Source organism: Ursus americanus, chromosome 11 (genome assembly GCF_024610735.1).
Source record: "Ursus americanus isolate L20-20 chromosome 11, mUrsAme1.1.p, whole genome shotgun sequence".
Lineage (NCBI taxonomy): Eukaryota > Metazoa > Chordata > Mammalia > Carnivora > Ursidae > Ursus > Ursus americanus.
The window spans coordinates 17,995,480-18,139,658 of NC_142137.1; the positions used below are offsets into that span (position 1 = coordinate 17,995,480).

At 37.2% G+C, this 144,179-nt stretch overlaps 3 protein-coding genes across 8 annotated transcripts; 1 reads left to right on the plus strand and 2 right to left on the minus strand.

Moving 5' to 3' along the window:
• Positions 1-2,804: 2,804 nt before the first annotated feature.
• On the minus strand, positions 2,805-70,904 carry USP45 (ubiquitin specific peptidase 45). Of its 3 annotated transcripts, XM_045807003.2 has the most exons (18): positions 70,855-70,904; positions 65,832-65,941; positions 61,542-61,714; positions 60,276-60,379; positions 55,579-55,679; positions 41,124-41,266; positions 40,415-40,510; positions 37,768-37,898; positions 32,504-32,591; positions 17,303-17,384; positions 15,017-15,108; positions 13,708-13,764; positions 13,229-13,372; positions 10,864-11,536; positions 9,555-9,652; positions 7,437-7,523; positions 3,943-4,096; positions 2,805-3,223 (listed from the first exon to the last, which is right to left on the minus strand). In XM_045807003.2, the coding sequence occupies exons 2-18, from the start codon at positions 65,929-65,931 to the stop codon at positions 3,093-3,095; spliced, it is 2,454 nt and encodes an 817-aa protein (XP_045662959.2). In that variant the 5' UTR covers positions 65,932-65,941; positions 70,855-70,904; the 3' UTR covers positions 2,805-3,092. The 3 variants fall into 3 exon arrangements, with proteins under 3 accessions (XP_045662959.2, XP_045662961.2, XP_045662960.2); XM_045807005.2 differs by lacking the exons at positions 15,017-15,108; positions 37,768-37,898; positions 40,415-40,510; ... (4 more) ...; positions 65,832-65,941; positions 70,855-70,904; XM_045807004.2 differs by lacking the exons at positions 15,017-15,108; positions 32,504-32,591; positions 37,768-37,898; ... (5 more) ...; positions 65,832-65,941; positions 70,855-70,904 and having other exon boundaries at positions 17,303-19,179.
• Positions 70,905-75,415: 4,511 nt separating this feature from the next.
• On the plus strand, positions 75,416-88,064 carry LOC123798533 (thiosulfate sulfurtransferase/rhodanese-like domain-containing protein 3). 2 transcript variants are annotated; one of them, XM_087865338.1, is made up of 5 exons: positions 75,439-75,570; positions 85,959-86,090; positions 86,185-86,358; positions 86,456-86,615; positions 86,905-88,064. In XM_087865338.1, exons 1-5 carry the CDS (start codon positions 75,498-75,500, stop codon positions 86,975-86,977), a joined length of 612 nt encoding a protein of 203 aa, XP_087721464.1. In that variant the 5' UTR covers positions 75,439-75,497; the 3' UTR covers positions 86,978-88,064. The 2 variants fall into 2 exon arrangements, with proteins under 2 accessions (XP_045662958.1, XP_087721464.1); XM_045807002.2 differs by lacking the exon at positions 85,959-86,090 and having other exon boundaries at positions 75,416-75,570.
• Positions 88,065-93,518: 5,454 nt separating this feature from the next.
• CCNC (cyclin C) lies at positions 93,519-119,128 on the minus strand. Of its 3 annotated transcripts, none has more exons than XM_045807000.2 (12): positions 118,877-119,120; positions 113,636-113,742; positions 112,679-112,763; positions 112,446-112,515; positions 109,594-109,645; positions 102,143-102,198; positions 101,200-101,235; positions 100,429-100,520; positions 99,739-99,806; positions 97,518-97,597; positions 96,247-96,365; positions 93,519-94,765 (listed from the first exon to the last, which is right to left on the minus strand). In XM_045807000.2, the coding sequence occupies exons 1-12, from the start codon at positions 118,906-118,908 to the stop codon at positions 94,711-94,713; spliced, it is 852 nt and encodes a 283-aa protein (XP_045662956.1). In that variant the 5' UTR covers positions 118,909-119,120; the 3' UTR covers positions 93,519-94,710. The 3 variants fall into 3 exon arrangements, with proteins under 3 accessions (XP_045662956.1, XP_087721465.1, XP_045662957.1); XM_087865339.1 differs by lacking the exon at positions 118,877-119,120 and adding an exon at positions 114,536-118,534; XM_045807001.2 differs by lacking the exon at positions 93,519-94,765 and adding an exon at positions 94,938-95,398 and having other exon boundaries at positions 118,877-119,128.
• Between the last annotated feature and the right edge of the window lie 25,051 nt (positions 119,129-144,179).

A 144,179-nucleotide genomic window follows, 5' to 3' on the forward strand; every position in this document is an offset into this window, starting at 1 on the left:
ACACTTCTGTTTTACTTCTTAAACTCATTTGGCCAAATGCTATGGTAGTTGTTTCGAGAATCTGTAAACATATCTCACTTATTTGTATGGTTTCCTGAGGTCATCTAGAAACTATTGTTATTATAGCAGCTTCACAATTTAGTACCCCTGCAAATGTGCTTTCACAATGTTCAGAATAAAAACAAAAATTTTAATGTAGGCCCAGGTGCAACTTAACATACTTTCCCTATTACAAATCTATTTTAGGAAATTCTTAGGTATCAAAATCAAATTTACTCCATTACCAGCAGACCCTGAAAAATATTCATAAACTCTAGGCCATAAAAAAATAGATTTCAGACTTTGCTCTTTTACAATGAAATGAAAATAAAGTATCTCTTTGCATGTTACTTCTGGAATAATGTCTAAAACATATATAGGCCTCTCCATTTTAAAACATGTTAAAATACTGTTAGCACAGTGCCTGACCCATAGCAGGTGTTCAAAAAATATATATTTACTGAATAAATGTTGAGTATAAAAACTACTGTAGTACTTGAGTACTGAGGTAATGTTCTAAAGCTACAATATATCACTCAATGAAAAAAATCAATCTTTACTGGTACTCAGAATAAAGCTCAAAAAGTCTCCTCTGATAAATAAAGCACTGGTGCATTTCCTGGCATCCTATTAATGAAAAGAGGACTAGGCACTTTCCCTGATTCCTGCCCTTACCTATCTCACCATCTCTGACTTTAGCTGTGTAAGGATAAAGCCAAGAGGCAACAGAAAAGAACGCTCTTGTTTGTTTCCTATCGTTTTTTCTTCCTTTCCCTTTCTTTCCTTCTTTCTCTCACTCTTTTTCTTTTGTCTATTCATCTATCAATGAAACAAGAAGCAAGTGACCACCCAATGAAAAATACGTGCCTCATAATGGTATCTTTCTTAGAAGAAAAATGAGGTGACTTAATATGTACATTTGAGGGAAAGGATGGTAATTGTCATTACCGATATGGCTAACTTGAATCAAGAGATTTAGCTAATATTTTTCAAAAAAAAAAAATCACTGCTCTGGTACTAAAACTTCAATGTTAATGGATTACAAATAAATATAAAATACGGTCTAATTTAAACAGTTTAAACTACTTTTTACAGGACACAACCTGAGTTTGCAGATTAATTTATAAAGATATATTTCTCCATCATTTCACATTAAAAATCAAGAAAACATTATTATTTCAAATTTCAATACCTTAAAAATAGAATTTGTGCAATGACATTTTTAAGCTCTGAGTTTTATAATATTATTACCATCTTTAACACTAATCACAATTCCACTTAGCCACATATCAAAAAGCAGCACTGGTAAACTTGACAATGTTATACGACCGTAAATGTTAAGAAGGGTCAGAGGCTTGGTTAAGTATTTCCACACGTTATCTACAGCCCCTATTCTTATCCTTCCTTCCCAAGAGGAAAATGAACCGGAACTAGGCACTTAGCCAGTAGCTGCCTGTAGTATGATGTGTTGGCACTAATGATTAGGATGCTTGAACAATGCAGGTATGTGTTTTGATTCAGTAATGTCAGACCCAAGTAGCCATCATTTTTTTAAAATTTAAGCCTAATAGTAATATTTTCATGCCAAGTTTTGACAGCTTAATAATTTGTATTTTTGGGGGGTGGTAAACTACTAGCATATTTTTGCTATTGTTTATTTAAAATCTGAAATGCCAGGGGCACCTGGTGGCACAGCGGTTAAGCGTCTGCCTTTGGCTCAGGGCGTGATCCGGGCGTTATGGGATCGAGCCCCACATCAGGCTCCTCCACCGTGAGCCTGCTTCTTCCTCTCCCACTCCCCCTGCTGTGTTCCCTCTCTCGCTGGCTGTCTCTATCTCTGTTAAATAAATAAATAAAATCTTTAAAAAAAAAAAATCTGAAATGCCAACTTTACACCCCATTAAAATACAAGCTAAACCCACTTGAACTTATTAATGATGCTTGTTGATGACAAAAAGTGATCTCAAACCCCAAAACCACAATTAATATTTACTGACCTACAGAACTAGAAAATTATATTTCCCTGTCAAGTATAAGAAGAATATAATTCTCTACCATTTACAAATATAATTCGGCAATTTATATTTCAAAGTATCCAATGGTCCCATATGGATTAACAACTTCTATTTACCAATTCTGCATGTTACAATTATCAATAATTATATTTTGACCTTGGCTAATTACATGCAAATCATCCTCAACGCCATCATGAATAGGCTGCAAATAATACATTGATGACATATTTCAGTATTTTTCTAGTTCTCAAAACCTCAAAGCAATAAGCTAATCAATAAATTATTTGTAGAACCCTACTACTGAAGCTACAGTGGTATCTTTTTATATGGTTGAATCACACAGAATATGATGAGGTCACTGTGCCCACTGTGTAAGTGTACGTTATACCGATGTTTCCCACATAGTGGTATATGGACACCACTGGCCAGCCCTGAGATGATTTTAAGTGGAGTGCTACATGGATGAACAATTTTTCTTCAATAGTTACATATTTAAATGTTTATTAGAAATAATGTAACTAGCACATAAAATGTAAATATGCTCAAAACAAGGCCATGTTTAAAAATGTAAGGCTAAAAACTAGGGTTAAAAATAAAAAGTAAACAATGGCACAGGAGATATATATACATATATATGAAATCAGAAAGGTGGTATGCAACTCACATTTGGTAAACACTGTTTTAAGGAACAATTTGATTGGCCAGCATCATTTCTGAATGCTCATAGTAATAAGCCATGTTGTAAGGGGCGGTTTCCTTTATGCTGCAAATTCTGCCTTTTTTTTTTCCAGGACAAATATTCCTTAAAAACATGTGTTTACATTTATTTTAAGAATATAAATTTGAAAGCATCGAGCAAATTTAATTTACTTTAAAAGGATTCACCAAAATGGTAAAAATCTTCAGGGGCATTTGAGGGACCTGCTATTCCTACAGAAGAGAAAAGACTACAAAGGCACGTTACATATTATGGTTACCGTTGCAGCATTTAAACAAAAGTGATCTAAATAATCATTACCATGAATTATTAACAGATAATTATAATATTCTTTCATAAAAAAGAAGGTATGCTTGTGCACTAAGCGCTCTTGATTCTGGAACCACTTGCACACAAGTGTCACTAACGTGGACCCACTGGCCTGCCGACTCACTGTCAGGTTCTTTCACATCTAACAAGACAAAAAGAAGTATAATTTTACAGTAAGTATGCTCTTATTCTACATTATAAACAACAACACATTCATCACAAACTATATTTTATCTAATGCTAGATCTTATTGGTGCGTTTCTTCTTTTTTTTTTAAATCGGTCCTTTATTTTATTTTTTTGTAATAATTTTTTATTATGTTATGTTAGTGGTGCATTTCTTCTTGTGTTAAACATCTTCCAAAATCAACTAACTGTTTCAAAGCATTAATATTGGTATCACTTCGCTTTAAATATCTAGTGAAATATTAGATAGACTTGTAAAATATTTGCTTTGTAAGTATTTATTTCTTAAATAAATGATTTAAGAATCATTTCCGCTGAAATAAAAAGAAAAAACAAAGTCAGCTTGCTGATCCCTAGGCAAAGTCTGCAAATTTTGAATCCTAACTCTATTCTGAGGACCTGGTAGATCTTCAAAAACTTTCGGTGTTGTTAAACAAAATGCCAGTCCACCACAATACACAATGACTCAACACCCTGAAAAACAATGTGTCGCTTCACATCATCTAGAAGGGTACAGGCTTATGATATTTAAGGTTCTTTAAGCACTCTTAAAAGTATTTCTCACTTAACCTTAACAAAGTGAATCCACTTGCGGTATCCATGAAACAGCTTACCTCTTCCAGAAAAGGAAGAATACATTCGTTTTTAGGAATAACATAAACTTAGGATGCCATACCAGGTACATATGTCTTTCCAGTGATATACTCCAATAATTTCCTGGAGGGTGGTCTCACTTTCACATAAGCTGTGTAGTGACCTCCTCTCATTGAGCCACTATGTTCCACTACGCCATAGAGACCATAGAGAACTTTATCTCCCACACTTACATTCTTTGAGACAAAGAAAAAACTGAAATTAGTAATTATTTAGTGAAATATTATAATAAGGAAAAATAAGTCAAATGTATGTTCTGCTTAAACTAAGAAAAACACATTGTTAAAACAACACTGAGATGTGTTTCCGCATGTATTAGACTGGCAAAAATGCAAAAGCCTGACAACATTCTCTGTTGGCTGGGCTGCAGGGAAAAGAGTACTCACACACATTGCCTGTAGGAACACAAAGGGGTATAGCCCCTATGCAGACATATTTCATGTTATCTAGCTAAATTACACAGGTATTACTCCTGGATTACTCCTGGATTTATCAATCCTATTTGGAGGATTCTATCTTACAGGTATATGAGCAAAACGTAAAAAGACATGCTACTAGTTATTATTTCAAATAATAATTATAAAATATTGTAATTACAAACTAGTTACTATTAACTGCAGAAATATTTGTAATATCAAAAAACTGGAGACATGGGGATATAATGTACAGTACATGGAATATAGGTAATAATATTGTAACAACTTTGCATGGTGACAGATGGTAGCTAGATTTATCATGATCACTTTATAAGGTATATAAATGTTGAATCATAAAATGGCATGTCAATTACACTTTGATTAAAAAGAAACTGGAAAAAACCCAAATAAATAGATCCCCATTAAATTGGGAACTGGTTGCATAAATTATGATGCATTGAGTGTTATGCTGCTTGAAAAACAGAGTGCAGACTATCTCAAAATACTGCTATGAAATAATCTCCAGGATATAATGTTAAGAGTGCGGTAGAAAAAAAGGATACATATTGTAAGCTGTGATTATTTAAGAGTGAAGATGCATGTATACATATCTATCGGCTTATATTTTTAAAAGTTACAGAGGAATAAACAATTTTTTAAATGGTTTATACATAAAAGGAGGGAAGAAAGAGGTGGAATGGACATGGAGAAGAAAAGCTATATTTATCTGAATTCACCTTGTTTTATACATTTGATACATTTGATTTTGGAACTATGTAAATATTTTATGTATTTAGTAAAATTTTAAACATTTAAGCTTAAATTTAAAAAGCAATGCCTAAAATGAAAATTTAAAAATTAAACAGGTGAATAATATATTTCAGCTGGCAGCATAATCGTTCAGAGAGAAACCACTAAGGTCACGTCAAAAGGGGAGCAGGTAAAGAATCAAACATTTATCCAGCTTTTCTATAAAAACTATATTATAAGATAACTAAATAGATTAAAGGAATTTCTCTCTGTATAAAAGTGCTCCAGCTAATCAATGAAGAAGGAATGACAGATTTAAAATATCATCATCACCATTCTTTAAGTCTTAATGAACTCATCAATCTAGCATTTGAGCATCACTGCTTGCTAATATCACAGAAAGAAAGATAAGTGGCATTATGTGCTACCTGATAAAAAAAAAATCAACATGCCCTATAAAATAGCCTTAGCAGGGAGAACAAAAGAGCATCAAACCTGTATCTGTTCAAGCCTCTTAAAAGCCAACTATCTATTCGGAGGAAATAAAGAGAACAGGGGAAGAATCATCAAAATCTAAACTATGGAAACTAACAGAAAGATGATTCAGTTTCTTAAAATAAATTGCAAGGGAGAGAAGAGGAGAGAGATGGGAGAGGGGAACTGTACATTAAGAGACTAGATGAGGGGTGCCTGGGTGGCATAGCGGTTAAGTGTCTGCCTTCGGCTCAGGGCGTGATCCCGGTGTTATGGGATCAAGCCCCACATCAGGCTCTTCCGCTATGAGCCTGCTTCTTCCTCTCCCACTCCCCCTGCTTGTGTTCCCTCTCTCACTGGCTGTCTCTATCTCTGTCAAATAAATAAATAAAATCTTTAAAAAAAAAAAAAAAAAAGAGAGACTAGATGAATTATTCAATCATAATGTGTAGCCCTTACTTGGATACTAAATCATTTTTAAAAGTTCATTCGTGAGACAACTAGAAATATATACATTAGATGATATGAAGGAATGAGTGCTGATTTTTTTTTTAAGTGTGAAAGCAGTATAGTGGTTATGTTCTTAAAAAGGGGGGGAGTGATTATTATCTTTTATAGATACATAGAAAAATATTTATGAATGAAATAATGTCTAATATTTGCTTCAAAATAATATAGGAAGTAGTAGGTAAGCATGTGGACGTGGTAGGACTGGCCATGTACCCAAGGTTTTAGAGCTAGGTGATGGGTGTTACATAGGTTCATTGTACTGTTCTACTTTTGTGTATGTTGGAAATCCTCCTTATAAAGTACCTTTTAAAAATGTGTTTCTATAAATTTAATACAAAGCTTGTTAAATTTCCTTTTGTGGGGCGCCTCGGGGCTCAGCCATTAAGCGTCTGCCTTCAGCTCAGGTCATGATCCCAGGGCCCTGGAATCCAGCCCAGCATTGGGCTCCCTGCTCCGCGGGAAGCCTGCTTCTCCTCTCCCACTCCCCCTGCTTGTGTTCCCTCTCTCGCTGTCTCTCTCTGTCAAATAAAATCTTTTAAAAAATTAAAAATCAAAAAATAAATTTCCTTTTGTTTACCACTTTTAGCAAATTCTATGAATACGGAGTGTTAACAATTGATAGTGCTTGTATTTTACAGCAGATAAATTGGATCTACCAAATAGCTGCTTTTAAGATATTTTTGTTTTGATTAATCAATGTATTGGAAATATTAAGTTCAAAAAGCATTCCATTACATACCACAAAACCTAGACTGCTAACAAGTAATCATGAACAGAACAATGTTTCCCCATAACATGTGGTTCCCTCAAGGAATACAAAGTCATTGATTTCACCTACACAGTTCTTACATATAAATACAAGCAATTATAAACCAGTCTATGTTCTATGTTGAATTATGAAAGTATTATCAATTTTAAAGTATCATACTCAGCTGACAAGTACATTATCTTTAGTAGTGTACATGAAATAGCATGAAAAACAATGCACTAGTATACTGACTCACAAAAGAGAATGAACTCCACAACTGCTGAAACTTGACGAGTAAGCACATCATTCACAAGGAAGAGGAGAGGCCACGAGATCTGCAACCTCTCTGCAACTATCTGCTTCTAGGAGCACTGACAAGCAGCACTGATGTTCCTGACCACTGCGCCTCATGGTTTACACAGCTTTCCAAATGTCCCCTATTCTGTCTCCCAAAGGACAAAAGTCATTCAGTGTGTTGAATGTTCCACATTATGGATTTAACTTCACTAACTATAAAATTCCCTTTCAGGGAAGCTGAATGAATGAATGAATGAATGGCCTAACACTTTTAAGCATATTATTTACAAGTCAATTAAACATCTTAATAACATACTATACCTTACAAGTAGCAGAACAGAATGGTGCTAAATCAAGCATAAGTGGAAAATCCACATGTCTGTTTACTTTTCGAAGACTCAAGCCAGCCTTAAAAAGACCAAAAAATAACTTTTAATGCAACAAACAATTAATCTAAATCATTGTTAATAAAACCAAAAGAAGAATCCTAGAAGTTAGTTTTTTTAATAGCTATAAAAACATGACTAACGAACAGTCCAAAACTGATAATATAAGTTTTAGATTATTCATTAGTCTGTAAATACTTCCTTTTGAGGGCATGAATTCTTTAAGTTCCTAAATTGAGATGCAGTACCAAATATGAAATAACTGTGGTACATCATGAAATCGGCATCTCAGATCTGACATGACCCTATCTTGTTCAGAGGAACTGCACATACACACCCTTCACTCGGCATTCTCACGTAATGAGACACAAGACATCCGCTTCTGCTCTCCATGGCCATTTCACTTCCACTGAGTTTCTATATTGTTGGCTATCAAAAATCAAGAATTTAGCCTGATTTTTCTGTGGATATGGATGGGGGTAAGTAGAGAAAAATCTCTTCCTGCCTACCTATGGCCCACCTGAAATGTTGCAGATATATAATCAAAACTCCTAATCTTTTCCTTGAGATTTCTTTCATGGGTTTTATACATAGAAAATCTTCCTCCCAAGCAACCCCCTCCGGTCCCCTCCCTCCTTGGGAGCTTTGTACTATCTATCACTTTGCTATCACTAAATAAACCTTGCTTTGCTGCCCACTCAAAAAAAGAAAAGGAAAGAAAGAAAAAAAAAAAAAAGAAAATCTTCCTCCCAGAGGTCAGATTAATATTCATTTAAGTTTTCTTCTAGTCTTTTGAAGATTTGTTTCATACAGTTAAAATATTTATCTGAACACAGTATTGATACATGGAATTGAGGAAAGCTTTATATTTTTTATTTCAGCTCTTTTTCCTAAATCCTTTATCAAATAATCCACCCTGTGGGGTGCCTGGCTGGCTCAGTTGGAGGAGCAAGCGACTCTTGATCTTGGGGTTGATCCTGGAGTCGTGAGTTTGAGCCCACATTGAGTGTGGGGATTACTTAGAAATAAACGTAAAAATAAAATAATCCACCTCCTTCCCAAATGATTTGAGATTCTTCCTTTATCGTAACGAGAGTTTTAAATAATACTCATGTTTTATTTATTGACAGTCTTGACCATACTGTTTTAATTATTTGGTTTTATTTTTAAACTGGTGTCCAAAAAATTCACCCATTCTAACTTTTTCCAAAATGTTTTAGTATTTCACTTATTTATTCTTTCAGAGAAACTTTAAAATCATTACATCAAATGCAAAAAAAACAAAACAAAAAAAGTAGACAGGCACTGGATTAAAACCAAGCACAGAGGAGCGCCTGGGTGGCTCAGTCATTAACCATCTGCCTTTGGCTCAGGGCGTGATCCCAGGGTCCTGGAATCGAGCCCCACATCAGGCTCCTCCACTGGGAGCCTGCTTCTTCCTCTCCCACTCCCCCTGCTTGTGTTTCCTCTCTCACTGACTCTCTCTCTCTGCCAAATAAAAAAATCTTTAAAAAAAAAAAAAAAAAAACAAGCATAGAGAAAAACCTGACACGTTAAAAACATTGAGGTTCCCTCTCACTGTAGAGTCCCTACATTTGCATTTTGTAGCCCTTTTCGCATTTTAGTCCAAGCCAACCATGCCCAGCCCACTTACCCCACTGGGATCATGACAGCTCAGAAAGCTATGTGCACTTTGCTATTTCCCCGCTTCTAAGGATTCTAAATAAACTTTATTTTTCATTCTCTCTCTTTCCCATGCACAAGTGCGTGAACACACACACGAACACACACACACACGCACGCACACACACACACACACACACACACACACTTAGGTTCCTACCACCTAAATCATCGAATACAGTATTATGAATTAAACCATTTTAATTAGAAAAGTCTTGTAAACTATTATGGATAAAAAAGCAGTAAACCCCTTATGACGAATTTTTTAATTAAACAAGTCACTGTCTAATCCTTGACACAATTTTACAAGACGTAGGGCTCTGCACAACACATGACAAAATTACTACAGTGCTACTAAAGGGACTTTTACCTGATGGAATCTTTTAAGATGGAGAATCAGGATAGCTGGAACAGCAGAAATGAGCAATTGCTTCCTGGTATTAGTGTAAACCCCTTCTGCTTTCTTTTCTGTATAAAATATAATAATTCATTTGTAAAATTCCATTTTATACATTATATACCACATAACAGAGTTAACATTTATAAAGATTTTTGAATTTTCGAAAAATGATAAAAAAGAAATTAAACTCTGGTGACAAGGGTGCCTCTATACTCCTTTCCAAAACTTCACTGAAATGAAAGGGATTTTTTAAAAAAGCACACACTTACAAGGACAAAGAATAGGGGAGGTGACACTTGCAACAAAATTTTGGGAGCTGGGAAGGAGACGGACTATAGCGACTTATGTCAATGCCCTAGAGCCAAAGAACACCAGAAACACACCTGTAGTTGAAACAAATGGGTCATTACTCATTGTAGTGAAAGGAGATCACGTATCGTCGGAACCACTGGGCATTTCAGTAAGAGGGTGTTAGAAAGTATTTGGGATAAGATTTGAATATGGCCAACAGCATATTTAACTTGGATTAAGGTAAGGTGGTATTTCTTCCTTCTCCCATACTGACATTTCTTTAATTACTAGTGTATTAAGCATGTCTGTATTCTGATACTTTGACACCCAGGGCCTTGCTGACATTATAGAGAAGGCTTCAGCCAGAACTAGCAAATTCCTAGATATAATAAACAACGTAAGTATGCCTCTCATATCCAAACCAACCAATCCAAAGCCCATACCCAATCACCTCCTTTATTGGGCTCTTCTCCTCACTCCTTCTGCCTCCTGACCAACGCTGGTGCTTCCCCATATGGCCCTGCATGGCTCCTCTTCAGAACTGTATGTAACAAACTATCTTTTCAGCTGCAACTGTCTCCTGACCTGGCCACCTCACCATAACTGAATAATTATAAAGCCTGCATTTTGAAATAACTAGTCGCTAAGAATCAGAGTATTCTCTCCATATCAAGGCTAGAGATGCACTAGGGAAATCTCTTCTGGAAAGATTTCAGATAGCGAGTCTCCTGAATTAAGACTGTGGATTTCATTTTTCAAGGCCAAGATGGGTACTTCCTGTTCAATTTACTTCATCAAAATCTATTTAGAAGTCCAGTTACTATCTTCAGTGCTGAGGTACAACCATGAAAAAGGTAATTCTGCTTCCAAGCATCTTAAGTGTGGCAACAATGTTCTCAGGTTGCTCTATTTGGGATCGATAACCCACTAGTGATTGACTATCAAATACCCCATGAATACTAAGAAAAACAAAAAGTGAAATATTTACCTGCAGAACCAGTTTCCTTTTGGGACCTCTGTTTCTTTTCAGTACAATTCTCACAAAGAAGCTTATTATTCCCCATTAGTAATTCCATAGATGTAAACTGGTAGAGACAGGACTGAAGTGAGCATTCTTTAGAAGTGGTTATGTAGCTCTGAGAAAGGGTCTGAAAAGCATTTTGGGGGCGAGGAGACAACCTATGCTTCTCCTCTGAAGAACATGAACGATTTGGAACATTTAGTGGCTTCTTTCCTCTATCAAAATCTCTGTCTCCAGGTACAGGGCTGCTCAAATGAAGTACCGAAAGAGCTTCAGCCACTCCCTCATCACCACGGCCAGTCTCCCTGGTGGGTGGTCCAGCCACCGGCGGCTGGGGAGAGGGGGCGAGCAGGTGCACCGAGCACCCCCTGCTAGACCGCAACAGCACAGCCTGCTCAGAAGCACTTTCAGATTCTGACGCCTCGCTGTCCGCATCGGCACTGCTTTCAGAACGGCCGGCTTCCTTCTCACTGCCGTCGGTGGGGCTTTCGGTCAGAGCCGACTCGGTATTCACAATGCTCGCCAACGCTGAGGAATCCCCGTTCATGTCAAGGTTCTCATGTTTCCGGGGTATGACGACTGCCCTATCTTCTCCAGGTGACAATTTTCTTACACATTTTCTGCCATGAACTAGTTGATTCTGTAAGTTGACAGTGTTTTCAGAGAAAAGAATCTTGTGACCTTACTGAAAATAAATGCAAGTCTTATTTACACGATCCACCATTATTAAATACTTTTCCTAGACCCTCTGAAATCCATTTCCTAAATCTACCTAAACTGCAATCAACAGAAGATATAATCACAAATAGTTCTAATTTAAAATCAATCTTTATACAAGAAACCCACAATAGCAGTTATTTATCTGTGGAGAAAGAAGCAGGTCTTTGTAGAACAGAGCTGGGAGGGAGCCTTTCTAATTATACACCTTTGTACATACTCTCTGTAGTCCTGCCACTTCAAGAGCATTCTAACAGAAAAAGCTAAATCTGATGATATATCAATTTGCCAAGTTAGTACAGATCATATCACATAAAAAAAAAGTGTTTTTAAAAAATGAAGTGCAAATTTTGATTGATTTCTTTAAATTTTTATGGGTAATTCGACTAGCTATGTCCCTAGTGACATAATGGGTCTAGCCAATGGTTATGAGTGACTGGTGACATCAAAGATTAGACATCAAACATTATGTGCATCTCCCTGGTGGAAGTATACACCACCAGTTAAAAGTTTTCTTGCCAAGGGGCGCCTCGGTGTCTCAGTCGATTGAGCATCTGACTCTTGATTTCGGCTCAGGTCATGATCTCAGGGTCGGGAGATGGAGCCCCACGTCACTTAAGAGTCTTAAGCATTAAGATTCTCTTTCTCTCTCCCTCTCTTTCCCTCTGTCCCTCCCCTCCTCAAAAAAATAAAATTTTAAATAAATGTTTTCTTGCCAAAAGTCAAGTAGATAATAAAACTTGAGCCTAATTAGGCCTTTAGATTGAACTGCCTTAGAGAGGAAATAAAGGGAAGAAAGCTGTTAACACCACGGAAATGCAATAGCAAAATAAATTACTATTGAATGTGGGAATGTGAGAAATCACTGGGAAAAAAAGGACTCGATTTCTTTAACAAATACATTGCAAAGCAGGGGGAAAAGGGAGGGGGAAATCTGTAGATTAAAAGAGATCTAAGAGACATGCAATTAAGAGATGGCCATCAACTGCAATCTTTTTTAGGTCTTAAATTCAAGCATACCTTAAAAAGCAAAAACAAAAATGGTATTTATGAGACAACTACAGAAATTTAAATAATCACTGGATGTTGGTAGTATTCAGAAGTTTATTAATATTTCTAGGTATGATAATGTACTGTGGTTATGTCTTTAAAAATAGTATTCATCTTTTATATCAGAATTATTTCAAAATAATCTGAGATGGGGTGGGGGAGAATGTGGGATAGCTACAGATTAAATATGATTAGCCATGATCCCATAACTGTGAATCTGAGAAATAGGTACATGGGAGTTTATTTTTTATTTTATTTTTTTTTATTTTAAAGATTTTATTTATTTATTCGACAGAGATAGAGACAGCCAGCAAGAGAGGGAACACAAGCAGGGGGAGTGGGAGAGGAAGAAGCAGGCTCATAGTGGAGGAGCCTGACGTGGGGCTCGATCCCGTAACTCTGGGATCACGCCCTGAGCCGAAGGCAGACGCTTAACCGCTGTGCCACCCAGGCGCCCCTACATGGGAGTTTATTATACTACCTTCCCTACTTTTGTATGTTTTTGAAACGTTTCTTATTAAAAAGTTTTAAGAAACAGATGTCTCACAAATGCATATAATCTTACCTTATCTTTAGACGAAGACTGGTTCTTGGTGGCTCCAGGTGGAGGAGTATTTTCTATAGTACCCGTGTCACTGTACTGACCATTACCTGTCGCTTGCAAACTTCTACATTTACTCATTCTTCCCAAAAGTACAGGTTTTGAAACCTATAGAGATGCCATGTACATAACACAAAACTTCTTTAGGAAATAAATTCTGGATATCATCTACTTTTTAAAAATTCTAACTCATTTGAAATTAGATAATTTCCTTAACATTAATTCTCAAACTATAAAACATAGTGGTCTGAGATCCCTGAGAGTAAGAACTACAGAATTTATGCATACATACTCAAACCCCAGTATCAAATACACTATATAAACTCCATTATCGTACATAAAAAGTGACTCTCAGATATTGTGATAATATGCTCAACAAAGGCCTAAATATATGAATGAATAAATGCTATTCACAAAGGACTCATTAAGTTTTTTCTCCTTACCCTTTCTTCTATTATAGGAAGTGATATATCGATAAAAGGATCGTTCACTGAGGAGATCTTAAAAAGAAAACATATTGAGAAATTCAGTTAGAATTCTAATATAGACAACGTAGTTTTGTAAAGTCTTAAAGAAAATCAAACTTCCCAGGCAACTTAGAATTTCAAGTTAAAAAACGTCCCTGGAACAAATAGTGATTTTAATTGGGTACAGAAGTACACGTTGTTAATCAAAACAAGATATCCCAAAACCTCAATAAATACAACCCAGTTGAATTTTATAATATTGCCAATACGACTAACTTGTAATATTTCAAGTAACTTCAAAATAAACTATGTTTAATAAAACTGATTAACTAAGGATATAAACATATTTTTGGTGAAACTGTGCTACAACATAAATCAAATAGAAATATCAAAAAAAAAAAAAAAAAAAGAAAGAAAAAGAAAAAGCCAGAGCGCTTGACTGTGTTTTGTAGATTCTTTAGGTGAACTCTGTTTAAAAGGATTCTCTCCAACTTGTGAGAGAGAAATCAACTTGTGTTGAAAATACTAGAAATTTAAGTAATATCATGTTGACAAATGCTGTGCTTCAACATGATGGGCCAGAAGGAAACGTAACATATAATCCTGAGTTTATAAGACTAGAGAGAAAAGAGAGGTACTCCATAATCTGGGACAGGAAAATGGACATAAAGACTCTCCATTTTATGATTAAAATCTAACAGAAGTTTACACCTATCATACTCTAAGCCATATGCTTTCAGAGATATTCTTTACCAAGTAATTGAAATCCTATAAAAAGGTTCATGTGTTTTAAGCTGTTGTTAAAGTATAGATGGCATTCAAAATAAAAATTATCATTAAATTCAAAGATGAGTCTACTTTAAACAAAACTGCAACAAGTTATATAAATGTAAACTTTAAATAAAATGTGGCAGATCACCCTAAGTTATGTTACTACATATTAGAATCACATTTTAGGGCAACGCATAGTTACGTAACATAGTTACTCCCTTCCCAGAAGTTTCTCTTTCATTTCAATCCAAACAAGTAGCTAACACATTCCAGCACATTAGAATAAGCTAAAAGTACTCCACAGGTTTGTTGAGAGGAAAAGTAACACTTTAAAAAATTATAAATTATGTTTCTCCTCTGGGAATGAAGGATATATTCTAACTACTTTCAAAAACTATTATGTAGTCATCTGTCACAAATAAAAATAAATGCTGATGATTATATGCGAAAGAAATCAATAAAAATGATATGATTGGTATCTATTCCATGTTGAAGTGAATTCCAAAGCACCTACATTTGCACATTCTTCACACATGACTGTGCTAGTTAATTCACCAATAAAGATCCGATCTATGAAGTTCATTTTCACACCTTCTCTTCCATACGCTGTAAAAATAATACTTTTTAATGCAAAAAATATGTCAGCCACCAACCTAACAACGTAACGTGCTTTTTCTGTTGATTCAAAATAAATCTGATAAGACAGATGTTCAGTACATTTAATAAGACATTTTATTGTATGTTATAATGTCTTTCTCCTTTACAATTCTGTAGAGAAAATCTGATTATCAACTACAGCAGTCTTCAAGAAATAATGAACTGTTCTTGAACTTGAGGCAAAATAAGTAGACCAATAACCACTGTTCATACCATACCTCAACTGCTCCCATTAAACCCTTTCAAGCCTCTGTGCCTAACGTAGAGGTAGCGAGAGGGATGACAAAGAAGATGATGCTTTTAGGGCTACAGATGTCTGGGCCATAACTATGGAAACAACAGAGCAGTAAAAGACAGGTAAACATACCATAGTGTAAAGAATTAATTTGGGCAATTAGTAACACATTTATATATTAACACACACACACATACATATATATTACATGTATGTGTGTGTGTGTGTTCAGTATAAAAATGATAAAATTATTCTGTTTGGGAAATATTTATAAATCAAAGAAAATTATGCTTGTGAATTGCTTCAAAATAATCAGGGGTTAGGAAAACATAGATAAATCACAATACACCATGAATTCAATGTAGTTTAAGAGGGGTGAGGAGTACATGAGGCTCCATCATACTATTCTATCTACTTTAATGGACGTTTAAGACTTTCCACAGTAAATTATGACAACAAATACATATGAACAAATCTCACTCCTCATTCAAACTCCTATCCTTTTTGGATCTCTAACTTCGAATTTCATACAAACAACATTTAAAATCATTTTAAAACATTATTTGAAGCATTGAATGTCACAGCCGATTTATAGCTAGATATATCAATAAACACCTTTTAATATAATGATAACTATTTAGAAGTTATGGTAAACTAAGATGTTTCATTAAGAAAATTGTACATGGGGGGGTGCCTGGATGGCTCAGATGGTTAAGCGCCTGCCTTCGGCTCATGTCATGATCTCCACCTCTTAAGATCGAGTCCCTCATCGGGCTCCTGGCTCAGCAGGGAGTCTGCTTCTCCCTCTTCCTCTGCCTCTGCCACTCCCCCTGCTCATGCTCTCTCTCTGTACCTTTCTGTCTCAAGTGAATAAGTAAAATCTTTTTTAAAAATTGTAGAAGGGATTGAAAATAGAAAAGATTACGCAAAACTGGAAGGAAAGAAAAACTGGGCAGTTATTCTGAACATACACTAGATGGCACTATCTCAAAACAAACAAAAACACCCAAAGCATACTTGAGAATCCACATTTTTAAAAATCTTGAACCCTTCACATGAAACTAATGTAACACTGTGTGTCAACTATACTTTAATTTAAAAAAAATATTGAACCCTTAACTGCATATAGTTTGGGCATGTACAATCACAATGTGATTTGTTTATGAATTATAAACATACAATATGTATGTATAATACCACAAAAAAAAAAGAATTAAGAAAAGAAAAGAAAATGCAAATAATATTTTTAAACATCTTCTAAAAATGATGACTTCGTACTACCATTAGTTAATATCTGAAGACAGAATATACAGTTAGGACAGGGTAAATCACTCCTATCACGAGATATAAGCCCATACTTAAATACTGATCATTATAATCAGCTTTGATTAGATAATCACTGGTTTTGCCTCATACTTTGGCTGATGAAGAGTCGACACGAGGTATGCTTCATTTAGTACTCTCTCCAATAACTGGTTTCCTTGCAGGAATCTTGGAAACACTTAACCATTTTGACTACTTAAGACTGTATAATATCCATAAGCCCACTTATCCAAGCATAGAACCAACTGCAAAATGATACAGTATGATGAAACGGAACTTCCAAGTGAGGCTGCTGCTTTACACAACCTTCCGAGTCTCCCTTAGGATACCTTACACTAGGGTATCAGTATCAGTCTGTATATTTGATACTAGTTTTAGTTTTTAAAGTTCACATGGATACATTCTAACGTTTTCTTTCTATGGCCCACTAGACAATCTTGGCAGCCACTGGAGTAAGCACTCTCTCCTTTTAAGGCCACTACTTTACAGAATTAGTTCACATAATGCTTGGTTCTTTGTCCCCTGAAAAAAAACTTACAATTTTCTTCTGGGCGAAAGTTTTAACAGTGAAAAGAATCGACATACCTTTGACTTTTTTTCTAGTATCATCATCAGCAGTTTTAGTAGTTGGGTTGTTAAATGCTTTTAGAATGCTAGCTTGTATTCTCTACAAAACAAATAAGGATTAGTAAGAACCCATAGTTGAATGTATTCTTATAGGTTTAGAGTAACTTCTCCCTCTTTTCCTTCCTCTCCCCCACGCCACCACTCTGTCCATAAAATGATGTATCATTTTATTCAGGACAGAAAGTAACACAGAGACCATGTGGAATTTCTTATCTATTGGAGAAACTCTACTCTATGAGAAGGTATTAAACTGGTCACTACGATCTTCATGTAGATTATTTACAGACAAATACGAGTAAAGTCCGGAACATCAAATAATTTCCACAGCAAGAAGAAGACCCCAAATCTTGATTAATTATCATTTTATTTGAATTCGGTTGTCAATAATGATCAGTATTAAAATCTTGAGCAGCTCTTAGGATGTGACAAGATTTATGTTTCCATAGCTCTTTGTATGTTTCAGGAAATATCCCATATCACAAAAACCTTTCAGAATGAAATAAAACCAGATTCCAAGAATAAAGACATTTGAGCTAATAAATTATCATCTTTTATACTAATTATGTCTCTACTTCGTGGATGAATTTAATCTTCTCTAATTCACATTTTAACAGTGCAGTAAGAGGAATGCTTGTTAATTATCCTCCAGAAGGTTTTGGTTTTTTTTTTTAAGTAAAGTCTAAATCACAGGTTTTCATACGTGAGACCACCGTTTGACCTGGACTTCCTGAAGATGATACCTAATTCTGTTATTAAAAAAATATTATATCAAAGAAAAATGAAACTCAAACTGCAGATTGCCAGAGAATAATAAAAGGACTACATATCAGACTCCAGATACTTTACACTGTTTAGAAAAATATTCACACCCTTTAATATTTAAATCAATTGAAGAGAAGAAAAACAAATGAATTAAGCAGCCAACCCATAAATTTAGAAAAAGGATATCAAAGCTGAATGAAAGTAAGCAACAAAACTCAACAGAAGAGTTAATGAAGAAAAAAGTATACAGATGGAAGAGTTTAATAAATGAATCGAAAGCCGATTCTTTGGGTGGGGGATAAATAAACCTACTAACCAATCTTTTTTTTTTTTTTTTAAAGATTTTATTTATTTATTCGACAGAGATAGAGACAGCCAGCGAGAGAGGGAACACAAGCAGGGGGAGTGGGAGAGGAAGAAGCAGGCTCACAGCAGAGGAGCCTGACGTGGGGCTCGATCTCACAACGCCGGGATCACGCCCTGAGCCGAAGGCAGACGCCCAACCACTGTGCCACCCAGGCGCCCCTCTACTAACCAATCTTAATCAAAGTAAGGATGAAAAGCGTTAACATCACACCTAAGAAAAAGGAAACCACCAACAAAATTAAAGATATTTTAAGTAATCGTGAGACACTACTTTGCTCCACTTTCATGTAATTACATTTGAAAATTCAGAAAAAAATTGGATAGTTTTCCAGGAAATGAGTCCCAGAAGAGACAGAGTACCTTCCAGCTTCTGTGGGGGTAGGTGAATGGACAGAGAGAGAAGAATGGTGTTACACAGTACTCCTTACAAAAAGCTCCAAGCCCTAACAATTTCACAGAGGAATGCCACTAAGCATATATTCCAGAGCATAAAAAAGTGAAACCTCCAAATTATTTTCATGAAGCATAATATTGGTACCAAAGCTGAGGGAGAATATATACAACACATACCAATATCATGTATGAAAAAAACTCTAAATAAAATTCAGAAGCACATTAAAGAATACAGTATGATTAAGACTTTTGTTCTAATAATGCAGAGATATTAGGAAATCTATTCATACAAGCCATCATATTAACAGATATAAGAAGAAAAACATTATAAGATTAAATCCCTTGATTTATTAATATTATTTAGCACTGAATTAATGTTCTAGTCAATGGATTTGATAGAACAATAAATCTGAGGTATAAAAATTATAAAGGAGATAAAATTATTTGCAGATTATATGACTTTTTACTTGGAAAAGCCAAAAAAACAAACTGAAATGAAATACTACTATAAATAATAAAAGAATTTAATATGGGGTATGTAAATATAATGAAGTCAATAGCCTTCACACACACGCAAACAAAAACCAGTTAGATGCAATGGAAGAAAATGCCCCATTTAGAATAACAACTAAAAAGATAAAATAACATTAAACTTAAGGAATGTGTAAGATCTAAATGAGGAAAACTTAAAAACGCTACTGAAATACACAAAAGAAAACTTGATCAAATGGAAAGACACACCATGTTCTTTGACAAGTCCTAAACAAACATTTCAATCTCGCCCACTAAATTTATGCATTTAACATAATTCTAGTAAAAATAGCAAGTTTTTTTTTTAATGTGAGTGATTTAAGGGAGAGATTACTTCTAAACTAGATAAGAAGAAATAAGAATAGCAATGAAAAATTGGGGGAGAGAGGAGGAAGTATAGTGACAGGTGACTAGTCCCACCAGATTTATTAAAATTCATTAAAAAATGGGCAGAGGACCTGAACATTTTTCCTAAGAAGACATACAGTTGGTAGATAGACACATAAAAAGATGTTCAACATCACTAGTCATCAGGGAAATACAAATCAAACCTGCCATGAGATATCACCTCACACCAGTCAGAATGGCTAGTATCAAAAAGACAAGAAATAACAAGTGTTGGTGAGGATGTGGAGAAAAAGGAACCCTTGTGCACTGTTGGTGGAAATGTAAGTTTGGTGCGGCCACTGTAGAAAACAGTATGGAGATTCCTCAAAAAATTAAACATAGACCTACCATATGATCCAGTAGTTCCACTAGTGCGTGTTTTTCTTTTTTTTAAGACCTATTTATTTACTGACTGACTTATTTGAGAGAGAGAGAGAGAGAGAGAGAGAGAGAGATAGCAAGAGAGAACACCAGCGGGGAGAAGAGAGAGAAGCAGGCTCCCCACAAGTAGGGAGCCCAATGTGGGGCTCAATCCCAGGACCCTGGGATCATGACCGGAGCTGAAGGCAGACACTTAATTGACTGAGCCACCCAGGTGCTCCTCACTAGAGTGTATTTACCCAAAGAAAACAAAAACACTAATTTGAAAAGATATATGCACCCCTATGTTTATTTTAGTGTTATTTACAATAAACAAGATATGGAAGCAACCACATGTCCATCAATAGATAAATGAATGAGGAAAATGTTCTAGTGGAACACACACACAATGCAATAATTATTTGGCCATAAAAAAGAATGAGATCTTTTGCAAAAACATGAAGGGACCTGAAGGGTATTATGCTAAGTGAAATAAGGCAGACAGAGAAAAACAACTACCATAGGATTTCACTTATATGGGGAATCTGGTACAGCCACTCTGGAAAACAGTATGGAGGTTCCTCAAGAAGTTAAAAATAGGGCTACCCTATGACCCGGTGATTGCACTACTGGGTATTTACCCCAAAGATACAGATGTAGTGAAAAGAAGGGACACATGCACCCCAATGTTCATAGCAGTCATGTCCACAATAGCCAAACTCTGGAAGGAGCTGAGATGTCCTTCAACAGAAGAATGGATAAAGAAGATGTAGTTCATATATACAATGGAATATTACTCAGCCATCAGAAAGGATGAATACCTACCATTTACATCAACATGGATGGAACTGGAGGGTATTGTGCTAAGTGAAATAAGTCAATCAGAGAAAGACAATTATCATATGGTTTCACTCATATGTGGAACATAAGGAATAGCACAGAGGATCATAGGGGAAGGGAGGGAAAATTGAATGGGAAGAAATCAGAGAGGCAGACAAACCATGAGAGTCTCCTGACCCCAGGAAACAAACTGAGGGTTGCAATAAGGGAAATAGGTGGGGGGATAGGGTAACTGGGAGACGGGCATTAAGGAGGGCATGTGATGTGATCAGCACCAGTGTCATACACATCTGGTGAATCATTGAACACTACATCAAAAACTAATGATGTACTATATGTTGGCTAATTGAATTTAAATAAAAAAAATTATTCAGTGTCTTCATATTTCTTTTTTTTTTAATTTCACTTATATGTGGAATCTAAAAAAACAAAATAAACAACAGACTCTTAAATACAGAGAACAAACTGGTGGTTACCAGAAGGGAGGGAGGAAGAGGATGGACAAAATAAAGAGGATTAAGAGGTACAAACTTCCAGTTATAAAATAAATAAGTCATGGAAATAAGAAGTACAACGTAGGGAATATAGTCAACAATATTGTAATAATGTTGTGTGGTGACAGATGGTGACTACACTTATTATGGTGAGCACTGAGTAATGCATACAAAAGCCAAATCAATGTTGAACACCTGAAACTAATATGTCAATTATACTTCAAAATGTTACAAATTGAGGAAAAAACAATAAAATGAATAAACAGACTGCAGCATAAAAAAAGAGAGAGGGAAAGAGAGATGCAATTCTAGAGGGCTCTCTACAGACTCTTTGCCCTTGGAAAGAATAGAGTGGAGTAAGATAACGACAATGATTTTAGATTTGTTTAGTCCTTTTCAAAGGAAGAAAGCGTATCAAGAAGCAGGTCCCACCAGCCATTAATGAGGAGATTTCAGATGTAGAGAAAGTCTGTGAATGATGTATATAAGGAGAGAAAAATCTGCCAGTTTCCTTTGCAAGTTACTATTCCAAAAGATCCTCATCCCATCAAGTACATGACTCTGGACAGAACAGAGCTTAAGGCAAAATAGGTAATATGGAGATCTAGACTTTCATTTTGAAATTAATAAAATGCGGTTGATTATATAAAGAAAAAATGCATTAAAACCTTCATAATTTAAAGTATGATCCTACTACTCAAACAGATAAGCAAACAGAATCAAGGGGAAGTTGAGAAATAAACCCAAATACATATGAAAAATTAGTGTAATTAGGGTGTTACCAATTTAGTGGGAAAAGCATACTATACAGTGTGGATAACTGTAGGACAGTCAAATAGGAAAAAAGGAAATAGTCTGGGAACAGGATAAACCTCAACAGATCAAGATTTAAATCTAAAAATGAATTATAAAGTACTAGGAGAAAACATGGGGAAATTCTTTTATAACCCTAGAGTAGGAACGCCTTTTTTAACCATGATTCAATATCCAGAAGCCTTTTAAAATGAAAAAGACTGTTAAATTCAAAACCAAAAAATTTCTTAACTTTTTTACCAAAAAAAAAAAAAAATATATATATATATATATATATAGCCAAATTATAGGCAAAATCAAAACACAAATGACAAACTTGGAGGCACATTCTCTCCCTAGCACACAAAAAGCTTTTAGAAATCAGCAAAGAAACACAACTCAGCAGAACAAGGGGCAAAAATAAGAACAGAGGAAAAGATATTCAGCTTCACTGAAGAAGAGAGAAATGTATACTAAAACTGCCCTGAGATGCATTTTTCAACCTAGCAGATTGGTAAAAATCAGAAAGTTTGACGAAACAGTCTTTTGGTGAGGCTGTGGGGAAAGAGACTCCCTTACATGGCATGTAGCTAACAGAAGTGAAAATTGTATGCCTGTGGAGGATATCCAAATTACAAATGTATATGTCATTTGATCCAACAATCTCATTTCTATATGTATAGAAAGTATATATCTATAGATATACTTACATACATGCAAAATAACACAGATACCTTATTCATCACAGCATTACTCATAAAAGCAAAAACACTGGAAACATACATATAAGGGAGAATCAAAAAGACACTGGTTTGATATGTTCAGCTAAAAAAGAGAGAGAGAGAGAGAAGCTTCCTATCTTCTGATATGAAAAGACTGCTACACTTCACTAAGTGAAAAAAGACAAAACTGCAAAATTGCAGAAAGTGTTCATACAGTATATGCCACCTTTTGAATAAAAAAAGGAGAAAAATACACACACACACACACACACACACACACACACACACACACCCACTACCACTACCACCAAATGAGAGCATAAACAAAAAAGACAACATAGTTTACAGACAACAGCAGGGCCAACGCATAAGAGAGACAAGAGAATTCGCAGGAGCACAGTTAGAGGGAATTCCAGAACAACACTTGTATATCAAATGTGGGAGGCAACCAATGCAAACAGAAGCAATGAAACCGGGAGACAGACACACTGTCTACACCAAGATCCCCTCTGCTACTGCACCCTGCTTTAAATCCGGGAATGAGCTGCTAATGTCACTCTCCTCCCCGTGCTCTGCTGTGCATCAGTGGAGGGTACACATTACCTAACCCAAAGGTGTTCTGCTCTATTCCTGAGAGCAAAGAAGTGGGTCATGACGAACTCAGAAACCGAGAATACAGAGCAGTCTTTAACCTTTTCGGACCAGAGAGCTAGCATCTGGTCTCTCCTACAACTCTGTCAGTTGCTTTGACTTTGACAAGCATGGCTCAGAACACATTCATGATCTTGCCCACTGACTTCCCCAGAAAGAACTCTTAGAAATTCTGGGGCACCAAAGCCAGACTATGTTCCAGAGATTCTCTCAATCCCTCTTCTTTGGGGACCCCTCATCTAATAATGGCAATAGGTTTGTGCTTGCTAACCAGTTATGCAAAAGTAAACAATCCATTGTTTAAGCATACATAGGTAGCTCTCAAAACTATATGACAATGAAATGATTACTGTAAAAGAAAAATTGTTTCCTCTGATGAGGAAGACATGTTTCAAAAGAAAGAACATGTGGCTTCTATGGCATTAAAAACATTTTATTTTTTTAAGCTCTGGGTGTGTGGTAAAGAAGGTTTCTAGTGGTAAATGACTTTATATTATGCTTTAAACTATGTATGTATCTGTATACATCCTTCTGTATGTTAAGATACATTTCATGGTAAGTTTTTAATACCTTCCCCCAATAATTGTGAAACTAAGTTTCATTTATTAACTGGCCTACGATCAGCACATTATATTTCCTAGAACTGCTCACTATTCTCTTCAAGTATATTTTGAAAGTTGATGCAAGATTCAAAAACTTAAATATATACAAAGAAAGGTATAAAAGTAAACATACAGCAATCCATGCCATGTCATACTATCTTGAAATATATGTGAAGAAAGCCAAAATCATAAAATGTATCCCAAAAGCTATTAAATATTGAAATAATCTCCAATTCAGATGCAATAAATTTGAAAACTGATATAATTCAGATATTATCTGAGGTATAGTTGACTTTTATACCTTCAAAAAAGAATTTATTGAACAAAAATAAGTTTAGAATGGTATGAATTCCATGAAGAACAGACTTAAATAAAGATTCCAATAAATACCACATTCACCTGGAAATATTTAGTATAACTGTAATAAGCCTCTCCAGCTAGTAAAGATAAAGAACTCTAACCCAAATTATAAGTTTATAAGTTTATTTTACAATTTGAATATTTTACTAACTCAAACATGACTTTCAATATGATTTAATGAGCCTTCGCCATTTTCTGAAAGGTAAGCTATAATGTCAAACTCTTAAAAAAGAATAAAAACAATGGAGTTGTTTAAATTCTTAACTTTTAAACTATTAGATATTTGCTTTTTTATTGTATCTTAGCCACAAATTTATATTCTCTAAACTGTTAAAGGAGTTAACTAACAGGTAATTCATCAAGTTGAATAAAATAAGTGAGTTTAGGCCCATCTACAACCTCTGGTTGTTGCGAGTCATGCTTTGAGCCATTTAAGTTTAAAAAAAAAAAAGACACACACACACACACACACACACACACACACACACACACTTTGGCCAGGGAGCTGCTAACAACTGCAGCACATTAATCAATTAGCAGTGTCAAAGTTCAACTATTTCAAATCTCCACCATAAACTTCTTTCAAAAATAAGAATGCATAACACTCATGGTTTAAAAGTTAGCTGAGGCAGTCTGCCTTTAAAATAATCCTAACCAATAATGTATCAGTGATATATCTTTGGAAATAAAAATGTAGTATCGTTAATTGGTGATAGCTCAAATTAAAAGAAAAAGAGTGAAGAAGCACATAGTTGTAAGTTGAAAAGACTGCCTATTAAAGAAGTTCTTACAGCAAATTTGATTTTATTTTGTCCACGAAAAATTTACAATTTTTGCACAAATAATCCCTTTAGCACTCTATTTGGCAAGAGCATAGTATAGCCCTCAACTTTATACTCGTAAGACAAAGCGTTTAATGAAACATTATGAAAGGAGGTCAGTAGTTTTTAATCATTACTACAAGATTCTGGTGGCAGACATAACGCTGTAGCCTTTCTTCAATCAAAACACACATGACAGTGACAAACTACAGCAACAGCACGATTACCAGCTGTGGCGTTCCCAGGCCAGACAATGCAGCTCCTGCTCGGGGACTCACTGTAACTGACTGCACGACTGTCCTTGCTTACGAGACTGAATAAATCCACAGCCCTGACATTTTAATTCTGCCACACCATCTAAAACCCTCAAACAGAGGAAGGTAAGAGCTTTCAAATAGCCATGTTTCCCACTGTACTGAGCTCTTAAGATACTGCAAATCCTAATGCACCATAATGACAAAGCAATAATTCAACTGTAACAAAGAATGCGATCAAGTAAGAGAAGTCAAATAGGTGAAAAAATGACAGGAATGGGTTTTATAGTTTTATTTTAATATCAACAGAAAAAAAAAAAACAATGTAGAGAGGTAATTTTTAATTCCATTTACAATGATTCATGACCATGTAGTAAAAACATTCTTACAAATCATAGTAGAAAAACAATTGTTCTAGAAATTGATATTCTGACTCTTAAACTAACTCCTATATCATCTGTAGGCTCAGAGACATCAATATGCATTTATCATTATTTAAGATACAAGTTTCTGTTTGTATCTCTCCCCACCTTGCTGCCTTGTATCGACTCCCTCAACAAGAATGTCAATATACCAAAGTTACTGAAACAGATTTAATACCTCTTCAAATAGTGAAATAGTTACGGTTAAATTTTAAGCAGCATGCTTAAAAACGTATTATTTATATTGGTCACTGATGATCAAGCATTAAAACTACACTTTAATAAGCAGTCCTATATAGAATTAAAAAGTACAATTCATTTGGTAGAAGGATTTAAGTTTAAATCTCCCATTCGTGGTTATCAGTTTCTAAATCAAAGAAAATATGATCAAACATTTGCTCAGGAGGATTGTGCTAATGTCCTCAAAACTTAATTGTAAACCCCTTATTGATTTAAAACAGATTACAGGTAAAACATAATGTAGTATTCCTATCAATTTATCAGTTCATTCAAATTGTATTCAAAATAACTGCAAATCCCCAAGAGACTAGGTAATAAAACTTATTTAAGAAACTGTTCAGATTGAAGGTGAAGGACAGAGAAACATTTATCATGCAAATGGATGTCAAAAGAAAACCAGGGTAGCAATACTTATACTGGACAAAATAGACTCTCGGGGCGCCTGGGTGGCACAGCGGTTAAGCGTCTGCCTTCAGCTCAGGGCGTGATCCCGGCGTTATGGGATCGAGCCCCACATCAGGCTCTTCCGCTATGAGCCTGCTTCTTCCTCTCCCACTCCCCCTGCTTGTGTTCCCTCTCTCGCTGGCTGTCTCTCTCTCTCAAATAAATAAATAAAATCTTTAAAAAAAAAAAAATAGACTCTCAAACAGACTAATACAACAGACAAAGAAGGACACTATATAATCATAAAGGGGACAATCCAACAAGAAGATATAACAATTGTAAATGGTTATGCACCCACATGGAAGCCCCACATACATAAAAGAGTTCATAACAAACATAAAGGAACTAATCGATAATAATACAATAATGGTAGGGGACTTTAACACCCCACTTACATCAATGGCCACATTATCTAAACAAAAAAATCAACAATGGCTTTGAATGACACACTGGACCAGATGGACTTAACAGACATATGCAGAACATTCCATCCTAAATCAGCAGAACATACACTCTTTTCAGGTGCACATGGAACACTCCAGCACAGATCATATATTAGGCCACAAAGCAAGTCGCAACAAACCCAAGAAGATCAGAGTCATACCAGGCATCTTTTCTGACCATAACACTATGAAACTAGAAATTAACCACAAGAAAAATCTGGAAAGACCACAAATACATGGAGGTCAAATAACATGTTACTAAACAATGAATGGGCCAACCAGTAAATGAAAGAAATTTTAAAAAGTACATAGAAACAAATAAAAATAAAATCACCACAGTCTAAAACTTTTGGGATACAGCATAAGCAGTTCTAAGAGGGATGTTTACAGCAGTACATGCTTACCTCAAGAAGCCAAAAAAGTCGCAAATAACCCAACCTTACACCTAAAGGAGCTAGAAAAAAGAACAAATAAAAACCTAAAACCAGCAGAAGGAAAGAAATAATAAAGATTAGAGAAGATATAAATGATACAGAAACTAAAAAAAAAAAAAACAATAGAACAGCTCAGTGAAACCAGGAACTCGTTCTCTGGGAAAAAAAAAAAATCAATAAAATTGATAAACCTCTAGCCAGACTTATCAAGAAAAGAGAAGGGACTCAGATAAATAAAATTACAAATGAGAGAGGAGAAATTACCAACACCACAAAAATACAATTATAAAAGAAGAGTATGTAAAACTATATGCCCACAAATTGGACAACCTAGAAAAATGGATAAATTCCTAGAAACATATAAACTACCAAAACTGAAACAGAAGAAATAGAAAATTTGAATAGATAACCAGCAAAGAAACTGAATCAGTAATCAAAAAATTCCCAACAAGTAAAAGTCCAGGACCAGATGGCTTCCCAGGTAAACTGTACCAAACATTTAAAGAAGAATTAATATCTATTCTTTCCAAACAATTCCAAAAAAATAGAAAAGGAAGGAAAATTTCCAAATACATTCTACGAGGCCAGCATGACCCTGATACCAAAACCAGATAAAGACACCACAAAAAATGAGAACTATAGGCCAATACCTCTGATGAACATAGAAGCAAAAATCCTCAACAAAATACTAGCAAACCAAATCAACAACACATTAAAAAAAATTCATTGTGATTAAATGGGTTTTATTCCTGGATTGCAAGGGTGGTTCAATATTTGCAAATCAAGCAACATGAGACATCACATCATTAAGCAAAGGATAAGAACCATATGGTCATTTCAACAGATGCAGAAAAAGCATCTGACAAAACACAACATCCATTCATGATAAAAACTCTCAAAAAAGTAGATTTAGTGGGAACATACTTCAACAAAATAAAGGCCATAATATGAAAAACCCACAGCTAATATCATCCTTAATGGGGAAAAACAGAGCTTTTCCCCAAAGTCAGGAACAAGACAAGGATGTCCACTCTCACCACTTTTATTCAACATAGTACTGGAAGTCCTAGCCACAGCAATCAGACAACAAAAAGAAATAAAAGGCATCCAAACTGGTAAGGAAGAAGTCAAATGTTCACTATATGTAGCCGACACGATACTACATATAGAAAATCTGAAAGACCCCACCAAAAAACTGCCAGAACTGATAAATGAATTCAGTCAAGTCGCAGGACACAACATCAATATACAGAAATCTGTTGCATTCCTATACACCAATAATGACCCAGCAGAAAGAGAAATAAAGAAAACAATCTGGGGCGCCTGGGTGGCTGTCACTTAAGTGACCAACTGGATTTCAGCTCAGGTAATGAAATCAGGGTCCTAGGATTAAGCTCCATGTCAGGCTCACAGCTCAGCAGGGAGTCTGCTTCTCTCCCTCACTCTCTTCCTCTGCCCTTCCCCCACCTCATATGCCCTCACAGCCTCTCAAATAAATAAATCTTAAAAAAAAAAAAAGAAAGAGGGGTGCCTGGGTGGCACAGCGGTTAAGCGTCTGCCTTCAGCTCAGGGCATGATCCCGGCGATCTGGGATCGAGCCCCACATCAGGCTCCTCCGCTATGAGCCTGCTTCTTCCTCTCCCACTCCCCCTGCTTGTGTTCCCTCTCTCGCTGGCTGTCTCTCTCTCTGTCGAATAAATAAATAAAATCTTTAAAAAAAAAAAGAAAGAAAAGAAACAATCCCATTTATAATTGCATCAAAAATAAGATACCTAGGAATTAACCTAACCAAAGAGGTAAAAGACCTGTACTCTGAAAACTATAAAATATTGATGAAAGAAATTGAAGATGACACAAAGAAATGGAAAGACATTCCATCCACATGGATTGGAAGAATAAATATTGTTAAAATGTCTATACTACCCAAAGCAATCTACACATTTAAAACAATCCCTATCAAAATATCAATAGCATTTTCACAGAACTAGAACAAAAAATCCTAAAATTTATATGGACTCACAAAAGACCCTGAACAGTCGAAGAAATCTTAAAAAAGAAAAGCAAAGCTGAAGGCATCACAATTCCGGACTTCAAACTATATCACAAAGCTGCAGGAGTCAAACCAGTATGGTACTGGCACAAATACAGACACATTGATCAGTGGAACAGAACAGAAAACCCAGAAATGAACCCATAATTATACGGTCAATTAAACTTTGACAAAGCAGGAAAGAATATCCAATAGGAAAAAGACTTTCTTCAACAAACGGTGGTGGGAAAACTGGACAGCCACATGCAAAAGAATGAAATTGGAGCACTTTGTTACACCATACATAAAAATAAAACCATAAAAAAATAAAACCATAAAAACAAAACAAAACAAAAAACCCCATAAAAATCCTAGAAGAGAATACAGGTGGTAACAACTGACACTGGCCGTAGCAATTTCTTTCTAAATAGACCCCCTGAGGCAAGAGAAACAAATGCAAAAATAAACTACTGGGACTACATCAGAATAAAATCTGCACAGTTAAGGAAATCATCAACAAAACTAAAAGGCAACATACGGAATAGAAGAAGATACTTGCAAGTGACAAATCCAATAAAGGGGTAGTATCCAAAATACATAAAGAACTGATAACAACTCAACGCCTAAAAAACAAGTAATCCAATTACCAAATGGGCAGTAAACATGCAAAGACATTTCTCCAAAGAAGACATACACATGGCCAACAGACACATGAAAAGATGCTCATGATCACTCATCATCAGGGAAATGCAAATCAAAGCTACAATGAGATTCTCACACCTGTCAGAATGACTGAAAAAAAAAAAAAAAAAACCACAAGAAACATCAGCCGTTGGTGAGGATGTGGAAAAAAAGGAATTCTCCTGAGCTGTTGGAAATGCAAACTGGTGCAGCCAATGTAGAAAATAGATGAAGGTTCTTCGAAAAGTTAAAAGCAGAACTATCGTATGATAAAGCAATGGCACTAATGGGTATTTACCCAAAAAATACAAAAACACTAATTCAAAGGGATACATGCATCCCGATGTTTACTGCAGCATCATTTACAATAGCCAAATTACAGAAGCAGCCCAAGTGTCCACGCACTGAAGAATGAATAAAGAAGATGTGATATATATGTATCTATATCTACACATATAATAGAATATTATTCTGCCAAAAAAGGATGAAATCTTGCCATTTGCAACAACAATGGATGGAACTAGAGTATAATGCCAAGAGAAGTAAGTCAGTCTGAGAAGGACAAACACCATGACTTTACTTGTATGTGAATTTAAGAAACAAAACAAATGAGCAAAGTGGGGGAAGGGGAGAGAGAGAGAGACAAAGCAAGAAACAGACTGTTAACTATAGAGAACAAACTGATGCTGACCAGAGGGGAGTTGGGTGGGGGGATGGGTGAAAGAGGTGATGGGGATTAAGGATGAGCACCAGGTGTTGTATGGAATTGTTGAATCACTATATTGTATACTTGAAACTCATATAACACTGTATATGTTAACTCACTGGAATTAAAATAAAAACTTAAAAATATATATAATGTATATATAAAACACATATATACATACATGTGTGTGTATACACACACACATATAAAGTAGGGAGATGGTTGAAAAGGAGTGACACCTTCAAAAGTTGAACTCAACTAATTTAGTATGAAAGTCAATAAACAGCCAATTAAGAACAGGATCGTAATAAACACTGTTTAGTAGGAGGAGGGAGTGATTAACTCATTCTTTAAGATAATTTACAAGAAAATATCAGAACCCTAACTCTCTCTTCACTGAAAGCTAGAATACTACAATATTACAACAGAAGGTAAAAAAAGAGGAAGGTCCACCTTGCCTAGTAACATGGTAATAGCTACCACAAGCATATGAGTACTTCATTTTCATATGGTTACTTTACCACATATTAGTATAGATTAAGAAGTGTACTTACCTTGAATGGAAAACAGGATTTCACTTATTACGACAATTATGATTGACAGGGCTTGCCATCTTTAATATCTTGCATTGTCTCTGAAAAACTGTATCCCATTTGCAGGACCCCACCAAAAAAAGATGCATTTCACCCATTTAAAATCTACTACCACCTAATCGATTAAGGGATAGGATTACAATGAACACTGTCTGGGAAATCTATCCAGGCCCTGAGCCACTCCTTCTCTTCTCAGAAACATTCCTCAATCCAGGAGGCGGGACCCCACTTCCCTTATGACAAGTGACGGATCCCTGAGCGGATCCTAATCCAACATGCGGTAACAAAGTTTCTCTCTTGCAAATTCAGAATTGGGATTCACAAACAGCCAGCGTTGTTTCAATATATGTGGAACTGCAACATATGCAAAATACGAAGATCACGTACTACCATCCAGAGAGAGAAGCACAGAAACAACTCAGTCTGTGTGGAGATGAATAAAGAAAATCTACAGAGCCAGAGAAATCAGGGAAAGAAGGAGAATGTTCTCTGGGTTCCTGAAAACCCTCCTGTCCCTATATCCCCACCTATACCTCCCTTCACCTAGATTCTTAGATTCTCTTTTATTTAAGCTAACTTGAATTGATTTTTTATTTATAGCCAAAGGGTATTAATAAAGGATAATAGGGTTGCAAAAGGGTAAAAGAAAATATTCTTTTAGAAGAAGAGGCAAAAAATATATAAAGGAATAAATAGGTAGAAAAAAATCAAATTACTGATTAACTTATCAGATAACTTATTAACTTACATTAAAATGATGGTAGAAATTAATTCCTTCAGTTTTGTACCCTCTTCTTAAAGAGTATATGTGATAAACTTAACGAAACCTGACCTTTGTTTCCTCTGTCCTCACTGCATCCAGCAGATAATGCAGAAGCTCCTGACTGTCCTGTTGCTGGAAACTTTTAAATCGAGGGGCCCTATGATTTAAAAACAAAACAGGGAAGAAAAAAAAGATCATTTCATCAACAATATATCTAAACATCTAAAATCATTTTTAAATAGCATATGGTCAAAGATTTGATTTAGTCCTGTTTCTACTAAGTAGAAAGACCAGATGTGGTCACTGTTCCAATTAGGATAATACCTTAAGTACACAGAGAATAATATGGCTATCATTTATCAAGCAACTACTACATGCAAGCACAGTACATGTGGTAAGCTTTACATATGTCAAGTCATAAAATCCTCAAACGAGCTTGGGATGCACTATTTTCTCTGGCTTATATACAAGGGCTTAGAGGGATTATTTATATAATTTGCAAGGCCACAGAGCAGGCCAAAAAACCCAAAACAAACAGTATTCAAACCCAAGCCACCGTGCTCTATTATCTTCCTACCTTGAATAACCAAAAGAAAAACAAGAGGTTAATTATATCAAAATAAAGAACTATGAACTGGTATCTCTGTGAATGTATTTATCTTAAGGATTTAACAATTAGATTTCCTTATATTAATTAAAGGATCAGGTGCTATTCATGGAGACATCAACAGAACAAATATTTAGTTGATTTCAGTAACCTTAAACAGTAGTATTTTCTGCAATAAACTCCAATACTAAAATGAGCATTTTGCATTAAATGAAAATAAGTTCTACATTTAGATAGTGCTCTAAGACAAAGAAAGAATTTTGTCTAAATAACATAAAGTAAGAATATGCTATGGTAGTTCAAGTTTACAATGGTCTCATTAAGATATGTGCAACCTACCTCATTTGATATGCACAGTAGTGCTGTTAAGAAATTCATAATTAATATGAACTCTGTTTACACTTGAGAAAACTGAAGAACAAGCCAAGTGCCACTGACATAAATGCAGGTCTTTAGATACTTAAGTCCAGTACTTTAAGCATTATTCCTCATCTCATAATAAACATTCACCCCAATAATGCACTACTGTGAGTTCCTGGTGCTAAAAAGTTATATGAAATAGCAGTGAATCTAGCCTATAACAGGAGCCATAATTTCAATTACACACTCTTGTTAAGAAGTAGCAAAAGCAGCATGATGTTGAGAAGCCTCTGATTTACTCCCTTGTGGGCTTCCCTTTCTACACGTGGTGGATATTGTTCACCTTCTAGTTCAAGAGTTGAGGACAGAAACCAAGATGGACACAAATCCCAACCCTATTTGGGCTTCCATGGCTGGAATCCGTATAAGGCTGAAACTGCACGACATGACACTTGTACTGTACGCATCAAGGAAGGTCAGTGAAATGGAAGAAGAATGCAAGGGGAAACCAGGGAATTCTTCAGAGATCCTCATCTCCCAGGTGGCGCAGAGAAGGACCAACAAAGGAGAAACTGTCTCTACCATGTCTCTGCCTATAGCTCCATCTCAACTATGCACAAAGCAGTACCGCCTTCTAAACCACTCAAGAAAATTTAATAAACTGAGATTGTTTTCTTTCTTCTTCTACCTGGAACTGTGTAAAAAATCCTATGATGACTTTTAGAGTCTCTAATGGAGCGTATCTGAGCTACCAATACAAAGGGACCTTCAAATTTAAAGAGAAAAAGAGGAAAATCAACAAACATACAAAGAGATTCACCTATGCAAAATGAGGGGAATATGAAATATACACAGGAAATGTACCTTAGTAAAAGTGTTACTGTGGGAAAGAGGAGAAAATTTAAAAATCTCAAGTTGTAAGAGGAAAATGTATGCATACTCATAAAACAGGAATAGATTATCAAGAAAAAGATATTCAGAACAAGAGAGAATTTGTGGAGATGTCTTGTGGATGAAGATGAATCAGTCTGTTGATAATCCAAAAACACTCTCTACTACAAGCATATTGACAAAATATAAAAACAGGAAACAAAAAAATTATATATATAATACACCTATATGTCAAAACTTACCCAGTGGTATACTTTAAATATGTTCAGCTTATTGCATGCCAAATATACTTTTCTAAAGCTATTCAGAACATCCATTAATATAATTCTTGTATCAACAGATGAAAAAAATATTCTATTTCAACAGATGCAGAAAAAGCATTTAATAAAACGCAATACCCATTCTTTTTTCTTAAAAAACAACTAACATTTATTATCTCATGGTTCTCTGGGCCAGGAGTCAATGTGTCCCAATGGCAATAAATAATGTTTATTTAAATAATAAATATTTGTTGGGTGCCTGGGTGGCTCAGTCTGTTAAGTGTCTGCCTTCAGCTCAGGTCATGATGCTCGGGTCCTGGGATCCAGCCCCGCAGTGGGCTCCCTCCTCTCAGCAGGGAGTCTGCTTCTCCCTCTGCTCCTTACCTCACTCATGCTCTCTCACTTTCTCTCACTCTCAAATAAATAAAAAATTTTAAAAAATAAATAAAAGAAATAATATGTCAGGTTTTTTTTAAGGAATAAAATGAGTATTAAAGTTTATTGAATGATTTTATTCTTGATGAAAATTCTCAAAAAAAAAAACACAAAAAACTAGGAATGGGAATTTCCTCAATCTGATAAAAGGCAGCTATGAAAAACCTACAGCTGCTATCATACTTATGTGTGAAAGACTGAATGTTCTGTCCCCAAATCAGAAATAAAGCAAAGATGCCTTCTTTACCACTCCAACATTGTACTGGAGGTCCTTGCCAGTTATATAAGATAAGAAAAAAGTATAAAAGGATATATATTGGAAAGGAAGAAATAAAATGGTCTTTATTTACCAATGGCATTATTGTCTACACAGGAAATCCTGAAGAATCTATATAAAACGACCATAACCAGAAAGTGAATTGAGCAAGGGAACAAGAAACAAGATCAATATATAAAAATAAAGTATAACTCTGTATATTTGGAATGTACAACTGGATATTGAAATTTTTCTAATGTACCAATTTACAATAAATAATATTTAAAAATATGAAATTCTTAAGGCAAATCTAACAAGACAGTGCAGGATTTGTAAGCTGAAAACCACAAAAATTGATGAGAAAAATCAAATACCTAAGTAACTGGAAAGATATTTCGTAATCATACATTGGAAGACTCAACATTTTTAAGATATCCTCTCCAAATTGATCTCCAAATGCAATCCCAATTAACAAACTGATTCTAAAATTCATATAAAAAAGCAAAGGACCTGGAGTAGTTAAAAAAAAAAAAGGGAAAGGACAGTTTGAGCACTCATACTATCCAATTCTAAGACTTACTAGGAAGCTATGATAATGAGACAGTGCAGAACTGGGGTAAGGAGACATACAGATCAATGGAACAGAGTCCAAAAATAGACTCAACATATATGGCTTAAATCATCACCAGATTTTTAAAAAATTACTTTTCTTAATATAAATCTCCTTTTAAAGTAAACATAATAAAGCAAATGCAATTTTTAAATATTTTCAAATAATGTTTGATCCAGTAATTCTATTTATCCTACAGATGCACTTTCACAAGTGCGATACACACACACATTAAATCAAATAAGTCATACCCACATGTACTAATACGGAAAAATGTACAAAAACATATTAAGCTAAACAGGCAAGTTGCAAACAATTTGTATATATGTCTGTGCCTGCATAATCACTTTTGAAAAAAATAAATAAGGTACAAATAGTACTCTGAACTTTTATACATGAGCCCCTATTATTTTAACAATTTTTAAAAATTTATAAATCTTCATAAAACCAAAAAAAAGATACAAAACAGTTATTTTTGGCAGAGCCAAAAACAAATTTCGAAAGCACATAGAATCCTAAAAACATTTTAACTCTGTGAGGCACCAATGTCTCTGAGACTTCTAGAGGGCTTTGAAAAAAACAGCATTTGCCAACCAAACAAAACACAGAATAAACCCTCTATATTTTGTACTACATTCAAAATACCATGGCACATTTTGCTAAGTGAAATAAGCCAGTCACAGAAAGACAAATAACATGATGTCATTTATATAAGGAATCCAAAATAGGCAAATTCATTAAATCAGAGAGAGTGCAATGGTGTCTACCAGGGGCTGGAGTGAAGAGGAAATGAACATACAGGCATAATCAGTGGGCATAAAGTTTCACTCAAGCAAGGTGGACAAGCTCTAGAAATCTGCTGTTCAGCCTTGTACCTACAGTCAACAATAATATATTGTACACTTAAAAATTTTTAAGAAGTCAGAGCTCACGGTAAGTGTCCTTTCCACAATTAAAATTTTTTAAAAAAATTAACATTGGTACAGTTCTAGGAAATAAAATACAATATAACACCATAGCACAAATAACTAGCTTAAATTAAAATGAAATTTTAAAGCCTGGAGATATTTTTTAAAAATGCAAGTTCCCATTTAAAGAATTTTGTTTTCACATATTTTTAGTAATTGTGGACTGGGACTAGCTCACGAGCTCCATGACAGGGTCTATTTTTTAATATATTATACATTGTGTACCCTTAGATTCTAGCAAGTACCTGACACAAATAAGCTCTCAATTTTTTAGATGAAAGAATAAATGAAAGAATTAAAGTTAAGTCAGGTCCTTTATGGTATGTATTTATTTCTGGGCACACAAGGATTTTGTTTTTGAACATACAGTACTATCTTGAGAAATTCACTTAAATTCTATTTGACTTGAAGCTCAACTTTAAAACAAAGGAAGGCACCTGGCTGGGTCAGTTGGTAGAGCATGCAACTCTTGATCTTGGGGTCATGAGTTTGAGCCCCACATTGGGGGAGAGAGTGTACTTAAAAAAATAATAACATAAAAGTAAAAATAAGAAAACTAAATACAGATGGCCTATTATAGCACCTTTTAGATTTTATAATTATATAATTGTCTTACTTTTTGTTATTACATCATGGGCTTCTGAATCAGGACAGACCTCTATTTGAATCCTGGCTTTGTCACTATAAAACTAGGTACGCTGCTCAACTTCTGTGAGTCTCAGTTTCCTTATTTATAAAATGGGGATAAACAAGCACTTCTTCAGAGTACTATGAAATATAATTTACATAAAGCAGAGAGCTGCAACTAAATAAATATCAGTCCTTTCTCTTGAGAGTCTAGACAATAATAGCGATGTTACACTAAGAGTGAAACTACTCATATTAAGTGATACATTAGAATTTTACAACTCATAAGTATTTATATCAAGAATTTAGATGCACCCACTTCTGACAAAGCTGATTAAAAAGAACTTTAGGAGAAAGTGGTCCTTTTTCAGTTTCCTTCATGCTGTGAAGAAACACCAACAAGGCTGAGGTCAATGGTCCAGGGCTTGAAAGTTCCACTATTAATGGGTCCTTTAAAAACATGATCAACTCTATGTCAGAAATATGCAATTTTAAAATTAAATATTATTAAAAATCTAAGAGTTATACTTTGCTTAAATGATGACAACTTAATTGCCTTAAGTGTATTAAGAAACTTTATTCCTATCTATATAAAAAGAACATTAAAAATGGAAAATGGAATTAAATGCCTTACCTTGAAAAACACAGGTATTCTCATATCCTCTGCCCCTTACTTAATAAAACTATCAGCTTAGGAATGAAATCACTAATCTTTAGTTGCTTGTATCTGTCCCTTAATGTGCTCTAGGGCACCTGGCTGGCTCAGTCAGTAGAGCATGCAATTGCATCTCAGGGTTGTGAATTTGAGCCCCACGTTGGGTGTAGAGATTACTTAAAAAAATAAAGTCTTAAAAAACAAAAGTGCTCTCCTAAAAGTAAAATTACTTACCTACTTGATATGCGTACATATTTGCATATGATCACAAATTACATTTATTAGCAAAACTCCATACCCTTCTTTTCCCCAAGTAGTTTGCTAATAAAATAAGGAATGGGAAATTATGTCACAAAATTGGTACACCATTCTCCCCCTTTACAAGGGAGAGACATAAAGCATGACAAGAGCAGCTAAAATTGTGTTAAGGAGAAACCCACTTTATTCTAGAATTTTCTCCCCACCAAGTTTTGTTTTCTAAAATGTTATCTTTACCAGTAACCCTCTCTCCTTACAAACAATGAGTAAAAAGCAGATCCCAAATATAATGTTAGGACATTACAGAACATTATTTTCTAAGACAACTATCAAATACGTTATCTCATTCATGTATTCTTGAAATACATGTTACATATATATTTCATACCAACTATCCTTAAAAATCTACCACCTAACTAAAACCACACAAAGGACAGGGTATAATGTTGCATAGCTTCTGAATATCAAAAGTGCTCTCTGCCACGTTAAAGACATGAACAGACATTTCTCCAAAGACAACATCCAGATGGCCAACAGACACAAGAAAAGATGCTCAACATTACTGATCTTCAGGGAAATGCAAATCAAAACAATGAGATATCACCTCATGCCTGTCAGTATAGCTAAAATCAAAAACATAAGAAACAACAAGTGTTGGTGAGGATGTGGAATAAAAGGAACCCTCGTGCACTGTTAGTGGAAATGCAAACAGGTGCAGCCACTGTGGAAGACAGTATGGAGGTTCGAAAAATTAAAACTAAAACTACAATATGATCCAGTAATCACTCTACTGGGTATTTACCTAAACAATACAAAAACACTAATTCAAAGGGATACATGCACCCCTATGTTTATAGCAGCATTATCTACAACAGCCAAATTATAGAAGCAGCCCAAGTGTCCATCAGTCGATGAATGATAAAGAAGATGTGGTATACATACACAATGGAATATTATTCGGCCATAAAAAAGAATCAATCTTACCATTTGCAACAACATGGATGGACCCTGCGGGCATTTTGCTAAGTGAAGTAAGCCAGACATAGAAAGACAAATACCGTATGATTTCACATGTGGAATTTAAAACAAAAACAAAAAACCCCAAAACCAGCTCATAGACATAGAGAACAGGGGGGTGAGGGGATGGGTAAATGGGTAAATGAGGTCAAAAGGTACAAACTTCCAGATATTAAAAGAAAAAAAAAAACACCTATGAAAAACCTACAGTTAACTTCATTCCTGATGTTAATGAAAGACTGAATATTTTTCCCCTACTCTGGGGATTTTAGGCAAGGACGTCCACTCTCATCATTTCTATTCAATATGTTACTAGAGGTTCAAGCCAGTAGAATAAAGTAAGGAAAAGAAACAAAAGGCGTATAGATTACAAAAGACAAAGTAAACCTGGTGATTGAAAGAGCAGTGATCTACACGGGTAGTCCTTCAGCTCAGGTCAACTCTATGTCCCAAAGACCAAAGATCTAAGATTGAAACTCTCCTCTTAGAAGAACACAAATCTAAAGTGATCAGCTATACTATCTAATTGCTATATAGTCATCTCAAGACATAGTTCCACATGTGAAGTACTTAACATTCAATCCCATTTAATAGGAAATCTTTTCAGATGACTAAGCATTAACTCCCATTAAGTAGTTTTCACTACCGCACTACATTTTAGAAGAGGGCACTGGGATCTGCCATAAAAATTTTAAGGGGCTGAACAGGCAATAAGTGCACAGGCTGCCTTTTCAACAAAGAAATACAACAATACTGTCATTCAACACTGCCTCCTTGGAAGAAAAATCTAAGATTACTCATTGGGCTAAGAATTTTTAGAACTCCCCTTTCTTAAGCATTTTCAAAAGCTATGAGCTATACATGCATTCTCTTTCCCCAGAACACACACACACATCAATTTCTAACTGAAAACATTATTACTAGTGTCAGGGCCCGCTAGCAAAAGACACCAGGAACACACTGGTAGTTGAACAAGAGGGATTTATTACTTGTTGCATCTAAAAAGAGCTATTACCCAGGTAGTCATACTTCTTACCAGCTGAGAGTCTGGGGAAGGAAAAATCTTGAGCTTTGTCCCGTTTTCTTTGTTCTCATTCATCAGTTCCATAAGAATGTAAGATTGTGCCAAGTTCTAAAAGAAAGCAAATGTAAAGTCTTCTGATTGGGTTGTAATATGCCTCTGATTCTAGGGAATAAATGGTCTCTTTAACTCTCAAAGGGCATCAAGCAGAGCAAAAGAAATGCTTTAAGTTTTAAAAAACTTGACTAAGCACATTTCACACTTAATAAATGTCAGATTACGGACAGAACCATGGTAAAACACAGAGAAGGCCTTGCGAGAGCACTGTGTGAAAAGCAGGCGTATTTATGTATGTATGTATGTACGTATGCACACAGCAACAGCTACAGATAGCCTAAAACAAAAGAAAACAGAGAAATTTCTAGGGGAATGTTTGGCAGTCAATTGCTAGTTTACAATAATTGTTAGTGTGTCAATAAATATAAATTAATTAAAGGTAGGGCGCCTGGGTGGCTCAGTTGGTTAAACAGCGGCCTTTAGCTCAGGTCATGACCCCAGGGTCCTGGGATCAAGCCCAGTGACGGGGAGCCTGCTTCTCCTTCTCCCCCACTTGTGCGCTCGCTCTCTCTCTCTCAAATAAATAAATAAAATCTTTTTTAAAATTTTAAAAAATAAAAAATAAAGTTATCTTTTACACTTTACAAAGATTCCTGATGGCTCTTACCTGCATGACTGCATTAAAAAAGCAAGTATTTCCTAAATTTGAAATTCCTTTCACAGACGGTACACTGCTGCCTTTTCTTCCCTTCCTTTGTTCACCTGTTTCACATTTTTCCTCACAAAGTTTTAGGATTCTAGAAAATGTACCTAAGTTAGAGAAAACATAACTGACATAAGATATAAAATCAAATACATACATATAATTTGAAATAATTTAAATACATTAATTAAAATTAAATAAGATTTTCACCTGAACTGGTGTCCCTGAAGGACAAGAATACAAACACAAATAAATGTCTCCAGTTTGTATCTTACTGTTACATATTTATACCACATATGACATTGAGGGATAAATTCCAGATGAATTACATAGTTCAGTATAAAAGAATAAAGTAAAAAAACAAGAAGAAAATATCCAGATCTCGGTTCCTAAATACCATTCCCCACCAAAAGAAATGAAGACTCCTTGAAGAAAAGGATGATTCTAAACCTAGGACAGCAAAGAAACAAAGTAAGCCTATAACACTTTTATTGTGCCAGAAAATAAGAAAGTGCTCAAAAAAAGTGATGAGTAGGTCAAAATACACATGCACCATTCTGAATAGGTTCCCACCAGTCCACTCTGGGACATTCTGAATATCAAAATAAAGAATAGTTAACTATTCACTGAACAAAATGAGAATGGCTCAGAATCAATAATAGGTTGGTTTTTTTTTTAAGATTTTATTTATTTATTTGACAGAGACAGCCAGTGAGAGAGGGAACACAAGCAGGGGGAGTGGGAGAGGAAGAAGCATGCTCCCAGAATGCCGGCATCACGCCCTGAGCCAAAGGCAGACGCTTAACGACTGCGCCACCCAGGCGCCCCAATAATAGGTTTTTTAAATTGGAGGAAAAGGGAAAAACTCTTCCTTACAAGAAAATGCCAACTAATACACAGAAGAAATAATGGAATTGTAAAATCACCATATAATGGCAATTTTTTTGTATTGTTCTTGCAACTTCTCTGTAAGTTCAAAACTTCAAAATAAAAAGTTTAAAAAAATTAGAACTATATTATAATATAAAAAGTAAAATGCCTATATGTATGGTACATAAGCACATGTTTTTGGCTCACTGGTTTATATAATTAATGAAGACTTGAAAATCAATTCATCATGTTTCAAAACAATTTGAAAATGAAGAACAATTTCTAATATTGACAAACTGACATGATCGTATCTATTCAACACCACATTACTTTCTGAATCAAAGTATAATTTGAGGGGCGCCTGGGTGGCTCAGTCAGTTAAGCAGCCAACTCCTGATTTTGGCTCAGGTCATGATCTCAGGATCATGAGCTCAAGCCCCATGATGGGTTCTCTGCTCAGCATGAGACTGCTTGAGATTCTCTGCCTCACCCTCTGCCCACCCCCATGCATGTTTTCTCACTATCTCAAATAAATAAAATCTATTTATATATTATATATATATAATTTGAAGTTTGATAGGAAATTCCCAAGTTCTCAAATCTTTTGGTTTTTTTTTTTAAAGATTTTATTTATTTATTCAACAGAGATAGAGACAGCCAGCGAGAGAGGGAACACAAGCAGGGGGAGTGGGAGAGGAAGAAGGAGGCTCATAGCGGAGGAGCCTGATGTGGGGCTCCATCCCATAACGCCGGGATCACGCCCTGAACCGAAGGCAGACGCTTAACCACTGTGCCACCCAGGAGCCCCTCAAATCTTTTGGTTTTAACCAAAATATTCTTTTAAATTCCTTTCAACCCTCAGATTTTGTAGTTCTTTGCAATTATATGTTTTATTCATCTAATACTGACATACTGCCTTGCATCGCTAATTAATGTTTAAATATTTGGCTGTCTCCCCAATCAGACTGATGGAGATCAGAAAATGTCTTACTACTGCTCTTTCTTCTACAGGGGTGTAATGTTGGGGAGAACATACATAATAAAAATTCAATATAAATGAAAACATAACAGATTAAACAGCAGATTCAGTAGCACCTTAGCCCTCCATGCTTCAAATGTGTTCTTAAAAGTAAATAAGTTAAGACATCCCCCCCATCCTGCCCTCCTATGCAACAGCATTGAGGGAGATGAACAGGGCTGGAGGTAGCCCTGTTTTCAGGGACAGAAGCAGAGAGAAAAGACCATAAAGAGAAACTACAATCTCAGGTATGGGCAGACTGATGTCATATGCATCCTGTTGGTTCAAATAAGGCTTGACGTGGCACCTGTGACTTTTGCCAAAGAAAAGGCATCAATCAAGGGGGGCTAACACATTTTCTTATATGCTTTTCATAAGAATTAAATGTAGAGCGACTACCTTCAAAGCACCTGGCAAGGTAAGCACTATGTAAGTGGGTGAAAACAGCCCAGAGAGCCTCCCCAAAATTGTTATCTGTGCCAAAATCCATATCTTCATAAGTGATCCTTCATGCCCATCGTTTATCTGCCCTTACATTTTTCTTCTCTTCAATCATTTCCTGTAACTTCCTGGGTTTTTGCCCTCAAGTTTGGCTCTTATTTCTAATTGATTTTCAGAATTGCTAACATGAATTTTGCCTTTTATATTGACTGTGTGGTTTTCATATTTTCTTGGCTTTTCTTTTTAACATGTGGAAACACCTTACCTCATTGAGAAAAATGAACTGGTGGTTTCTAAGGTTTTTTTCATTAAGTAAATCTATTGCTTGGAAAATATTTTTCTTTCAAATCTTAACAACTTTTATCCATGATGTAATATTTTCCCATAAACTCTATTGCCCATTTTTCCCCCTTTATTCCTGTTGGCTTATTTTTTTTTTTTTTTAAGATTTATTATAGACAGAGAGACAGAGAGAGAGACCACGCACACTCAAGCAGGGGTAGGGGCAGATGAAGAGAGAATCCTCAAGCAGACTCCCGCTGAGCATGGAGCCCAACATGGGGCTTGATCCCAGGACCCTGAGATCATGACCTGAGCTGAAATCAAGAATCAGATTGCTTAACTGACTGAACACCCATGTGCCCCTGTTGGCTTATTCATTAAACATTATTAGTTGTTACTAGATGTGTGTTGTCCGGATACTGAAGAGTTCTTTTTTTTTTTTTTTAAAGAATTTATTTATTTATCTGACAGAGACCAGAGACAGAGACAGCCAGCGAGAGAGGGAACACAAGCAGGGGGAGTGGGAGAGGAAGAAGCAGGCTCCCAGCGGAGGATCCTGATGTGGGGCTTAATCCCAGAACAACGGGATCACACCCTGAGCCGAAGGCAGACGCTTAACAACTGCACCACCCAGGCGCCCCCTGAAGAGTTCTTTTTGACTCCAACCCTAAAGTTCTGAATTAACACAGAAAAGAATTAGCAAGGTAGAGCTCTTCTCCTGTATTCCAGATATTGAAACAATTAATAAAAATTAAACCCCATACTAGAGCTTGGGGGCGAAGCCTGGTACAATCAATGGAAAGGTCACTCAAGGGCAGAGACCAGGCATGGAGGAAAAGGAAAAGCAGGAAAACGCAGGACAGTATTCAAACCTGCAAGTGGGTGTAAAAGCAAATTTAAAAGGCCAGCCAGTGGTTAAGAAGCACTACACAAACAAGAGAAGGCCCCATTTGGATCCTGGCTAGGTGTACAAATGAGAGCTGTCCACCTCTTCATTATATCTGAGATGCCAACTAGAGCCTAGAATTGGCAGTTTCAGCTCTCATTATTGCTGTTGCCACTAGATGGCTTCAAAGTGACTTTTAAGAGATTTCAGAAGATAGAGTAGCTAAATCCAAGCATTAGTCTATCTTTTTGGGCAAGGTTGTTACTCTGATTTTACATTTGCAAAACTCAGTCTCCAACAGGTTAAGTGATTCTCCCAAAGTCATAATGACAATCTTTTGATTATAAATCTATTGCCATTTTACCACCAATTTCTCTTCGGTGATTTATGTACAATGAGAAGAATTATAAAAGGTAGGAAGGCAAGAGTCTTACATATTTAGGTACATGCAACCCTGAACAAATGACTCCTCAAAACTATTCCCTTTAGTTAACACTGCCATAACATTTTTTTGCTTTATTAACGTGAAAGAATGTTGGGGAAAATAAACTATGAAGATTATACTAACCATATATATATTATAAAACATTTTTCATATTTTTGTATTTTAATACATTTATCATTCACTTGAAAAATACTTCCAGAAATAAATTATATTTTATTCTAATAAGAACAAATAGCATTTTTAAAACTGTAAATGCAAATGATTATGTATCTGTACCACATTTACCCATCAGTTTTCAAAACATCTGGGATAGCATCCTAAAGTAAACAATGTTCATAAGACCATCTGGACAAAACTGCAGGCAAAAAAAAAAAAAAAAAAAAAAGGATAAACATATGGAAAAACAGATTTTACCCTTCCCTTCAGCAGTAAGGGATGACAAATGTCGAAGCTAGATATATCCACGCTTCACTGTGCGATGCTTTTCAGCACCACCTGGCTCTCCATGCAGAGCCACCAAATATGGACAGCACAGCCAGGAAGAACATAGCCACAGGGCAATGGCAATAAAAACAGTTTATTTCATGGTTAAATAGCCACTTCACACAAGTGGCAAGGGTCTGTTTACGGACTTTTACATGTAAGTCTGTGAGAACATATTCACAATTAATTATGCTATTAGACTTAGATATTAGATAGATCACATAATTTAACTAGAAAATAAAATTGTTTTCTAAGAACTACTTAAATGTGTTTAATTTTTTTTTTTAAGATTTATTTATTTATTTGAGAGAAAGAGAGAGAGTGTGAGTGCTGGGGCGGGGCGGGGTGGGGCAGAGGGAGAGGGAGAGAATCTCAATCAGACTCCGGGCTGAGCGCAGAGCGGGACACTGGGCTCGATCCCACAACCCTGAGATCATGACCTGAGCTGAAATCAAGAGTCGGACATTTAAATGACTGAGCCACCCAGGCACCCCTAAATGTGTTTTAAAGTGCAAGTTTTTTATTTTTACTATGTAGCACATTTATAAAATGTAACAATTCAAGTTCAATTGATTTATTAAATTTCCGTTGTGTCAGGTACTATATGAACCACTATCTGTAAATGTTTGTATTTAATTGCTTATGATTTATGAGTATAAAGATTGATATACAGCAAACAGCACAGAGATATTAAACCTCACATTCATAACATCTTAGCAAAACTTTTAGAAACTAAGTATACATGTACATTTGCTCACTAAGAAACTATCAACTGAGAATTTAAGATTCTAGTTTAAAACACGAGTATCTGGGGTGCCTGGGTGGCTCAGCTGTTAAGCATCTGACTCTGCCTCTCCCCCCTCAAATAAATAAATCTTAAAAAAATAAATAAATAAAACAAGTGTGTCTGAAACAGTCTCTCAATAATTTGACATACTAACAGTGTGTGTGTTTTAATTAAAAGTAATGTATTATTAATGAAGAATTATTATTGATCATTTTGTTAATAGAGACAACAACACTTTCTCAATCTGGCAATGATTTTAGATAATATTCCCTTTATGAACTCTTCCTTTATAAACACAGAACCAAATGCACTGAGGACTGAATTTCAAGATGTTTTGAAATACGGTATAATTAAAAGGATAAGGCTGCTACAGCAATAACAAAAAGACAAACTATACAAAATTTGATTACTGATTATTTATTTTGTTCTCAACTTTTACCTGAACCCATGAAATGCCCATAATTAGAAAGATTAATCAAAGATTTTCAGGGTTACAAGGTTAGTGTATCAAAAGGGATTTACTCTATCTCACCTTCCTTATCTCTTTTTTTTTTTTTTAAGATTTTTTTAAATTTATTTATTTGACAGATAGAGACAGCCAGCGAGAGAGGGAACACAAGCAGGGGGAGTGGGAGAGGAAGAAGCAGGCTCACAGTGGAGGAGCCTGATGTGTGACTCGATCCCAGAACGCCGGGATCACGCCCTGAGCCGAAGGCAGACGCTTAAGGACTGCGCCACCCAGGCGCCCCCTTCCAGGTGCCCCCTTCCTTATCTCTTTCTACTACCAACACTGTCATCAGGTATTGTACTTTCCTAATAAAATAAACATAGACCCAGAATGCAAAGAACATTGAGAGAAAGCTTCAGGCATTCCAGATAAAATTGTTAAAGCTCTTTTAGATTTCTGTCGTTTCCCTTTAAGCCTAGAATCGGAGTACTCAAAGAGTTGCTGGTTAACCGAAGAAACCTGATAGGTTCTATACATACCTCAGGTCTTGCAAGACACAAAACTGGATAAAGCACCAGAAAAAAAAATTTTTTTTCAGCAACTTGGCTAAGACTATCTAAAAAGTAATCTTAAGTAGCTCTAATTTTCCAACCATAAAAATGGCTCCAATACAAAAATCTTTTATCTTTTTTTAAAACCAAATTTTAAAATATCAAATCAGACATATTAAAAAGTAATGTACAAGAAATCATAGGTGAATATCTTTATAATCACAGAGTACAAAAGTCTTTCAAAGCATGGCCCAAAAGACTAAAACATCTTTACAGAAAAGACTGATGGATCTGGTAATGATGACATTAAAAACTTCATTACTGCCAAAAAACAAAACCCCTGAAAACTATAAACAAAGCTAAATATGGAAAAATAGGTATTCTTGTCAACTATACCCTCCGTATACTCTTTCTGGAAGGCAGTTTAACAAGTGTAATCAAAATTTAAAGTGTGTTTCTAGGGGCGCCTGGGTGGCTCAGTTGTTAAGCCTCTGCCTTCGGCTCAGGGCGTGATCACAGCGTTCTGGGATGGAGCCCTGCATCAGCCTCCTCCTCTGGGAGCCTGCTTCTTCCTCTCCCACTCCCCCTGCTTGTGTTCCCTCTCTCGCTGGCTGTCTCCCTCTATGTCAAATAAATAAATAAAATCTTTAAAAAAAAAATAAAGTATGTTTCTAAACTGTCCAAAAATTCAAAAAAAAAAATCATAACCTACAGATATAAAGAGCAAGTACAAAGAGATTCAACTTTCATGGGAGAAAACTGAAAACAGTGACTAGTAAATTTGTTGCCAAGCAATATTAAATGTCTACCTTTTCTTAAAGTTATAAATATTTGTAAATTACCTTGGTTAAACCAAAAGAGGAATACTGGTGATTCTCGAGTTTCCCATGGGCACAGGGAAAGTAAACTTATTTTGCAGTTTGCTTTTAAAGAAGAGTTTGAGAGCATTATTTTCTCTGATAATTGTCCCCACTGTAGAGATGATGATGAAATTAAGGCACACAGCTTTTAGTAATAGGAGATCCAAACCCAGGCAGTCTGGCTTCAGAATCCACAAACTTAACCATTATGATCTACTATCTGTCTGGATAACAACGGATTATAAGGTTAATAAGTATGATAATTTAAGACACTAATGAAATGCTAGTGGTGATATGAAAGAAAAGGCCACTACTCTTTAGCAAAAGCTGGATATAATCAATTGCTGGATGTCTTTGGTGTGAATTTATACCTTTATTAAAGTTTACAGCAGCCCTTCTCAAAGGGTTCCTGAAAAGAATTAAGCCCTAATGCCCTAGGCACTCACCGTATGCAATTAACTTCTCCCTATGTATTTTCAAAGGTACTAGTTAGTGCCATCTTCGCGAGAACTGAGAAAATAGTCACTCAGATAATTTCCTGTGTTCTGTAGTTTGGATGGAGAACTGTGGATTTATATCCTTATGGATAACAATAAGTTGCTTTTTAAATGCCCAACATCTTTTTGTCCCTAACACCTTTTACACATGGAAATAACTATTTTTTAGTACTTGTTTTTGAAAATGCAAATAAATTTATTAGGTGTGTGACACTCACCTTATAGCAAAACAAAATGCATTCCTTTTTTTAAAAATAATTATGAAGTATTACCTTATATTCAAATTGTTACTATAAAAGGGCACAATATTATTTATCCTCAGATACATTATTTCAGATCCCAAACATGCCCTTTACTTTTTTTCAAAAAAAGATACAGCAAATTTATTCCTAATAAAACCAAAAGAACCAACATAACTTGTGTCTTTTTATACCAAAAGCATAAGCTTAATGAATTTAACAGAACGTATTTAATGCCCTCTTTAAGCTCTTTGAAAGTGGCATCCCACCAGTATTAAAAATTATTGGCCAAAATTATTCTGAAAACAATGTGGGATTGTCAATCATCCATCTAGTTCACAAAAAGAAAACCAATATTCAATGATACTATTTCATCAGGAATACCTATATTAAGTATTTGTAGAATATTTACATGACATTTACAAGACTATCAAAGTGATATATCTCATGAGACTTTAGAGAACAATGGCCCAATTTTTAATAATACGTATTTTTCGGTTTTCACAATAAAGTTTTCTTGCTTTTTTAAATCTTGTGTTATATGTGACCTTCTTATTATATGCGGAATTTACGTGTTTTTAGTTTTCTGGTATGTATTTGAGGGGGAGGTGTGGACAGATTTTTTTTTTCCCCAAGCAAATCCTAGCATCAGATGTGAAATCTACACAGCTGTAAGCATTCTTCTGGGAACCTGCACTGGGGTTTCATCAACTGCCTAATGCAATTACCTAAGCCAGTCATGTAGCATTAATGTAATTTGCCCATTTCTACAGCTGAAAAGTTTAATATTTAAAGAGTAAAAAGAAAAAACTTGCCTGTCCCACTACTCCTGTACCTTGGAACCAAATGATAATTTGGTCTATTCCAAAATTCCACTAACTCCTAGTTAACCGTTAGCTTTAAAAAAATCTTTAGTCATCTAATAAATTGATAATGCCACATGAATGAGTAGGTATATATACAAAGGCATTTCTATCTATCTCCATGTTACAGTTAAGTGATTTTTCTAAAATACGAAACTGATTATCCACTTCTCCACTTAAAATCCATTAGTGGTTCCTAACTGCCCACAGGATAAACTCTAAACTTACAAGGCCCTTCAATACCTGTACCTACTTACCTGTAGGCTCACCCTCTCACCACCCCCCAACATCACAAAACTTAACCTACAGTTCTACAGAATTCCCTGAACAGATCAAACTCCCTCATCAATGAGCTATTTCCTCCACCTGAACACACATCCCTTTCCTCTTTGACTACCTAATTCTACATATCCTTCAGCTTTTGGCTTAGAAGGCTCTTGCTCTGGGAGCACCTGGGTGGCTCAGTGTGTTAAGCGTCTGACTTCGGCTCAGGTCATGATCTCAAGGTCCTGGGATTACGCCCCCACTCAGTGGGGAGTCTGCTTATCCCTCTCCCTCTGCTCCTCCCCCTGCTCATACGCCCCCGAGTGCTATTTCTCAAATAATAAATAAAATTAAGTTTTAAAAAAAGGCTCTGGCTCTAAATAAAAATAGCCAGTCTACATTCAGTACTACTCCAAAGTATCCTCATAGTGCCCTGCACTTGCACCATCACGGCACTACCTAAGCAATTATTAAGCAATTAAGTGTGACTTGTCAATATCCCTCACTTGACCAGAAGATCGATAATGGCAGAAACAGAAATAGATCTGTTTCATTCACTATTGTGTCTCCAATATCCAGCACAACATCTGGCAAAAGGTAGAAGCTCAAGTATATTAAAAGCTGAATGAATAAATAAGATAGTTTTGAGATTAACATTTAGGGCTTTTTTGGTGAAAATGCAAAGCTTTTCCTACTTCTTCAGTAAGAACTCTCACATGCTAGCTCAATTCAATTCAGCAAGTATTTACTGCTTAGCCACATTGAGAATCAAAGAGAATATAAGTAAGCCAGGGTACAATCCTCAAGGAATGTGCAGTTTTATAAAAAGATACATATACTGGTTGATGAACATTAAGGAGGGCACGTGATGTAAGGAGCACTGGGTGTTATATAAGACTGATGAATCACTGAACCTTACCTCTGAAACCAATAATACATTGTATGTTAAGTAACTGAATTTAAATTTAAAAGATATTTTTTTAAAAAAAGACACATATATACAGGAAAACTAAACACCACAAAACCATGTGTTATTAGATTCTAAAGTATGCTGCACAGAAGTAGAAAAGACAAGGTAAAAGACTCGGAAAGTGTCCTTAAAGTAGGTAGGATGTGAGCTGAAACTTAGGGCAAATAAGGTTGAAGACAAAATAAAGACAGAAATGTGCTAGTTGAGCAGTTCTAAAAGTGGATCTGAAGACACCCTCCTCCTTTCCCGGGTCCTTAAGCTCAAAAGTATTTTAATAATAAGCCTAGGATATTATTTGCTTTAAAAAAAAAAAAAAAACTTTTGTTCATTCTCAGTTATATAATGCAGTTTTCCAGAGACTATACACCATGATATCATAGACTGAATACAGAAGTAGATAGGAGAATCCAACTGTTTTTATTAAGCTAGACACTAAAGAGATTTGTAAAAATGTAAAACAATGCCACTTACTAAGTTTGTGTTGTTTTACAAAATCGTTATCTTTCCTGAAAACATTATTTGTTTTAACATGTCATGGAAATTACTGCTATTTTTTCAATGATTTAATACATATTGTAATTTTTAATTTTAATTTCTAACATGATAATATTGATAGATATAACCTACCTAAACAAAACTCTAAGTCCTCATTAATTTTTTAAGAATCTAAGGGGCTACTGAGACCAAAAGCTGAGATTCACTGAGCTGGTGGTATTTACAAATGGATGGGGCACTGGCCTAGATTCTCTGTGCAGAGTAGCTAAATTAGATGTATTAGACATGAAACTGTCCAGGCTTTGCATAACTTAACAACATGTGTAAGGTCCAGGTATAGGCTTTTCTCAGCAGTTATTTTTCTTAGAGCAAGGTATAAAAAGAATTCTGTAAAATTATTCTTATCCTCCCACCTAAAACACAATATAGTTTCATACTCTTTTTGAATTGCCATATTCAGATATTTTTATATTTATACAGTATTCATAATTATCATTTAAAATAGCTGCATAATCATAATCCAGCATTCCTACAAACCTCAACAGCAACTTTCACATCTGATTTTTAATGTATTTTATAAAAATCAAGCCTCATGCAAGAAAGAATACTGCAGATTACTCTCCCAAAAAACTTACTTCTAGAATGCCAATGGATCTTACTTTAAATCAAACTTGCCTGAGAGATATTGTAGCTTGGAACACAAAGACGATGACATTTTGACCTGGAACTTCTGGAAACCTTGAATTCAGAACTACGTCTCTCCCTAACTTTGAAGGCTCGACACACTCCCAAAGTCCCTCAAGAACCTGTTTCCCATTATTCCAGGTGCTACCCATGGTTCCATGAACTCAATTAAGGGTTCCACCGGTGCTTCCCACTACCTGAAAGGATTGCTTTTCTCATTGTTACCTACCCCAAATTCTTCCTTCAAGGGTCAGCTTGAAAGCCAATTCATTCACGATTCTTTCTCAGTTCTTTTCAATTGAACATTACAACCCTTTTTGAATATCTGAAGGACTTTGTTTGAACATCACTCAAAATACAACTCTATTCTGCTCATTATTATTCTTTAGGATAGGAACTGTCTTATCCATCTCTACTCCCTGAAACACCATGGAAAAGAGGGAGGGACTGCTGAGGAAAATGAGGCTCAGATGAACTGTAACCTGCCCCAGGTCAAATAGTCAGCGATGGAAAGAGTCAAATTTGAATGCCAGACCCCAAACCCTGACAAAGTCCATGTTCTTTCTACCATATCATTCCATGCTCCCTACCTTATATCCTTTATGACAATAAATATTCAAGAAATTGTAAAAATGGAATGAAATCTGAATGGCTTTATTCTTAACCTCAAGGAACTTCTAAGGTGGAAAAAAAAATCCAGATAAAATATTTCCTACAATTGTACTTTTGCCACCCCTTGCATTATAGCCCTACATATCTTATTGTGGCCAAAAAAACATATTAAATGTGCAGTTTTCAGGAGGCAGCATTAAGACCAACAGCTGTTCCTGAAGTGTTAAATGTCTATCATCACCATATTTTCCTGGTTTTGTTAAGCAGAATTGGAGCTATGACTAGTATGCCTAGGACAGAGTAAGGTTTCAATACATGTTTGTTGAATAAATAAATGAGTGAAAAAAGTTAATCATTTCTTCTGCTGTCTGGAACCCGTGTTTACCTCCTCCAGTTCCTTTGCCAATTTGTTCGTCATTATTGTCTCGAGCAATAGCTAACAAAAACACCTGTATGTTGGGCTATAGAAAATACAGCTGACGACTACTGTTTTTTAATATAATTTTTCGGTTTCTGAATGCCACCTACTAAGCAGTTCAATTCTGCACCGAAGGCACTTCAAAATTATCATGTCCAATTTTAGTATATGTGCTGCCAAAGCGAGCACCAAAATTATCACGTCCATTCACCCATTCACCTAGTACCAAAACCCTGAAGTGAGTTTGGATTCTTTCCACTCTCCCTCACTCACTACATCTAATCCACCCACTTTCCGCCAGTGCCTCTACTAGTTTCTCAATTGCCCTACGACAACAACCTCCTCTGACCTTCTTAATAATTTCCTCACCTTCACTCTTTTTTTTTTTTTAAGATTTTATTTATTCATTTGACAGAGAGAGAGACAGCCAGCGAGAGAGGGAACACAAGCAAGGGGAGTGGGAGAGTAAGAACCAGGCTCCCAGTGGAAGAGCCCGACGTGGGGCTCGATCCCAGAACTCCAGGATCACGCCCTGAGCCGAACGCAGCCGCTTAATGACTGAGCCACCCAGGCGCCCAACCTCACCTCCACTCTTAACTCCAACCGTCCAAGCAGCAATCAGAGTAATGTTATTTTAAAAAGATGAAATGACATTACTTCCCTGCTTAAAACACTTTAATAGCTTCCATTACACTTCCAATAAAATAAAAATTCTTTATCATGGAATTCCTTACGGTATCTTCCATGAACTCCCACTCACTTATTTTTTTTTTCCCCACTCACTACTCTCTCCTAGCAAACCACACTCCAGCTATACTGGCCTTTTTTGGTCACTGTGACCACTAGATTATTACCTATCCCTGCAATCTCTTCTTCTCCTTTGCACTTACCAGAAGTTTATAATATATATATTTTTTCTTGGTCTGTCTCTCCCACTATACTGTACACCTCAAGAGAGCAATATAAAACTGTTTTATCACTAATACTGAATAAAGTATAAAACCCAGCATGTGGTAGGCACTTAATATTTCTGAATGAAGAAACTGCTTCCCTATATACTCTTCATTTAGATTAACATGTATTATATATTGTTTATGTTAGATAACAACACACATAATTAACAAAGTATATAATATATAATACATTACTACTGAATAATAAAGGATTTGGCTGCCTTTTGTACCAGGTTCCTGAGATGTAACCCCTAAATCCTGGGATTTCCAGAGGGACAGGAGTGTCTTTCTTATTCTTGGTGGGCCCCTAGACAGTTTACGCTAATAAGATTACTCAGGATGGCAGCTAGCCATGCCAGAAAGACCAATGTGTGATTAGAGGGTTGATGTACCAGAGACTGAGTTCAATCATGTGGCCAATGATTCAATCAGTGGTGCCTATTCAATGAAATACCAATTAAAAACTCCAGACACCACAGCTCTAAGTAGCTTTCCTGGCTGACAATACTGTGTGTGTCTGATAATCATCAATGTGCTGGGAAGGTGATGTGTCCTGACTCCACAGGAAGAAAATACAGGAGATTCATGTTTGGGACTTTTCTAGTCCTTCCTCTATGTGTCTATTCTTTTGGCTGGTCCTGATTTGTATATTTTTTCTGTTATAATAAAACTATAATTTTAACTATAGGACTTTCCTGAGTTCTCAGAGTCATTCTAGCAAATTATTGAGCCTAAGAAGGGTAGTGGGAACCCCTAAATTTATAGTCAATTTTTCAGAAGTGTGGGTAGCTGAAAACCCGCGTGCTTGAGGATGCTGTCTGAAGCGAGGGCAATCTTGTGTGGGACTAAGCAAGCCCTCAATCTGTAAGGTTAGCCTAACTCCAGGGAGTGTCAGAACTGAACTACAATTACGTAACAAATAACAGATACCACTTCATAAATATGTGTTGGGCACCATGCAAGCATTTTTACATAAATTATTTCTAAATTTTTAGAAAACATTATCTCTAAGCCTTACAATAACCCCACACATTGGAATTACCACCCTAAGTTTTAAAGTAAACTAAGAAGTAAAAGACACACACATAATAAGTAATTTAAGTGCAGCCTGAATTCAAACTCAGCACTGTTTGACTCAGAAGCCCACGACCTAGTCACTGCCTGTCTAGCTTCTCATGTTAGTTACATAAATACAACACCAGAGAATATCGCAAGGTTACTACCTGAGAACGCATGGCACTTGTGCTGAGGTCACTAAAATCTAAGGTACTCTTTATGAATTTATGAACTCTCTGTAAGAGATATAAAATATCACACTTTAATACAAATTTCTTTAGCAACTGCTTAACTTACTTGTTTGTGTTTTAGAAACATGTTTCTGGAGAAAATCAACTGTTTGAGCCAAAACCTTCTTATTACACTGTGTTGATAATTTTTCATCACATTCATAACACCTGAAAAAACACAAATATGTATGTAAATATTATGAAAGCATCTTCAATAATGTTGTACACCAGGTAATAAAGTTGATATTTATCCGGTCTTGTCTTTAAATGGGGGGGGGGGACAAAAAGTATACACTGAGTGAGGCATTAGGTAAATCTAGAGAAATAAACAGGAAAGAGTTCACAAAGAGCCTTAGCCCTATCATTTAAATTAAAGTTCTGGTACTTTATCCTAAGTGTAATGGAAAGCCATGAGGAGTTTTTTAAGCAGGGGAGTGATGTGATCCAATTTATATTTTAAAAACATCACTCTGACTAATGTCAGATGGACGGAATCAGGAATAGAAGGTCCGGGGCACCTGGGTGGCTCAGTCGTTAAGTGTCTGCCTTCAGCTCAGGGCATGATCCCAGAGTCCTGAGATAGAGCCCCATATCAGGCTCCTCTGCTGGGAGCCTGCTTCTTCCTCTCCCACTCCCCCTGTTTGTGTTCCCTCTCTCGTTGGCTGTCTCTCTGTCAAATAAATAAATAAAATCTTAAAAAAAAAAAAAAGGAATAGAAGGTCAGGGTAGAAGCAAGAGATCTGGAGAAAGATTTATTTTACAGACATTTCAGGTAGTACTTCTCTGTACAAAAATAACTGCCATGGAAAGGGGGAGGTGGATGAGGGTAAGTCAGTGATTCTCAAACAGGAGCAATTTTGCCCCCTGCCAAATGTTTGGTAATGTTTTGAGACATTTTTGGTTGTCACAAGTGGGGAAGCTGCGACCGGAATCCACTGGGTAGAGACTGGAAACCTCCTTTGATGTACGGGATAATCCTCTCACAACGAAGAATTATCAGCTCCAGTGACAGCAGGACTGAGATTGAGAAACTCTACTCTAGAGGAAAGACTTGCTGCAAATTAGGAATGTTTAAAGTTGAGTGATGGGTGCGGAGGATTTCATTACACCATTTTGCCTACTTTTGTTAAAGGATTAAAAAAATAAGATAAAAAGGGAAAGAAACAAAATGCTAGGCTTCTGGCCTGAATACTTAAGTGATGGAGGTGCCACTTACAGAGACAGGAGGACTGGGTGTTTTGTTTTATTTGGGGCTTAGTTGGGAAGAGAGGGCTCCCAAAGAGATTTTCAAAAGCACATTATTTTTTCGAAAACTGCCCTCCAAGTTTACTCATTAGAGCATATAGTATTAATAAAGATTTCTTCTATGTATTATCATTGCCTGCTTCCTTTATCTTCATAAGATCCAATGGTCAAATAGGAACATATATTTGAACATATTGAAAGTATAATGTGTTAGACTAACACCACCTTACGTATTCACAATCTTATAATTTACTAGTGGTCCTGAGATCAATGGCTATAAACTAGGTTTCGGTTCCTTTTCTAAACAGCACTCAAAATTCAGTCAAATATTTACTCATACTCAAAATACAAATATTACTCTATCTCTTGCACACAGAAATACATAGGTACATAGATAAATCTGTGAAACAAGTCACAGAAAACATTCCCAAAACATACTTTTTTTTTTTTTTTAAGATTTTATTTATTTATTCGACAGAGAGAGACAGCCAGCGAGAGAGGGAACACAGGCAGGGGGAGTGGGAGAGGAAGAAGCAGGCTCCTAGCGGAGAAGCCTGACGTGGGGCTCCATCCCAGAATGCCGGGATCACGCCCTGAGCCAAAGGCAGACGCCTAACGACTGCGCCACCCAGGCGCCCCCCAAAACATATTTTCTAATAAACCATGATAGAATTCAAACAATGTAGAATTACCAGGTTTACGCTATCATAAACCCTCAAAATGTACTGATGTGACTACTGCCAAAAATAATAAAAATTGTTCATTTGCAAAATATTGAAATGTCAAGAAATTTTTACTCATGCTGCAATTTAATCTTTACTTGGTATAAAATATATTGTCACCTTAAGAGTACAAAAAGAAAATCCAAATAAAAACCACACAATGGCAGTGAATTTGGAGAAAAGAGGACAGTGCAAGATAAATTAATTCTACTTGTTTCCATTAGAAATAACCAAAAAAAAAAAAAAAAATTAATTGTGCATCTACTTGTGCCAGGCACTGTTGTAAATGCTTTACATGCATTTTCTGGTTTAATTCCTCAGAACAACCAAAAGAGTATTATCATTTTAAAAATAAATAGCTCTCTAGAAGTATAATACTTCCTTTTTTACAGATTAGAAACTGGGACATAGGAGGGCTCACAAATCAGTAAGGTAATAAAAGTACAGGGGAAATGCTACACCTTCCAACAAACTTTTGAGTACTTTGAAAGCACTCACCTTTTGAAAAAGTAAAAATATAAATAAAAGCACTCATCTGTATGTTAACTTTAAGAGTTAAGTGAGTGCCTCTTAACACTGGTCAGGCATGAGAATCAGGTATGGAACTTAACAACACAAAAGCCCTGATTTAACAGAGGGCCAATGAATAGTACCTATGGATTTTTCAAATTCCACCTCTGAAGAAAGTCAGAGGTAAGAAACCACTGTGCTAATAATTATTATCTGTTAAAGCAGCATTAAATCCACTATCGAGCAAGACTTTGTTAGCCATAATTAAACCAAATCTACCATATTTCTTTCTTTTTTAGGGTTTCCAAGTTTTTTATCTAGTTCAAGTTGGCCTTTTTTTTAAATCCAAATTAGTAAAGTTTTCTACTGAAATTGTTAAACTTTTTTTTAAAGATTTTATTTATTTATTTGAGAGAGAGAGAGAGAGAGAATATGAGCGCACACAGGAGTGGAGGGAGGGGCAGACGGAGAGGGAGAAACAGACTGCTAACGGAGCAGGGAGCCCGGTGCGGGGCTTGATTTCAGGACCCCAAACCTGGATCCTAGACTCAGGACCCTGAGATCATGACCTGAGCCGAAGGCAGACGCTTAAGTGACTGAGCCACCTAGGCTCCCCAGAAATTGTTAAACTTTTTAAGGTTTAAGAATTAGATGGGAAAAAGAAAATAGTCCCAACCTTTAAGTTTCTGTAAATGCATCTGACCAGCTTGAATTTCTTCCTTAGAAAGGAATGAAATTTTACAGAATCCCAAATGTGACTTAAATTATTTTCCTTATAATATAAATCTAACATTCTACTCACCAAATAATCAATAAATTGATCACCCTTATAGCTCTATATATCTATGAAAGCAAAATTATACAATTAAGCATAAAAATAAAATTACAAAATCAATAGTTAAAACTAACAACATTAGCTTTTCTTGTTTTTTATGTGTTTTTTGGGTTGGTTGGTTTGTTTTTTGCTGAAATTACATCATGATTCACACCATAATTAAGGTCCTAAGAGCTACAACAGAAGTTCTGACACAGACTCACTTGAAATGAGCCTATTCTACCAGTTGCCACTCAACTCTCCCTCCACCTTCCTCTATTCCTGTGGTCCTCAAACTTGGTCCCCAGACTGGCAGCACTGGCAATACCTAGGAACTTGTTAGAAATACAAATTCTTAGGCCCTACCAAAGAACTACTAAATCAGAATCTCCAGGCCAAGGCCCAGCAATCTATTTTAACAAGCCTTCCTGGTGACTGTGATGGGCCCCATTGTTTGAGACCACTGCTCTATTCAGGCTACCGAGAAATATGCATTGAGCTGCCACACTGTGGCTTCCTCCTCCTCTCCCCTAGCTCCAGCGTCTCATTTACATAGTAAGCAGTCTCTGTACTTTCCTCATTCTCCCCAATATGATTATTTGGAACAACAAAACCACAAATGCAGCAAGCACCGGACCCGTGCCATGAATTTAAATCATAAGATGATTTCTTCTATAAGCCTAAATATTGTTATATTAATTTTAGATCCCGGAAGCGAAAACACAGAGTTAAAATATTTTTGTCTTAAAGAAAATTTGAAGACCTCTGGAAATTCATTCAAGGAAAACTTGAAAGCTTCTGAAAATTCATTCAAGGAATCTATAGGAGTCTATAGATTCCATTTAGAAATTTTTTGGTGAAAAAATACATACACATATTAAAAAAGAAAATTTTTGTTGTGAAACATATGGAAAGCTTTTTGATACAATATCCATTTACGCCACTGAAGCGGTGTGCTATGCTAGTAAGAATCAAAAGGGAATCAAAAGACTTGTTTTAGTGCCCGGACGTTTACTTTGTAACCATAAAAAAGTAAATGATACTCAGTGTCCTTACAGGTAAAATGAGGGAACCGGACTTGGTTCCCAGCCAGGATTAAGTAGTAGAATCACCAGGCTTACCCTTTCCCCTCCAGGGAATCACCAAACCACCTGACTGCCTGAAGTACGTTTCTCTAGAACTGTGGAATTCTGTTTTATCAAGTTCATTATGGAAAATCAAATAGGAAGAATGTTTCTTTATCCTATGAAGAAAATGTTAAAAAAAAAAAAAAAAGTAGAGGGATGACTAAATTTTTCCTTATTTAAATTTTATACTCATGGGTAATGTTAATTTTCTTAGAGTATTCCATAGGTTGTGTTCAGGCTAAAAAACATAAGGGGGTATAACATCTTTAAATATCTTACCTTGTAAAGCTCAAAGAAAATGATATTTTTTTGTAGTGGACACAAGTAGTAAGAAAATCTAACTTACCATATAATCCATGTGCTCAGACTAATTGTAATACAATGAGATTCTGTTCTCCAGCTCTTGTAGTGCTTCAGTGAATGATGGCTTTCTGAGTTTCTACCACAGCCCTAAAGATGAACAGAATGCTATTTGTACGATTTACATATAAGTTTGTTTCAAATTAATCGAAACTTAAATCATACTCAAACTTATACTGAAAAGGTTTTGGTTTTTAATTTGAAGCAGGAGGGAAAAGTTTCAGAAAATAATATAGATTCTCATTAAATTTAATTTCTTGCAAAGAGGCTAACTTGCTTTTTGTTATATAGTATTTACCTAAAACAATCATGAGCCAAGTTCATTTCCCTATTACTTAAAAACGTATATACTGTCTTGCACATTGTGGGGCACTGAGCATCTTTGCAGACCAGTGCCCCCCTCCTACACACACATTTTCTAATAATGTCCACACCTCCACCCAAACCCACTGGCAACTAATGAGACTCAGACCAATCACAGCAATTTCCCTCACCAGGTAAGTAAAGAAATAAGATGCAGTTCTGGTCAATGAGACATCAGGGGCAGTTTGCTGGATGTTTCTGGTTAAGTTTCATATGTTTAAAAACAAAAACAAAAACAGGAAAGGGATGAACTTTTTGACCTCTTTCTGGCCTTTGGGGATGGCTGTATGATATATAATGCATGAAACATCTCTGGCCATAAAAAGCCATGAAATTGAGGGTGGACAAAAGAAAAATGGAAGAAATCTCAGTTTTCAATGTTCTTTTCATTGAATTAACTAATCCTGAAGTGGTCCTACTTATGAACTGTGCGAGATAATAAGGATTCTTCTTATTTTGGAAAAATTATAGACATCTTACATGTTATTCAAAAAATATTAGATATTAATAGCTTCTAAGCTGTTAACAAAAATTGTTTTGGAAAAAAGAATCCTTTCATAGAAAAAAAATTAGTAAGATGTAAGAAAAAAAACTGGGATCCATTTCTTAAGTAAATACAAACAGGTAAAGGCAGGTGCAGACATGAAAACTACTGTAAGTAGGCTAGATTCCCTTTTCAAGTATTTCTAAACCACACGTGATTACTTTCTGAAGATAACATACCTTTTATTTTACCTTAACAAATGTTTCTAAGTTCAGCCTTTGAGTGTTCTAGCTAAACATGGATAAATTTATTTTAGTTCCTAAACATTAAAAACAGTCCAACTCACAATAAGCATTTAAGAAAAATATTTAAGACAAACTCACAGATAAAAATCACTTTTCTCACCTGAAAACCACACTTGAGGCACAACCAAATGTCAGAGGGAAGTACTGGTCGCCCATCACAGAATCTTCTTTCTTTTAAACATTCTGAGCAAACTGACCACACATTCTCAGCTATTGCTTTCTTCACATGATTCACACTGATAGCATGACTTACATGCTGGCAAGTGAAACCTACTGAATGAGACAAAACAAAACGTGAACATTTTCTTTGCTAAACCAAAGTGTTACCATCAGTAAGCAAAAGTCAATAGCATTAAAATGCTGTAACTAGAAAGCCAAAAGATTCTAAAAACAAAATAACTCAAAAGGATACATACTGTATGGTTCCATGTATAAAGCATTAGTGAAATAACAAGAGAGATGGAGAGCAGATTTGTGGCTGCCAGGGACTATGGACGGAGAACAGGGAGTGTGGCTATAAACAGGTAACTCTTGGGGTGGTGATGGGACAGTCGGGTATCTCAGTTGTGGTGGTTATACAAAACTACACATGTAATGAAAGTGCATAGAGTTATACCCACTCACACAGACACATAGACACACATACACAAGGCTTTGCACATCTGGAGAAAGCAGAATAAGCTCTAAGGACTGTACTGATGTCATTTTCCTGGGTTTGATATCATACTACAGAAATACAAGAGGTTGAATCAGGAGAGGTTGGGTGAAGAGTGAAAGGGACCCCCTTATATATCTCTTTGAACCTTCCTATTAATTCAAAATTACTTCAAAAATAACAAGTTTAATAAATAAATAATTATGTACTGAGCAGCTACTGTGTCAAGCATTTTGAATATATTTTCTTCTCATTTAGATACGCATATAAAAATCTTTCCACGGAGCCTACCTCTGCTCTGATGCTATTCTCATCACTATTGAGAGAAAGGAGAAAGGAACAAACAATGGCATAATTTACAGGAACAAGAGTCCTCCTTAATGAGTATTTCCAAATAACAAATGACTCTTCATGGCCCTTAATTATCCCTTATAACAGAGTCCCACTGGGTGCACTGTGTGGAGGCAACGGGCCAAAACCAGCTAATATGTTTTTATTTCTTCAGATAACCGTGTTCTTCTCCCAAGGACACAATGACATTTCCATTTCTCCCTCTTAACTATCTCAAACACCAAAACTATAACTGTCCACCAAAATTAAACAACAAAGGAAAGACTAAGTAACTTGAAAAGGGAAACAGGAGTACGTGCATTTCAACTTTCTCCACTTCCCTTCCCTTTTCACCTACTAGTTAACTAGAGAGAGGTTAATCATTAGTTCCTTTTCATCCCGAAGCCTAAGTATGTGACTCCTAACAAGTGACTTATTGCAAAATATAATTTCAACAAAAATAACGTGCAATCTGGTGAAAGATTAGAACTTCTAATTTTACACCAAGAGCAAGTTATAAGAATAGACACAAACGGAGTAAATCCAAAGTCCTATATTTGAAAAGAAAGGACACATGCCATTAAAGAAAGGGGTGTTCTGGGGAAGACTGATAGATGACCACACCAATACAGGACCTAGAAGTGAGTTACTAGATATCAATGCTTTGAGTTTTTATATTTTAAAATTCTTTTATATTATGATGTTATGCTAGTCACCATATAGTATATCATTAGTTTTTGATGTAGTGTTCCATGATTCATTGTTTGCGTATAACATCCAATGCTCCATGCAATACATGCCCTCCGTACTACACATCACTGGGCTAACCCATCCCCCCGCCCCCTTCCCCTCTGAAACCCTCAGTTGGTTTCCCGGACTCCACAGTCTCTTGTGGTTCATTCCCCCTCTGATTTCCCACCTTCATTCTTCCGTTCCTTCTCCTAATGTCCTCCATATTTTAAAATTCTAAGGGGAAAAATCATTCCATACACCTTCTGTATCATCTCTGGGATGGGATCTGGCCAGGGTACAACTTAACCATTCTCTGTTTCCACAATTCAGACTTATAAAACTGAAATTATTAATGAATTCAGAGATATTCATGATAAATATGTGAATATTTATGATAAAATGTTCCAAGCATCTATATTAACCCTATCAGCTTTTAAATACTTCTTATAAGTAAATTTGAAAGTTTGATGTTTTCTTACAAGAGTTAACCAGTGTTTAATAGTATTCACAATCTTTGGGAGGAGGGGGGAAAATGTAAAAAAAAAAAAAAAATTCTGTGCTATTAGGATTTCCTCAATTTTCTGTAATTTGGTTAAACATACAATTGTCTAAATTTCATCTGCCACATAAGTCCTCTAGGGATTCCTGAATAAAATATATAAATGTATTAAAGTCTATAGTTGTTTCACATTAACAAATCAAAAACAATAATTAAAAGCTCCATATTTTTCACTTTAAATATTAAAAAACTTTACAAGGAGGTCTTCCAGTTTGCAAATGATGGTCTAAAATCAACACTTCCCCATTCTCCTCCCAGAAATTGTCCAAGGGCAACAAGAATAAAAAACAAAAACACCAAGTTTATTTTCAGGAAAACCCACAGACAACTGGAGCCCCAAGTCATAAATCCAGTGGAAGGGTCCCAGCTCAACGCAGCAGAGATCAAACAGGGGTGCATCCAGAAGGAAGCAGAGAGCATACTGCAGCTGTAGATCTCACAGAGAACTCCACATGCTTCACAGACACAGAACGAAACCTAAATCTCTGCACAACACCCCTGGCAGGAGCTCCCCTATATTCAGTTTTGTTTTAAGAAGCAAAAGAAGGCAATTTCTAATTCACTAAGCGGGAAACAAGAAAACAAGCCAAATTCGCCCAAAACAGTCTTGTCTCCGAGACAGGCAGGGAGAAGAGACCCTTCAGATTCTGAAAAAAAAAACCCAGGGCTGCATAACCCTGTTGGGTGGAAAGAAGTAAGGCTGAGTTCACACTCAAAACTCCAATTGGTCTGGACAGTGCTCTGGCCCTCCTTCTTACACAAATATTCTAAAACTAACTGGTCCAAGGAAGGTGACCCTCCATCAAAGAATGAGAAATTAAGGAAAAATCAAAGCCACAAATCTATACCAATATAAGAAAAGGGAAAAACAAACGGCACAGAAATCGCTGCCACGGGATAAAAATACAGAACAGAAGCAAATGGTCCGGGGCGCCTGGGTGGCACAGTGGTTAAGCGTCTGCCTTCGGCTCAGGGCGTGATCCCGGCATTATGGGATTGAGCCCCGCATCAGGCTCCCTGTTCCGCTGGAAGCCTGCTTCTTCCTCTCCCACTCCCCCTGCTTGTGTTCCCTCTCTCGCTGGCTGTCTCTATCCTGTCGAATAAATAAATAAAATCTTAAAAAAAAAAAAAAAAAGAAGCAAATGGTCCAATACAAGGTGGCAAAACAGGAAGAAGTGACTGGCATCGCTCGGGAAAGAAATGGAAGAAAAAATAAAACCACAAAAAGGATAACAAAACTAAAAAGGGCATAAGGTGAAGAAGACACTGTAGAAAACACTGTAAAAGATAAAAAATGAAAAGAGAAAGCGAAATGAAAAGGAAGCAGGAGTTTTAGAGGATTTGGGAAAAAATAACTAGAAGACAGCTGAGGAAGAGCTAACCTAAGAATCATCAGAATCCCTGAAAAAAATCATATTCACAGATCAGAACAAATGTTTAAAGATATAATTCAGACTTCCCTCAATACAGCAATCTAGCTATGCTGAAACACTATCCAAGTTAAAAACACTTAAAAATGGAAATGAAAATTAAAGATGTGTTTTTCAATGAAGAGCTAAACTGGTGAGAAAGTAGGGAAAATCCTCAGAAAAGCCTAAACAGAAGGTATGAGACTCAAGAAAGCATGCCTGAGGCCAGCAGCTCCCCAGTCACCTCCCAGGCTTGCAGGCCTGGCTTTAACGGGTCGTGAGAAATGGAAATCAACAAAAAGATGTCAATGCTAAGTGACTTCATAAACTAAACAAAATCTCAATCATTGTTTTGGAACTAGACTAGCTGATTTTATTTATTTTTTTTTTAAAGATTTTATTTATTTATTTGACAGAGATAGAGACAGCCAGCGAGAGAGGGAACACAAGCAGGGGGAGTGGGAGAGGAAGAAGCAGGCTCATAGCAGAGGAGCCCGATGTGGGGCTCGATCCCTGAACGCCGGGATCACGCTCTGAGCCGAAGGCAGACGCTTTAACCGCTGTGCCACCCAGGCGCCCCTAGACTAGCTGATTTTAAAGTTCATGCAGAAAACAGTGAAAATAAAGAGCAAAGGATTTTTTGATTAAAAACAGATATGGCTGTTTTCCGCAACACGATTTAGGGTGCCAGGTATCACCATTTACCAGCAATGTCGTCCGAAGAGTCTTCGTCACGAGGTACAGCAGGCCTTTTACTTCTTTTGGCTTTCTCAGGCAAAGCTTTGGAAGGCTCTTTCACCCGCATCTGTTATTTACTGAAAAGTTTGGGGGTAGGGGAAAATGAATACACTTTAATCCTCAGAATGAAAATTGTAGGTATTTGACTTAATGTATATTAACATAAAAATGACTTCAATTTTAGTTGGGTCTAGTACATCAACAAAAGGAGAACAACAGGTGAAGCCAAAGAAATCTTTATTAAACCAATATACAAATGCACATTACATTTGACGTTTACCAACTATTCCCTAGACACATGATGTCCAGGTGGATGAAAAAAACCAAAGGTTTGATCAAGGGAAGAAGTGCTGCTTCTGGGTCATGTGCTCCCTTTCCCCTTTCTCCTGTCCCACTAGCTAGGAAATAGTAGAAGCTGGAAACAGGCCACAATGGACCAGGGATGGGAGCATGTGCCGAGCACAGCAGAGCCAGCCTACCTGTACCATATGACCTAGCACTGAACTACTGGGAGAAATATATTGTTTTAAGATACTGCATTTTTTGTGGTGTTTTTTTCCCCACTTTTTCGTTATGAAAAAATTTAAGCTTCCACAAAAGTTCAAAGAACAACATAAAATATACTTACTACGTAGATTCCACATCTAGAACATTTTGCCCTATTTGTTTTATCTAAATAACCAGTGTGTACAAGACATACCTACACGTATGAGTGTGTTTGTTTTTGCTGAACTATTTCAAAGTTGCAAAGAACCTGTATCTTTTTTAAGAATAAGAACATTTTCCTATATAATCACATCATTACCACATCTAAGAAAATTAATGATTCCGTATTCTGATGTTCCATCATATTCTAACCTCTTCAGCTGACCCAAAATTGTCTTCCATGCTGATTTTATAAAAATCAAGATTCAGTCAAGGTTTGCACTTTGTATTGGTTATGTCAGGTTAACTGTTAGCATCTTTTGATCCACAACGTATACTTTCTTATAGTTCTTCCCAACTTATACTTCCCTAACACACTGGCTCTTTTAAGAGATCAGGACAGTGCATATGAGTCACCTTAAAGATCTTGTTAAAATGTGGATTTTGATTCAGCAAGTCTGGCACAGGACCTGAGGTTCTGCCTGTCTAAGGAGCTCCCAAAGGGAAGCTGGCGATCCACAGACCACATGTGCTTTTTATTTTGTTTTGTTTTGTTTAAGATTTACTTATTTTAGAAAGAGAGCACAGATACAAGCAGAGGGAAGAGCAGAGGGAGAAGGAGAGAGAGAATCTCAAGCAGAATCCCTGCTGAGTGTGGAGCCCAACAGGGGGTTTGATCTCAGGACCCTGAGATTATGACCCAAGCCGAAACCAAGAGTCAGATGCTCAACCAACGGAGCCACCCAGGTGCCCCCATCGACCCTACTTTCAATAGCAACATTGTATAATGGCCCACACTTCTTTCTTCAACGTGTTACTTATCTCGGTCCTTTCTATTTTTTAAAAACCCAAAGTTAATTGCTAAGATTTTAGATAAGAAATTAAGCATTTTTTAAAAATCACTGTACTTGGAGTCTCTCTTAAAGCTCAGCCTAAATCTCACCTAGTATCATCTCTTCTATGGCTAAGCTACACTTAATTTCCATGGCTATTTGTTTATTTGCTTTTATTGATCAAAGTGGAAGAATCTTTCAACTCAATAATAAATTCTGAATCTTGGGGCGCCTGGGTGGCTCAGTTGGTTAAGCGGCCAATTGTTGGGCTCCACAATGAGCAGGAAGTCTGAGGTTCTCTCCCTCTTCCTCTGCCCCTCCCTGTGCTCATGCACACACTCTCTCTAAAATAAACAAATCTTTAAAAATGAATAAATTCTGAATCTTGATTCAGTTATACTATATTCAGTTATACTATATTCCACATAAGGGAGCTTTTTAGTTTACCATTTCAAGAGCCATTTCTTTAACTCCAGGGGTCATCACTCTTGAACGGAGCTGCAAACTATGGCCTTCCATGTTAGAGATGCACGAGGGTTTGGAGTTCCTTGACTACCTCATTTCTTTTTTTTAAGTTTTTTTAAAAATTTATTTATTAGAGACAGAGAGAGAACACAAGCAGGGGGGTGCAGGCCGGCAGAAGAAGAAGCAGGCTCCCCGCTGAGCAAGGAGCCCGACATGGGACTCAATCCCAGGGGCCCAGGATCATGACCTGAGCCACAGGCAGATGCTTTACAGACTGAGCCACGCAAGCGTCACTTGACCACTTCATTTCTGACTGACTTTTCCCTCCGAACTTTCTCATCCACTTACCCCTATAGTTCTACCCTGCAAAAACACTAATTTAGGTATTCCATTCCCTGATCACAAATTCGAGTTCTTCCAGCTTTGCCTCTTCAGCCGCTCCTATTCACCTTTAGTGCCCAGGCTGGCAAGAGGCTGCATCTCACCAAGTGTGTCCATGATCACTATAGCAAGGCAGGGGGGTGGGGAAGTAGCAAATGGAGTGCTGGTTCTTAAAGCTTCACTTGGAAATAATGTTATGTCACATCCACTCATATTTTCCCAGTCCAAGCAGGACTTTTAACTTCAAGTAGACATGGGGGTAAAGGGGCGGGATGTGGGATGTGTACAAAGAGTGCAACCTTACCAAGTACACAGAAAGAACAAAATATGTGTACATAGCCTTAACTACCACCACATCACCCCCCTAGCAGAATCCTGAACCTAAATGAACCCAAATAACCACTTTCTCTATGTCTGAATCCAAACAGGCTGGAGAAAATCTTCTAAGAAAGCTGACTGGGTCCACTAAATTCATAATCACAATCTCAGTCTCAAATGGATCAAGACATGCCGTTACCTACTACACTTTCTGGAAAACCTACTTACCTACTTCTCACACAGCCATGTGAAACCTTTCTCACTCTTTTAAACCTCTAACTCCTCCATCTCCCTACTTCTCAAAATAGTATCTAGTCTTCTACTTTACTGAGGGAAAAAGATATAATCAGAAGGCAAATCTGATCTTTCCACCCCCAAACTTATGGACTTACCTCCAACTATTTCAACTTGATATCCTGAAAATACAGGTAGAACTAAAAGAATCAAGGAAAAGTGGCTCATGAGAAACCAGCCGTACCTTTCCCCCGCTTCACAGATAACTTCTTGAAAAAGATAGACATCAACACATAGATAGTGCTTGCAGAATAACAAAAGGAACCAGGTATTTGACCTACAACCCATAAAAGAGTAGAAGACAGTGGTGACTCAAACTTAACTTGGCAATGTCAATTTCCAGTGATTTTTCTGACACATGCAATATGTCTACACATAGAAATAATTTTGGACAGTAACCCACTATTTTGCAATCACTTACGTATGTAGCTTTTTCTTTCACTTTTTAGGCAAAAAGAGACAAAATTAAAATCTAATTACTAGACCTTCAAGTACTTTCTATCACCAATATTGTGTCTGAGAAGTTCCAAGGCCACCCTCACATTTGGAGATTCACTGGAAGGACTCACAGGACTCAGCATGTAGTCGTACTCATGGCTAACTTTTATTACAGCAATGTAGTATGGACATACAACCTGAGCATAACAGGAAAAGACACAAGGAAGTTTGCAGGAATCCATGTGCAGGCTTCCTTCTGTTCTCTCCTCCCAGAAAGGGTCAATCAGAGTACACTCTTTCCCCCACTATGGAAAATCCAGAAATGGCTGTGCCATGTTTCTGACCAGGGAAGCCCATTACAGACTCACAGGCCCGGGGGTTTTTCTGGCGGTTGGTAACTGCGGCATAAACCACAGGGTAGAGCATAAACTATATCGTTTCCAGATGCCAAACAAGGTGTAGCCTTGCAAACAGACCTTTCTAAGGATAGCAGTGTCAGTATTGATATGTTAAGTCTTTCCAGGACAAATAAGTTCTGGCCCTTTTATTCATGTGGTTTCCCAAACAAAACTTTTCAGTTTAACTTCAGTTTTACTCTAACACCTGTCTTTTCTCTGCTGTAGGATGTACAACTAAGTTGTTTAGAAATGTTTGATTTTTTGGGGGGCGCCTGGGTGGCACAGTCGTTGAGCGTCTGCCTTCGGCTCAGGGCGTGATCCCAGCGTTCTGGGATCGAGCCCCACATCAGGCTCCTCTGCTAGGAGCCTGCTTCTTCCTCTCCCACTCCCCCTGCTTGTGTTCCCTCTCTCACTGGCTGTCTCTGTCAAATAAATAAATAAAATCTTTAAAAAAAAAAAAAAAAGAAATGTTTGATTTTTTTTAAAAAAACATGCCATACAAACAAAAGCCCATAGTCTCAAAAAAGAAAAAAAAATCTTTTTTCCGTACCCTTGGACTCTCGGGGAATTATTTTCGGCGTGGGGAGGAGGAGGACACAACTCTCCTTTTAGTAGCAGGCTCAAAAAGACGAACAGCACTTACGTACTTTTGCTGTGCATCACGCGGCTCTCAGCACTTCAGAGATACTACCTCACGTAATACTCCCAACCACCTTATGAGACAGGTTACTATTACTTCCCCCATTTTACACTTGAAACGGAGACACACAGAGGTTAAGTGACTTGCAAAGGTCCCGGAGCCAGTCAGTGGTGGATGGAGACTTGGACCCCAGCAGCCCTTCTCCAGCGCTTCTAATACTACCCTCCAGTCACTAACAACAGCATCCCAAGTTTCTCAAGAGAAAATGGGTAGTGCGGAGAGAGCGCGGGAGAGAGGCAGGACGGGTATCGGGGAGCGGGCGCCTGCTTCCAGGTAAAGCGGGGACTCGGGCCCCTCCCCGCGGACCCCTCCTGCGGAAACCACCACGGCTCCGCCGCCGGAGCCCCGCCGGGCCGCACTCATGCGGCCCTCGGTGACTGCCTGGAGCCCCCCGGGATCGGAAAGACGGGGGAGCGTAAGAGGCCTCTCTCCCAGGCCCGCCTTGCCACGAGGGCCTGGGGAAGAGGAAGCGAAGACCGAGACACTGCGGCGACCCCAGCACCACAATCCGGACTCACCACGCCGGGCCGAGCCGCCGCGTCTACAACCAGAAGAGATTGCGCCTGCGCGGCCGACAACCCGGTGGGCAGGGCGGGGCCTCGTGTGCCCGCCCACAGCCGGGGTGGGGTTTGAGGCCGTCCCTTGCGGTGGCACACCGGAGTGGGGCGTGGACAGGGCGGGGCCGGCTCGCGTCGCGCCTGCGTTCCGTAGGTCCGTAGGTCCGTAGGCTAATCTTAGAGTAAAGGTGTTGGACTCCAGGCTGCGTCCGAATAGTGTCCTGGAGTACGCAGCTCAGGTCTTCCCGGAGTCGGGCTTAAGTCCCCCTTGCTGCTGAGGGCCTGAAGGGATAGCTTCCGACTTCCCTCTGTTACACTCTTCTGTGCAATAAAGTCCCACCTGACATTGGCCATACGTTAGCTTGCATTTTTTTCATTATCGGCTTACCTGTCCTCGCTTACTTAACTAGACAGGAAATTTCTTGACCTACACCTATACCTCTTCGAAGCTCGATTATCCGTTAAAGTGGTCTGCACACTGCATATGTTTAGTAAAAATAGTTGGTTTGAAAATGTTTTATTTTAGGGGCGCCTGGGTGGCTAAGTCCTTAAGCGTCTGCCTTCGGCTCAGGGCGGGGTCCCGGGGTTCTGGGATCGAGCCCCACATCAGGCTCCTCCCCTGCGAGCCCGCCTCTTCCTCTCCCACTCCCCCTGCTTGTGTTCCCTCTCTCACTGGCTGTCTCTCTGTCAAATAAATTTTTTTAAAAAATGTTTTATTTTAACGATATTGCAAACATCAACTCTAGTTTTAGGGAAGTCCTACGAGATTTGTAATCCTTCACAACTCTTCAGCCAGGATACTGGTGGCCTTATGATAGAACCTTGCATTAAGAGTTCAAGATACCAGAGATAAACCAAAAACTCTGATTTTTCCCGTAAAATCATTTCCTACTAAATAGTTAGCATTATTTCTATGTACAGAACTTGGCAAAGGAGGCCACTAGGTGTTTACATTGTATTTATGGAAACCACTCATCCGACAAATATAGCTAAGTACAAATATGCCAGTTACTGTGCTGCCTATAGGAATAAGTAATCATGTTTTGGAGTAGGGGAATTTTTTTCTTTAGGGAAAAATATTTTTTCCCTATTTTTTTCTTTAAGGAAAAAAAATTCCCCAAATAAGAATAGGTCTTATTGTGGTGTAATTGTTAAGTCAAAACTGTCTACATCACAAATCAAAAGTTTTCATTTATTTTAGCAACAGATTTGAAACAGAACGTGGAGAAAAAAAGATATGCAAATCTGAAAAAAATCTAAGTAATTTCCATACTAAATTGTAATGCTGTAAATGGGATTTTTAAAAACGTATCATATACTGGACTCCCAATTTACAGAAAAAAAAAAAAGAGGGGACTGAATTAGAACACAGAAATTTAAGAATTAGTGGCGCCTGGGTGGCTTAGTAGGTTGAGCCTCTGCCTTCCACTCAGGTCAGTATCCCGGAGTCCTGGGATCAAGCCCTGCCTCAGGCTCCCTGATCAGTGGGGAGTCTGCTTCTCCCTCTCCATCTGCCCCTCACCCTCTGCTCCTCTCCCTATCCATGCTCACTCTCTCTCAAGTAAATAAATAAAATCTTATTTAAAAAAAAAAGAAATTTAGGAATTATGCAAACACCATACAATTTTTCTTGGAAATGATAAATTCCAAAGCTATCTTGATTTCTAGTAGTCTACATTCTATTTTACAATGTGATTTTTTTCACTTGGCAAGATATCTTGGACATAACTCTGTATTAGCCTCATTCTTTTGACTAGTTGCTTAAAACTCCAGTAATGGATGTATCATTTTTTCCCCAGTTTTCTGTTGATGTACTTTATCTTTGCCTACTTGTGCAAATATCATTAGTAGATAGCAATGGAAATGCTAAGTCAACAGATACGCATTTCAAGTTTTGATAGAAACTGTTTCCAAAAAAAAAAATCTTCACTTGATTTGTCAAATATCTGGAGGCCTGATACGGACTTGGAAAGAAATGGGCAAAATCTCCTTTCCAGTTGCCTTTCACTTGCATTATGCCAATAAATAAAATGAGTTGTTTGAGAATTAATGATTCATATCAACTCAGCACTAGTAGAACTTTCCCAGAAGACTTAAACTATTTTTCTCCCTTTCATCTCACTTGAAGCCTTCCTGACTCTCTCCGAAAGAAGAACTTGGACACTAGTCCAAGGAACAGTAATCAAGACTCTCTTTTGACAAGACTTTTTGCTATAAGAACTCTTAAATAAACCGAGTCTGGCACTTTGCTAGGTACAGGAGGAGCTATTTATCTTCTGAGAGAAAAAAATCTTGCAGAAAAATATTTCTCAAATACTTAGTCATGAACATTGGAAAAAGAATGGTATCATAATATGTGCTTTTGCAAAGGCATAAATCAAGCTGAATGTGATTTTTTAATTTTTTTAAAGACTTATTATGTTTCCTTTTTTTAAAAATATTTTATTTATTTATTTGACAGAGAGAGACAGCAAGAGAGGGAACACAAGCAAGGGGAGTGTGAGAGGGAGAAGCAGGCTTCCCACAGAGCAGGGAGCCCAATGCGGGGCTCAATCCCAGGATTCTGGGATCATGAACTGAGCCGAAGGCAGACGCTTAATGGCTGAGCCACCCAGGCACCCCCGAATGTGATTTATTGAGGCCAAGCACATTGTTTCATTGTTTCCATATCTGTGTTCATACTACCTATGGTTTTGATGTATTCAGGACAGCTTGGGGATGCCATGGGGAGTACATGAATTTACAACATATAATGACATTTTAATTCAAAGTTAATCCACAAAATAGATCATATAGAAACTATAGCTAAACTCCAAATAATTTGGAAAAACATAGTTGTAAGTGATGGCACTGGCATAGAAATATGAGGTGGTGCTATTAATTATTAAATTATTGAAAACTAATGGGACCAGGGTCAGTCGGTTAAGCATTTGCCTTCAGCTCAGGTCATGATCCCAGGGTCCTGGGATCAAGCCCCACATCAGGCTCCCTACTCTGCAGGGAGTCTGCTTCTCCCTCGCCCTCTGCCTGCTACTCCCCCTGCTTGTGCTGTCAAATAAATAAAATCTTAAAAATGAATTAATTAAGTAATTACTGAAAACTGAATAATTTTAAACTGCTTAATGAAATTATTCCTTGGACACATATTTTAATAATACCATTTAGAAATTAATTTTTAAATTTTCCATTGTAAATTAATTTGCAGTTGAATAGAACTTTCATTATGTTGGGGGACCAAATTGAGAACAAATTTAAAACAAGGAAATGAACCACAGTAAACAATAAACTTTATGTGGTAAGCCGAATAGCACTCCCTGCCCCCAAAGGTGTTCTAGTTCCTGGAACTTGTGATCATGATAACTTGAGTTATCACAAAGTTCTTTATAAAAGGGAGGCAGGAGGTCAGAGGAAGAGTAAGGGATGCAACAACATAAGCGGAGGTCAGAGTTAGAGATCTGAAGATGCCAAACTGCTGGCTTTGAAGATGGGGAAGGGGACCACTAGCTGAGGAATGCCAGAAGCTTCTAGTAGGTGAAAAAGGCAAGAAAAGAAATTCTTCCCTAGAGGCTTCAGGGGGAACACAGGCTTGCTGACACCTTCAGAACTGTACATAATAAATTTATATTGTTTGAAGCCAGTAAATTTGTGGAAATTTGTTACAGTAGCAATAGCAAACTAACATTTTATAAAGTAGTTGGACCTAACTCTGACAAGCTATGGTCAATTATAGTCAAATATCTAAGTTGTGGGGAAAAGATGACAGCATGAGATTATCTTAATACTGGCGTTAGTTGAACCAGCTATTGGAGTTAAGAGCAATTCTTAGAAAAGCATCCACGTCGTTGGCTTTAAATTAATCTACAAGAATCCTGTTATAAAGTAGTTGGGAAAATGTATTTATTTTAAATCTTTAATTTTCATCACCTGGGTAGCTCAGTCGGTTAAGCGTCTGCCTTCGGTTTAGGTCGTGATCCCAGAGTCCTGGGACCGAGCAACGCCTGGGGCTCCCTGCTCCATGGGGAGCCTGCTTCTCCCTCTGCCCACAGTAAACAATAAATTTCTCATTTTTCTCCAATCCCTCATTTCTCTCTCTCCCTCTCTCTCAAAAAAAAACTCTCTTAAAAGAATCTTTGAATTTCATCTTCGGTTATTTTCCATTTTCCACTTTTAAGGTTTGTCTCTCCTTTAAAAATAATAGTCAAAAACAAAAAAGCAAGCCTAACTCTCGGGGTTTTTTTTTTTAAGATGTATTTATTTATTTGACAGCGAGAGCCATCGCGCACAAGCAGGGGGAGCGGCAGGCAGAGGGAGAGGGAGAAGCAGGCTCCCGGCAGAGCAGCGAACCCCACGCTGGGATCACGACCCGAGCCAAAAGCAGGCGCCCAATCGACTGAGCCACCCAGGCGCGCCCCAACTCTGGAGTTTCTTTCCAATTTAGTTTTGGTGTAGGGCATGGTTCCCTCTGCGATGACTCCTTGTAGCACTCCCCGATTCGGCCAGCGCCTGGTGGGGGGCGCTCAAGAGCCCGGCGCGGGTGGCCCGGCGGCCGAGAAGGAGGAGGAGCCGGAGGAGGAAGACAGGAGCCGGGTGGGCGCGAGCGGGCGATGGTGCTGCCGCTGCTGCTGTTCCGGAGTGCGCGCCGGGCGATCCCGGGGTCGGCGGAGGCTGCGCTCTGGGGTGAGCTCGGTGGTCCCTGGGGAAAGGGAGAGTGCCTAACCGCGGGCCCGGGGAAGGAATGGTATTGGTGGGGGTGCTCCCTTCTTGGGGCTTCCAGGGAAAAATCAGACCCATTACCCTTGGCACCTGGGAAGGTAGCACCAGCTTTCAGTTCTCGTTCCTTCAGATTGCGGGCTACTTGGGTCTGAGGGTGCTCTTGGGGGACGCAGGAGAGAGGTCAGCGTTGCTCCGGGGAGGTCGCGTGGGGGACATTTATGAAGATACTGGTGTCTGACTGGGCAGTGAAGGTCAGTTGGCCACTGAGCGAGCAACACGCCCAGTTTCCGCCCGAGAGAAACTGAGGATGAGCCCGGCTCTGCGAGTTACACCTGTGACCCACTGGGGAGCCGCGCTCAGAGCTTGGTGGCAACAGTCACCCAGAATTATAACACGTTAGAGCTATTAAAGTACCACTGCTAATATTACGGACGGCAAAACAAGCCAGAGAAACGAAGGTTAGTGGAGGCGTTGGGTGTATTACTCAGCAGGCTTCCAGTCCCTTCTTTTGCTTTACATGCTGCCTCTCCTTTAGCACAATTTTTATTTGTGGATGCAGCTGCAGAGACTGTGGCATAACCCTGTGTCCCCAACTCTCCCTCTCAGTTACTCCGCTTGAACTCTTGGTACATCCTCTGTAATTTAAAATGTGCTTTTTCTATGCAAATTTGTTCTTTATTGAGCACCTAGAAATGCAGACCTCCTGCTGGGGATACAGCCTCTGCCGTTCACGTCACCATTTTGGGGAGAGACAGAGACAAGTAAACAATCACCACACACAGTCTCGTGAGACTGCAATGGAAAAAGCAATTATTCTACCCGAGTTGGAGAAAATATTAGAGAAAAGGTGCCTTTTTTTTTTTTTTTTAAGATTTTATTTCTTTATTTGACAGAGAGGGAGACAGCCAGCCAGAAAGGGAACACAAGCAGGGGAAGTGAGAGAGGGAGAAGCAGGCTCCCAGCAAAGCAGGGAGCCAGATGCGGGGCTCGATCCCAGGACCCCGGGATCACGCCCCGAGCCGAAGGCAGACACTCAATGACTAAGCCACCCAGGCGCCCCGAAAAGGTGCCTTTTCATTTAAAAAATTTTACTAGCGAGGTGCCTGGCTGGCTCAGTTAGTGGAGCATGCAACACTTGACCTCAGAGTTGTAAGCTGGAGCCCCGGGTTGGGTGTAGAGAGTACTTAAAATCTTTTAAAAAAATTCTGGTGATACATTATTATATTCCCATTATATTCAAACAGACAATAAAGAACAGCTTACATTCCCCTCTATACACCCTCCCACATTCCACCTCCCTCTCCAAACGTGGTTTGGTACACATCCTTCTAAACACTTTTCTATGAACATACGTTAAATGTACACATAAAAATACTATATATATAATATATAGGTGTTGCTGTTTTTAATTTATGCCCCAGAATTCCTGTCCCTGCAATCCCACTCCCCAGGAATAGTTTCTTATTTCCTTCCAGATGGTTTTCTGGACATTTATAAAACATAAGTATTGTATCTTAAGTGTATATAGATCTCAAAGGGGAAGCTTTCTATTTAGCAATATGGACATCTCTTCAAGTCCCTAAATGTAGGTCTGCCTCTTTCCTTGTAAATGCTGCATGGTATGCTTCATAATTAGTTTAACCATTTCCTGTATGAACATTTAGGTTGCTTCCAATTGCCAGGATGGATTTCTAATCTTTCAACCAAGACTTTCCAAAGAGAATACTGTCAGTCCTTGTGTTCTTAATGACTTGAAGTTGCTAACATGAGTGCTTGTTACTTAATCAGTGATCCCGCCATAACTCTGAAAATGTCCTTTGTCTGCTACATTTCCATGAGGACGAAAGCTTGCTGTCTACCTTTATTCTCTGAAGGTTTCCCCTCGAGTCTTGTTCTGCTAGTTTTATTCTAGTTCTCGGCTTCCTCTTTGCTTCTGTTTAGACTTATGCAGGTTTGAAGCAAGATCCCAAACCGGTCCTACTAAGTCATGCACACTGCAGCTGAGTGTTGTACTAACACACTTCTGTGGTGGCACAAAGTGAGTAAACTTTCATCTGCCGCATCCTATCCTATCTTTCCCCTGAGTTCTGACCTCCGTAAGATTCTAAGTAGCTTTCTGGGTAATCGCCAGGTTGTGTAAAGCCCTTTACTTGATCCTAGTCCTACAAAGAACAGCAGAAAACACAGAGGTGCTTTGTCAATATGAATCAGCTGCCAGCAGCAGAAGATGCTTTAAATAAGGAGGGAAGTTGGGGAAGGTGACAGCTCAGAGGACCTGGGGACTCGCTGGGCTATTTAAGGGAAAGTACTGTGATAGAGTAGCAGCAGGAGGTGGAGAAGACAAGTAACTTGGAGAAGCTGAAAAATGGTATAGGGTATTCCCCTTTAATATTAAACTCACCACTTCATGCAATAAATGCATTGCCTTATCTAAAATTTCCATTTTAACCTTTTATTCGCTAGGATGGTTGTTCACTTGCTTTTCAAATTTTACTGTGAGTGGGTCCCAAAAAATCGAAATATCCATTAAAGTGCTTACATTAGAAGTCATAAAATGTTCACATTTGAGAAGGAAGCACACCAAATGTTCTTCCTAATATTTTCTCTCTGGAGTAACAATCATTATTTCTAATGTAGTCTTCCTTGGTTGTGCGTTGTTTATATTGACCATTACATGGTCTGTAGAAATAACTTTCAGTATTTGACAGATATTGATGTGGATTTTCTAAGGTGTCAACATCCAAAAGAAGAGTATAGATGAACCAGAGAATTTATTTTATGGCTGCGGCAAGAGTGAGTTGCTGTTATTATGATTGTTATTATTATTAAGTAAACACTTTTATGTTTCAAATAGTTGTATTTTTCACATCAATACCGTATTTATTTGAAATCATAAAAAGAATACCAAACTGAATTGGTAGGGCGTAATGGTAGACTATTTCTAAGAGAAAATTTTTTAAAAAGATTTTTGTTTATTTGAGAGAGAGAGAGAGAGAGCTAGCACAAGCAGGAGGAGGGACAGAGGGAAAGGGAGAAGCAGGCTTCCCGTTGAACAGGGAGCCCAATGCGGGGCTGGATCCCAGGACCCTGAGATCATGACCTGAGCTGAAGGCAGACGCTTAACCAACTGAGCTACAAAGGCGTCCCTCTAAGCGAAATTTAGTTTAGTTTTTTAAAGTACAACATATAGTACAAAACTATGCTACAAAACTTTACTATAGTAAAGAAGCTAAATTGATGAAAAAAATAAATTCAGAAACCGAATCATGTATATGATTTCTATATATATAGTTTCTTTAAACATACAATTAATTAAATCACATTAGGCTAATTGAAATTAAATAATTCAAAGAATAGGGGTGCCAGCCTGGCTCAGTTGAAAGAGCATGCATGCAACTCTTGATCTTGGGGCCATGGGTTCAAGCCCCACATTGGGTGTAGATATTACCTAAATAAATAAATAAATAAATAAACTTTAAAAAATTTTCAAACAATAATTGACTCTAGAACTTAGAGATTTATAGAAGTAATACTAAATTTCTTAACCTTTGTTTGCAAAAATATGCTTATTCCTACAGGTTTCTCCTCACTAAAAAAGACCTGACAATTGTAGCAGAAAAACAAACTTCTAAACATATATACAGCATGAATTATACTAGATCTTCAATTTGCATAGTCTAATATGTGATTTTAACTATTTTTAGGTCATCATATTTATCTCACACTGAAATTTGGGTTGGTAGGTTGTTTTGTTCTTTGTTTTGGGTTTTTTTTTTTTTTTTTTTTTTTTTTTTTTTAGCTGTAGCCATTTGAAAAACAGCAAATGCAGAGAGAGGTTTTCTCTGAACTCCTCTTACCTGCCTAAAGACAGATCCTCCAGAAGGAACTCGGTTTCATAAATCCCCTCCCCAGGAGTTTCATCAACAAAGGAAGATTGACTCATCACAGGAAAGGAGACTAGAACCCACACCACACCCAAACTTTGTTATAAACTGTCATAACTCCCATCTCTTCTTCTAAGGGCCCATTCACTTGTCCTAAAAATCATTTACTCTCCCCTAAGAGGCCTACATTCCCTCTCCTTATTAAGATGAGAATTCTTATTTTTTAATTTAAAAAATATGTATTTTTTTAATTTTTACCTTTTTTACCTTCACTCATCTCTCCTGCCCCGCCACTCCCTGCCTCTAGCAACCACAAATTTGTTCTCTGTATCTGTGAACTTGGGTTTTGAGGGTTTGTTTATTTTTTCATTTGTTTTTGGTTCCACATATGAGATCACACGGTATTTTCTTTCTCTCTCTGACTTAGTGTAATGCCTTTGAGGCCCATGTCTCAAATGACAAGAGTTCATTCTTTTTTATGGCTGAATATTCATGTGTGTGTGTGTGTGTGTGTGTGTGTGCGTGTGTGTGTTTACCACAATTTCTTTATCCATATATCCATCAGTGGACACTTAGCTTGTTTCCGTATCTTGGCTGTTATAAATATTGCTGCAGTGAACATGGGGTGCATATATCTTTTCAAGGTAACATCTTCATTTTCTTCAGATAAATACCAGAGATAGAATTGCTGGATCATATGGTAGTTCTATTTTTAATTTTTTCAGGAACCTCCATATTCTTTTCCACAGTGGCTGCACCAATTTACATTCCCAATAGTGCAGGAAGGTTCCCTTTTCTCCACATCCTCACCAACACTTGTTATTTCTTGTCTTTTTGATAATGGCCATTCTAACAGGAGTGAAGTGACAACTCATTCTGGTTTCAATTTGTATTTCCCTGATGATTAATGATGTTGGACATCTTTTCGTGTGTTCTTTGACCATCTCTCTGTCTTCCTTGGAAAAACGTCTATTCAGGTCTTCCACTCACTATGTTCTTGCATACCGTATATAGATCTATAGTATACATCGTATGTATAATGTGATCTATTGTGCATACTTTTCTGCATTTTTTTTGCTCACTTAGGTAGTCAGAAGCTTTCCATGGCAGTACATATAACTCTTTGAACCACTGCATATGTTCCGTAGTATGGATTACCAGTTTATTTACCAGTCCCTTCCTGATGGACATTTTGGTTTCCATTTTTTTTGCTGTTATAAAAATTTCTTCAATAGTTACCATTGTACATACCTCTTTGTGTATATGTACAAGTAGTTTACTAGGTAGATACTTAGAAGTGGAACTGTTGGGTTGGTGACAAGCGGCATTTAACAGTCTTCAAGGAGAGTCGGAGTGTGCCAGGCAGAGGTGAGGAAGGAAGAAGTATTCCCTTCAGATAGAACAGTGTGCATAAATCATGAAGGAAGGCAAAAATATGTATTTACAGATTGCACCGTATAGATTACTTAAAACTCACAGCAACTCAGAAAGATTAAGTAATATTATTCCTGTTTTAAAAATAAGAAACTAAGTCCCAGAGAGTTTAAGTAATCTGCCCAGGATTACAGAGCTAAGTGGACAAGCCAGGATTTAAACCTGGTTTATCTGACTCTAAAATCTGCTCTTTCCACTGATAAAAATGTAGTTAGAGCACATGTATACTTTTAATGTAGCTGGAGGGTAGGGTTATTTTTTTATTATTATGTTACGTTAGTCACCATACAGTACATCATTAGTTCTTGATGTTCCGTGATTCATTATTTGTGTATAACACCCAGTGCTCATTACAACACATGCCCTCCTTAATACCCATCACCAGGCTACCCCATCCCCTCACCCCCTCCCCTCTGAAACCCTCAGTTTGTTCCCAGAGTCCATAGTCTCTCATGGTTCATCTCCCCCTCTGATTTGCCCCCCTTCAGTTTTCCCTTCCTTCCCCTAACGTCCTCCGTGTTATTCCTTATGTTCCACGTATGATTGAAACCATATGATAATTGCCTTTCTCTGCTTGACTTATTTCCCTTAGCATAATCCTGGAGGGTAGGGTTATTGAGGCAGAGGAGGAATGGGGAAGAGAAGAAGGTCTGGTAAATTATGCTGGTAAAGTAGACTAAAGGACATGATAGAACATACTAAGGAGTTTGGACTGTATTTTATAATGTAGGCTGCGGATAATATCCAGTTGAGGCTAGATTTACCTGCAGAAACAGCAAAATGAGAGTTTATTAAAAAATTAGGCTCAAAATGTGAGAATCATGTATAAACTGTGTTACTCTTGAGAATCCCTCAAGAGAACCACGAATCATGTCGATAAATCCTAAACAGCCAGTTTTCCTTCAGTGGAGGAACTGATGGCTGCTTCTTTGATCAAGCAATAGATGAAGTGGTTGATTTACAAGTAGAGGCCGTGTTGTACAAAAAAATACACAATAGCTTTAATTAAAGAATTAGTGTGGACTGGAGGCTCGTACCATGAGAGGCTTGGGGGAACTGAGACTCATTAAAGGAATATTTGTGCTTTGGCTCAGAGTGGAAAGCTAGGAAATCTAGTCCTCACTGGTTATACACCTGTTCTCCACACACACCCCGCCCCCACAGCCTAACAGGAGTATAGAGACAGTTAAATGTCAGTTTGACTCTAATATATAAGAAAAATATCTATCTTTGATTCAATTACACAGGTTACATGCTGAGATGATGTTTGTTTCGTAGTGGCAAAGTACCACAGTCTTAAGCTTAACAATTTTTTAAATTACCATAGTTTCCCACTTCCTAACAATGAGGAATAGTACCAAGTATGAACTCAACCTGCTGACTTTTTGTATTCTGGGAATTCACAAAATAGCAAGTTGAGTGAGAAATAGTTTTATCCTAGGCATTGTAAGATCGAATCTTGCAGATAACGTAAGCCAATTTTTCGAAATCTGAAGAGGATGGGAAATCTGTATTTTTATTTTTTTAATGTATTTACTGTGATAAAACATATGTAACAAAAAATTTGCCACTTTAGCCATTTTTGAGTGTACAATTCCGTGGCATTAATTATATTCACAACATTGTGACGTCATTACCACCGTATTTCTTTTTTTTTTTTAAGATTTTATTTATTTATTCGACAGAGATAGAGACAGCCAGTGAGAGAGGGAACACAAGCAGGGGGGAGTGGGAGAGGAAGAAGCAGGCTCACAGCGGAGGAGCCTGATGTGGGGCTCGATCCCATAACGCTGGGATCACGCCCTGAGCCGAAGGCAGACGCTTAACCACTGTGCCACCCAGGCACCCCTACCACCGTATTTCTAAATATTTTCATCACCCCAAACAGAAACTCAAACCCATGGAGCAGTAAGACCCCTCCCTCCAACTTCTGGTAACCTCTAACCTACTTTCTATGAATTTACCTGTTCTAGGTATTTCATATGAGTGGAATCATAAAATATTTGTCATTTCGTGTCTGGCTTACTTCACTTAGCATGTTTTCGATGTTGTAGTTTCATGCTGTCGTATGTGTTAGAACTTCATTCCTTTTTAGGACAGAATAATATTCCACTGTATGTATAAGCCACATTTTTGTTTATCCACTCATCTGTTGAAAAAACACTTGGGCTGTTTCCACCTTTCAGCTATTGTGAGTAATTGTGAATAATGCTGCTATGAGCATTGGTGTCTGAGTTTGAGTCCCTGTTTTCAAGTCTTTTGGGTACATACCTTGGAGTGGAATTGCTGGGAAACCTGTATTTTTTAACTATTGTATTTGTCCATTTTTCCATCTTTTGCTATCAGTGAGAAGGACAAATGAAAATAGAACAATGTTTGGTTTTTACAAGAAAATGTGGTTTTCACAACTCACTTTTGGCTTTTCTTAACTACTTAGCAAATAGAACTGTGAAGCATTTCTTTTGGCCTATGCACACTGCAGAAAATGTACTAAGACATTAAAGGATGACCCAAGAAAGTCTGGGAACCCCTGGTTTATACCTAGTGTGCTCCAACTAGTTTTTAAAATTGAATACTATATTTTGGACAACTTAGGTGAAATAACATGCCACAGTATAAATGTGCCACTTAGAACTGTTCCCTCATGGAGACACTTCTAGCTTCTTGCCGTTTTTCGGTATTACAGAGAATGCTGCCAGTGAATATATTTATACATATATACATTTGTGTGTATTTCTGCTAATCCTCCTGTGGTAACAGATTCCTAAAACTAAAATCATGAGGTAAAAAAGATACACATACATCAAGTGTTATTCCTGCTACATTTTCCTTTCAAAAGGTTTTAACATTACACACTCCCCACAACGTAAGAGTACCCATTTCCTCATACCCTCACCAATATTTGATGTTATCAATCCTTTTAATTTTTATAAATCTGACAAAATCTGAAAAATTTTGTTTATATCTTGCATTTCCTTAATAAGTAGTGAGATAGTTACCTTTTACTGACCATTGGTATTTTTCAAGTCAATTCCCTGTTCCTGTTTTGACCATTTTTTCTATTGGGAATTTTATCCTTTTCGTATTTGTATGAGCTCTGTTAATACTAATGTTTTGTCTTTGCTGTGTTACAAATATTTTGTTCCTACCTGCCACTTGTCTTCTAATTATTCATTGTTCTTTTCCCATGTATAAATTTAGCATTTTAAGGAAGTCAAATCTTTATGACTTCTGATTTTGCCATGTTTAGAATGGTCTTCTTATCCCAAGGTTTAAATTATCTGCTGATGTTTTCTATTGGTACTTCTAAAATATTAGTTTTGGGATTGAAATTTAAATTTATTTACATGTAAGGAATGAAGCAATAGTTTGCTTCAAGTTTCTTCCTGATGGCTAGCTAGTTGCCCTACATATTCGTTGAACAAAATTTCCCCATTATTCTGAAATATAATTGTTACCAAATATTGAATTCCCATAGATAGTACATTGTGTGCTGTTTCTGGACTTAGATCTTTAAACCTTTTCCTATGCCAGTTTATACTATTTAAACCAATTTCACCTTATAAGATATTTAATCTTTTAACAACACTTGAAGCATTATTATTTACCTTATAGTGGTCATTTTGTTGTGAAATATGATTATTAAATTTTTAAAATTTTTATTTTTATTTAAAAAATCCTCTGGGTTTTCTTTCATGTTTAAAAAAACAATTTGGACCCATAGAAAAGTTGCAAAAGTAAAATGGAGCTCCCTGTATTCTTACTCAACTTCCCCTAATGTAAGCATCTCGCATGGTACAATTATTGAAATCAGGAAAGTAATACTGACATAATACTGTTAACTAATCCACAGGCCTTATTTGAATGTCACCAGTTTTCCCACTGAGGACTTTTATAGTCCCAGGTCCAATCCAGGATTCTATGTTGTTATTACATTTTCATGGTTCCTTAGTCCGCTTCAATCTGTGACGGTTCCACGGTCTCTGTCTTTCATAACTTTGACACTTTTTTAAGAGTGCTGGTTATTTTGTAGATTGAGTTTGTAGATTGAGTTTGAGATTTTCTTCCGATTTGATTCAGGGTATGCATTTTGGCAAAAATCCTAAGGAAGTGATGTGCTCTTCTTGGAGTATCATACCAGAGAGTACATGTTGTTGACATTTCTCATTCCTAGTGATCTTTGAATAGCTGGTTAAAGTAGTATCTTTCAGGTGTTTCCTTTTGTTATTAGTAAGTATCTCCTGGGGAGATACTATCCTATTTCTCATCAAAATTTCACCCAGTAACTCTAGCATCTGTCAATGGCTCTTGCCAAAATAATTATTACTCAGATGTTAACCTAACGGTGATTTTCTCTTTTCATCATTCAACATTTATCAATTGAAATAATCCCTTCTCCTCATTTATTCAATTATATCCTTATATCAGTGTGGACCCGTGGATTTATTTTATAGGTTATTACCCAATACCATATTATGTTACCAACTATTTAAGTTTTTATTTATTTAAGTAATCTCTACACCAAACATGGGGCTTGAACTCACAACCCCAAGATCAAGAGTCGCATGCTCTTCTGACAGAGCCAGCAAGGTGCCCCACCAATTACTTAACAGATAGAAACAGTGCCTTTAAGTACTTACAAGTGTAGTTTCAAATGTAAGGTTCCCACATCTAACATACGGGTTATCTTCACTTGCAAGGGGAAATTAAAATTTTCTTAATATTGTAATTTGGACTATGGTTAGACTTACAAATTATTTGCAGAATTCAGTTACCAAATGTTGAATGTGTATTTACAAGTTCCACCTAATTAAGGGCTCGGAGAGAGTAGAATATGGAGCTGGCACAAGGCCAGCCATTAAGCATCGAGGCCAAGAGGGTAGGGCTATGTCCCGTGGCTCTGTACAAAATACATACACAGGTCAGGGAAGTCTAAAGATCAACTATAGCTCACTGGCTGGAACCAGGGGAGAAATTCCTTTTACCTGCTTTCCAGATATATTTTTTTAAAGATTTTATTTATTTATTTGACAGAGATAGAGACAGCCAGCGAGAGAGGGAACACAAGCAGGCAGAGTGGGAGAGGAAGAAGCAGGCTCATAGCGGAGGAGCCTGATGTGGGGCTCGATCCCATAACGCCAGGATCACGCCCTGAGCCGAAGGCAGGTGCTTAACTGCTGTGCCACCCAGGCGCCCCAGCTTTCCAGATATTAATAGCAATGTTGCTTTGAAAGTGCCTAAATTATTTTATTCTTTCCAGGTTTGAAGTCAATAAAAGGAAGCTGGCACAATTTTTGTACTGCTATTTTTAAAGATGTCACTTATAAAGAACTTAAAAACCTCTTGAATTCCAAAAAAATTATGTTAATTGATGTTAGAGAGACATGGGAAATTGTGGAGTATGGAAAAATTCCTGGGTCTGTCAATATACCACGTAAGTGACGTGTCTTGAATTGATTCATCACAAAAGTATCTATTCAGTAATTTACTGTATCTAAAATTTAATTGAAATTCTTAACATTTTCTTTCAGTGGATGAAGTAGGCGAAGCTCTACAGATGCACCCAAAAGATTTCAAAGAGAAGTACAATGAAGTCAAACCATCCAAATCTGACAGTCTAGTGTTTTCTTGTTTAGCCGGAGTGAGAAGCAAGAAGGCTCTGGACATGGCCATGTCTCTGGGCTTTAACAGGTGCAAAGATGAAGTATAAAAATGGATTCAAGAATGTATATAGAATGTTTCATATGTATTATATTTTTACTGTTCGATTGAAAAATTTCTTATAATTACTGTGTTAGTAATAGCAGGATAGAGACTGAAAGCCTCTGTATTTTCATCCTACTCAAAAGTAACAGTCCTTTAAGTAGGTTTAAAGTCCAGAGTAGTCATTCCATCTCTAAATCTCTAAAATTCCTATCAACCTTGTGTTATAAAGCAGGAGAAAATGTTCACAGCACTAACTTTGCTTCTATGTTTTCAGTGCTCAACACTATGCTGGAGGATGGAAGGAATGGGCAACCTACGAATTTTCAGAGAAGAAACAGGAAAATTGAATTCTGGGATACAAGTTGGCTCCTTCTGTGTGTACATGCAGCCTAGGATAGTGAGATGAACAAAAGAATAACAATCTAGCCCTGGCATCACTGGTTAATGGAAAGGGGATTTTGTGTAATTCAACTATTTGTTGGATCTTTTCCTTAACTGTAAGTTGAGACTACTACTCGCCCTTGCCTATTTCTAAAAGCTATTGAGGATTGAAATAATGTATGTGACTTGTCATGGAAATGTAAGGGTTGGGATTCTAGAAATTAATTTTTAAATACTTTGGTATAGTATGGTCGTATTTCCTAGCCCAGGTTACTTAGAGTACCTAACCATGAAGTATGACCATTTGTGTTAGCATAGCTTCTATTCATTAAAGAGGCTGTGAGCTGGACAAGCTATTTTTTTAATGATTAAGATATATTTGTAAGTTTTCCCATTTTAGAAAATTCACAAAATTTATTTTCCTGTAATGATACACAGTACAGATATTTCTGATGGATATACCTTTCACCCATAATGAATATTTAGTGAATATTGACTAAAATAAAAACAGCTAGTAATCAGTTCTTGAACACCTTTTCTTGGCTTACACCCTATGCTAAATATTCCAAATGCTAAAAAGATAATAAAAAAGATGTGATTCTTCTCTGAAGACGTTTGACTTCTAACAGTGCTATATACAAGTTAAATTTAAAAAAGCAGACTCTTGTCTTGAAATACCAAGAATCTGAGATCCAGAAAAGTAGGTGAAATATGAACAATGAGAACACATTAACACCATCCAAAGGCTTATGGCGGTGTTGTAACCAGCATGGTAGTGATAGGATTTGCAACTTAAAAAATTATTATGACCTATAAAGATAGAAATAACAAAGCGATTGCTTCTGTAGAGGGAAGATTAACTGGAAAAAGCAAGGAGGGAAATTTCTAGGGTGATGGAAATGCTTTGGATCTTGATTGAAGTGTTGGTACATAGGTAATACATTTATCAAAACTCACTGAACACTTGAAAACATACATTTTCTGTAATTACATCACAATTAAAAATAATGAAAACAGGAAAAAAGTTTAATAAAAAAAAAGAAATGACTCTCACTAGCATGAGTATATGCCTTCGTGCACTGGTGATACAACTCTGTGCTTTCTTCCCTCTGTGCCTCTTCACACCCAAATGTGTTTCGTCTCATTCAGATCATGTAAAGCCTAGGAAATAACTTGGTTTGTCCTAAATGGTATTATAAAGCCCCTGGGGAATCTGGAGTAGGGAAGTGATGTGACCACCTTGAACTTCTATTTCTGATAATGTCTAGTTTGTAGCAGAGCAAACTCCCTGTAAGAACTAGAAAAGCTGGAAAGTAAACACACAAGCACACATGCATGCATGCACGCTCCTCAATGTTGGGTCATCCTCGATAGCTTTCCTGCTCTCTGGAGCATAGCTCTTCAAATCCTTGCTGCTTTAGTAATTCCTTCATGCCTTTAAATTGATCTTATTTATGTATCTATATAAACAAATGTTACTAGGAGAAATATACTAAGGTGGGATTTGAAGAGCCACAATCTCAGAGGGAAGTTGTGGTTGAAGCACTGGGCCCATCAAGGAAGGAGAACCTGGGTAAAAACACCAGACGTTTAGTTGGAACCCCTGGGAAACTATATCCTAAGAGTAAAGGGGAACTAGAAATTGACCAACCCTCATAAATTGTAAGACCAACTTTGACTCAACTAAATCCCTAAATGAATTAAGGTGATCTTCCTGATAACCTAAGGGCCTACCAGCAGCAAATCCTCTCTTAGAGAAAGATGTCGTCATCTAGAGCAAGGGGTTGGCAACAATAAATATTTTAGGTTTGTGGGCCATAAGGTCTTTGTTGCAACTGCTCCACTCTGCTACCGCAGCGGAGCATAGACAGTTCATAAATGAATGAGTGTGGCTGTACCCCAACAGAACTACAGCCACTGAGGTTTGAATTTTATATTTCGTGTGTTGCCACATATTATTCTTTTAATTATTTTCAACCATTTAAAAATATGGCAAACCATGTTAGCTCAAAGGCCAGGCAAAACTAGATGGCAGGTAAGATTTGGCCCATAGGGCACAGTTTACAGACCCCTGAGCCAGAGCCACAAATACTCCCTACAGTTTGTCATATTCAATGTTCAGAATTCTATAAAATTTACTAGAAGTAGCAGTACATAAGACCTCATGATTGAAAATAAGAAAAAAAAAAATGAGCTAGAAAAAGAAAAATAAGACGCAATAGAAACACATCTACAGATCATCCATGCCGGAATTTTCAGAGACCTTAAAGTAACTGTGATTTATATATTCAATAACTTAGATGACAAAAATTATTAAAGTAATGAAAACTACAAAAAAGTATCAAATAGAAATTCTAGAATTTAAGAATATAATAACAAATTAAAAACTCAGTAGATGGCGGATAGGCTTAACAGACACGGCTGATGAGGATTAATAAAAATGAAAAAACTGAGGGACACATTAACATGACTCGCACAATGAACACTGAGAAAGGTAAACTACAGAAATGTGTACGATATAGTTGGAAACTATTTATAAAGACAAGCTTTGTTCTTATTCTGAAATAAAAATTTAACAAAGGTATCTGAAGTGCACTGACCTTTACACGGAAAGTCTTAAAAGTAAAATCATTACTAAGTTCTATTGTATTGGATGCCTCAAAATATGTATAGCATATGATTTAATACATCATTTAAGAAGTGGCTGTTTTATTTCCACCATGGGAGAATACCACTTTTACTCTGATAATGCAAGGGTAGATCAAAAGTTTTAGACAGATTACATTTTAAAATACCGTATGTACTGTTCATAGTTCTTCTAATGAGATAGAAGGAAGCTGTCCTAGAAAAGTTGGGAACAGTGGACAGGCTCAGAGCTCTGAATTAAAGTGTCTCAGGTTTCCTTCATTTACATTCCCTCTTTCTTGCTTGCTTTATGATCCCAGGGAGGTCTCTTGCATTCTGTGATAATGTATCCTTTTGCTATCTAGTATGTATTTGCCATGGAAATACTGGATAAAGGTAGGATCAGTAGCTAACTTGTGAGAAATTGGTATTATTGACAAATGGAAAACTGAATGCTTCTCCCACCATTCAGAAAAAGTTATTTTTCATATCTAAAAGGGAAGCAATTTATTAACAGAAAAGTCTAATTTTGTCACCTTTTCAGTGCTACAGGTATCTCCAGGAGCGAAGACAGGAAGGAAAAAGGAGAGAAACTTTTTTTTTTTTTAAGATTTTATTTGAGAGAGAGTGAGCGAGCATGAGCAGGGGGAGAGGCAGAGGGAGAGAGAAAGGGAGAAGCAGCAGACTCCACTGATCAGGGAGCCGCATGTGGGGCTTGACCTCAAGACCCTGAGATCATGACCTGAAATGAAGGCAGACGCTTAACCAACTGAGCCACCCAGGTGCCCCCCCCCCCGCCAAAAAGGGAGAGAAATTTTAACGAAAGTATTATAACGGCAGAATCTGGTTAAAGTGTATTCACATGGGGATAACAGTACTGTTTTGAAGATTACATCAGATAATGTATGCCAAATATTCCATAGTATGCTGTTATTGTTACTTTATGGATTCGTACAAGATGGTACTTGTTGATAGGCAGCTGGTACTTTGGGTTCTATTTGCATTCACTTAACATTAATAGGTAAAGAAGGGAGGTGAAACTTCCAGCTAAACATCTGGGGGCAAGAATGGCAGTGAGATCCCTTATTGCAGGCAGGAAGATAAAATGAAACTCCGAATACTGAATAATGAAATACCTAGGCCCCTGACCTCACTTGTCTCCAAGAACTCTGAACAGTCCAGCTCATACCACCACAAATAAAAGCCAGAAGCTTCCTTTCTAGAAAAACTGACCCACTGGCAGAGAAAAAGCTTCAGAATATGATATTGCCGGTGGGAGGGATAATAATGACGTTTTGTTGTGTAAGGAGCCCCACCACTATAAAGTCCTACCCACATACACAGACCTCCCAATTATCTCCCTATGCCCCTTAAATATGGATCTTAAGACAATTAAAGCAAGATTCTAACTTGAAAAATTATGACCAGAGAAAAGGAACTTCAAGGAAAAAGTGTTAATGCAGGAAGCAAAGAAAATTTTAAAATGACCGAAAAACCTACATTAGGATCTGTAGACGCTGCATTCTCAAAGTGAACTTAAAAAGAACAAGGTGCTACTTAAAAAGCACCTTTTCCGAAGCAACTAGAGGGTGTATCCCATTAAAACAAAGGCAAAGAAAAATAAGTGGATTCCCCATATTTTGGATACCTAAACAAAAAGATGAAGGACTCGGGGAAGAATGTCTCCTTGTGAGTGACTTAGGGAGTAAATGAATAATAAATGATTCTGGTGATAAATTAATAAAAGATACAAAGTAAATTGAGCAAATTACAACCAAGGCAATTACTCCTTTCAGAAAGACAAAAATATTCTCAAAGAAAGGAAATGTAACCATGGTACACTACAGAACATGTTATCTGTGTACACTTCATATTGAGTATGAATTTAACAAAAACTATACGATTAAATTGAGAAGGCAACGGAATAGAAGTCTTAGTATAGAACGGGGCTGGTGGGGAAGCAGAATAGAGGGAGGTGTGTGAGAAAGTGAAATCATCTCCCAGTGTAGGAAGTGACTAGATAATTGTACTATTGAAAAAAGAAAAAAAAAACTGGAGGGTAAACAGAGGAGGCAGTAAGGTAAAGTCATTAAGAGCATGGGCCCTAGAGCCCAGCTGCCCAGGTTTGAAGAATTAGAGCCTAATCCAAGCTCTTGTCACTTACTTGACCTGTGATTGGGTAAGTTAACTTTCTGTTCCTGAGTTTCCTCCTCTCTACAATAATTGTTCTGAGAATTCAATGACTTTATAATATAGAAAGCTGAGAAAATTCTTGTCACCTAAGTGCTCCATAAATGCTATAGTTATATGCTTGTTACTGGGAAATGTGGAAGTAACACAACAGCGAAGAAATAACTAAAAGTTGCTCTGGGGAGCAGGAATGAGCAGTAGGGAGAATGGGTCAGGGTCTAACATTTTCCTTGTCTTAAGGGCAGCACAGTCCAACAGTTATAATGCAAGCCATTTAGGTGATCTTTAATTGTCTTACATTTTTAAAAGAGGTGAAATTAACTTTAAATAGTGTTTTATTTGGTCCTATCATTTAGAATGTGTAATCATTAGAAACATTAGGTATTTTGCATTCTTTCATTTTGTACTAAGTATTGAAATCTAACACGTATTTTCACATTTACAGCACATCAGTTCTGACTAGCCACATTTTCAGTGTTCAATAGCCACATGTAGCTAGTGGCTATCACACTGGACAGTGCAGCCTACAGCACTATTTTTTATTTTTTAGCACTATTTGATTTTTAAAGGCAATACATGTCATCAATGGCTGATAAATCACAGAAGGAGACAACCAGCTATGATATGCCCTCTGATGGAAGACACCTTATATGGTAGTCTACCTGCTCCAAAAAAAAATTTTTTTAAATCTGAACTTGATCAAGCCTTTAGATTCAATGACCAATTTATAGAAAATACAGAAAAAGGAACGTGTTAAATGGTACCTCAAGGATACAATTAGCAAGATCCATATGGTGGGATACTCTTAGTAGATAATCAAGCCAAAAAGGGAAATTTAAAAAATAAGATGGAGGAGGTATCCATGAACTTAAAAAGATTTAAAGGACTTATTAATTAATTGCAATAATTTATCCTTATTTAGATCTGACTAGATTTAACTATTTTTCATGATATTTATAACTGAAAATTTGGGCAATGAATATTTGATAGTACAACATTATTTTAAGTAATTCTTTAGGTATTATTTTTTTGATATTCTTTTAGTTTTTTAAGGGCCATTATCTTTAGGAATACATACTGAAATAATTATAGTGAAATATGGTATCTTGGATTTGCTTCAAAATAATATGCATATTATATGGGAAGTGGATGTGAGTTTAGATGAAATGAAATTAGCCATAAACTGATCATTGTTGAAACTGGGTAACAACACAGGTTTGTTACACTATTTTATTTACTCTTGCATCAGTTGTTTTAAATTTTCTATAACAAGAGGTTGAAAACAAATCTGCAAGTCTTATGTATTAATTTTCAAAATAAAAATTTTAAAATAAAAGGTGGGCTTAAATGAAAAATTAGGGTCAAGTCAATGATTGTGATATATAATCAGTCTGCTCTTCCAACCCACCTTAATTCTTTCAGACCCAAGGAGAGCTTTTTTCCTCTCTTATCCTGCCCGATAAACCACGTGACCTATATATATCATTGGTACTGACTTTACACATAATTTTCCTTTCCAACGTATCTAATCCTCTCCATTAGGAAGCAGAACTCTAGAGTCTGTTTATAAGCCATTTGAAATTACCCACTTGACAAACTATAGAAGACTTTAATACTGATCTAAAGGAAAAGGGACTCTCAGAGAACATAAGGCAGCAGATTCAAAAAGATAATTCAAGACACTAGTCAATATAGCTGGAGAACTTTACTTTTTATTCTTGCAGTTTTATACTAGGAAGTCAACATTTAATTTAATAATCCATTGTTCACAATTGATTTATAAAAAAATTTAATCCTTAAATTGTACATCAACATCCTATGACTCCAAATTTTATCACTCTCCTTCAAATCTGAAGAAAATGATTACTTTAAGTTCCACAGACAGCACAGTCCCACTGACATAACATTTAGTCCAAACTCCTACACTTGTTGAGAATTAAGAATAGCCAGTATCAAACTGGCCTGAAACCTGATTGTGTTCCTGGCTCAGGATACCTGTAGTAAATTTGTAAATCCACACTAAGACACAAAAATAAACTAGGGTGTGTATGTCATATAAAAAGCTTTTCACAGTAGAGTAAAAATTAACATTAAAATGTTACCAAATTTCAACCATATTATGGTGTTTTATCCAATTAGCTTTGAAAATGCCTGATTAACTGTGAATCAAATACAAATAACATCATGTAGGATTCTTTTTTTTAAAGTTTGCCCAGCATTTCAAAATGGTTACGGAATTAATATAACTTTTCAAATGTCAAAGTATGCTATACATATTGCACTTTTCTGCTAGGCTGGGCTAGTATCTTCCATGGCAAGATACTAAAACTATTGAATAAAATACATTTTTAAATCAATAGGTACTTGATTAATTTCCCTGAAATTATCAACATCATTACCAAAATCTTCCAGGATTTTGTAAGATTTGATTCCTTAAATACAGTTTTAAAGTTTAACTTAAGGAGGGAAAAAAACCCTCATATATTTGACTTTTTATGTCCTTTTTTGGCCCTTCAATGACCAAAGAGAATTTTAAACAAATTATGCTTCATGTTTCCTGGCTTAATAAAAAGCTACAATTTCTATTATCCAAATTAAGAAAAAAGTATACTAATCAAAGCTATTAATTTTGAAATGTCTATGTAAGTCTGTCTGTAGGTCCCCTTAGAACCTTTCCATGCTTTTATAATCAAGAGATTGTAATCAATTATGTACTAGAATCAAATTAGGTAAGGAAAAACTTATTTTGCAAAAATAAATCACTTCCCAATATGCTTGACAGAAACAAGCTATTCATTTTCATTTGTGTTCCATTGAAGACATAACTGAAATCTGTCCAATGGTTTATTTCCAACTGGTCCACTATGGAATTCTTCGGAATGTTTTAAGATTGGCTGTAGCTAGAGTTCTGACTTCCATTTGGACCCTGCTCTCCTTCACTGTTCAAGTGGGGAAGAAAGAGATTTTATACCAATTAAAAGATTCATTTCCAACACCCCAATAAGCCAACTAATTTTTAAAGTTAGTTACTTTGTGGTACAACTCTACAAAACAAAGGCATTCCTGATTGTAAGACACAGATGTAGAAAATTAAAATACAGAAGACTAACATTTGGTTTTATATTTTTATTCTTATGTAACTTGGTACCCTCACACATAACAAGCATTCTGGAAGTTAGTGTCCATATACACTCAAAAAATTTAAATAAGGGTATGGGATTTCATTGTCATTACAGGTATCACTCAACATAGAGATTAGAGCTTCTTCTGAACAAATTTCCTGTAAAATTTTACATATAAAATCTTATTCCTATTAAATATGAAAATCAAGAGGTGTTCTTCCCAAAAAATCATTGTCCAAAGTCAAAATAAAATCACATGTAAATACAGCAAACTTTTGTTAAGTCAGAAAGAAAAATGGCAATTTCCTGGAAAATGCTGAATACTTAAAATAAAAATGACTAAAACTGAAAATACCAGTAACTGTAGCAATAGGATTATTGCCTTATCTTGTCCATCATCATCTTGCAGCTTCAGGCCCTGCCACTAGTGGAGAATCACTCAGGGAATTTCTGCAAAAAATGCATCCAAAGGTAGCTGTTTGAATGACTGCCTTAAACAGCTCCTTGTAAAAGTCAAGTATTAATTTTTTCCAAACGGTAACATTAACTTATCAGACCTGCAAATCTATCTTAACATTATATAACTTAACTATTTTTCGTGATCATTAAGATGGGTAGCATTTCTTTACTTCCCTTCTGACCTTTTTTCCTACTCTAAATGATCTGATATACAGCAAGAGCTGAGAACCACTGAACTAAATGAAAAGACCCTATAAAACACAACCAAAGAAAACCCTTTTAGCACAAGTGATTCATAGGTAGCAATATTATGTTACTATGTGCCATGGATCTTCAGGTCGCTCAAGAGCCAAAATTATTTATTTTTACAATATCAGATCAAGTTTTGAAACTTGATAAAAAACCTAAGGTTTTGAAAACAGCTACTGAAATTTATAAAACAGGATAAAAGCCAGTACAGTGTGTGTGTGGAGCGGGGTAGGTCGCAGAGTCAAACAGACACAGGATACTACAGAATTCTTTATCCCTGAATTTCAGATGAACTAGCCTAATTCTGTTCTGTTTAAATTTACGTACAGTATATTGCCAGCCATATGTTGAGGGATACCTGTAAGAGACCTGCCACTGCATTAGGAAAAGTTAACAGATAATCAGATTAATGTATTTTTTAAAATGAGACACTGTCAATATGCCAAGTCAGATTTTTTAAAAAGTTACATAAATCATGAAGTTTTGGAAGTAATTTCATGAAAATAATACAACATAATCTATGGAAAAATATGATAATGTATATGAAATATATAACTAAGTGAAATCAATAATTAAAGTCTACAAAGTACCTGTTTGGAGGAGGTTTTGGTTTCGGCATCTTACTAAGAATAGTTGCCATCTCTTTTCTCTCATCAAAATTCTTCCACTGCTCATATAGTTTTAAAATAACCCTGATTATTTCCAAAATCTAGAAGTAAATATTTGAAAAGTTCTCAGTGGCAATATCAAGCAACATTTAGTATATAAAGAATATACACCACACACATCCTCCAGAAAACAGTGAAAAGATGTAATCTGAATACTCAAGGACAGAGACTATTAGATAATCTTGATAAACTCGAAAGCAGTATTTTTACCGCACTGCTCTGTAGGTTTCTCCTTCTACCCTCTCACCTTATAACATGTATACCCCATCCATCCTTACCCATCTCTGCAGTTAGTTCCCTTCTATCTGCTAATATCCTAAACCAAAACAAAACAGTGAAGGTACCGGGAACAGAGGCCTAAATCACGAAGGAGTATGCCACTACAAAGCACACTCCTCTCATGGCAACTGTCTCCGACAATGTAATGCGAGATGGTGCATGAAAGACATTGTTTTGTTCTCTGTTAACTACACATGAGTTAAGGTGCTCAAAAACTGGCAGTTCTACATGTCGTCTCCAGTTTCCAAAGCAGCCCTCTTTCTCATCTGAGTAGACCTCACACTGGATTGATTCTAATGCTATCAGCATTTCAGCAGAAAAGATAGAAAAAGGGCAAAACCCACTTTGTCAGGAGACAGGCTGTGTTACAAAAGTTTATAGTAGTATTTAGTGGTCTCTAAGTAGCTTTTAAAATAATCCAGGAAATTAGAGGCAGCTTTGCAACTCAGAAACCAGAAGTTTACAATTCTGTTTAAATGTATTGTTTAAATCCAAAAGAGAAATATAACCTGAACAGTCAACATCAACTCTTCTCACCAAACATGTTTCTTAATATTTTTTACCAAAAATCTTCTTAGCCTTGTGGACATCATAAGATTTTAGACATGTTAAGTAAACATCATATTAACTTTAAAATGTTCAAGTTTATATTTAAGGGAATTTTATTTTTATTTTGTTTTTTAATGTATTTTTAAATTTTTAAAATTTTTGTTTTAGAGAGAAACAGAGTGCAAATGGGATAAAGGCGAGAAGGAGAGAGAGAATCTTAAGCAGGCTCGACATCCAGGGCAGAGCCCGACATGGGGCTCAATCTCACAACCCTGAGATCATGACCAGAGCCAAAATCAAGAGTCAGATGCTTAACCGACTAAGCCACCCAGGTGCCCCTCAACTAAGGGAATTTTAAAGAATACCTTCTCCATATCCACAGAAAGCTCAGCAAACCACTGTCTGGCATCTTTCTGTTGTACAACACAGGCTACATGTAGACAAGCTGGAAAGAAAATGAGAGAAAAAGGCCCATGTTTAACCACAAATGGGGAATGTAGGGGCTTAGAACTAAAGACAAAATTTTCACTTAAAATTTCCATGTGCATTTTCCAATATTCTTGTTAAAAATTACATAGATTCACCTATTAGTTACCAATGACCATCCCATCAACTTAATACAGACAGAAAAATTACTATTCTATATTAAGGTTCTTGACATCCCCTGCTCCTTGCTGTATACTAAGGATGGTACAGTTGCTCTGAGAGTCAGGGCGTGTTAGGAAAAAAATCCAAGGAGGAAACTAGAGCAGGGAAATGATCTTGAACAATGGTACAAAGGACTGGTCAAAATAAACCCAAAAGTCAATTTGACACATATACATGCCAATAATATGCTGATAAATTTCAACGTTGATTATATTTTGGTATTTCAATTAAAAGCAGTGTGTTACTTCTGTTTTATTAGCCCATGATCAAGTCAAGTGAACACTGGGCACCCCAGTACCAAATTCAGTGTTATAATCACATGGAGCTTAGAAAAAAGCATAACGCACTATATACAGTAATTATAGTTGACCTCTGAACAACATGATTCTTAGGGGTGCCAAACCCGTCTACAGTTAAAAAAAATCTGCAGGTAACTTTTGACTCCCCAAAAATTTAACTACTAATAACCTACTCCTGACTAGAAGCCTGACTGATAGTTTATTAACACATATTTTGTGTATGTATTATACACTGTATTCTTATAATAAAGTAAGCTGAGAAAAAATGTTACTAAAACAAGCATATGGAAGAGAAGATACATTTACAGTATTATAAAAAACCTGTGAATAGGTAGACCTGCACAATTCAAATCCACGTCGTTCAAGGGTCAACTATATATACATTACACACAATATAAACTAACAAAAACAGTTAAAAGAACCCAGAGACAACAATCTACATCATAATTTTGCCTAATATAATTCCTACCAGCAGCTTGGCTACCTTGAGCCCACACCAGCTTAGGAGTTATATTCCCTGGTTTAGTTACCCATATGATTTTGCGAAGGATGACATTCCAGGTAAATAGTAACTCAAATGTGAATTGACAGAGTAGTTGACCCAAGTCAAATGAAGCTGTAAAGTAGGGTGTAGGCCTGAGAGGGACTGAGAGGCCAAAGAACTGAAATTATAGTAACAGGTAATTAAAATACAGTGGAAAATGCCGTAATAGGGCATACACAGAGTAAATTAGAAAAGACATCCTAATCCCGGACTAAGGTGATGCAGGAAGTTTGGGGATGGGGAGGGTGTCACTAAAGAGGTGATATCTGAGACAAGTCTTAAATAAAGGTAAGAATGGGAGCAGAGAATGGTACGTACAGGTTAAAAGAAGTTGTGTATTTAAACAGAAATTGGGTGGTAAAAGAATAGGGGGAAAATCAAGAGGACAGAATCATAGACATCAATAGGAAAAAGAATGGGAAAAAAACCTAGTAAGTGCTTAATACACGGGAGGCATTACTGGTGTTCTATAAGATATCTCATTTAATATTCGCAACAATTCTGTATGGAGTTAGTATCCCCAACATTTTATAATTAAGGAAACAAACTCAGAAAGGTTAAATACTTTTCCCACAATTGTAAAGAAAGCAAAGTTTAAACCTAGGACCATCTGAGTCCAAAGACTGCCTTTTAACCCATTATGCTACATCCCACAAATAAAATGGTAGCTAACTTCTCCCTCCAGCAAGGCCCTGACTAGAAGCCCCTTTACTAGACCTCTGAGGACTTAACTAGGCTCAGGGAATAAAAGACAGGCCCAGTTATTCTATATAATTTACGAGTAATATTAGCAGGCTTAATTCTGAACTTTTCCTCCTGAACAAAAACGTTCTATTCACACACTGGTCAAAATTATTTTAAATGACTTAGGAAAAAAACAAAAACCAAAAACTTACTAAAAGAAGGGGGTGAGAGGGACATAACTCTGAGTTCTGTAAGTTGCATTTCATATTATTACAAGTTCACATGCAAAGATTAGTCTATTACTTCATGAACCATATGAACGTAAAAGTATAATAAAGTGAAATTTTTCAGGGGATGACCTAAATAAGCTTATAACAATTCAACTAGTAAAGGCATACCATGCTTACATACCTAAAGCTATCATGAAAGGAGGATACAGTAGACAAAGATCCGTTCTGTAGGTATCATTCACTATCCTCCTATAGAAATGTAAATCATATTATTACTGAAATCAGAACTACCTTGTATGATTGTACATTACCCCCCAGAGAGGGTCAGATTTCCCATCTTTGTACATATTTATGTCTCTTACGTTACTGAAGGATAGATACAAAGGTGGAAACATCAAGGGAAAAAGATACATGAAAATGACAACGAATAAGCATATTTTAATGGATAAAATTACAGCTAACTAGATTTTAAAACTTAAAACCTTATAGTAAATTACAATAAGGAACTTTCCAATTTTTTAAAAATTAGGAAATCAGAGGAAACCAGAAATTATACAATGAATTAATATGCAGAATACCAACAAAAAGTATTCTATTTGAAAGATAATCTGTCTTAATTTTCATGTAAACAGTCTGGTTTTTTTTTTTTGTAAGGATCAAATTTTGGTGGAAATATTAATCGAATAAAGATCCTTATCAATTTAGCATTTATAAATATAGTTAATTAAAATTCAACAAGCAGATATTTCACTCAACATACAGTATCTTGGGACACTAGTTTAATTACTCTAAAAATACTAAACTTCATATTCAGTTGTCAACCTTCCTAGCTAGTAACATTTATACCATGAATAACTTCTGTTCTAATTACCATGCAAGGGGAAGCAACATGTCTTCTTGGCCCATGTCCTGCACATACTGGAGCAAAGGTCTATAAGGATGATACACTATCAAGCAACAATCCTAGAAACAGTTTAAAAAATGTGTATGTATAAAAACAGATTTATTACAACACAGAAACTTATTATTACCCAACTGATTTGTAATTGTGTATTTCAAAACGTTATTTCTCTAACTCATGCTTGCTTCCCTCTTATTCTCTTAAGCAAGCAGTATGGCAGCCCTAAACTCTACTGTAATAGTGAAGGCAGTGCTCTCTCTGGAATATACCTTGGTAAATCGGTTGGCAGTCAGTCAGCATCCATTCCCTTAGAGACTCAAAGTGTCACATCTGCAACACACTGAAACCTCTTATTAGCCTATAAATCCGTAATTCCCAACTGGAGGAGCAGAATTCTGCCAAAGACATAATCTATCTTTAAATAACACCACACACATACACAAATTGTGCAAATAATTTACAGTGGCTTCATGTCCTGACTCGTTTGCTTGCAATCCTTTCACTATAGTTACTACAGAACAGAAGGATTTCCCCATCCTAAGTGGGATATACAAATTATTTTACAGGCTTCTGAGAGGATATAGGGATGATGCTACTAGGTACTCTGATTTCACCATCATGTATCATTTAGATGGCTTTAAAATGTACCTCCCTATAAAGAATTTCTTTAAATAATTTCTGACTTCACTAAATTTGAAAATAAGTTTTACTCTATTAATCACAAGGAAGTAATATACTTACCATTAGTTCTAAAAGATAGAATTCACATTCTAATATCTGTTTTAAAAAAAGATTATAAATGTCAATGTGAAACAAATTAGTGAGTCTACTTAGTCTAACATAACAATTTATACATCATAGTAATGTATCACAAATTTTTGCTAAATTTTTTTAAATCAAGAAAATATACACAGTAGTTTATATCAGAATGAACATGTGCAATAAAAATTACTTTTTTACTATTATACAATGCATGCAATTATGACTATAAAGGACTATGCTCCTTATAGAAAAGTCAGCTCATATAAGCATTCTTTAATTTAATTTAAATTTAATCTAATTTAAAATATCCTGTGTAAACTTCAGATTTTCTAAAACATTTTTCACTCAACAAATGCAAAAATGCAATTATCTCCACTTAGGTGTTACTCTTATTATATTACAAATCAATAAAAGGAAAGAATACTGAAAATGAAACATACACAATTTATACAGGATGATGAAATCCTTTGCAAGGTAGAAAAGGGACATGCCTATTAAAAATGTTAATAGAAACTGACTTTCTAAATTAAGGTCAAGTTTCAAATATGGTTTTCATATTGTTCCATTATAGTAGTTCTCAGCCCTAGCTACACACTAGTATCACCTGGGAGCTTTTAGAAAATACCAGTCCCCAGGCCTCAAGCCTAAAAATTCTGTTTTAGTTGATCTGGAGATGCCCTGATATCAGCATTATTAAAAAATTCTCAAAGTGATTTAATGGGCACCAAGGGTAGATATCCATTGCTATTAAGTACTTTTTTAAAGGTAGAAGCAATTTAGCTTTAATTTAGAATTGAAGTTTATATTCTTGTAGTATCTGAAACTGCCATTTATAGGAAACTATTCAGTTTATTCTAACATAAAATGGAGCTAGTTTATATACAGCTTTGACAAGTAGTTTTATTTTATACAATATACTTACATGGTTCATCCTGTAAGGAAATTCCTTTGGAAAGGCATATGAAAATCTAGTTTTTACTGCAGAAAACAAAAAATGACTTAAACTAAGAAAATGAAAAAAGTAAACTAAACCAAAATTTCTTTAACACAGTTGTAGAATATTAGAGGAAGGGCTAAATCACTTTTAGTAAGAGCTCTTAGAGATGCTTAGGGAACCCAGATTTTTTTTTTTCAGGCAAGGGGAAAGAACTAAGTGGCGGGAAGCCCTAGGCCCCCATCTATATTACAATTAGAGAGCTTTAATTATATACTTATTAAAAAAGCATTCTGCTGCTTAAAAAATAAAGGGGTCGGGGGAAAAAAATCACCCGGATATTTTCATCTCTAAAATCTTTCCAGCTCTAGAATGATATTGGTTTTATTTTCCAGTAAATTTAGCTTAGAAGGAACACAAGTTGTGTATATGTTCAAATATATATGTATATATTTCTAAATATATATAAAAATTGAAAGGATAATACAACCAAAGAATGTTAATAGTGGTCATCTGAGATTTAAGGATTTTTTACCAATCTGCACTTTCTATAATAAATAGGTACCTCTTTATCAAAAATATATTTTAATAAAAGCATAAATATATGTGCAAAGTTCTCTAGGACTTTCAAAACACAAACACATACATACAGTTACTATTCTTTGTCACTAAGAACAAATGAAAAAACTGTCAACTATCAATACTCTATCTCCTGAAAATGATTAGTGTACACCTTTAAGTACTACTATTTGAGAAAATTGTACTCAAGTCACTATGATGCAGCATTTCATTAAATCAAGTGATGTTCTAGAGGATCTGTTCTGTGATCCCTTCCATTTGCATAAAGCCTAAGACCACACGGAGATTAAAATTTTTTTCATTTATTCTATGTACTTTATTTTCAAAAAGTTTTATTTTGTAAACTGAGGAACCTAACAACTAATTTAGATAGGTAACATCTGCCAAGATTTGAAACCTAAACTATTTAAAGTTGACACTAGGAAATTTATACTAAATTTATACTAAATATACTAAAGCTTTTATACTAAAAGCTTTCCTTTTCTTTCTCTTTTATTTGAAAACATACCTAATATTAAGATTTCTGAGTTTTACAAATCCTTGTGATATAAACAAGATGTAAAGTGTACAAGTAAAATAGGTACTTACACAATGGTAACTACTCAACAAGGTACATATCTCTGTACATAAAACAAATCTGCATCCCTAACTCCAAAACCATGACACCTAACTTTCTGAGATTTACCTCAGACTGTTAACCTCTCTCCTACTCCAAGATAAAATAGCTCTGTGTTTTGAATTTCTACCTTCTAGTCCTTTTCTAACTTGGGAGGAAAGTACACCCCTCCTCTCTACTGCTACCTCTATCACTTGTGTATTTGTTTTTCATCCGCTCAACCGACAGTTCATACTTTTTTTTTGCACCCTTAACCATTTCTCCTCCAATAAATCTGTCCCATCACTTACTAAAACACTCAAATTTCTCTTAAAAACAAAAACACATAAAACCTCTACCAAATTATATTCCTCTGCTTTTTAAAAGTAGACTATTTTTTAGAACATTTTTAAATTTACAGAACTGAAAAGATAACATATAGAGAGTTCCCATATACTGCCTGTTACGGGCTGAAATGTTTACGTCCCCCCCAAATTCCCATGTTGAAGCCACACACCTGTGTGATGGGATTTGGAGCCACCTCCAAATTTAGAGGGTTAATTAGGTTTAGGTGGGGTCATAAGGGTGGGGTCCCCATGACAGGATTAGTGTTCTAATGCACTAGTGTGCATGCGAGAGCACAATGAGAGGGCGGCTTTCTGCTTGCCAGGAAACAAATGGTCAATCATGGAACTGATCAAGGCAGACACTTTGATCTTGGACTTCCCAGCTTCCAGAACTGTGAAAAATAAATGCCTACTGTTTAAGCCACCCAGTCTATGGTATTCTGTTAGAGCAGCTGGAACAGATTAAAACAACCCCCCACCAGTTTCCCTTGTTATTAACATCTGATATTAGTATGGTACATTGTTGTAATTAATGAACCAATATAAACATATATTAACTAAAGTCCACAGTTTATTCAAATCTCTTTAGTTTTTTTCTAATGTCCTTTCTCTGTTCCAGGCTCTCATCCAGGAAACCACTTTCCATTTACTTGTCATGTCTCCTTTAGATTTCACTTGGCTGTGACAGTTTTCCAGACTTTGATGACTTTGGGAGTTTTTAAGAGTACTAATTTTTTTTCAAGTTTTTTTTTTCTCAAGTATTATTTTGTTGCCTGACCCTCTACTGGAATTTGTCTGATGTTTATTTAATGTTTAGACTGGGGTTGTGGGTTTGGGAAGGAAGGATGAGAGAAGTGAAGTGCCATTTCATCATATCGCATGAAAGGTACACACTACTAGTGATTTATCACTGTTGATAATAACCTTAATCACCTAGCTGAGGTACTGTTTGTTGGGTTTCTCTACTATAAAATTATTTCCCCTTCCCTTTGCATAATATACACATTAGAAGGAAGTCACTATGCACAACAAACATTTAAGAAGTAGAAATTTATGCTTTCCCTATTTGAAGGTATAGTTAGCTATATAAATTATATGAAATTCTTCTGTATTAGAGATTTGTCTCTTCTCCCCCATTTATTCAATAATTATTTATAACAGTAAAGACTCAGATTTTTTTTATACTTTGGGTTATAATCCAGTATTACTGTTGTTGCTGCTGTTGTACAAATTCTTCTATCTTTGGCCATTGAGAGCTCTTTCAGTTGGGTTATGTGTCCCTTTGACATATCCCCATTAAGGCAGGTGTTTTGTTTTTTGGCTTTTTATTTTATTTTTTTTAGCACTTCTTTACTTATTGGCACCATGCTCCAGGTCTATCTTGTATATTCCCTGTCCCAGTCATTTCTCCAAGGAGACTTAGCTCCTTTTATTGGAGAATGGTATTAGAAACAAAGATCTGAACACTAGGAGAACTCATTGCTACTGGGATGTCATTGTTTGTAGACCCTCTAACCTGACAACGCCTACACACCCACACCCACACCCACACCCACACACACACACACACATTCATGCATCTATAAATATTTATGTATATTTATGTCAAGGTAAGCATGAGCTCATACTGATGTCTCTAACTCTGGTCACTACGTGGATCTTTCTGGCCTCCTCTCCTTATTTGTTTTTCTCATTCCAGCAGTGAGAAACCTGGCTCTCAACATCAACATTTACCATGGATATATATATTTACTGGAATTGTTCAATTCCAGATACAAGTATAGCAGTACCGGAATTGTTAACTTGTACCTACATTAAGTATCAAATTTATTAACTAGAGTATGGTGTTTATGTGCAGTTCCTTTTGCCTTTAGCCTTACAGACTGTACTTCTTCCTAAAGTTACTCATGTCAGCACCTCCCCTCACCCCCTTCACTGAGGTTATTTCACGTATTTGTAATACAGTTAGATTCTCCTTTTCTCAGCACCTACTCACTTCTTAGTTCTTTGCAATCTGACTTCAACCCCTACCCCATAATGTCTAATGACAGTGACATTCTCTCTCAAAGATCACAAACCCAAAGGTTTTCTTTCTTTCTTTTTTTTTTTTTTGGTACTAATCTTCTAAGCAGCACAAGACAGTAGGCAACTCCATCTCTTAAAATTTACCAAGTCCCATATTTCTATCATTGGCCTCACGTTTCTAAGATGTTCTACTGATATATTTACACTTAGAATGTCCAAGATTAAATCTAACTCTTTTCAGAACCCACTTATTCTCCTCTTCTGGTACCACCTTCACCTTCCCAATGCCCAGGCAAAACACTTCAAAAATCATTTTTGGCTTTTCTTAAACCCTTGCTTTTCACAAAAGTCCAGCTCACTCTATCATGCAAATCTAGCTTGCTTGTTCTCCTTGCTGGGGGCTAAGACATCATTTTAAGCCTTCATTCGTACTCACCTGGGTCACTTCAATAACTTAAAAATAGTATTTTTCTACTTTAAACTTGTTAACTTTTATTTCTCACAGCACCCTATGGTGACAGCACGGACTACAATTTGCAGTTTTATATGTATTTCAGAGGGTTTTTTTTAGGTGGTTTTAAAATTGTGGTAAGATACACATTATATAAAATTTATCATCTTTAGCCATTTTTAAGTATGCAGTTCAGTAGTATTAAGTACATTCACAATTGTGCAACCATCCCCACAATCCATCTCCTGAATTTCCATCTTACAAAACTGAAACTCCATACTCATTCAACAATTCCCTACTTTCCCCTCCCTCCAACCCTAATAGCCTCTATTCTACTTTCTATCTCTGTTGATTCGATTATTCATAATATTAAGTATTTATCTTTTTGTGACTGGCCTATTTCACTTACCCTAATGTACTCAAGGTTCATCCTATTTTTTTTTTTTTTTTTTTAAGAGTTCATTTTTAAGGGCACCTGGGTGGCTCAGTCGGTTCAGCGTATTCCTTCGGCTCGGGTCATGATCTCAGGGTCCTGGGATCAAGCCCCATGTCAGGCTCTCTGCTCAGCGGGGAATCTGCTTCTCCCTCTCACTCTCCCTCTATGCTCTCTCTTTCTCAATAAATAAAAAATCTTTAAAAAAATGCTGAGAAAAGAAATTGCTTAAAAAAAAAAGATTTCATTTTTAAGTAATCTCTACATCCAATGTAGGGATCAAACTTACAACCTTGAGATCAAGAGTCATATGTACTCCAACTGAGCCAGCCAGGTGCCCCAAGGTTCACCCATGTTGTAGCATGTGAAAAACTTTAAACTCTACCTCAACTCACATTCTCCTCCAATTCATCTTACATTATGCTGCCAGATTCACCTTCCTAACACACAATTCTGCCATTATCCTCATGTTGAGAAATAAAGCCTTCAAACGTACCACCACTGTCAACAGAACAAATTGCAGAGTCTTCAATGAAGGCCCTCTATTACCTGGCCTTAGCCAGGTAGGACTTTTCCCAGCTATTTCTTTACTGACCATTCACTGAATGTAACTCATTAGTTTTCTCTATTTTTGACCAAACTGGTTCCTAGACTATCTTTCCCTGACATTTCCCCAGGTTCAAAATCTATCTTTCTTTACCAAATTCTATTTAAGCCTTTCTAGATTCATCTAACAAATAACCTTTTACCACTCAAAACATTCACTGAATTCTCTAATTCTTTATGACACTTATTTTTTTCTTTTGTATTAATATTTGTATATGCATGTCTTATGTTCATATTGCCCTGAAATTCCTTGTATTTATCTTTGTATTCACCACTGCATCCAATATGGTGTTTCCAGTGAGGACAATGCTGTTATTGATGATGATGATAAGTAGGTACTGAAGTTTACTGAATATTACGGACTGAACTGTGCTCCCTGCCCCTGCCAAATTTCAATGTTGAAAACCTAACCCCCAATGTGACTAATTTGGAGATAGGTAATTAAGAGGTACTTATGGTTAAATGTGGTCATAAGAGTGGGGCACAAATTCTATAGGACTAGTGTCCTTAAAAATGGAAGAAACACTAAGGGTGCGCACACACACAAAGAAAGGGCCATGTGAGGACATAGCATAACGGTGGCCATCTGAAAACAAGGAAGAGAGGCCTCAGGAGAAACTAATTTGTTGACATCTTGATCTTGGACTTCAGCTTTAAGACCATGAAAAAATAATTTTGTTGTTTAAACCACTTAATCTCTATCACTTTGTATGGCAGGACTAGCAAACTAAGACACGGAGCAAGACACTGATCTAAGAGCTTTACTGGTATTAACTCATTTGATCCTCACAACCACCCTCTGATGTAAGTATTATTAATCCTCATCTTGCAGATAAGGAAACTGAGACACGGATATTGTATTTTGCTCAATTTGCCACATAGAAAGCAAAGGAGCTGAAATCTGAAACCTAAGCTGTATGGGTCTATATGATACACTACAACATTTATGAAATAAACAAAACTATTCTACTGTAACAATTTCCTACTCATTGGTAACCAAATACTGTTATGAATATACTTTATGGCTTTGCATGAGAAATAAACCTTAGTAATAGGTATTTTACATTTTGGGTTTTTTTTGAGAGGAAGAGAGAGCACACACATGTGTGAACAGGGGGAGGGGCAGGAGGAGAGAAAAAGAGAGAGAATCTCAAGCAGGCTACACACTCGGCAGAGAGCCCAATGTGGGGCTTGATCTCAGGACCCTGAGATCATGACCTGAGCTGAAATCAAGAGGCAGATGCTTAACCGACTGAGCCACCCAGGTGCCGCGGTATTTTCACTTTTAAAAATATACACCTTCTAAAAAATTTGGAAAACAAAAAATGACATATGAAGAAAATAAGGCACTTAGAATTCACCACTCGCAGATGAGCACTTCTAACATTCTGGTGGATTTCCTTCAGTTCTTTTTGAATTTTTAATAATTCAATTTTCCAGAGGGCAATTCCATACTTATCAATGTGATGTATCCGCTATATTAAATTCTATGGCAAAATTGATTACTACTCTGCTATCCTTAGAAGAGTAAAATAAGGCATGGAAAAGTCTGAATTAGATTATTACAGTCTTCTCAGAAAAGGGAATGACCCAAAAATATGAAAATTAGTCTGGTTCACAAACCTAAAAACACAACAAATGTTCTGCCTCGTCTGTGCAAGATCACGTAAGTTAAAAAAAAAATTCTGCATTATTTTTCATCTTTTGTTAGGTGCTGCCTTTGTGCTTAACCTATGAAGACGGAGCATAGCATAATGTTAATACCCTGTATACAATATTTTATACAATTACTAGTCTACAGGGTTATTTCTTTTAATGTCATGACTCCAAGGCAGCTAAACCCCATCTTTTTGGAAAAAGAACTAAAGCCAAGAGGTAAAGCAATTTGCTCAAGGTTATACAGCTGCTACTTAGAACCAGGGCTGACTACTATAGTCAGCATTTTTCTCCCCTGCACTGTGTTTTTCAATATGGAGGCAAAATACGTTAATTCAAATCAAATACATACACTACAGTTACTAAAGAAACAGTTTACCCACAAGAATAACACAATGGCTAGTCATTATGAAGAGATAAAATACAATAAAACTGGAAAATAAGTTTTTTCTTTACCCTTATTATTTAAAATTAAGAACCACTGAGTTGACGTTTTTGGACAATAGTTACTATGCATTTTTAGTATTAAAAGTAATGTCTTGGACATAATACTATTAAGTGGTTTTTAAAATTTTAGTATTTTAACTTTATTTTTAGCCAAATACACTAGCCATAAATGTGACCACAGGAGATTTAATAAACCGAATGAATCTTTCATAGGTCTCATTAAATTGAAAAACATTAAGGTCTTATGGAGCTTTTTTAAAGAATTACATCCTTAAAGCAGGATATACTTTTTGCACTTACATACAGAAGTAGCAGCAGAAATCAATCTTGTATTTGAGACTACTCCAAATTCCTAGAGAAATAAAAGTGGATGAGATCAGATACATAGTAATCCAATGAACCTAAGGATATCTGGGTCTATTCAAAGCAAAGTATTTCCTATGTCCCCCCCCATGTTTATAGTTTGTTTTTCATCTTCTATCTACTTCAGGCACGAAGTACTTAAATCTCCAAACGTATTACTTTTCCTTAAAATTGCTGCAATAAGACAAATGTTTAAATAATTTTGTCATTTAACATCATTGACAGATACCAAATTAGAAACCAAGCCCTAAAGCAACAGTGCCAGTTTTCTGCACTCCAAATAGTTTCCAAAAAGATTTTTTAGATTCTACACTTAATGCAAGAAAGATTCTAAGTACGCTTTCTATTCAACTGAACCTGGACTAATGAACAGATACTTCATACTACTTAGTAATAAAATGGCTGAATCTCTAAAAGATTAACTTTAGTATCACCAAAAGAATTTAAGACCATAAAAACTATTATTCTATTTGGAAGAGGAAGACAAGAATGATAGAATGATATAGTATAAAACTTCCTTTTTTTTTTAAAGTAGGCTCCATGCATGCCCAGTGTGGAGCCCAACACGGGGCTTGAACTAACAACCCTGACATCAAGACCTGAGCTGAGATCAAGAGTCAGACACTTAACTGACTGAGTCATCCAGACTCTCCATAAGACTTCCTTTTTTTTTTTTTTTTTTGAGAGAGTGTGAGTGGGAATGGGCAGAGGGATTGGGACAGAATCTTAAGCAGAATCTGTGATTAGCAGGAAGCCCAATGGGGGGCTCCATCCCACGACTCGGAGATCATGACCTGAGCCGAAATCAAGAGTTGGATGCTTAACCAACTGAGCCACCCAGGTGACACAAGGCTCTTAATGTCAGTTCCCATTTCCTCTTTGAATTTAATATGCCACCATTGTAAAAATAACTAAAATTTATGATCCACCTTACATATATTGTCTTATATTGTCTTATTTAATTTGATTAACCTCATAAGATTACTAAAGCCTTCACTTTATTTTAAAAGAGAAAAATCAATCGGTTCCTTATTCAACAAAAGGAACTAAACTAAATGTAGTCTTCAACCTACATCCTTATTTTGAGGGGTGAGGTGGGTATGTATGGGTATATATATATTTATATTTAAACCTCAAACCATAGTAACTGAAACTAAAAAGTAAATGCCTCAGACATCTTAAAAGTCATTTCTATATAATTCCCACACAACTGGACAAAACACAGAAAGATTTGGTCACAGTTAAAGACTAAAAACAATAATGCTAGAACCAAATATAAAGGGATACATTTTTTTCCAGGACTAATTCTTTTTTTTTTTTTTTTTAATATTTCTACACCCAATGTGGGGCTTGAACTCACGACCCTGAGATCAAGAGTCATATGCTCTACCAACTGAGCCAGCCAGGGCGCCCCAAACTAGGATTATTCTTTATCCAAAATTCTTTACAGTGAAAACTTTTACTCAGTAAATCATATAACAAAAGATACTTAAACGAAACAAATTAAAATCCCCAAATTAATCTTCAAGAGTAGAAATTATATTATAAAGATTTTGTCTCGATTTTCCATACTGGTTGTGCTTCAGATACATCAAATTACATGGTAATATTTGGAAAAATCACCCCGTAATATGGGCTTTTTATAAACACTGCTTTTCCCAATAAAGAACTTAGTAACAACCGGGCTGTCCCTTTCAGCTACCACTTATAACTAGAAAACCACAAACCTCTAGAAAGTCTGTCTTAATATTATTTCTAATAGGGTGAACTCTCATTACTTTAGGTAATAATTAGGAAAGATGTCTTAAATAATCCTAAATAATGACTAAAACAAAACTAAATCAAAACTGAGTACCAAAAGGAATATAAACCTATTAGGCTTAAATTACATTCAATTTTCAAGAATACAATTACGATTCTAAGGACATCTAAGGTACATAATACAAAGGTTCTGTAAGTTTAAAGACTGCATATGTTATAATGAAAATCAGTCAATATCTCCTATTATTGTCTGGATTTTAGCTGCGCTCTCTCAAAAATACTGAAAAGGAAAATAAGGTGAGCAGAGATTTAGTCTCAGCTCCAAGTTCCCATCTCTCTTCTCTCTCCCTCACCTAATTTCTCTCCCCTAACAATTCCTCATTGGAATCTATTTGACTAGATCCACACTCAATCCTTGCCTTCCCTCCTGCTTTCCCTATGGCTTGGCAGACAGCCATTATCAGGAGGCAGGGAGGGAAGACAGAACACAGGAAGCATGTGGAGGAGGAGGAGGGTCATAGGAGGAGGAGTTATAATTCAGGTTATAGTAGAGAAGGTGTGGCACTTATGGAATACTCCTCAGTGCCAAACAGTAAATGTCTTAGAGGACCTAGAACAAAGCAGTTAAAAGCATGGAATTAGTAGCCAGACTCCCAGGCTCTGCCACTTACCAGCTCTATGATCTTAGGCAAGCTTCTTAATCTCTATGTACCTCAGTTTCGTCCTTTATGAAATGAGGATATTACTACCATACACACCACTGTTTCTTATAAGGATTATAAGTCAAATTATGAGTCAGTTATAGTTGTAAAAGGACTCAGAATAGCACTTAGTATATAGTAAATGTTACATAAGTGTTTGTTAAATGAATGTATAAAGACATGTATATCTTTGAATTTGTATGAATTTCACTATTTTGCATAAATCACCATCTGTCATTATTTTTAAATAGGTAATATGAAAACTAGGGCAGATTAACCAAGGTACATTGACTATACTTTAACGAAGAACAGAAAACTATTTCATACCTCTACTTTGGATGCCAAAAACACACATGTAGGAGCCATTAATACAGGATCTATACTTTTCAGAGAATACCTAAAATATGATAAAACAAAGTTAAATGTCATTCATATAGAAAACACTGGAAAAAAACCAAGATAATTCTATGGCAAACACATGATTCATTTATACTAAGGTTCATCAACATTACATAAGAGTTTCAAATAGGTGTAACCTAATCCCAAAATAAAAGTCCTACCTGGCATAGAATCTCTTGAAATAGACCGTAGCAGTGGCAATAACTTGTTGTCTTAATTTAAGATGTTCACCTAATGCCTGAATAACTAAAAGAAAAATAATAAAGTTTTAAATGTTCTTCTGGTATCATTATAATATTGACACTGAACAGTAACTTTCACATGGTTAAATCATGACTATATTAATTTTTAACAAAGAGAAAAACCTACATATGCTATAAAGCTCTACTTGGATCACACTGGGCTGGTATTAGGATTTGCAAATCTGTTAAAAAAAATATAGGTATGCATAAATAACAATAAAAAATAGAAAGTGCCCCATAGCAAACACTATTCTTGTATTAAGAAGGTTGAATGAAAGGTATTTCCCTCTACCTTCTAAGTATTTTCAATGTTTTTATCTTTAGAATAAATATAAAAAGAAAATATTATATAGTTAACAAACTCACTACAACTTTCACTTTATAAAGTTTATTAAAAAGTCCATAGTGAATTCTCCAAACAACACAGAAGTAGGTTTGCAGAAGAGTGAACTGAGGGTTAGAAAGATCACGTAACAAAGCTACCATGTGGCAGAGCAAGGATCTTTTGACTCTAAATCCCCTTCCTCCAAAGCAAACTTGTAAGATAAGAATGACCAATATAGGATGTCAGTCCAAAGAATCCATTTATCCTCAAAATACTTGCTTTAGCCAAACTTAATGGGGTTTATTAACACATTATAAATGCTTAGGGAGATTAATGAACACTTTCAAACTGTCTTGAGTGTCTCTGCAATGTAAGATTCACAAAAGACTTTATTTAGAGCACTTAGAAAGATAAATATGTTATAAAAGAATATATGTATAAATAAAAATATCAAGTAGGAACTAAAACAGCTCATCACAAATTACTATACAGAAGTTTTAATTCAGATGTAACCAACTGTACCATTTCAATTAATTTTTTTTTAAGTTTACCATTTGTAAAAAATATCTGTAATTTCCAATACTCTTCTTCTGAGAGAAACTTTAAGTCCTTCTGGCGTTCCTTCAACAGATCTTGTTTATCCAAAATCCATTGCAAACTAGAAGAATGAAGATGTTAAGACACGTTACAGAAAATCAACTAACAAAGTCACAAAAAAAACATTCTAAGACTGAACAAGTTATGAACATTCTGAGAAATACAAAGTGCAAGAAGTAACCTAGGAAGATTTTTCATATTTCTTTAAACTCTGAGAATTATCTCACTAATGAATGTAAATATGCCCTGAAAAAAAATTCCAGTCTAATTTTCTGTCTCTCTTTTTTGTTCTCTCTCTCACTACCTTATATTGTTATTTCATTGGTTTTAAGACTATGATATCAAGAAAGTGATGTCTTAAGCTTTTAACTGGCAGCACGTTTATTTTTTCCTAATGATACATAAAATAATGGTATAGTTATTTGGCACCAAATGATGGTGTCTTAGGTATGAAGTGTCTTTTCTCAGTTGTTCACAAGTAACTACAGTATTTAATTTCCCTAATTCACAAATTCCCATCATGTTAAAAGCTGCTTCTGAATTTATTACACTATAGCCTCCTCTACCTGCCAAGTGCCAATTAACCAGAGATATGAAACTGAAATGACCCAAAAAACTATTCTGCAACTTGCTTTTGTCATTCAGTATGTTCTGGAAGTCTTTCGATGTCAACAAATTTGTTATTCAGCATACCTCTAAATTGTTGCACAGCATTATGGATGGATTGTTACTTGTTTAGTTAATTCCTATTATAGGAATGTAGCTTATAATTTCTGACTATTAAAAATAATGCCTTAATAGCTTTGTTAATTCACTCTTGCATATCTGATTAATAATACATTTAAAATAATTACCTAGAAATAGAACTGATTGGTTGGTTTTGCTGATAACTTTGTTTTACATTGTTAGTTTGTATTCCATATGTCACACCAGTTTTTTAGTTTACTTCTGAGGTTAAACATTTTTCCATGCCTTATTGGTCAAATACAGTTTTTTGTACACTGTAATTCCAATGACAATTTTTCTAATGGAATGGTCTTTTTCACGATTAAGAGATTCTTCTCATATAATCTGCATATTATGGATAATAAACCACTTGTCAAATAAACTGCAAACATTCCCCAACTTTAGCATGATCTCTTAATATTTAATTATTTGTAACACAGAAATATGACTTATTAAAACCAACCCATATTTTATTTATTTTTTATTTATTTATTTTTTAAAGATTTTATTTATTTATTTGACAGAGAGAGAGACAGCCAGCAAGAGAGGGAACACAGGCAGGGGGAGTGGGAGAGGTAGAAGCAGGCTTCCCAGCAGGAGCAGGGAGCCTGATGTGGGGCTCGATCCCAGGACTCTGGGATCACGCCCTGAGCCGAAGGCAGACGCTTAACGACTGAGCCACCCAAGTGCCCCTAAAACCAACTCATATTTTATTATTTATTTATTTATTTATTTAAGATTTTTTATTTTTATTTATGTGACAGAGAGACAGCCAGCGAGAGAGGGAACACAGCAGGGGAGTGAGAGAGGAAGAAGCAGGCTCCCAGCGGAGGAGCCCGACGTGGGACTCGATCCTGGAACGCCGGGATCACGCCCTGAGCCGAAGGCAGACGCTTTAACGACTGCGCCACCCAGGCGCCCCCCAACCCATATTTTAACTTTGATTTTATGCTGGTCACAAATGGGAAGACCTTCCCTGACACAAAATGATTAAAGAAAAAAATTCACCTACATTTTCTAATATACTTAAGGCTTTTTTCTTTCAATTTTTCTTATTCCTATGCCATGCTATTTTAAAACATAAGATTAAATTATTGAAATCTGATATGGAAAATATCCCCCTTGCTACTTAGTGTTCTTTAGAAAAACTTCTCAATATTCTATTACAATTATTATTCTAAGACTTGAACTTTAGAAGTATTATGTCAAGTCCCAATTGCATTAAACTTAGAGATCGATAGAGAGAAATGCTATCTTTACAGTGCTAGAATTCAAACTCCATTTATTAAAATCTTTATGTTCTACTAGAGAATTTTAAAATTTTCTTCCTATAGGTCCCGCACATTTCTTTAGTTTATTCTTGTGTATTTCATATTTTATATTGCTACTGTAATTATATTTTCCATCATTCATTTAGAAGAAAGCTTTCCATTTTTACATTTTGTAACTGGTCACTTCATTAAACCTTTACTGTTTATAATAATTTTTCAATTAACTGAATTTTCGAGTTAATTTTATCTCTACAGGCTGACAATTTTGTCATTTTTAATATCTCATTCTATTAATCGTATTGAGTAGTAATTCAGAACAATGTTAAACAGGCACCCTATTTTCCCAATGTTTCACCATTAAATATCTCTTATTCATGCTTTGATGTTCTTACCATGTTAAGAAAGCATCCTGTTTTAGTCAAGAATAGATGTTGAATTTTAATAGATGTCTTTTGATGCCTTCACTGTTTATTATTAACAGATTTCCTAATACTAACCATATTTCAATAAAATCACTACCATTTTCTGTATTTCTAATGTAATGTTAGACTCTACTTGTTAGTAATTTATGATGCTTGTATCAATATTCAAAACTGAGATTGTTTTTTGTGCAACCTTTTCTAGATTTTATCAGTGTTATTGTAGCTTCAAAGAGAGAACTGGAAAGCTTTCTTTCTGTGTGACCTGCAATAATTTCAGTAGCAGATTCTCTTGAAAATGGGAAAACATTTACCCATGAAATAATGTGGGCCAGAGCATTTTTTAAGGGGTAGCTCTTTGGTAACTTTCTAAATTTGTTTTGGCTTTCAAATTTATTACCATGGAGGTAACCTAAAGGTACATCTGGATTTATTTACTTTTCTGATTCCTAATTTTGTATCTCTGTATCAACCCTCTTTTCTTTGATTCAACTAGCAGTTTAGTCTACCGTTTTGATCTTCCCTTCCAAAGAACCAGCTCTTATAATTTCTGGCTATTTTTCCTTTTAATATGTTAATAAGTGTTACCTTTATTAAGTCTTTGTTTTTCCCCCCTTGGACTTATTTCACTGTTTCCTTTTTAATACTCTTAAGCAGACTATTTTGACTATTTTTATTCTTTGTCAGTTATTCTGGATGCTAGTTTATAACTTTGGCTACACCCCACAGGTATGGATATATATTGATCTCATCAGGTTATTTCCTTAATATTATGTAACTGTATTTTCAGTTTCCTCTTTGATACAATATCCAGAATTGATTTTGTCCTTTTTTATTTGTTACCTCTTCATTAATTCATTCAGTCAACCACCTAGTATTTAGTGCCCTACTTTTACTGCAGTAAGATCAAAGAATGTGTTGTGCTCTACTTCAACTTTCTAGAAAATACTGTGATTCACTATGTTCTGGAATTATCATTAATTTCATCCTCACAGTCACAGGTTTTTAAAAAGATAAATTTCATAAATATTTAAGTTTTTTCTCGCAGCACATAGTATGGAGGTTAAACCAAGAACACTTAAAAAATTTAAGATTACACTGTAAAATTCACCATTATTTCATGCGCTAAGAAAAAAAATTGTCAGGCTCATTTCAGAAATGTTAAAATGCGCATCTTCAAGCCACGATACACAACATAGTTCATGTCAATTTTCCTCTTTTACCAAAATCACCTAAAGCAATGGTTTTTGTAATCTTTTTGTTGGTTTGTTTTTCCAGAATTGACCGCCTTGTCTTTCTCACTTGTAACCTTTTGCAGATCAGGCACTTCATGATTCTCAAGAGATCTCAGTGGCCCCTTCCTCCAGGACTATTTGAATTGTGCGGCAAGGACACTTTCAAAAAAGCACATTTAACATTATAACAATTTTATATTTCAAAAGTGAAAAAACAAGTATTATAGATCCTTCTCCCCCTCTGATATATGTTCTTATTACGCCAACAATAAGTGAAAGCATAATGAGAACATTTACCAAAAGGCAGGTAGGATCTTTTTTTTTAAGTTGAAAAATGGCTGTAACTTCTGATAATCAACAGCTAGCTACTTGTCAATTCTTTCTTTCTTTCAAAGTTTATTAAAATACTACCCCTTCTCCAGTAAATTTTCTGTATTTTAATTTTGCCCAAGCAATATTACAATGAGTAAGGCTTCTACAGAATTTCATCACCACAGAATCACTTACAGCGAGAGGAAAACCTGTTTTCTGAAAATAGGTTTCCAAACCCATTGTTTCTTTTTTCTTCTCTTACAAAGGACTAAAAACAGAATGAATAGGAATCCATCTTCTTCACAGAATCAAAATTTAAATTACTACTACTAATGCTCTCTTGGCATTAAGGTATGTTTACACCAAAATATAATAGTACCAGGTTCTGTTCACCTTTCAACCGTACAGCGGAAAGCCTAGTCAAAGTTCAATTAGTCGCATCACCCACCTTTCCGCCTGAACAAACGTATTTAGGGGAAAATATTTTTAATATGACTCTAGTTCTTCCATGGTCACTAACAAAAACAAAAACTTATTCATGAAATAGGTTAAAGAAATCGGCAGTCACTGGAAAATAGTTGCTTAAAACAAAATATAAGGCACAGACTAATGAAATGAATAAATTTTGAGAGCACCTGCCCTATACCTAACCAACATACAACTCCATCTAGGCATAAGGTAATGGCAGGAAGCGGTTACAGAGCAGAAAACAAGACTGATTCTGGACCCTCTCCTCGGAATACTAAATTCTCCTCGGAATACTAAATTCACTCAAGATAGAAGGTCAATGACAAAAGACTACAATGCCGACAACTAAAGAGAGCCCAGGCAAAAGCGAACCACAACTGTCCTGAAGAGCCCAGAGTCCGAGCTGTGCCGCACTTCCCATACCTGCGCCCATCCCACCCCATCCCACCCAACCCACCCCGCTTCCAGGCCTAGCTTATCCAGGAATCAAGTTAAACTCCTTCCTTCCCCGGAGACCGAACCTCCTTAACCCCTCGCCCTTCCCCGCTCACACATCTTTACCCCCACCCCCGAAATGCTGCCAGGGGGCGGGGAGAGGGGAGTCGCCAGAGAAAAGAGCATCCCGCTTCCGGCCGCTGCCGCCTCCCGGGAGACCCCGCGGCACTCGGGACAGGGGCCGGGATCCAGGCCAAAGGGAGTCGCAGGCCCCGTCCTCACCGGCTCCCAAGAACAAGCCCCGGGCGAGAAGACGGAAGATCACTTACTAATGGGAGCTCTGCCAAAAGTTCCCTGCCATGGAACACAGCTTGCCCTGATAAAAAAGCACCAGCCGGCGGAGCGGCCCGCGGAGCGACCATAGACCCAGCCCGCCCGGTAACCGCGCTCCTGGATCTGATCTGCTCGGCTCCGCTCCGCGGCGGCTACGGTGAGAGGAAGAGGATGGCACTCTATTCTCCTTGACGCCGGCCGGCAACACTCTACTGTGTAAACCCGTTCCTATGGATAAAAGTTCCGGCCCGCCCCGCGGTAGCAGAGGAAGCCGGTGGGGAGCGGGCAGCCTGTGGCGGCGCTGAGGGGGTGGGAACTAGTGCCCATAGAAGGCTCCCGGCGGTCGGGAGGCTCTCGCGAGAGTTTCGTACCGGTTCCGTCCTACAACTCGCGAGGGTTTTTTGTGAGCTGCGTCCATTCACTGAGTCGGAAGGAAATGTAGGCCGGTTTGGAATTTTGTTTTTTCATTTTACAGGCCGCCGGTATGGCACTTCGTTAAAGTGTAAGGTTTCCTGATTTCAGTTCCTTCTCCTGCTAGTGAAAAGAGGAACAAAACTTATTTTGTCCTCAAGGACCTACCAAAATTTGCCTGCACCAAGCCGAATAAGTTCTTAATGGAGTCCTTTTGGACTGGGGTGCAAACTTTTAGAGCAGCAGTTTTCAGTGCCAGAGACTATCCGTTTTGCAGAACAGTGAAAAACATTTTTCCTTTATTACATGTGTGTGTATGTGTGTGTGTATTCACATATAAATACCGAATAGAACGTACAGCCAAAAATGCAATAATTTAATTTTACAAGATGAAATAATCTGTATTTCCCATTTTTATTATCATTGTGAGATTGCATTTATTGTAAAAATTATTCTAAATAATTGGGTACACCTGAAAGCTGTTCACAGAAGACCAATCAATGTTCTGCCAAGTGTAGCTTACTACATTATTTTTCAGCTAAGTGAAATAAGTCAGAGAAAGAAAATAGCATATAATTTCATTCATATGCAATTTGAGAAACAAAACAAACGGAGAAAGAAAAAAAGAGACAAAAAACCAGATTCTTAAGTATAGAGAATTGGTGGTTGCCAGAGAGGAGGTGAGTTGGGGAATGGGTTAAAAAAGTGAAGAGGATTAAGATTTAAATTAAAAGATTTAATTAAATTATTATTGTAATTTGCTTTGGTACTAATAATCTTTATTGTGAAAATATCCTTTCCTCTATTTAGTCATTCACTGTGCATCCCTTTATTTTAATTTCTGGATACATCTATTTGTGGAAGATGAGTATACCTCTAACTTATGGCAAAACATACTAGTTAAGAACTCAGTCTCTAAATTATACTTATCAAGTTCAGGTAACAGCTCTGCCACTTACTAGTTGTGTAACTGTCTTAGTCAGCTCAGACTGCTGTAACAGAATACCACATGCTGTGTAGCCTAAACAACAGACATTTATTTCTCACAGTTCTGGAAGCTGGGAAGTCCAAGATCAAGGTGCCAGCACATTTGATTCCTGGAGAGAACTGTCTTCCTGGCTTGTGGATGGGTGCCTTCTCATAGAGTCTTCAAGGGCAGAGAGATAGACAATAAGGATACTAATACTATCATCAGGGCCTCACCTTTATGATCTCATCTAAACCTAATTGACTCCCAAAGGCCCCACCTCTAAATACTATTGGGTATCAGAAGTTCCAGGTATGAATTCCATTCAGTCTATGCCAGTAAACTTGGTCAAACTACTTAATCACACTGAACCTCAGTTTCTTCGTTTGTAAAATAGGGATAATCATTGTTCCAAAGCCATAAGAGTTCTGGAGAGGTTTAAATGAAACTTAAAAGAAATTGGAATAGTGCCTAGTACATAGTAAGAGCTCCGTAACTCTTACATTTTACTTTTTATTTTTTTTAACTTTTAGCTTTTATTATTTAAAACAAGTTTAGATTCTACAATCTGGACTATAAAGAACTCTGTTTTCAGAGATAAGGAAAATAGTGCTACCTTGATACAAAGATGTACTCTGCCTCTTAATTCTAGTCCTTGACACTTTAATCCATCTGCACTCCACAGAAAACAATAATCAAATACGTTGATTTACAATGTGCCACCTTATTTACACCATTAGGGATTTGTTCTGCCTTGTATACCTCTAGGTCTGGAATCCCCAAAGAGTTTAGGGATTCCAGAATTCACTTTCTGGTTTCAGGTAGTCTAGAATGGCCCTTGAGAGAACACAATGTATATCATTAAGAAAGCTGAGAACCAGAGCTTAGTATTCTTATTGTCTGAAGATTCCAAGGACCAAGAAATGGCCCATTTTTAGGAAGATTCCCCAGAACAAAAGAAGTCCAAATAATTGGTAAACACCTTCAGTCCAGTCAAGGTGATCCACCTGGGGAAGCCTGTCAGGATTGAGATTGCAACTAAAAGTTAACACAAAGTAATTATGTTATTTTGCTTAAACAAGAAAGTAAGAAAGGAAAATTTATGGAGTATATAAATGGAAGTCAGAAAGATCAAATTGGCAGAGTGTATGAGTCTCCTAATCCTGCTATAACAAATCGAAATAGTGGCTTAGAACAACACAATTTTTTAATCTTACAACTCTAGAGCTCAGAAGTCCTAAATGGGTGGGTCTCACTGAGCTAAAATCAAGGTGTCAGCAGGGCTATGTTCCTTTCAAAAAGCTCTAGAGGAGAATCTGTTTTTCTTGCCTTTTCCAATTTCCAGAGGCTGCCCACATTCCTTGGCTCATGGCCCCTTTCATTTTCAAAGCTAATAATGCCAATTAACTCTCACAAACCATCACTCTCACATTGACTCTGCCTCTTCCATACTTACAGCTTGTGCTTATAACATTGGACCCACCTGAATAATCTAGAATAATCTCTTTATTTTAAATTCAACCAATTAGCAATCTTAATTCCATCTGCAACCTTAATTCTCTTTTGCCATTTAAACTAACATATTCACAGGTTCTGGGTATAAGATTTGGACATCTTTGGATGGGGGGGGGTGTTATTCCGACTTCAGCAGTACCTTCATTGGCTCTGGCTCACAGACTTAAATAACTAGGTTCTTCAGCAGGTCTGTTCTTAGAATAGAAGTGGATACATCTGTGTGTTGTTACTTGCTAGCACTAACTACAACTATCTCTCCTATTGATCTAAATTGTATACTTACCAAGCAATCTTCCAATAGTAATTTGGCTTTTCACATGGATTTGCCTATAGAAATATAATGCTCTCGGGGCTCCTGGGTGGCTCAGTCGTTAAGCGTCTGCCTTCGGCTCAGGTCATGATCCCAGGGTCCTGGGATTGAGCCCCGCATCGGGCTCCCTACTCTGCGGGAAGCCTGCTTCTCCCTCTCCCACTCTGCCTGCTTGTGTTCCCTCTCTCGCTGTGTCTCTCTCTGTCAAATAAATAAAATCTTTAAAAATATGTATATAATGCTCTCAGCAGCAAACAAAAATACCTGATCAATTTGGCAATTATTATTGTCCATATAAACCAATAAATTTATATTGGGTTTTTAATATATGAATTTCTCTGGGATTGATTATTGTGTGTCCACACTTAGGAGATGATCTAGATATGGTAAGCTGGCAGCTCAGGTTTCTGGGTCTGCAAGAATGAAAGTCAGATCTCCAAACCCTGAGAAGTCCATCTGTCTCAGTGGTCTTCCCAAATGATTGAAATATGAATTTAATATACTTTTCTCTTCAAATCCAAACTCAGAATGGATCTTACCATCTGGCTATGAACTAAATGCTCTCTTCTTCCATTACATTGTTTATCCCTGCAACACTGGCCAATTCCCTTCCTTCTTTTCCTTCACTTTTACTTTAAATCTACATATTTTAATTAGACTCTTTTGGTTGTGAAAGTTACTTCTAGAAATTCACAGTTCACTATAAAGAAACATGATTGACACTAGCATTAAACCTAGAAAACTGTCCAGAATTGAGGCTTATTTCTCTGTGTGTGTTTTCTCTGTTTTCTTGTTCCCAACTAACCCATACAGTCTCCCCACTCTGTGTCTGCTTCATCATCTCTGCTCACTGTAACTTTAGTCTGTATGCTCCAGCTTTGGTCTACATCATAAACTTTCCACTTCAGTTCACTTTACTTCATTTTCTACTTACTTCTTCTGTTTGCTTGTCTACATAGATAAAGGTCACACAAACAAAGTATTGTCTAGAGGTAGCCTTGATTAGAATGACCAGAGTGGTGAACCTTAACCATGACTGTACCTTAGAATTACTTGGGTTGCTTCTAAAACATTTCATTTCTCAAACTCTAACCTCAGGCCAAATGTCTTCTGTAGAACAAATACACATACCTATACAGTATTTATATCCTTGTGTGCTTATTTATATTTGATCAAGAAGAAAAATGTGGGAGAATATGTATCAAGGCATTAAAATAATAATGGAATTGATGGGAAAGAGAACAGGGCCACTGCTAGGGTGTGAGGCTTTGGGTAAAAAATTTTGTGGGGTCTCTTTCTCTATAAACATTCTGACTAAAAAATGTACTCCACTGTAATCTGTAAGGCTAAAAACAAAAAGAACTGTACATAAACATTGTACTCTGATTTGTAGATTTCTCACAGGACTAGATTAATAATTCTGAACTTGCTTTATGTGCATGCTGAGGTTGAACACATAAGTAAAAATGGATAGTACATAATGCGAGCCAGGTTTTCATTGTCAGAGAAGGAAATTACAAATCATCGAGGGAAGAAAGATAGAATGAACTCTATGCTAATGGATTAGAATCAGTAATTACAGAATTCGCTCTGCTCATGTATATCGACAGATAGGTATGGAAGAGGTATGCATAAGTTTGTATACATGCATCAGTATTCATATGCATGTATATAACATATATATTTTTTAGTTTCATCTGCTGAGAGGAGTTGAAAGCACTGATACCCAATTGTAATGAGCACACTCACATCCACATCTTGGTTTATAAATACCACTCTCCAATAAAAGGAACCTAGGATCCTTGGAGAAATGGCTAATTCTAAGACTGATCAGAGAAAATACAAGGTGGTCCTGATTCGTAGTACCAATGAGGGAAGAAAGAAGTGCTCCAAAACCAAAAGATTGGGACTATGTCAGAAAAACACAGGAGTCATCCTGAAAAAGACCCCAATAGCCTAAGCTGAAACAATGTGCGCAACAACAACAAAATAATGTACTATTATTGTACATAACAAAATACATGTATTTGAATCCATACTGATATATAATTGAATAAATAAATGGATAAAAAGAGATCAAAGTTTTTTACTGAAAATTCCACACAATATATGTAAATATTACCTGCCCACCATAAGATGGAACTTAATCCCTCTACCCTTGAGTATGAGCTCAACTTAGAGGCTTGCTTCCAAAGACTGGATTATGGAAAGAGAAAAATAGTAATTCTACAATGGAGATAACAGGCAAACACTACTTTAACTGAATGATAAAAATTAACAACAGCAGTGACATGTCATGTTGATAGTATATATTTCTGACATAATGTTATGAGAAGAGCACTTTACCTCTGTGGTCCTCCTTCCAAAGGCCCATAGCCCGTATAACTAGTCATGAGAAAAAGCATCATACCCAAATTGAGAGACTTTCTATGGAATACTTGACTAGCATTCTTCAAGCTGCCAAGGTCTTTGAAAACAGGGAAAGACTGATAAATTGTCACCGACCAGAACAAACTAGGGAGACTCAATAACTAAATGTAATGTGGTACCCTGGGTGGGATCCTGGAACAGAAAAAAGAGCATTAGTGAGAAAAATCTGAATAAAGTGTGTAATTTAGTTAATAGTAATGTACCAATATTAATAGTAATGTACGAATATTAACCTCTCAATTTTGACAAATGTATCATGGTTATATGAGATGCTAAAATCAGGGAGAGAGAACTGGGTAAAGGATATACAGAAACTTTCTGTACTATCTTTGCAATTTTTCTGTAAATAATTCTAAAAACTTTATTGTAAAAATTATATATTTACTCTAAATTACAGGGCCCTGAGGCATGGGCTAGAGCAGTATCTCACCTGATTGAATCTAAGAGCAGTGCTGGTTCCTGTTTGCCTTGCATGTGCTTGGTGGAGGCATGGGCATGGCCAATGCATTAGAGGAAATATCCACCGAGAGCTTCTGGGCAAGGTGTTTACTGGTCTTAAACTGTAGCATTTGGAGGGAAAAAATCAGTCCCTTTGTTGCTGCTGATTATCGTATCTGTGTGTCAGTGGTTCTTAACTGGGGATTATTTTGACCATCATGGAACGGGATTGAAGAGGACTGAAGACATTTTTGCTTGTCACAACTGTGGGGTGGGCACTCTGGGCATTTCTTGGGTGGAGGCCGGGTATGTTGCTAAACATTCATCAGTGCACAGGACATCCCTCCACATCAGTGAATTATCCAGCCCCAAGAGTGCCAAGGTTGAGAAACATTATCGTATTTTTCTTTTCTTCTTTTCTCTCTTTCCGATGTGATAGGAGGAAGGATATCGAGGAATATAGCATGTAATGAAAGGCTTCAAATGGTTTATGGGACTATTTATTTAGCTAGAGGTGATCAGTGGCAATAGTGGAGGCAAGAGAATCAGGTACCCATGGTCAGTAAGGGAATTGCCTTGGATAAGCTAACTCAAAAGTTTAATTTGAAAGCCATGGTTCAAACTGTAAGAGAAAACACTTGACTTTGGTGAGTTATTGCTCTGATGCTCTCTCTCCTTACAAATGATAAACATAATAATGATTAGAAACACTTTTATTATGAGTTCTTTTTTAAATTTGCCTTATCCGGGACACCTGGGTGGCTCAGTCATTAAGCGTCTGCCTTCCGCTCAGGTCATGATCCCAGGATCCTGGGATCGAGCCCTGCGTGAGGGCGCCCTGCTCTGCGGGAAGCCTGCTTCTCCCTCTCCCACTCCCCCTGCTTGTGTTCCTTCTCTCACTGTTTCTCTCTCTGTCAAATAAGTAAATTTTTTTAAAAAATCTTAAAATTCACCTTATTGATTACAGAAATCCTTATTCAGTTTCTGGGGGATCAATTCTTGACCTTCTATTTATGTGAAATCAAATTCAGCCACCTGAAACATTATCATATGTACATGTACATATTTTATTAGTCCTATTAACAAGCCTGTTAAGTAGATATTATGCTCTTTTTATAGATGACAATACTTGGGCTGAAAGGTTAAGTGAGGAGCCAGGTCTACATGTACAGTATGGTGGAGTGAGGATGAAAACCAGTGTGTGTGCCCGGAGTGTGTATGACTTCTCTGTCATACTGATACTGCCAAGAAGGAACAAATCAGCTATGTGTCAACACTGAATATATTCAGGACCAGCAAATATCATACTCCCAAAGGCTCTCACACCACTCTAGACACTTAATGACTAGCAACCCCTCAATAAATATGTATTGATTCACATTTTTTAAAAATGTGCTTGTTGAAATATAAATATATGGTTTAGGAATGGCACGCAGAGCACTGAGCTAAGTAAGCATCAGGCTAAGATGCTAACAAGGGTTCTTCTATGAACTAATCACAAAGCCTTGGACAAATAATTTATCTAAGACTCAGTTTTCTTGTTTTCTTTTTTTTTAAGATTTTATTTATTTATTTGACAGAGAGAGACAGTGAGAGAGGGAACACAAGCAGGGGGAGTGGGAGAGGGAGAAGCAGGTTTCCCACCAAGCAGGGAGCCCGATGCAGGGCTCAATCCCAGGACTCTGGGATCATGACCTGAGTAGAAGACAGACACTTAATGACTGAGCCACCCAGGCGCCCCTAAGACTCAGTTTTAAAATCAGAATAACAATACCTGCTGGACCTACTTCCTAATGTTGGGACCATATACAGAGTTCTTTGGAAAATGTAATTTGTTGAATAACTGAAAGGCTTTGAAGTCCCAAATTTTGAATTTAAAGAAGCCCATTAGATAGAGAACCACTCCTTTGGAAAAACCAGCTCAACCCTACTACACAGACTTGATTATGGTCTAAACCTACCTCAACATCCCACCACAAATCTGGCTGATGACTTCATTCTTTCATTGGATCCTACTTCTCTGAACCTGTTTTTCTGACTTTTTCACTTGATTCCATCACCTCTCCATCCAAACTAATCAACTTCTTTTCCAAAGTTACTTTGTGGAGCTGAAGAGAAGAAAGTATGATGCCCAGAGTTTAGACTCTCAGGGCATTGTGTTCAAAGAACACAAGAAATTTCTGTCCCTTTTTCTTACCCCAGGCTGTATGAATCATATTTCTTATTTTCTCTATATTACCATGTTTTGACATCTTAAAAAAAAATCCTCTGGCTAGGGAGAGACTGCCCTTCCCAGGGTCAGCCAATTCCCAGAGATTGCAAAGGGTCCAGCCCAGGGCATGTCTTTGTTATGCAAACTAACCAATCCAGAGCCAGACCTCCTTTACCTGGCAATTAGACCCCAGGAGGCAATAGTCCTTTGCCTCCATCATCCAGGACCAAGTGCCAGGCAACTAGGAACCACCCACAGAGCCTCAAATCCAAGGAAATTATTCAAACTAGCCAATCTTAAACTGTTCACCCTGCCCTGTCTTATCTTTCCCACAGGAACCCAAATAAAGATTCTCGCCTAAACACACTGCTTGCTCCTTTCCTTCCTGACCAAAACCTGGTGTTCCTCCTGTGGCCTTGTGTGGTGAGCTGTGCCTCTTGTTTCCAAAAACTGTGAGTAACATTAATTTTCTTTCAGTAGGATTGAGCTCTCTGTGTCATTACTTAGTCACCTTTACAATAAGATGTAGGCATAGAACACAGGCTCAGCAGATCTTTTCAAAGCCAGAGGCTAAAGTAGCTTAAAAGAAAGTGGAGTAAGTAGTATTAACAAGATTTCCACTTCAGGATGAGGTGGTTGGGGTGAGGATGTACTTATTTTGTGATTCTAATTTCTTTAATTATCAGTCCTTAATCTATGTTAAAACAGTGAAGAACTCATATGACTTAAACTTACAGTTTCTTTGTAAGAAGGGAACATGGGCCATAGTGTTAACCCCACCATTCTTTTTGTTTGTTTTTCATCTTTGAGCTGAACTCCTTTCTCTTCATTCCCTTTCTTCACTTTATTTATTGTCTTTGTCTTAGTGTCATGAGTGTAGAATGACAGATTTACATTTAGACCTTAAAGACAGATCTCTCCCTAGTATATATAATATACTGACCATTTTAGTCCATTCAGAATGTTATAACAAAATACCATACACGGGGCGGCTTAACAACAGTAAACATTTATTTCTCCTAGTTATGGAGGCTGGGAAGTCCAAGATCATGACACAGAGAGCTGTCTGGTGAGACCCTACTTCCTGGTTCACAGCAGGCAGCTTGTCTTTGCCTTGTGTCCTCACATGGCACAAGGGGAGGGGATCCCTTTGGGGTCTCTTATAAGAGCACTAATTCCATTCATGAAGGGGCCTCTCCCGACCTAAGTACCTCCTTAGGGCCTCACCGCTTAATACCTTCCCACTGGACGTTAGGTTTCAACATATTAATTTTGGGAGGATACAAACATTCAGACCAGAGCATTTAATACCATAAGAAAGTAGGTAATTTGCCCACAAAATGCAGAGCTGATCACTGTAGGAGATTCCTCCTGTCATCCTTTACCTTATTCCCTTCTCCCTGGAAACACACGAAAGAGGGAGGGGTGGTTCTAGTTTTATCTCCCTGACCCTGTGTTCCTTTCCTGTCTCCTTTTTGAGGTGACCCATGGAAAGGTGGCCCAGAGGTGCCATCTTTTCTACAGCTGCTCTTGATACCTAATTCTTTCTTCATTCATTCAACTAACGGTAAATAGAAGCGTGCTGAGGCCAGGTGCCTGGTCTACGTGGTTCAAGTCAGTATGGGTGCCTGGCACATAATGAGCACTCAACAAACACTTGTTAAATGAATGAACCATTATTTTACTGAGCGTTTCTGTATGCCAGTTACAGCTCTAAGAGCTGAGAATAGGGACGTTACGGCTACACCGCGCTCTCTTTGGAGGCTGACACTAGGGAACAAAAACAGACGCGAAGTACTCTGCCTAACAGAGGGAACTCCCTCCCGGCTGAACCTAGAGCGGAGCGGCGCTGGGTGGCGTGCGCGTCTGCTGGGTCTGTGTTGGGCCGGTTCATGCTCCTCCGGCTCCCGCAGCGCGGACCGATCTGCAGCGCCAGTAACAGACCCGGGAAGGCTGAAACGCCAGATGATTCCTCCCGACCGACTCGCCTGCGGCGTTCCGCTCTCGCTTCCAGACGCCTCCCGGTGCTCAGGGTTCGGCGGCACACACCTGTCGACTGCCTCGGCCCAGCTGCGCTCAGTCCTGCAGGACTCCAGGGAGCGATGCCCTTACCCCGCCTCCTCCATGCTGCGGGCCAGAACAGCAGCAGGGCCTCAAAGGAAAAATCCCCCCAACAAAAACAAAAACAGCAAAAACCCCCAAAGTTCTTCCTCGCGACCTCACCTACTTCGCTCTGTGGATCAGGTGCGGATTCGCTTTTGATGGCCGAGGAAGTGCGTGAAGCGCAGCCTGGAGGGCAGCTGAGGCACTGCGCAGCCCGGGGCCGCTTTCCGCGGTACCGCGCAGGATGCTGGAGCGGCTTCCGGGAGGTGTTTTCACTTCGGTCGGGAGCGGCGAACAGAGGCTGTGGTGCTTCCTCTCCAAGCCTCAGGTTGTAGCTGGAGCCAAAGAAACCTGCCGTGCCCAGGAGCCAGTCTCACGGACAGAATTCCAAAGAAAACTTCAAGTTCTTGTATCTTACACCCTGAATGGCTGCGAGAGACCCCGATGAGGGGACGCGGCGGCGGCGGCGTGGGTGCCGCCCGCGGAAGCAGCAGCAGCCGGCGCCGCTAGCCGGCGGGTGTGTGAGCCTCCTCCTCTCTGAGCCAGCTTTTGCCAACCTACCCGGCCTCGGAAGCCCAGGGAACATACTATCTTTTACGTAAGAGTTCTGAAGCCCTGTTATATACTCTGCCTGACATCTCCAAACACTGCCAACGTTAACATAGTTGCGTGGCGAATTCGGGGGGTGGGGGTGGGATTAGCAAAGGAAAAATTAATTTCTTACTAGGTTTATTGCATCTGTACCCTCCTGTCACTTGTGTCTTACTTGAGGATAATGTTAGACTTTATCAAATACTTCAACTGACAATTGCAACATTTCCACCTACAAAAGTTTCCTAATGAAAAAGTCTTCCGTCTTGATAAGCATGCTTTCTTGTTTGTGTTTCGTAATATACAGAGTTATATTGCCCACCGTGGATTCAGGAAACCAATCACTACCTTTTACAGTCACAGTCATCGATTTTCTGTATTTATCCTTAGGACTGAATACTTAAATTGACAGCCCGTTTATTCAGCTGTGGTTTTAACTCTTTGACTATTTTACACATTCAAACCTTTTTAAAAAAAGAAGTAAATAATTATGCTACAAATAGTCTTTGGAGTCTTCCTGGTCTTGCTCCAGGAACTGACTGACATGAGCTAAATCCTTGACCTTGGTCTATTTTCTCCCAAACATCAAAACCTGGGTCTGATTCCAAACGTGAGCCTGGGACCGCGAAAGTGAACTGGACAATCTTTTCCTGCACGTGATCCTGTCTTTCTTTGCAAGGGTCACCAAGCTCCGCAGACCTTTTGAAAACTGTCTACAGTTACCTTGCAGTGCTCCTGAAAACGTGGGGGCAGATCATATGTGAAGGGCCTGGAAGGGCCTAGAATGATGCTTGTCGAGCATGAGCACAGCTGCTCCATAATAAGCGCCCATTACGTGTTCTTGGAAAGCATGAATGATGCATGAATTAATATAGGGTGCTCACCCTGAGAGGTCTGTTACTCAAACTTTAACAATTGAGTTCCTGCTTCTCTTTTATTATCATTTATGTCTTTATCACTAAAACGCTTCCTTCCTTGGGAATTTGACGCCAGCCTGGTACAGTCGTGAGGGCACCTGCCTCGCTCTGATTTCGGCACCCCGGGTAGTAGTGCCAGGCAGAGGGTCGACAGGGTCCACAGAGGAGCCGCCCAGCGGCTCTTGCCTCCTGCCAGCCGCTTCGGGGACCACCACCCCCCCCCAGCCCCAGGCGCGTGGGTGCATTCACTTCAGCGAGGGCTTCTGTGGCCGCGCATGGCTATCTATGAGTGCGTAGTCCCAAGGTCACTGAGACGCAAGCCGACCACTAGGAAGATACTGTAGCGGCCCGAAATGTCCACAGGGAAGAGGCAAAGGTCTTGCGCGGAGATCTGGGGCGAGCGTTTCCTCTCCGCCTCCTTAGGAAAACAGCCTGACCGCCTGAGGGGTCGAACCCCAGAAGGAGGGGAGAGAGATCCCCGGCCCCGTCCATTCTAAGCCCCGGAGGAAGCATGGGCGCTTCTCCACCCCGCGCGTGGGGCGTAGGAGCAGAGGCGAGGCCTCGCTTTGAGGCCGGCTGTCCGATGGAGCCTCTTTGGTCACAGCAGGGGGCTTCCCCGCGCTGGGTGTGGTGCCGTCCCAGTTAGCCCCGGGGTTGGGACGTCCCTCTTAGACGGCAGGGGAGGGTCTCGGCCAGACACGCAAAGATCCCCTGCGTTCTTCTCAGTGCTACGGCTTGCTCGGCATCCATTGGCGTTTCTTCTGACATCAGACGTCACACAGTTTTCAAGGGGGCTGGAGAAGCAAATGGGGGAACTGTTGGAGTCACACTTCATTCCTTTTTCACTTCTGTGTTTGTCAGAGGGAGCTTTGTTTGGAACTTTCTGCACCAGATTGTCACTTTGATGGAAGGAAGGATAATCTTATGCCCTGAGCAGTCCTTTTTTGTAGATGACCCCATTTAATCATTGGAAAACTCGGCTAATTGCATTGCTCCAGAAAGAGGAATCTTTTTGAGATCCCAGAATTCATAATAATATTTGGTATTTCTAGAATGTGGAATAGTTCGTCGGAGTTTATTTTCCAAAGAGGAGGTAGAGTTCTAATGCTACTACAAATTGCCAACCAGTTTTAAAAGGCCAAACAATGCTAAAAAGTAAATTATTTGTAAGTACAGGAGGGAAAATACTAGTTACAAAAGTTGGTGAAAACAACTATTGAAAACTGGTTCCTCTTTTTTATTTTCTTCCAGCAATTGTCTTCCTATTTCAATCCCCAGTTTTGCAACAGGAAAAAGCAAAGCAAAATGCCCACATCTTATATTTAGATTACAGATATTGTTGTCAAATTATTCAAATGAGCACCCGAAGTTTCTTTTTTCTTTGATGTGGAGATCTAACTACCTAGGCTTAAAAAGTTGGGCAGAAACTTTCTTCAGGACAAGGCTTCCCAATCGTTTAAGCACTGGTTCCTTTCAATTTGTATATGCAAGCTAAATCTTCCTTGATCTTCTCAGATGGAACAATTCTGCCAAACAAAGGAGAAAGTACTGCCTAATTTGGAGTGTGTTTTGGAAGGAATAAGTTTGCTGAGAGTAAAAGGTCTTCTTTTCTCTTCCAACTAATACCATTTTTATACAAGTATCTTGTTTTAAAATGAATATTTCAGCTTACCAGGTCTCTATATCCTTAGTCTTAGATTTATTTGGTAATATGAAAAAGGGACAGATTCTTAGTTTTAACTTTCTCCCATGTTTATTGCCTTGGGTGCCCAGAATGAAACACCATAGTTTAGGGCTTTGAAGAAATTACAATCATCCTTATTTCACAAATTCTTTCCAACTTAGAAGAGCATATAACTTTCTTCCTGAGATCAAGCAATATTTACTTTTCTTTTCCATGTGTTATTCCCCAGTCTCCCATGCTAATAAAAGAAAGGCTTGAGAATTAGTTCTCCATTATATAGACAGTATGAAAACAAGTAGAAGTGGTTTTTCTTGGTCAACACACACACTGAACTTACTTTATTGTCCTTGTAAATATTGTGTGGAGTCTAGTTAATTCTCCACTGTCATTATCTTTATCATATAAAATAATCAAAATTAGAACTTTGTCAGTAATGCTATCCAGCATTTAAACAATATCAATAATTTTTAAAAATATTTCATTTCTTTTTTTGACAGAGAGAGAGAGCACAAGTTGGCAGAGTGGTAGGCAGAGGGAGAAGGAGAAGCAGGCTCCCTGCAGAGCAGGGAGCCCAATGTGGGGCACGATCCCAGGACCCTGGAATCGTGACCCAATCCAAAGGCAGACACTTCACTGACTGAGCCATGCAGATGCCCCAATATCAATAATTTTAAAAATTGTTTTATTGGCTATGTGGGAGCTTTACCCTTGACTGCATAGGTATGATTCCTTAAAATGGAATAAATTTCAATAAAGTGTAGCCTGTGTCCTTAGTATTCTCATTATTATGTAAACATTTTGTCACTTTTTACACCTCTTTAAATATTTCAGTTGCCTTTAAGATTTATCTTTTTTTGGGGGGGGGGAGCATGAGCGGGAGGGGCAGAGGAAGAGGGAGAGAGCATCTCAAGCAGACTCCATGCTGAGTGCAGAGCCGGAGGTGGGAGGGGGATGCTCCACTTGGGGCTCCACTTGGGGCTCTATCTCACGACCCTGAGATCATGACCTGGGCTGAAACCAAGAGTCGGGCACTTAATTGACCACACCACCCAGGGACTCCTCAGTTGCCTTTAAATTGTTTTGTCCTGAAGCACACCAAGCTTACCCATAGGCTATGTCTACAGAGGGCTATTGTTAGAAATAATAACTTGCCCTGAATTTATGCCTGTTTTTTTGATGACTTTAAAGTGATTTTGTGGGATTTCCCCCCATTTTTTGGAATAATTTCTTTGTTATAATGAGAGAGGAATTATCTCTCCTTTATTGGACCATAAAATGTTGAGGCCAAGGAAGCTCAAATATGACTAGAGTAGAGAAGTAAAAAGGAGACCTGAAATCCTGAAATAAAAACTTACACCTCTCAAATGTTCACCTGTTCCAGTATCAGTAAGTATCAAGATGTCCTGTAGAATTTATTTTAATTGAGCAACTTAAAAGAGTCATATTTATTTCATTTGACTTATATTTTATGTGTGTGTGTGTGTGTGTGTATGTATATGTTTAAAAAATATCTGAAGGTTAGAACCTGTAGGCTCCTGATGTTCCTTTGGTTCTGAGATACTTGGCTTCATGAGATGCAACACAAATGAGTTTTCAGAGTTGTCTAGTAACTAGGTTATGGTGGTGTTTGGTAGGTCTGTGTTAAAAGGTGGGAGTTCAGTCAGGTTTGGGAGAAAAAAAAATGGTTGCCAGAGGAGGTGATCAATTCAAATTAGACTATAAACTATCTTGGTTTCAGACCCCAGAATCAAAACTCTTTAAATGGATGTTCCTAAAAGCTCCTTTAGATCCTGCTCACTCAGATTGACTGGGACCCCACTGCTGCTCACATGAGAACTGGTGGCCATGCTGCGGGTGACACTTGCAGGTCAGCCTTCCTGCCTACACTATATATTATATATACACAATGGAATACTACTCAGCCACCAAAAAAATGAAGTCTTACCATTTGCAATGATGTGGATGGAACTAGAGGGTATAACGCTAAGCGAAATAAGTCAATCAGAGAAAGACAATTATCATATGATCTCACTGATATGTGGAATTTAAGAAACAAAACAGAGGATCATAGAGGAAGGGAGGGAAAAATAAAATAAGACAAAACCAGAGAGGGAGAGAAACCATAAGAGACTCTTAACTATAGGAAACAAATGAGGGTTGCTGGAGGGGAGGTGGGTGGGGGGATGGGGTAACTGGGTGATGGGCATCAAGGAGGGCACGTGATGTAATGAGCACTGGGTGTCATATGCAACTGATGAATCACTGAACTCTACCTCTGAAACTAATAATACACTATATGTTAATTAATTGAATTTAAATAAAATAAAAAAAATTTAAGTGGAGACGGTTGGACTAGATGGCTGTTTAGGCCTTCTCAGTTTTGTGATTTGATGAGAGATGAGGACAGATAGGATTAGGGATTGAATTGCTGAGCCTGTCTCCCAATACGCCAGATGTTTTCAGGGCTATGTTGCTATCAACCATACTGATTGAACTCTCAAGTAACTCGGCAATTGTCCCTTCCTCTCCGTTGAGCCATCAATATTTTCCTCTTGTGTGAATCATTACCATCATCAGACAAGCCTGCTGTAATATCAACCAACCTTTGAAAACTCTTGGATCTCATATTCCTCTAAAGTTACCACCCTATATTATCTGGTTCCCTTTATAGCAAAACTCATTTAAAAGGTAGTTTATGGTCACTGTCCCTACTTCCTCTTTTCCTATTCTCTTTTGAGCTCCACTTATCTAATTTTCATTTCCATTAGTCCAATGGAAACTTCTGCAAACATCAGCATTGACCACCATATTACCACCTCTAATGATCAACTCTTAAATCTCCCTGTTACTTGACCTTTCAGCAGCATTTGACAGAGATTGTTATTTCTTTTTTCCCTAGAAATCTCACTTCAAGGACACTACTCCTCTAGTTCTTCTACTTTATCGGTTGTTCCTTCTGTACTCTGGTTCCTCCTCACCTCTCTGACGTCTAGAAGTAGAATTGCCTCAGGGCTCAGTCCTTGGTTTTTTGTTTTTGTTTTTTTTAATCTTTATCTGCCCTCATTCCTTTAACAATCTCATCCATGACTTGGAGTACATACTTTATGCCGATGACTTCCCAATTTATATCTCCAGCCTGACTGCTCCTCTAGTCTAAATTTATATGTTCCAACTTCCTACTTAATTTCTGCTTCACTTGAATGTCTATTGGGCAGCTCAAATTTAACATGAACTCTTGTGTTCCTCCCCAGATTTGCTCCTCCTTCGGTGCTTTTCATCTTAGCAAATGACAAATCCTTACTAACAATTTGCTTATTCCAAAAACTGAGGTGTCATCTTTGATTCTTCTTTCTTTCATACTCCAATTCAATACATCAGGAAATATTGGTGGCTCTGCCTTAGGTTTCTTTTTTTTTTTTTTTTTAGATTTTATTTATTTATTTGACAGAGATAGAGACAGCCAGCGAGAGAGGGAACACAAGCAGGGGGAGTGGGAGAGGAAGAAGCAGGCTCATAGCAGAGGAGCCTGATGTGGGGCTCGATCCCATAACGCTAGGATCACGCCCTGAGCGGAAGGCAGATGCTTAGCCGCTGTGCCACCCAGGCGCCCCCTGCCTTAGGTTTCTAAGAAACATAGAAACACAGAAGTTTACCTCCTCTCATCAACACCACCACTCTGGTCCAAAACACCATTGTCTCTCTCCTGGATATTGTTGTAGTCTCCTAATTAGTCTTTGCTTCTACTTTTGTCCCTTTTCGCTTTATTGTCAATACTGTAGCCAATGTGATCCTTTTAAATTAAAATTCTAATGTACTACACACATGTTCAAAACTCTATAATGATTTCCCATATCACTAAAGTAAAATCCACAGTTCTTAACAGAAAGCCCTATGTGAATAGGCCCAATTATTTTCTCTCTAATCTCATCTACCACTCTTCCTCTCACACAATCTTTTCTGGTCATATTGGTCTTCTTGCTATACCTGGAATTTACTAGGCACACTTTTACCTCAGGGCCTTTACACCTCCCCCAGATTATCTTCTATGGCCTTTTCCTTCATGCCCTTTGAGTCTCAAACATCCTCTTATCAGAGAAACTTTCCTAGCCATCCCATATAAAATAGCACCATCCTCCATCAGCATCTTACCATTTAACTTGCTTATGCCTTTTTTTTTCACCATTTATCATTTCAGATGTTTATTTATTTAAAGGAAGAACTGTTCTAAGGTTGGTTATTTAAAGGACAAGTCTCTGGCTTCCTTTGAATGTTGATTTCTACCCTCAGGTTTGTTCCCTCATGATTGATTATTGCTATTCTAAGAATCTCATCCTCACACAACGTTCAAAGACAGAAATAAGGGGGACTCATTCCTTTTGGACACTTCTTTTTAAGATCAGGCTAAGCCTTTCCCATTATCACCAGAAAACTTACCCTCATGTCTTTTTGGTCAGTATCTTCTCACATGCCCATTCCTAAAGCAATCACAAACAAGAGGAAAAGAACTGCTGTGGTTGAGGTAAACTAATCAGGATTCACTTCCTGAGATTTGGAGGGTTTTAGCATTCCCTAAAGCACTTAGCCAATAAAATCTAGGTTCTATTAGCAAGAAAGAAGTGGGGACAATGGCTGTTGGGTGGACATCTTAATAGCGTTTTCCACACTGGTGATGAATCAAAACTCCCATTTTGTTGGCTATCTTTTGTCTAAATAGATGGTTCTCACATTTCGAGGCAGCTGCTCATTTGAATCAAGGCAGTTCCTCCCATTTATATCTATTGTATTTTATCATATTCACTCATAGGAAGTATTATCTGTTATCTGTTGCCAAATAGTGGACCACTTTGAAACTTAGAGGCATAGAACTATTTATTTACCCACTATTCTGCAATTTGGTCTGGGCTTACCTGGATGGATCTTTTGCTGGTATCACCTAGGCTCATTCAAGCAGCTCTAACTTTTTGGTAGGCAGCTGGGGTCTGGGCCTCACTCTCTTTCCATGTGATCTTTTATGTTTATGGAGATGAGATCAGGCTTCTTCACATGGTAATCAACAGTGTATCAGAAAGGGCAAGCCCCAAAGTCCAAATACTTATCAAGTTTCTGTTGGTGTCACATGTGCTGATGTCCTATTGAGCAGAGCAAATCACATGGGTAAGTCCAGAGTGTATGTGAGAAGACACTACACATGAGCATGGATACCAGGAGGCTTGATCTGAGGGGGATGATTACGTAACAGTTTACCACAGGAGAAAACTATTGAAAAGAAAAGAAAAATTACTGGAAGAATTGTGAAAATCAAAGAGCCATTCTTTTTGGAATGCGATACAACTTCTCTAAGATGTGACTGAGATACAAAAATGAGAATACCAAGTCAGCATGGTAAAACTTTTACTATGTCAATTTATTATATATTTTAAAAATCAGTAAGTTAATTATTTAAAAATGAATTCAAGTATGGATGAAGGGAATAGAACCAGTACAGGATAAAAATGAAGCATCTTTGGGGCACCTGGGTGGTTCAGTCAGTTAAGCGTCTGTCTTCAGCTCAGATCATGATCTCAGGGTCCTGGGATTGAGTCCCACATAGGGCTCCCTGCTCAGTGGGGAGCCTACTTCTTCCTCTGCCTCTCCCCTACCCCCACTTGTGTTCTCGCTCACTCTGCTCTCTCAAATAAATAAATTAGAAATCTTAAAAAAAGAAAAGTTTAAAAAACAAAGCATCTTCCTAAATATTTTTCTCTTTTTCTTTTTTTTTTTTTAGATTTATTTATTTATTTGAGAGAGAGAGAGAGACAGCAGGAGTGGGAGGGGCAGAGGGAGAGGGAGAAAGAGAATCTCAAGCAGACTCTTCACTGAGCATGGAGCCAGATTTGGGGCTCAATTCCAGGAGTCTGAGATCATGACCTGAGCTGAAACCAGGAGTCAGACACTTAACCACCTGTGCCACCCAGGTGCCCCAATATTTTTCTTTCTTTCTTTAATTAATTAATTAAAAAAAAGATTTTATTTATTTATTTCACAGAGAGAAAGAGACAGCCAGTGAGAGAGGGAACACAAGCAGGGGGAGTGGGAGAGGAAGAAGCAGGCTCCCAGCGGAGGAGCCTGATGTGGGGCTCGATCCCAGGACCCTGGGATCATGCCCTGAGCTGAAGGCAGATGCTCAACTACTGAGCCACCCAGGCACCCCTAATTTTTATTTTTAAAAAATATTTAGTTTATTTATTTGAGAGGAGAGAGTGCGTGTGTGAACCTGTGACTGGGGGGAGGGGCAGAGGGAATCTCAAGCAGAATCTCAAGCAGACTCCCTTCTGAGTGCGCGTCCAATGCTGGGATGCTCTCAGAACCCCGAGATCATGACCCGAGCTGAAACCACAGGTCAGATGCTTAACTGACTGAGCCACCCTAGGTGCCCCCTAACTGTTTTTCTTGTACAAAGCAACAAAGCTTTGTCCTGATTTATTATTTGTCTATTGGTCTTATGTTACCCAACATTGTTGGGTTGTAATAACAAAAGTCAAGTTGTTATTTAAAAAGAACCAGAAACTTGTCTTTAGCCTGTCAACTTAATTAATTACTTGATTACATATCCTAAAAACACACGTCCTCCTGCTCTGGGGTAAGAAGGAGTAAGTAGCTTCTGATAGCTGTTCTTCTCTTATACCACTCTTTTTGTGTCTAGTAGGCACCGAAATATCTGTTAAGTCATCAGAGAAGAGAAAATATTTCGCTGAATTATACTTTTCCTTACGAAATCTTGAATCCAGATACTGTCCCTGCAGAATCCATTTCTCCCCATGCTTGCAATCATACTAATCTACAAATCATTCCGTCTTTCTCTGTTGTTCAATGGTAAAGAATTCTAACAGCTTCTTCCTTTTCATCCCTTCTATTCCTTTTCTTCTCTCGGGCCCCTCTATCACCTCCTTCTCTCTCCCCAGTTCTTTTTTTTTTTTATTATCCTTTTCTCTCAAATCAACTGAACTCTTTACATGACTTAAAATTAAGCAGCTGAAATTAAATAAAGTCCACTGTTGTCATCACCAGTACTAAAATTAAAGATCATATTGTTATGGTCTTTGGTTTGATCTTGGAAACCAGTAGAGTACCTCTGTCATGTTCAGTGATGGGAACCTGCTTTTTCTTCCTGCACTTAACACAGTTTTGCATTTGTTACTTTTTCCTGGGAAGAATAAAATATGTCACATAGCTGTTTAATATTGGGAATGACTAAGTTAATTGGTCATGAAAAATAAGAAACTGAAGAAGATAAATGCTATGCAAATGTCTCTTATTAAGAGCTACACTACTAAAATACACTTAAACCTTGGGTCCAGCAACTGATAATGTCTACAGTTTAGACCGTAGACCACAAATCTGTGAATGCAGAACAGTGTTGTACTGGATTCAAAGGATGTCTTTATTTTAAAAAAATTAATTACCGGTTTTCAGGAGACTGGTTCCTGTTTTAGTAATAACTTATAATTTTGTTTGAATTCACCAAGTATTTTGGGTAAAATAAAATCAGTGGTATCTCAATTTCAAAGGTTTATTTATTTATAAACCCCCCAAATATAAAAATTAACAACTTACAAGGAAATCTAAAGAGTCAATTTATTGGTAACGTGCTAACAAAGTCAAAGCCCAAAAGGAAACTAACATATTTCATTTGTTGGCAGTGCCACTTAGGCATTGTTTTTAGCTGTGAGTAGTAAGACTCCTTTCCTCCTCATTCTGCCTACATACTCAAAGAAATGGTCCAAAGGCACCAGGTTTATTTTCACCTAAAGAAGTCCAGATATAGGTAATCCAGGGTTGGTGTGGTGATTCCATTAAGTGACCTGGTACCTTGCCTCCTTGTATCTTTCTGTTTGTTCATCCTTAGCACATGGTTTCCATGCACAGGAAGCATTTCATGGACCAAGATGGCTTCTGTAGCACCAGCCATTGTGTCTGCATTCAGACATGAGAAAAAGCAAAAGGGGGCTAAGTTATCTCCATCGCCTTGGAAAACATTCTGCTTATATCACATTAACCAGAACTTACCCAACCACATCTAGTTACAAAGAGTCTGGAACACAATCTTTGTTCCAGACAGTAATGTAACCAGCTGTAATGTAATGTAGTCAGGGTTCTGTTAGAAGAAGGGGAGAATGGGGCGCCCAGGTGGTTCAGTCAGTTAAGTGTCTGCCTTCAGCTCAGGTCACGATTCCAGAGTCCTGGGATCGAGTTCCGCGTCAGGCTCCCTGCTTAGCAGGGAGCCCACTTCTCACTCTCCCTGCTTAGCAGGGAGCCCACTTCTCACTCTCCTGCTCCCCCTGCTTATGCTCTTTCTCTCTCTCTCTTTCTCTCTGTGTCAAATAAATAAATAAAATCTTTTTTTTTAAAGATTTTATTTATTTATTTGACAGAGATAGAGACAGCCAGCGAGAGAGGGAACACAAGCAGGGGGAGTGGGAGAGGAAGAAGCAGGCTCATAGCAGAGGAGCCTGATGTGGGGCTCGATCCCGTAACGCTGGGATCACGCCCTGAGCCGAAGGCAGGCGCTTAACCACTGTGCCACCCAGGCGCCCCCAAATAAATAAATAAAATCTTAAAAAAAAAAAAAAAGATGGGGAGAATGGATACATTGGAAGCAAACAGAAGACTTTGCTACAGTTATTAAGGCAATGTGGAGAAATTATATCATGCTTTTTGTTTGGCCACCAGAATCAATGAAGACCCTTCAACTATAACTGCCTTGTACCTTCAACTATTGACGACCTACCTTGTGGCTTCATCCTTCCCGTTTGTAAGTCAGAAGCTCATTTTCTCATGTTTCTTTTTGCATCTAGGGCAGAGCAATGTGGCTTATGCTCTAAGTCAGATGCTACTATCCAGGACTTTGATTTGTAATTAAGTAATGTAAAAAATCAAGTACTTGTGTGGAATCCATTTTTGTGAGGGCAGTAGCAGAGATACCAAATTCCCTGAGGCAGTAGAGGCAGAGGTCCAGGCTCAGAGTTGGCAATGCAGTTTATGGGGTCTGTGTCCTGTGCACTGGCTATCTCCAGTGGAGCCACCTGTGGTCTAATTTTGGTGATTTTCCTGGGGGGTGGGGCGGTAGCCTCCAAATCAGTCTTTCCGCCATTTGCTTCGAATCAGAACCTAATATCTTTTTCTGATTCAATGTTTAAAAGAGGGGTTTCTGATGTTTGTACCTGGATTAGTTTGCTAGGGTGCCATAACAAAGCACCGCAAACTGAGTGGCTTAAGCAACAGAAATGTATCGTCTCACAGTTCTGGAGGTCAAAGTCAAAGTGATGGCAGAGTTGATTTCTTCTGAACAATCTTGGATCTAAGGAAGGATCCATTCTAGGACTTGTAGATGGCTTTGGCTTGTAGATGGCCATCCCCATGTTCATATGTTCTCCCTGCATTCATATCTATGTCTAAATTTCCCCTTCATGTAAGAACACCAGTCATGTTGGGTTAGGGCCCATCCTAATGACCTAATTTTAACTTGATTACCTCTATGGTAGGGAAGTCTCTATCTCCAAATAAGGTCACATTCTGAGGTACCGGGTGTTAGGATTTCAACATATGAATTGGGGGAGGGGCACAATTCAACCCATAATACATAAGAATTCCCAATGATGCACACATGTCTTGGGGCATCAAATTAGGGGCACCGTATCCCCAAACTCTGTAGTAATACAGAGGACTCACCCCCTCCGCACTGCCTTCCGTCCTTCCTATTGGTTTCAAAAACAGAAATGCAAGACTACAGAGGTCAAGGATGAATGTAGAATAACTTCACTGATTTTTTTAAAGAACGGTATTTGTACAAATAAAATGAATTTAGTCCGTGTGCAATTGGCTTAAGCACAGATCACATTTGGTGGGCTCTGTTCCAATTAAGAAGAGGAGGAGGAGTTTTATTCAATGCCATAGGACTAACATTTTTGATTTGACAGCTTTGGACACTGTGCCTGTGGGTTCCTTAGGCCTGGTGGGGCACCCCTGTAGCTTTGAGAATTCCCGATGGCCTTTCAGATTGAAGACTCTACAACTCAGCACGTTCTCTCTGGCTCATCTCTGCTGCAGCTTCTTAAAAGATCACAGAACCGAAGGACCTGTTTTTTCCCCACGGATTTCAGTGGAATATTGACAATGTATTCACACCCACCACCTGCTCCAGATCTCTTCTTGACTACTGGAATTTTTTAAAAAATCTTATTTTTAAATGATTTTTTATTTTGGAAAATTTCCAACACATACAAAAGTAGAGAGGAGAGTATAATGAACCCCCATGTCCCTCTCACTTAAACAAATACCAATTTTGCTTCATCTATATCCAGTGGTTCTCAACTGGGGATGATTTTGCCCCCCTGAAGCATTTGGCAATGTCTGGCATCATAATTAGAGGAGGGATGCTCCTGGCATCTAGTGGATAGAGCTCAGGGATGCTGCAAAATATCTTGCAATGCACAGGACACCTCCTCCAACAAATAATCATCCAGTCCGAAATGTCAATACTGCTGAAGTTAAAAAATCCTGATCTATACCTGTACCCACCACACCCCACCTTAGAATTATTTGAAGCAAATTCTAGACACTACATTTAATCTGTTACTATTTTAGTGTGTATCTTTGAAAAATAAGGATAAAAATAACATACTACAATTATTCCACTAAAAATTAATACTAATTCCTAATATTAAGTATCTAGTCAGTTTTGAGCTATCAAGGAGGAATCTGCAATGCATTTTATGGCCTAGTGTCAAAAATCATGCACTGTCACTTCTGCTATATTCTATTTGTTACAAACAAATCCCTAAACCTGACCCACACTGAGGCTCCGCCTTTGGAAGAGAGGATTGTTAAAGCATCTGGGAACATATTTGAAAACCATCACATCCCTTAAGCATCTTTAAATCTTTTGGTTCCTCTCCTTCTCCCCCCTCCCCTCAACCTATTTGTTAAGTATAAAAACAGGTCATTTGTTCAGTAGAGGTTTCCACAGTCTGTTATTTATTTGTTTTCTGATCGTATGCCTCTGGATTTGTTTATCAAGTTCATATGCCTCTCTATTTCCTGTTATCAAAACAATCAGATTCAGGTTTAATTTTGTTTGTTTGCTTGTTTGCTTGCTTGTTTTGGCATGACTATCTCATAGGCCGTGTTGCATACTTCCACTCAGAGGCATGCAATATGTAGTTTACTTGCTCTTTGTGATTCTAGTCGTCATTGATGATCAGTGCTTTCCTCCATTATATTATGAAGTATTGCAGAACAATAGTATTTGCATTTTTTAACTCCTTCTTCATTTATTAGCTGGAGTATGTCTATAAAGCAAGGTTTGCCTCATCAATTATTTTTGCCCTGAGGTACACACACCTGTATCTTACGTGACCGTCTACTAGGTGCCTTCTGGTGTCAAGAAGTCCTGCTGCATTTGATTTATTATGTACAACTTCCACCCAATGAGTACAGTACCTTATAGGGCTCAGAAAGTGGTAGGCATAAGTATTATCATAAAAATATAAATCACTAACATTATTACTGAGAACTTTGTGAGTATATCCCATGTCCTGAGTGCTATGTCAAGCACTTTGTATCAACATCTCATAATTTTCTCAACAACTCTGTGATGTAGGTCTTTTTTTTTTTTTTTTTTTTTTAAGAGGGAAAGAGAGAGATCAGTGGGAGAGAGGGGCAGAGGGAGAGGGAGAGAGAGAA

Excerpts from the sequence above, each read along its gene's own strand:
- CCNC (XM_045807000.2), bottom strand. The coding sequence starts at position 118,908 with ATGGCAGGGAACTTTTGGCAGAGCTCCCATTA. Across the intron at positions 113,743-118,876 it reads TTTTGGCAGAGCTCCCATTA|TTTGCAATGGATTTTGGATA; the intron begins GTAAGTGATCTT and ends TCATTCTTCTAG. Across the intron at positions 109,646-112,445 it reads TTTTGGCATCCAAAGTAGAG|GAATTTGGAGTAGTCTCAAA; the intron begins GTATGAAATAGT and ends TTATTTCTCTAG.
- LOC123798533 (XM_087865338.1), top strand. The coding sequence starts at position 75,498 with ATGGTGCTGCCGCTGCTGCTGTTCCGGAGTGCGCGCCGGGCGATCCCG. Across the intron at positions 86,359-86,455 it reads TGGGTCTGTCAATATACCAC|TGGATGAAGTAGGCGAAGCT; the intron begins GTAAGTGACGTG and ends ATTTTCTTTCAG. Across the intron at positions 86,616-86,904 it reads ATGTCTCTGGGCTTTAACAG|TGCTCAACACTATGCTGGAG; the intron begins GTGCAAAGATGA and ends CTATGTTTTCAG.
- USP45 (XM_045807003.2), bottom strand. The coding sequence starts at position 65,931 with ATGCGGGTGAAAGAGCCTTCCAAAGCTTTGCCTGAGAAAGCCAAAAGA. Across the intron at positions 17,385-32,503 it reads TGAGGACAGAGGAAACAAAG|AGAATACAAGCTAGCATTCT; the intron begins GTCAGGTTTCGT and ends TTTGTTTTGTAG. Across the intron at positions 15,109-17,302 it reads TACTAGAAAAAAAGTCAAAG|CGTATGGAAGAGAAGGTGTG; the intron begins GTATGTCGATTC and ends TTATTTTTACAG.